At 38.0% G+C, this 116,233-nt stretch overlaps 12 protein-coding genes, 1 long non-coding RNA gene and 2 pseudogenes across 16 annotated transcripts; 10 read left to right on the top strand and 5 right to left on the bottom strand.

Annotated features, from left to right (window-relative positions):
• Window positions 1–14,827: 14,827 nt before the first annotated feature.
• On the top strand, window positions 14,828–15,341 carry LOC126800305 (protein GL2-INTERACTING REPRESSOR 1-like). Its single transcript, XM_050527651.1, has 2 exons — window positions 14,828–14,884; window positions 14,995–15,341. Exon 2 carries the CDS (start codon window positions 15,000–15,002, stop codon window positions 15,339–15,341), a length of 342 nt encoding a protein of 113 aa, XP_050383608.1. The 5' UTR covers window positions 14,828–14,884; window positions 14,995–14,999.
• A 6,050-nt stretch (window positions 15,342–21,391) lies between these two features.
• LOC126799243 (uncharacterized) lies at window positions 21,392–24,535 on the bottom strand. The gene is made up of 2 exons (XM_050526405.1): window positions 24,407–24,535; window positions 21,392–23,629 (listed from the first exon to the last, which is right to left on the bottom strand). Exon 2 carries the CDS (start codon window positions 23,605–23,607, stop codon window positions 21,769–21,771), a length of 1,839 nt encoding a protein of 612 aa, XP_050382362.1. The 5' UTR covers window positions 23,608–23,629; window positions 24,407–24,535; the 3' UTR covers window positions 21,392–21,768.
• Window positions 24,536–37,026: 12,491 nt separating this feature from the next.
• On the top strand, window positions 37,027–39,336 carry LOC126801162 (ubiquitin-conjugating enzyme E2 variant 1D). The gene is made up of 4 exons (XM_050528629.1): window positions 37,027–37,213; window positions 38,130–38,269; window positions 38,455–38,580; window positions 38,938–39,336. The coding sequence occupies exons 1-4, from the start codon at window positions 37,180–37,182 to the stop codon at window positions 39,076–39,078; spliced, it is 441 nt and encodes a 146-aa protein (XP_050384586.1). The 5' UTR covers window positions 37,027–37,179; the 3' UTR covers window positions 39,079–39,336.
• Window positions 39,337–41,395: 2,059 nt separating this feature from the next.
• LOC126801161 (probable CCR4-associated factor 1 homolog 11) lies at window positions 41,396–42,476 on the top strand. The gene has a single exon (XM_050528628.1). It carries the CDS (start codon window positions 41,543–41,545, stop codon window positions 42,386–42,388), a length of 846 nt encoding a protein of 281 aa, XP_050384585.1. The 5' UTR covers window positions 41,396–41,542; the 3' UTR covers window positions 42,389–42,476.
• Window positions 42,477–45,935: 3,459 nt separating this feature from the next.
• Window positions 45,936–50,666, top strand: LOC126801163 (uncharacterized). The gene is made up of 6 exons (XR_007672751.1): window positions 45,936–47,297; window positions 47,909–48,022; window positions 48,115–48,159; window positions 48,245–48,339; window positions 48,737–49,970; window positions 50,270–50,666. It is a non-coding gene; the product is annotated as an uncharacterized LOC126801163 (long non-coding RNA).
• Window positions 50,667–53,044: 2,378 nt separating this feature from the next.
• LOC126796893 (transcription repressor OFP13-like) lies at window positions 53,045–54,022 on the top strand (the record flags this gene model as incomplete). The annotated part of the gene is made up of 1 exon (XM_050523607.1): window positions 53,045–54,022. A coding segment is annotated over one exon (978 nt), but the record flags the coding sequence as incomplete, so codon positions are not given.
• Window positions 54,023–74,440: 20,418 nt separating this feature from the next.
• Window positions 74,441–75,045, bottom strand: LOC126799930 (transcription repressor OFP6-like). The gene has a single exon (XM_050527193.1). The coding sequence runs from the start codon at window positions 75,043–75,045 to the stop codon at window positions 74,482–74,484; it is 564 nt and encodes a 187-aa protein (XP_050383150.1). The 3' UTR covers window positions 74,441–74,481.
• A 1,552-nt stretch (window positions 75,046–76,597) lies between these two features.
• LOC126797927 (uncharacterized) lies at window positions 76,598–81,486 on the bottom strand. Of its 3 annotated transcripts, none has more exons than XM_050524694.1 (13): window positions 81,279–81,486; window positions 80,955–81,074; window positions 80,810–80,883; window positions 80,661–80,732; window positions 80,547–80,575; window positions 79,931–79,981; window positions 79,479–79,529; window positions 78,707–78,766; window positions 78,531–78,613; window positions 78,172–78,319; window positions 78,020–78,070; window positions 77,666–77,770; window positions 76,598–76,977 (listed from the first exon to the last, which is right to left on the bottom strand). In XM_050524694.1, exons 1-13 carry the CDS (start codon window positions 81,335–81,337, stop codon window positions 76,840–76,842), a joined length of 1,041 nt encoding a protein of 346 aa, XP_050380651.1. In that variant the 5' UTR covers window positions 81,338–81,486; the 3' UTR covers window positions 76,598–76,839. The 3 variants fall into 3 exon arrangements, with proteins under 3 accessions (XP_050380651.1, XP_050380650.1, XP_050380649.1); XM_050524693.1 differs by having other exon boundaries at window positions 80,955–81,195; window positions 81,279–81,441; XM_050524692.1 differs by having other exon boundaries at window positions 78,707–78,817; window positions 80,955–81,195; window positions 81,279–81,441.
• A 6,892-nt stretch (window positions 81,487–88,378) lies between these two features.
• Window positions 88,379–90,371, top strand: LOC126798892 (HVA22-like protein i). The gene is made up of 7 exons (XM_050525972.1): window positions 88,379–88,581; window positions 88,676–88,734; window positions 88,847–88,945; window positions 89,590–89,646; window positions 89,738–89,801; window positions 89,887–90,099; window positions 90,197–90,371. Exons 2-7 carry the CDS (start codon window positions 88,703–88,705, stop codon window positions 90,239–90,241), a joined length of 510 nt encoding a protein of 169 aa, XP_050381929.1. The 5' UTR covers window positions 88,379–88,581; window positions 88,676–88,702; the 3' UTR covers window positions 90,242–90,371.
• On the bottom strand, window positions 90,108–91,009 carry LOC126798891 (uncharacterized). Its single transcript, XM_050525971.1, has one exon. The coding sequence runs from the start codon at window positions 90,946–90,948 to the stop codon at window positions 90,427–90,429; it is 522 nt and encodes a 173-aa protein (XP_050381928.1). The 5' UTR covers window positions 90,949–91,009; the 3' UTR covers window positions 90,108–90,426.
• Window positions 91,010–91,710: 701 nt separating this feature from the next.
• On the top strand, window positions 91,711–93,303 carry LOC126796894 (non-functional NADPH-dependent codeinone reductase 2-like; annotated as a pseudogene).
• Window positions 93,304–97,427: 4,124 nt separating this feature from the next.
• Window positions 97,428–98,997, top strand: LOC126796895 (beta-glucosidase 24-like; annotated as a pseudogene).
• Window positions 98,998–99,682: 685 nt separating this feature from the next.
• Window positions 99,683–100,762, top strand: LOC126796896 (F-box protein CPR1-like). Its single transcript, XM_050523609.1, has one exon. It carries the CDS (start codon window positions 99,683–99,685, stop codon window positions 100,760–100,762), a length of 1,080 nt encoding a protein of 359 aa, XP_050379566.1.
• Window positions 100,763–101,516: 754 nt separating this feature from the next.
• Window positions 101,517–102,416, top strand: LOC126796897 (F-box protein CPR1-like). Its single transcript, XM_050523610.1, has one exon. It carries the CDS (start codon window positions 101,517–101,519, stop codon window positions 102,414–102,416), a length of 900 nt encoding a protein of 299 aa, XP_050379567.1.
• Window positions 102,417–104,340: 1,924 nt separating this feature from the next.
• On the bottom strand, window positions 104,341–109,424 carry LOC126797944 (transcription factor E2FA). Of its 2 annotated transcripts, none has more exons than XM_050524719.1 (14): window positions 108,932–109,424; window positions 107,844–108,036; window positions 107,289–107,342; window positions 107,118–107,203; window positions 106,903–106,991; window positions 106,737–106,791; window positions 106,448–106,500; window positions 106,315–106,365; window positions 106,150–106,198; window positions 106,000–106,065; window positions 105,829–105,905; window positions 105,449–105,686; window positions 105,118–105,184; window positions 104,341–105,009 (listed from the first exon to the last, which is right to left on the bottom strand). In XM_050524719.1, the coding sequence occupies exons 1-14, from the start codon at window positions 109,142–109,144 to the stop codon at window positions 104,876–104,878; spliced, it is 1,425 nt and encodes a 474-aa protein (XP_050380676.1). In that variant the 5' UTR covers window positions 109,145–109,424; the 3' UTR covers window positions 104,341–104,875. The 2 variants fall into 2 exon arrangements, with proteins under 2 accessions (XP_050380676.1, XP_050380675.1); XM_050524718.1 differs by having other exon boundaries at window positions 104,341–105,012; window positions 108,932–109,423.
• Window positions 109,425–116,233: the final 6,809 nt, after the last annotated feature.

The following is a 116,233-nucleotide window of genomic DNA, read 5'->3' on the forward strand; positions in this document are numbered from 1 at the left end:
ATATTGACAACGTTGTCTAGACCATGTTGTCAACACTTATGACAATATCACAGAATTATAATCTCAAATAGAGAATAAGCATGTCTGAATTGAAGTCGGTTAATGTTCGTAGTCCAGTGAGCGAACCTCCTCCCATTGGAGAGATTGTATGAACGTTACGATAACGCTCGCTCAATGCGTTCCATAATCTTGTAAGATCACCCTTTACTATGTATTGCCAACATAGAATCCTCTAGGATCAATCTATCTACATACTACCAATGTAGAATGGGAGCAATATGGCGTCTCAAAACTATGAGAGCTTATAACTTCAATTTTAATGCTAGATCTCTTAATTGTGAGAGTCTAATTTGTCAAACTTAGGACGGAATAGTTGATCACCCATAGTGGTAGAGGATGATGAAATTTCCTTTAGGTCAAAATCTTTGATGTACGGTTTTCATGCCGGTCTTGTGATTCCAAATCACTAACAGTTTGTCCTCTTATTTACGACTGTGCCGTGTAATGATACCAAGTTACATTATATGTGGACGATCGTACCACGTGATTTCAAACCACCCTAGATCGATTTTGCCTAAAATATCACGTTCTAAGAAAAGTGATATATAAAACTTTTACAAGGAACGGAGTCCCAAAAACCCCAACCCGAAAATAAACCCAAGTCTTCAATCGTCAATCATGGATCTTCAAGCTTTGAGTCTTCCAATCTTCGAGTCTTCTATATTAACCTATCAAAAGAAACCTAGATGACCTAAAGCAACTCAAGCTTTTAAGAGCTAAAGTGCATGATAACGTATTCAAGGAGAACATGTAATATAACAATATAGAGAATGAAGAGAGAAACTGAGATCATCTTATTCATTGATAGGAGTCTCTATATATATAAAAATTACATGGACATAACATAAGTAAAGTAGGAAACATATCATTAGTAGTAATAGTAAACCGATTACTACATGAAATGCTTATTCCTTATTCTATAAGAATAGACCAAGACACACATAGAGTGAGTTTCCTAAAACAAAAACACATTGTTTAGTTGTTCATTCTCCTGGTTCTTCTTCTCCAACCACTAAAGACCTGCAAGACTTTTGAAGTTTGTTCTAATTTATGAATGCCACTTTCTTCTCCTTTTATATCCTTCCAATTCGTAAAATTCCTCAAATCTTTTCCCTCCTCCCAATGATTCAATTCCAATTCAATTCCATCATCTTGGTGATATTTCTTTTCTCTCAATCCCAATTAGAGGTGGCAAACGGGCCGACTCGACTCATTTTAAGTGGGCCAAAATCATGTTCGGACGGGCCCATTTATTTTTTGTATCTGGCTCGAGCCGGCCCATTAACTTAAATATTAAGTCTGGCCCGGCCCACGGCCCAATGCCCAAGTTTATGTCGGGCCGGGTTCAAGCCTGTGCTTGGTCAAGAAGCGGGCCGGGTTCAGGCCCATGCTTGGCCAAGAAGCAGGCCGGTTCGACCCATTAGCATTATAAGACACAATTAACATAAAACAAATTGTGTAATTAAAATATTTGTTTTATATAACTATTTATAATAGTAAAACAAATAAAATACTACAACATATTTGATAATATTATTTTTAAAACGTTACATATGTCAAAATTATGACTTTCACTACTTTGATGATATTTGTGACATAATATAATTAAAATAATGAAATAATCAAGAGGTTTATATTCAAAAGGTCTAATATTCAATTATCATTATTATAATTTTTTTAATATTTATATAAATAATATAAAATTATGTATTTACGCCCGGTCCATAAATTTATCGTATCCGGGCCATCCCAGACTCAAAACGGAATCAGACCGGGTCAAGCCTAAGGACTAAAATATATAAACCCTACCTGGCCCATTACAATAACTGGCTCGCTCTTTTTCAGCACACTTACCTCCTCTAATCCCAATTCAATTTCCCTCCTATGGATGAAAAGCTACAATTTCCCAACAAGATTGAATTGCCTATACAGTGCCCAGAAAGACATCACTTGCCCAATTCAATTCAAAGAGCAATCCTGACGTTTTTCAGTTCAAAGAGCCAAATTTAAATTTGAGAGAGAGAGAGGATTAATGCTGGGAGAAGAATATGTGGGTTACCTTGAGTATGCAGGTTTAGATCTCTTCTGGATATCGATCAAAACAAACATGCACCATAAATTGAATTAAGAATTTATAGATTCTTCTCTTTATTTCCCAACTTAATAAGAAAAAGAATTACGAAAATTGTTCTCTCAGATGGGGTTGAAGGATGACAATTCTGGATTCAACCATGTGAATCACCTTCAAACATTCACTTTGTGGCACGGAGTTGTAGTTTTTCCAGGATTATTATGAGTTTATGACTAATATTTTTGATTTCTTTTGTTAAATGGAAAATATTATTTGAGTTAAGAGAGTTATGAGGGAGGATAGGTGTCCAATTAATAGTGGTGGCATATATTTGGCACAGGGAAAATGGGCACAAGTGATGTGCTCCCGGACAACATTTGCTGTCACATTTACTCATATGAGCTTTATTGATTCATCTTCCTAATCGTGGATATTTCATTTCCCAATTCATTAATAGATTTAACGAATTTGCAAAACTGTACACACAATATGATTGTACCTAGTTAATTCCATTATGGGCAGAGGACTACATACGTACCTAGCCTTCCAATAAGCCTTTAAATATTATGTAAATTCAGCCAAGCTGCCCAAGCACCACGTATATATAGTAAGCATATATGTATATATAGTTTCAGCACAAAACCGAACGCAACATATATAAAGCAAGCCTCCCAATTTCAAGCCCAGACTTGGCCATCATTGAGATATTAGGAAGGCAATGAGAATTTATCCGAAATTGAGCGTTTAGAGAACTGAGGAGATATTTCAGATATCGATCAGCATGGCGAGTCGGGCTCTAGTAGATCGGAGCTCCATAGGTTGAAGGAAGTACTAAAGTAGAACTGTTGTACGTGAACAAATTAGCTAGCCTAATGTACTAACAGAAAATCTAATATAAAAGTATGTATTAAGAAGATAGAAATGCTTAGATAGATCTCCCTTAAAATTTATCGACCAGTACGTTATTGACTTTACGTTATTTGAGAAAAGTAGACTTATATCACTCGATCACTATTTCAAATACTTGTGGTGGGCGCATTGAATAAAATATCCCGATACATTTTTGATATATTATCGATATGTCCTCGATATTAAGAAAACTATACGATATCCTATATATCCTTTCAAGTTATCGGTCAACAATGATTTCATGGTTAAAATCCGATATATCGGGTCAACTTGATTTTGACCCAATATATCGGATTTTTTTAAATTTTATTTCAAATAAAAATATCATCGTTTTATTTACAAGGAAAGAAAAATGACTAAATCTAAAATTAAGACACGATGCACCTTAAATCAGTGAAAATTTTTATCTTCTTCAAACGCAAAAACTTAATATATTCAAAGTGATTTTGAACGCCATATCTTAATTAGGGAAGCCGAAAACATTATCAAGAGAAACCTCAAACTTCATATGTGAAGCCAAACCACTGTCTATTTGCCTAAAATCCAACAAATCATTATTTAGACACTTCTTTTTTATTATTTGAAACCATTTGTGTATTTTTAGTTGTAGTAAAATTCTTAAATATAATAAATTTAATTAAAAATAACAATTCTGATAAACGATATTTAGAAGGGCGCACTTCTGTACAATTTTTTGTTAACCTGGGAAACACTTTTTAGTTGGTAAGCTTTGCATCCATTGATTTGTTCATTCACATGTACGTTTTGATTAATGGATATGGTCGTGATCGATACATATGGATTTCCATCCAGTGTTACTTTTAAACAAGCTTTGCTTTGGAAAGTGTTTAAACCATCAATTTCGGTTGATGAATGCATGCCTACATGCACTTCGAATTCGTGGTTTGATTGCTTCCAAGACTGAGAAACATATATATATATATATATATATATATATATATATATATATATATATATATATATATATATATCAACCCCTTCTAATGAGGGATCCTTTTTTTGGATATTTTAAAAGGATAACTCATTAATCAATTTTTCGATTACATTTTCATATCTTCACCGTTTAACTTTTAGGGTTTAATGTGTAGATCACTTATGTAAAATTTTAGCCAAAATGATAATCGTTAAGGTATCAAAGTTTGTGAAAGCAATGTATGTACCAAATATGTCAAACATGAACTGTTCATGCTTATTAGTTTAAATCATAGTTTTGAATGCCTTATACGCCTTCATTTTGGCTGAAATTGTACATATATGATCTACACATTAAACTCTAAATGTTGAATGGTAGAGATGTTGAAATGTGATTTAGAAATTGGTCAAATGACATATCCATTTAAAAGACCCAAAAAAGGAATTTCTTAAGGAAAGAAAAAGAAACGGTGTATACATTTTTTTTTGAGAAAGAAAACAAATGATGTCTTCAAATACAAACAAATAAAAAATATAGTGGGGTTTGAACTTTGAACCCCTTACCATAAGATAAGGAGAGTTAAAAGAGCCTAAGGGATTGTCAACTGATCTAAGGACTTATTTATGCATGTATTGCACTAAAATATATATACCAAAAAGGAAATATGTATTGGAGCCCCCGAAAATCGGAGGCCCTGTGTGGTCGCAATGTTGCCACACCCTCCAGGCCGCCCCTGCTAAGGAGTCTATGAATGGCTTTTTTCTTTTTCTTGTATAGTCATTTTGAATAACTAAGCATCAAGTTGTAATGTCAAAAATCGATCTCCTCATTAAACCTTGACCTAACTATAAAGGTCTTGTGATCCATTAATATTGTGAGTACATCTTCCTCTAATTCCCTCAAAGAACACAACATAACAAGACATTATGAACATTTAATTTGTAAAAAACTTTTGAGATAATTTGCATGGGTAGACTATTGCCTACATTTATAATTTTATAAGAGAAAAGAAAAAAGCAATTAAAAAGCCAAAAATTATGGTCCCTTCTCTCTCGTCTCTTAGAAAGAGTTAGGGTTTGACCGGCCGTCTATGTTTTGAATCTCTAGATCTTGTTAGATATTTGTATTGGTTTCCTTCTTGTCCTAGGTTTTCCTTTTACTTCTTGCTGGGTGGAGGTTTATCTGATCTTGTGTTTTTGCAATGGAAGAGATTATTGGTTGTTTTGCAAGGAAGTTGGCGTCAATGTCGTGGAGGTGGTTCCGCCGGATGAGGAACCTATAAGAAGAATAGACGGTTCTACATGGTGGGAGAGCTTCTCACTAACAAGCAATATAGTAAAGCGGCTCTCATAGGGATGATGAAGAGTCTTCGGATCCCTAAATCGGCGCTGGTGGATCGATCTCATATTTCCTTTCGAGATCTGGATGGTAGCAATCGGTTGCTGATTGTTTTCAAGCATGAGGGTGATCTGAAACGAGTGGTTAGGGTATGCCCTTGGTCATTTGAGAAGTCGGATCCCTAAATCGGCACTGGTGAATAGATTCAATTACTCGACATCAATATTAACCCTGTAAGCATCGTTAGTAGTATAAAACAAGAGGGTATCGTTCACAAACCGGGGATCCAGCAAGGGCAAAGAATCACAAACATTTAACAACGAATTCACAAAGAGATAAAAGGATTTGATAGGCACAGTTATAAGAACATAAAATAAATCCTAAATTAATATATACAAGTGATCCACCAACCAACACACAAATATAACCAAACAAAACGTCACACGTAGCTTTGAAATCATGTTCTCATCCTATGCAAACACCGAGCCTTAGCGGACAAGTATTGACTGAACAAACAACAACCTAATGTTGAACTAAGTAACTTAGCGCATCCTAGCTCGAAACATGGCCTAGCAATCCTATCTTAGCACTTAGAAATTACAAGGTCACATGTCATTCTCAATCCTACCACTTATCCATGTCACCTACTTAACAAATAAATTATGGTTGTTGTCTAATGATTATTAACAAGTTAAGCATGTCACTTACTTTAACAAGTTAACAATAACATTACAGAATCTTATATGCAAAACTAACTTAGCGCCTTGAATCACATATAGTTAACCCACAAGAAAGAGAATCATTAAATCATTGAATTATAAACTCACGGCATCTACATATAAATCATAGAAAACAAAATTAGAACTACTTTATAACATCTTGTAAAATCGTAAACTACATAAAAGTATTCCACAATTTCGGAACTAGCCAAAAACAGAAACACAACATCACACAAAGAATCCAAACCGAAAACATAATTGAAGAATGAACGAGTTACACTTTGTAAAAATCCTTAACGGTACTAAAACAAGGCAGCACGGCTTCAACTTGAATGGAAATCCTAAGCGTAGTGCTTTGGATCGAATGGAATAAAAGGAATATGGTATTTACAGCTTGAATGACTTTGAGGATTATGAGTAGTGTTTAGGGCAAAGCTTTAGCTTTTTTTGGTGCAAGGATTGATCATAATTCTGATGTAGATTTGTACCTCTATATATAGGAGAAACAAGACCCCAACTTTCCTTCACATCCCTTAGATAAAAAATAAATCAATGGCTGAGATAATTCTGCCGAGCCCACTGGACATCCGAGTAAAGATTCGGTCATATCTCCCTGTAGGAATAAGATATTGATGTGATTCCAAATACTATAGAAAATAGACTCATAGAGCTTTCCATCCATATAAGGCACGTCATCTAATTCGATTTGAGCTGTCTAGGAGAGCCCGTTGAAGTTGGACTACGAATCCTAACAGCTTTCTGATTCTTGCATGGATTAGGCTTTTAAGTGCATATCTTCTTCTCCTTGATAATTCTGATTTATATGCATGAAAATATCTTCATAACACCTTAGAAATCCATCTTCAACTTGGTTTTGAAATCCAACTCCGAATAGGAAACCAAATCCAAATGGGAGACAAACAAGGACTGCACGACAACTCTCCTTCTTGAATTAGGAAATGGCTAGGCCGCCCTCTCTTCAATCCTTATTCAACTCGGACATGATCTCATTGTCCAACTAGGAATGTGTCACGGCTCCTATACTCCTTGTCCATATATGATTTGTCTTTCCTGAAAAGAAATCGACAAATAAGGAATATAAAATAGGAAAGTAGAATTCTAGTCGAGTAAGGAATCATAGCTCAATAAGGATTTCTAACACTTAGCACGATTTCATAATCAAAACTCTCATATTTGATATTAGCTCTATCTAAACATACAAATGACAAATATGAACCTAAAACAACTAAATAAGAAGTAACAAATAATAAGAATATGCCATATATACATTAAGAATGTCACACTTTATGCTCCTATCACCCTTGCGATGCCAGATGGGTTGGAAGACCCAGTTTTGATGTCTCTTGCCACTCAATATTTTTGGGTTAGGGTGCGAGGTTTGCCGCCCAAGTTCATGAAAGAATTGACTGGAACATGGATGGGATTGGCGATGGGTCATTACCTCAGCACTAAAATGGATGCTGATTTTTTTTTGTGGGTAAGTTTTTCAACTTTTGGGTTAGGATGAACGTTGAGGCTCCTCTGATTAGTGATGTTGATTTTAAACCGCCAGAGTGGTTGATCGAAAAACGATTTTTTGTTGAGTACAAGAAGCTGCCACATTTTTATCTTTATTGTGGAGTTTTGTCTCATACAGGGGCTAAGCGCCCGGCGCGGGAGGATGGGAGGATTTTAGAACCTCTCTATAATGTTTTACTCAATGCTGAGAAGAAAGAACGCTGGTTGGATGAGCAACATTGAAGGTCGTTGCAGCAAAAGTGTCCGCCGTCCGATTGGAGTAAAGGTGCTAGTTTGGGCTGAAGTCTAAGAAGAAATTCGAATGGGGGCTCTGGATTTTCCAACGATGGGGATAGTGCGAAATCAAACTGAATAGGAAGAGGCAAAAACTAAGAGTTCTCAGGTCCAGGTTGATGTGAACGATATGGAGGTTGAGGGTGGTGAGGAGATGGGCTATGAACCTCTGTTAAAACGTCGGTGTGTGTCTTCAGTGGTCGCACCGGAATCTGGTGTGGGAGGTCTGTATAAGGGAAGTATTAATCAGCCTGTGATTTATGCGGGAGCAGTAATTGGGGAAACATAAGTGAATATTGTAGGAGGAAAGACTTCAGAGGCACAAATTGAGGAGGCGGGGATTATGGGGAAGAATATTATGTAGGATAAGTCACAGGGGGAGAGTTATGTTGGGATGAAACTTTTTGGGCGGAATTTATCTAATTTGAATGTGTTTCCCTTTTTTGGAGAGTTGAGTTATCCATCCAATTTAAAGCATCCAGTGGGACAATGTGCCTCTGACTTGTGTCGAGTTTCTTTGGGTATGAGTGAGTGTCCACGTGACCAAGCCTTTTGCATGAGCCATGAATATTTTGTGTTGGAACTGTCAAGGGCTCGGGAACCCTTGGACAGTGCATGGGCTAACAGGGTTGGTATCCTTCAATCATCCTAATGTTATTTATTTTCATGAGACTAGGCGTACTATTGCAGAGATGGGGAGAATTAAGGTAGGCTGGGATGGAGGAATGCTTTCTATGTTTCGTGTAAGTTTGTGAAGAAGAAAAGGGATAAAGGTTATATTAGAGCAGGAGATTTATCGCTCTTGTGGAAGGAAGATGTTCATGTCTCTCTTATTTCTTATTCTAACAATCATATTGATGTTAGAGTAACTGGAGGAGGGTTGACAATCTTTTGTTTTTACGGGGGTGTATGGCTTTCCGAAGGTTGAGGATAGGTACATGACGTGGGAGTTACTACGTAGTTTAGTAGGAAAGTGTGATTACCCTTGGGTTTTGGGTGATGATTTTAATGAAATTTTTTACAGTCATGAGAAGGAGGGTGGTCTTGCCCTTTGGAATCAACAAATAATAGGTTTTGGTGATATGATGGAGTTTTTTGGGGTTAAGGATATACATGCTACAAGCCCAAAATTAACTTGGGAAGACAATAGAGGTGGTGAGTTGGTGAAGGTCCTTCTAGATCGTTTTATGGCCTTTGATGAGTGGTTTCAATTGTATCCAGCCTCACGATCTCTTAATCTAGATATGTGTAAATATAATCACCTCCAATTATTTTGGAGGTATGGAGTTTCCGGCCAAGGAAGAAGAAGAAAAAGAAGCGGTTTCGCTTCGAGGATGTGTGGGTTCGCGAGGAAGACTATAAAGAAGTTGTCGAGAAAGGCAGAAGTGAGAGTAGAAGTGATGATCCATTTTTTAATGTGTTGTCAAAGATTAATAGCACAAGGGAGTTGGTAACAAGGTGGAGCAAGAAGAAGTTTGGTCATTTGCAAGATGAGATTGCTCGGGTACGGGCTCATTTGGGAAGTTTTTTTTATGAGCAGACTCGGTCAATCTTGCGGGTGAGAAGTTGAGGCTTAAGTTTAAGTTGACCGAGTTATTGAAGAAAGAGTAGTCTTTTTAGAAAAAAAGGGCTAAGGTTTTTTGGTTGTCAGATGGAGACTTGAATACAAAAATTTTCCATCAAAAAGCTTCAAACCGGAAGAGGAGAAATTTGATTAAGGGTCTTTACAATGAAGATAGAGCTTAGTGTACTGATGAGATGGAGGTGGAGGGAATTGTACTGAGGTACTTCAATAATCTTTTTTCTTCCTCTCAGCCACATAATATTGATGATATGGTGGATGTGCTCCCTTTTGTAATTACTGATGGGATGAATGTAGTTTTGACTTCGGAAATTACTAAGAAGGATGTGCTTTTGGCTTTGAAAGGTATGCCTCCCTCAAAAGCTCCTGGCCCTGGTGGTTTTTCTCATGGTTCTATCAACATTTTTGGGTGTGGTGGGTGATGATGTTACATGCAATAAGAGATTTTTTAGATTCAGACGCCAAAGTGAAGAGGATTAACGTCACCTACGTAACACTAATTCCGAAGGTTAAGACTTTGGAATCTACGAGTCAACTAAGGCCCATAAGTTTATGAAATGTGCTTTACAAATTGGGTTCAAAAGTTCTAGCCAATAGATTAAAACCCCTGCTTTCTCAATTCATCTCTCCGCTTCAGAGAGCCTATGTGCCAAGGCGGTTGATTTCAGACAACTCTTTGTTGTCTTTTGAGATAGCGCATTACTTGAAGAGGCGAACTAATGGAAATGTTGGTTTTTGTGTGTTGAAGGTGGATGTGAGTAAGGCCTATAATAGAGTGGAGTGGGTGTTTTTGGAGGCGGTGATGTTGAAATTAGGTTTTTGCTCGAAATGGGTGGAATGGATTATGAGATGTGTGAGGTTGGTGTTTTTTTCTTTCATGCTTAATGGAGAGCCTCGAGGAATGATTAATCCTCAACGTGGACTGAGACATGGTGATGCTATCTCAACTTATCTCTTTCTGCCGGTGACAGAGGTGTTTTCCCGTTTGATAACGAGGGTTGATGAAGATGGTTTCTTTCACTGTGTTAAGGTATGTCGTGTGGCCCTGAGTATAAATCATCTCTTTTTTTTGCCGACGACTCCTTTATCTTCTTCCAAGCATATGATGAGGAGTGTGAGGTTATTCGAAGTCTTCTGGAACGATATGTTGAGAATTTTGACAAGAGTGAGATTGCTTTCAGTCGTAATGTTCCGATGGATAAGCAGGAAGAGTTGGCGGGGGTTCTTCAAGTGGTTTGAGTACATAAGCATGAAATTTATTTGGGCCTCCCTATGGATACTAGTTAGTTAAAGATGGAACCGTTTGACTTTTTACGTGAAAAGGTGAAGAAGAAGTTACAAGGGTGGCATGAGAAAACCCTAAGTATCGCAGGGAAGGAAGTGTTGCTTAAGTCAGTTATTCAGTCAATCCCGACTTATATTATGGGTTGCCTTGATATTCCAAAACAGCTCTTTGATGAGATTCAACAACTAATTGCTAGATTTTAGTGGGGTGTTAAAGGGGAAGATAGGAAGATTCATTAGGTTAGTTGGGAAAAGATGTGTGTTCCTAAATCGGAGGGTGAAATGGGTTGTCGAGACCTCAAGTGTTTCAATCACGCTCTCATTTCCAAGCAAGGTTGGTGAATGGTTAGATCCAGGTTCCATGGTGTCTAAGGTTTTCAAGGCTAAGTACTTCCCATATTCGGACTTCTTGAGTGCGGAGCTAAAAGGTGATGTTTCGTTTACCTAGCACAGCATATTAATTGGTCGGGATGTTCTCCATTTAGGGTTGCGGTATCAAGTTGGCAATGGACAAAATGTATCGATTTGGGATGACCTTTGGATCCCCGTATTGGTAAGTTTCAAACCTTTCTTGATGGCAATGAGTGGTACGGAGAGGTGGAAGGTGAGTGAGTTAATTGACAATGAGGATAAGACATGGCTTGAACCGGTTGTTCGAGAGCTTTTTACGCCAACAAAGGCAGAGTCTATTCTAAAAATTCCTTTGAGTGCTAGAGGTGCGAGAGATCGGCTTGTGTGGCATTTTGAGAAGAATGGAGTTTTCAGTGTTCGTAATGGGTATCATGTGGCTTGATATGCAAAGCTGAGGGATCAAGTGTCACGCTCAAAAGGTGTTGGGGGTGGCAAGTGTTACTGGAACCCTATTTTGCAAGCTCATGTTCCTCCCAAAGTTCGTAACTTTGTTTGGAAGCTGGTCAAAGGGGTATGCCGACTAGAGGGACTTTATCTAAGAGAATAGAGGTGGCTGAGGTGGAGTGTGTGTTATGCAGTGGGTCGGTGGAGAATGATGTCCATCTTTTTACTCAGTGTAGGGTAACTAATCTGTTTTAGAGTATTCTGGAGCTTGATATTGATAAGAGTGGGAGTGATGGTTGTTTGGGTGACTAGGTGATTCATGAGATGCGTAGGTTGGGCTCTAGTTCTGATCTTTTTCTCGTGGGGTTGTGTGTTATGTGGAATGAAAGGAATGGTGTTCTTTGGAATGGAAGAGATGTGAACCCGGGTTTTATGGCTATTTGGACAGTACACTACTTGGAGGAGTATTTGAAGGTGCACCCTCGTGGTGTTAGACAGCGGTAGCGGCCCCCTAAACGGTGGATGTGCCCTCCAGCCAGTCGGCTGAAAATAAATTCGAGCTCTTAAGGTGGGGGAGGGTCATGGTGGTGTGGGTGTGATTTGTCGAGATGAGCTGGGAGCTTGTAGAGTGGCTATAACAAGATCAATTCCGTTGATTAACTTTGTATTACATATTGAGGCAGAGGCTTGTCACATTGGTCTTGTTCTTGCTACCCAGCAAGGGTGGAGAGATATTGAGCTAGAATCTGATAATAGTGTGTTGGTAATGTTGTGACTGACACCAAAGATGATTTGTCAAGTGTTGGCTGTGTTGTGGAAGATTGCCGCCAGTTCATAAAGGTGTTTCATTCCATCACAATACGACATGTTTGTAGAGAAGCAAATAGTGTAGCACATCATCTTGCTCACTTTGCTAGATGTTCTCATGTTGATAATCAGTGGATTCGAGAGACTCGTACAATTATTAAGAATGTTCTTTTTAAGGATCTTTGTAATAGTACCCGAGGTAATGGTTTATGTACCCCTCGGCGTACGAGTATTATCAATTAATAAAAGTTCTATACAGTTTTAAAAAAAATTCACGTACTCAAAACTTATTAATAAATTGTTTCGGGCTCATCTCTTTAACATTGAGACAAAAGCTCATCAAGAATCTGACGTTGAAGTTCAAGCCCACTATGATCCATTAAACCAATTCTTGCAACTTACGTCGGAATTGAATTAAATTGGAAGGTACGTACCATAATTGTTTTTTATAAATATTCAATATTCTTATATGTTTTCATTCTCTAAAAAAAGAAGAAGAAGAGAAATATGTTTATGTTCACTAGTTACAATTTCTTATACACATGTAATTACACTACGTAGTTTTTCTTCTACCTATTACACTACGTAGATCCATAGTTCATCCTTTTGGGGACTTGGCAACTCAAACTTGTAGTACTAGTTCTAAGGTATACCAGCAAAGTAATTAAGTAAATGTCTTACATCTTATCGAAAAAAAAAACAGTAAATGTCTTACACAGTTGCACAGTTAAGATTTTGTAGTTAAAAATAACTAGAACATTTGTAACAATTTGCAGATAAATTTATCTTGAAGTAATAAAAAAACACTGTATTTATGCTTGATTTAACTTTCTACTCCTACAACAAAATAAGAAAGGAGATTCAGCGTACTCCACTCTCTGTGTTTTGCTTCTAGATATACAGTATAATTTAGTAGAAGCAATTCAAATATTTGAAAACACCAATTGACTAATTTTTCTTCTGTTATCCTTCGGAAGCAACTTCCAGCATTTAAAAGATTTTTTTGTTGGCGTTGATAATAGTCGGATAGGACATCTCATTGCACCCCCACCTATTAATTTCATTCGAATTGAGTACTTGAACATGCTAAACCCTTTTCCATCGCGCAAGTAACACTTCCCATCTTCAGCCTAATCATTTATTAAATAACTGATGTATGGTTGCCATACATAAATCTTGAGTAATCTACACATTTTTCATTATCTTAGTTAGACTTGAAGAAAAGGGTTTTCGGTACCTTATCATTTGAAGGAGAAAGGTTTTCTTGAATCACGGATAATGATTTTGGATGCCCTATTTCAAAGGGAAAATTCTAAATTTGGAAGCTCTATTTTCAAGCTCCATCACCCTCTGGTTAAAAACTGGAAACAGAGAACACTGGCTATGATCGTTATCAGTTTCCCTTTCTTTTTCAATGAAGAAGGCCTAGATACACGAGAGAACTGTGTAAATTTATTAGTATTAGCAGATTTGATAACAACTTAATTTCTCTGATAGGTATTGTTGGCCAACCCAAGGACAGATGCACCTGACAAATACATGTATGATGTATCACTAGCTCAGCTAATTCTGCTCGAGCTTTCAATTTAGACTAGTAAGTAATTTTGTTGAAATAAAATAAAACTTGAAGATAATTAAGAACAAATTGTTCCATCGTTTAATTTGAAAGTTCTGCAAATTCAAAACAGGGTCAATGATATTTACTCAGCTACCAAATAGTAACGGATCGGATATGCATGCATGGCTTCTGTTTTAATTTTCTGGGTGTGAAGAATTAATTACCTTGTGTTCTTTAGTGTTTGATTAAATTGTTTCCAGAATACTGTTGAGATATACATGTTTTTTAATAGTGGGATTAGCTGTTACACTTCAATTTTCCAAGCCTTGCCATTTATGAAGTCTTTGATTTTCTGAGAAATAATTGAAAATTGTAGCTAGATAGAATAGATGGAGGTTTGAGAGTTGTTCTTGAATTTATATATATATATATATATATATATATATATATATATTAATTTTTGGTGTTGGGGAGGTTTTAGCTTTAAAGCCATTTGGGTTTTTCCTGTGCTGGATTGGCTTTGCCATTAAACACCGACTACCCTCTAATGCAATGAATGAAAGGAAGCCCTCCCTGCACTTTGTAATTGCAATATTTACTGCAAATTTCCATATCCTGCATTCTTATTGGGGTCTTTCCATATCATTAATACATTTCCTGGCCTCAATTTACACTCTTCTTCTCTACCCAATACTTCAATTCAATTCAGTTCTCATCTCTCTTTCTCTCTCTCTATACCCTCCTCCACCTCTCTCTCCCCTTATAATTAAATTATGCATTAAAGAAAATCCATCCTCCTCTCTTCACTTCCCTTGTACTCTATATAATGGTGTTCTGAGCTCCATACCCACTTCACCATGACCTTTTCCATGTATCCTCAGCTTGTCATGCTTCTTGCCTAACTTCCTTCTTCCTCACCAACCTCCCAATCAATCAGTTTTCAGCGCAGCCCTGCAGACTCTGTTTCGCCATCCCCTGTTTCACTAGCTAGAGTTCTCTGTATTAATTCCTCAAGGTATATCGATCATGTTATCACTGTTAAACCCGTTTCGTTATCAATATGTAACAATAATCACATGAAGTCCGATTCCCATGTCTAATTGTGTTGATCTTTGGTTTGTATAGGCCTCATGAGTCGCAGAAACGGAGGCGGTCCGAAGCTTGATCTGAAGCTCAACCTTTCCCCACCGAGGCAAAACCCTTTGGCCGAGTCTCCGAGACGATCATCCACCATGTCCCCCACGTCCCCGCCGAGCTCATGCGTATCGTCGGAGCTGACTCAGGACGACAACAACAGCATGAGGTACTCCAACAGCCCCGAGGCGACTTCTATGGTGCTGGTGGGCTGCCCCAGGTGCCTCATGTACGTCATGCTATCTGAAGACGACCCGAAATGCCCTAAATGCAAGAGCACAGTTCTGCTGGACTTCCTCCATGAGAACAACACCACCATGAAGACAAGGAAGAGCTGAAGAATATGAAGCTTGGGGCAGAGCTAGAGTAGCGGTTGTGATGATGGGAAACCCGTTTTTGCTATTTCTGCAAGTTTTAGTAGGGACTTAATATTTAGGAGGTTCTTTTGTTCTTGGTTTCTATTTTCCCAACCCCTTTTTCCCTTTCGGGGGTTTTGCTATTTCCGCTCCATTTTTAGCTGCATCAATAGATTTGATTAGTGTCAGTCAGCAAAGGAAACAGAAGAGAATGGAGCATGAATAGCACTACCTGTTTGGATTTATCTTTTGCTAATCATAGGCATTAGGTTACGGAATGATGGGCAAAATTTGGGGGTTTCTGCAGCTTTTTCCTAGCACTTTAGCAGAAGACTATGTAAACCGGTGATTAACTGTAACTGCCCAAATTTTCATGGTATCTAAAATGTTAGGTAATTTTGCCATTTTCTACTTCTATCTCTATTTCCATTTAGGTCTCGATCGATCAGAAACCAAAAATGGCCACATAACGGTAAGCTCAGTCATGTGGAGGAGAACTGTTCTGCAATTTTTATCTGCGCTTGTGCACTTGAAACTTGAACACAAATTATATGCCCAGGAGCTTCATCAAACCTGGTTTGCAGGTGAAACTGGTACCTGTCTGGACCCACTCAGGCCGATGAACATTTGCTCGACTTTTCTGTAATTTTATAGGGCAATTGCAACATGGGACCGTACCCAAACATAGGACGTAACACGTTTATGATTAGAGTTCGAATCCTATTTTATCTTCGGTTTTTGTAAATTTTTCGTTAGTTTGACTCTCATAATTTTCTTTTTTAGAGACCTAACTTTAAACTCAGAAAATATTTTCACGGCAATAGAGAGAGAGAGAAAATAGTAAGCATTACCAACTACAATTTATTTCGGAGAAAAACCTAATTAGCGGCTTATTTGGACAAGATTGTCAACAACAAAATTTCATTACACAACACACATGCGAGTGAACACTCGCACAGATATCTATATCAGTGCGAGTCATTCATGCAATGATCGATAAATAGAAGCACATACAGAGATATGTATCATTGCGAGTCAGTCATGTAACGTAATAGATAGATAGAAGTTTGACAATCAATGAACTGAGCCATAAATACTTTCATCGCATACAATGTGTTTTGACACCCTAAAAATAGGCGCAACTCATTGCATTGAACTGCCCTCTAACATCAGGTTGCTGGCGAAGAACATTATGAACATAGGTGCAAGGAGAGTTATACAACCTTTACAATGATACAAACCGCCATTATATCCTAAGAACCATGACTCGGGCATCTGTCCATATTAGGTGTTTAGGGCCATATCTAACACAACCAACAATGTCGCCAAATAACTCATATCTGTTTGCAACTAAATGTTACAGATATGTGATGTGAATTTATTTGGAAGAGCATAAAGGGATAATTTGGGTAAATTAAAAATGTGGGGTGGTTTGGGTAGTTCGAGCATTGAAATATAAAGAAGGGAGGACTATATATTATTAGATTGACAGGCCATTAAAATCACATAAATGCAAGAGTAATTGAGACAGTTGAGCATAAAGAGGGGTATTACGTCAGATAATAAATACAAATTTAATTCCACCTTCACTCCTTTCTATTTTCTTTGTTTTCTTTTTCCTATTTTTCTCAAATACCAAATTTGTTTATGTGTCTTCGTTTTCACTCTTTTTAAAATCCCATAAATGCCATTTTATGTTTGACATTTTCTATAGGATGAATAAGTCGTGCTTAATTTAGAATGTAGCATATGTCTACATGCTTTAAATGTAGACATATGTTTCGTTTTCTAAATTAAGCACGACTTATTCATTTTACAACTACGAGTAAAGCATAATTACATAACACTATTCAAACTAATAAAAAAAATAGCGGTGTGCTTGAGGTGACCCTCAAGTACCCAATAGTAGTGGACTAGAGATAGCCTCTAGTACACAATATCAATTCTAACAAAAGGGGTCTCGGGACCAAAGCCCAGACCCAATTACCAAAGCCACTAAATAATAAAATTTAAGCATAACTAAATTAAAATAAAAAATACTTATAACCATAGCTCAAACCCAGGTACAAGTCCAGGCCTAACTCTACCCAGAAAGTTGCACAGGTGTCGACGCACCTCTCTCGTCAATGCCTCTGATGTTGTTCCAAGACCAAACAATAACGTCTCCACCACCTACCCATCCTACTACCTCTCTCTCCCTCAGGCCGGAACTAAGCCGCCCAAACCCAGTCGGGTAAATCCGACTAGATCTAAATTATGAGGCTCCCGGCGATATAGATGCACCGTCGTCACCCTCCGGCGATCTCTGATACCCCGCCATTGCCTCAAACCTCCCCCCAAGACATCCTCGTTCCTTTTTAAGTAGATTGACTATGAAGATGCAACATCGCCACCATTTCTCCAGCCTCTCGAGTTGACCCGCCATCACCACACTCAAGGCCCCTTTTAGCCCATCCGACAACGACGCCGCAAGGGCGTGCTGTCGGACAGAGCTCGTTCAAGGAAGTCAAGTGGCGCCTATTCTCTGTTTAGTTGCTTTTCAACCACATTAGTTTACTATATAAAAATTGATTGTATTAATGATATAGGGAACATAAATAACCGATAAAAGTTACTCGCGTTTCCTAACGTTCATACACTGTTGACAAATTATTCGGCATTTTATGTTGTCAGACTACGTTTGAATCACTCCGTAAGTCATTCAGTAAATGAACATTTCATCCAAGGTCATTGAGTAAAAAAGAAAGAAAGAAAAAAGGCCGCTACTTTATCTATGTAGCAGAACCACAACCATCTATTTCTTGATGCAGACCAGTAGTGGCTTCTGGTCTTTAGCAGAGAAAAATGACACCATAACCTAAATAGAAAAAGGTCCTCAAGCAACAAGACATGTGGTAGAGCTTAATTAGATTAAATGTGCCTTATTTATGATATAAATCGATTAAAGGCAACTGTAGCCAAGGCTAACAATTTAAACCTTCCAAGCCTAACATGGTCAAAGACTTAGCAATGATGTGTTTATACACACATACTTGCTAGAATGTTACAACTAGGGCTGGACTTTCTGACACCGAAAAAACCGAAACCAGCCATAACCGAACCGCACTAAAGTCGAAAAACCGAAATCTGACGGAATCGTCGTATCAGTGTCGGGAAGTGGAGATGCTATGAAGGATAGATACTTTGCCGATGAAGATGAGAGCAAAAAGGTTAACATTGAATTTGTCAATTTTTCTATGTGTATGCAAGAGTTTGGAAGTGGAGATGCTATGAAGAATAGATACTTATTAGAGCCAATTACGTGGTGGGTAATCGATGGAGCTTCGGCACCTACTGTTCAAGGTATAGCCTTCAAGCTTTTATGTCAACCTAGTTCTTCATCTTGTTGTGAAAAAAATTGGAGTAAATACAATTTCATTCATTCTTTAAAGAGGAACAACCTACTCCCATAAAGAGCGAAAGATTTGGTATTTGTACATACCAATCTTCGCCTCTTATCCAGGAAAAGCTCAATTTACAATAATAGTGCAACTCTTATGTGTGATGTAGAAGGTGATCAATTTGAATCCTTGGAAGACATTAATGTTGGAAGACTTGAGATGACCAACCTTAGACTTGATGAACCACAATTGGAGGGATACTTATTTGATGATGTTGATGATGATGATGATGATGTTATTGAAATGGAGAACATAGTGGAGGATGATATTGGAGTTTGAATGAAGTTATTAACTATCGCCAAATGAATTTTATTATGTATTTTGTTTAAAGTTTGAAACTTTGTTGGGCTTGTATTTGTATTTGATATTTGAGATGATCTTGTTCTGATTTAATAAACTATGCTACTTATTTTTTTAAAGTAGGTATATATATTTAAAATAATATTTAATTAACGTGTCTGTATCTAATAAAAATTTCATTTGGCGTGTCCGCGTATCGAATTGTGTCCAATACGGACACTTGTGTCTGTATCCGTGCTTCTTAGGTTATAACTTGTATTTGATAAACATATATAATTGGGTACGTATGCAAAGAATAGATTTGGTAATAAATATATACATGCAAATATATGTGATTTTGTACAAGGTAATATGTGATTTTGATTTTTGTATGTGTACAATCATGCATGCAGAGATCTAATGTAATGTCTGAGGGTTTTGTCAACTAGTCCTCATGTTAAGACAAGTCTCTAATAATAAAGCTCATGAGGTGTAATGTTTATTTTAGTTAACTTGTTGTGTTTCAACAAAGGACAATACATTTATTTAGTTAATATTTGAGTTCTTAATTATTTATTTGGTGAATGTAACTTAATTAAAATATTGAACTTATAGTTTACTCCTTCACTTTTAATCTTTTTATTTTCATTAGTAAAGTACGAAAAGTCAATAAATATATTAGGTTTTGTAACCGAAACCGAACTATAAGTTAGCCGAAACTGCGGTTTCTATATATATTTTTCTGTTTCGGTTTTAGAAAACATGAAATCAAAGGTTCGGTGTCGATTTTCAATTAATGCTCATAGACCGAACCGTTGGCACCGAGTCCAACCCTAGTTACAACAAACAAGGAGTAAAATATTAAAGTCAAATCAAGAAAAGAATATATGTCTCCTTTTTTCTTTTCTGCAATTTCATGGTCAAGTATCTTAACCTAGTTTCATATATATACTTTCAAAAATACTTTCCAAAACTTCATCGAAATAAAGAAGAAAAAACAGATACAATTTTAGAATATTTCTTTTTTCATAAACGGTACAACAGATATAGGTGCAGTAATCCATTTAAATAAGACTGTAAATTTAAAATTTTTCGTTTCATCAAGACAATGTAAACCTTTTGAGAAAAAAGGTTTGGAGAAAAATTCACCACGAAAAGAAATAGGAAGTGATCTCTGTAGGCCATTCCATGAGTTGGCATTACTATGTAGAGTCTGTTGAAAGGTACCAGAAGTATAAGTGTGGATGGTAAGCATCAATGCAATTTAAGTTTTAGGCCAAGTGAAGCACAAGGCCGCATTTGATGCAAACCAATAAAATTACTGACTGAAGTTGGAAAGAGTAATGTTAAACTAACACAGATCAGAGGAAATGATATACAAAGGAAGAGGGACAAATCAATTTTTATGACTGCAACACAAGCGAAAGAAAAATGCATATAGTGCAAAAGAAAGATTCACCAACACCCTTCCAATTTTCAATCAACCGACTTTTACAGAGAAGGTCAAATATCATTATATGTACCTAGAAATGTGGATAGGCCTTCAGTAGGGGTTTAGAATGATCTCACCTCTCCTCAAAGCCTATTCAGAAAGTACACTTTATTTCTCACCAAACAATTCATTACTAATCAATTATTATTAGATTTTGAGGTATATCCCTCGTTCCAAAATAACACAATTATTTTAGTTCCCTCTTCATTCCAAAATAACAATTATTATTATTATTAGTTTCTCTGTTTAACACATACTACATTAACACATACAAAACAGGCTTGGCTGTAGACTAAAATAATGGGCTTTTTAATGTAATCTATCTAGGGGGCATAAAACATTTTGTAACATTTAATACGACAGGCCAAAGGCATACTAATATCCCCCCAAATGACATGTCAAAAGTTCTAAACTTAGGATAACAAGGACTTTTTGGTTTTTTGATCAAATCATACCTTTTTTTTTAATTCACGGTAAGGACTTGTCCCTTTTGGAGGCCCCAATGCTCATGGGCACTCACGTGCGCGAGCGGAGGGCAGTCCACAACCGGCGCTGCAGGGTATCCCCACAGCCCGGCATGAGATTAATCCTTGCAGGGGCCCATGTGAAATGGTTCCAACCCGGTATTGCACCCGGGCGCCCTAGCCACAGTAATGTCCTCAGCGACCCAACGAAAACCAAGCTCTTCGCTTTCAAGGCTCATCAGAAACACTGAGGTGTGTAATGTCATCGCCAACGATCGAACCCGTGACCAATGCCACGTGTAAGCTCTGGTCAAAAGTGTTGCCGCGGTTAACAACCACTACACCACACCCCGTGGTTAATCATACCTTTTTTGTTGTTGTAGAGAATGTGAAAAATGTCACAAGCACTGCACATGACAAACAATCTAAGTAATAGAGAAAGCCACACTAGATCAGGAAGATTGCATCCCTTTCCAAAATCTATACTAGATAATGTTTGGTATCCACCAGCATCATTCAAATGACTGGGGAAGATAGCTATGAAGTTGTAAAGTCGATACAATTCACTGTAGGGGACTAAGTAATTATAATAGAGAATATATTCATAAATATCACCTGTTCAAAACATCATGAGAAATCCACTCCAGTTGCAGCTTGTGGAAGTTCAAGATAGAGAGCTGTCAAGTACTACCTACATAAGCAAAAATAACTCCGGCACGTCAATTGTGAACCTTTCAAGGGTTTTCCCGATCTATTTCTCCCCATCCACTACTGCTTCGGACATACTTATCAACAATGTCAAACTCTTCATTCTGAGAAACTCGCCTGGCATAGTTCTCAACTGAAACTAGGCCTTTTTTCAACCTCCTGTAATAGACAATCTCCCATGGCCATAAGCGAGCAGAACCAAAATACTCCTCTATCCGTAAGTGTCTTTCACTTGCTTCTGGAAGTTCCATGCCATAGTGCTTTAAAACCATGCACATTTCCTCTGATGATATGCATGTTGAACACCCATTGCAGTGATTGATGTGTATTTCTGAAGCTGGCCCCTTAAGTTGAGTTTGCCCCATTACCAGTCCACCAAAGTTTACAGGCCCAATCATCCCCTTTGAACCATCTGGAGATGAGCACCCAGCAACATTAGACTCTGGATTTTGAACCCTCTGGGCATCACTTCCTATTGGCTGTCTCTTTTCAAGCAGATTCTCCTTCGATTTGGGAGGTGTAGTGTTATACACAGGGCATTTAAGATCTACATGTTCCTTGTATGATGACCGGCTTAGTGATTCAGAGGACGAAGTAAAGGAGCTTGACCTTGACCTAGACTTGGAACTTATTGATTTTGAGCTGGATCTTGAGTCAGATGACAAGGACTGTCTCCTCATAGATACTGAATTTGACCTAGTTCTGGATCTACTGCACCTTGTCACAGACTTTGATGATTGAGAAGCTGCACGAGACTTTAATGCAGGGTAATCAGAATAAGGCAGTGGTGAAACAGACCTTGCTTCCTTAGCACTACTTCTTATTGGAGATGTGCCTTCCCATCTACTTCTCTTCTTTCCTCCATGATCCTTCATATATGTCTCGTCGGTTTCCTTACTAACAGCTACAGGTGATCTTCCACTGTTAATCAACCTTCGACTCTTTCCTGAATCACTTGTCCTTTTACTCTTCCTGTGCCCTGAAGCATTATCCTTATTTAAGCACTGAGTCTCTGATGACCTGGATCGAAATCTTTCCTGTTCAGGTTGAAATCTACTTCTTTTACCAATAGCATCACCCTGCCTGTGTTCAAACCCTGTAGGTTTTCTTCCAGATGAGAAGTTTCTGGGACAGACGCGGATTTTGTGTCCCAAATCCCCACAGCTAAAGCAACCATTCCGTGATTTCAAATCATTAAAACGGTTCAACGTAGTGTCACTGGCTTTTGCTGTCCTTGCATTTTCTTGAGGTATTTGTGGAATGAAATCACTACCAGAATATCCCATCTGATGGTTTCCATGTTGATCTTCCCCTTCATGACTTTGGCAAGGTTCATATCGGTCAAATTCCACTTCATTGTCAATCTGATTGCCAGTGTCCACCAGCTTGGCAACATGAGTAACACCATCAACCAACAGACCGTCCCTCAAATCATGATCTTCGTTGGTGGAATTTTTATGGTCACCTTTGCCTCTATTGAGCACAGGATTCAGCTTTTCACCATCAGTATCAGGTTGCTTAATAACCGGCCTGTAATCTCCAAAGTCATTTGAACTCATTCTTCTACCAGCAAAGTTTCTTCCCCTGGCAGAATGCCTCCCATGTAACTTGTACGATCTAACAACTCTTTGACGTCCCTGTAATGGAATAGGCTGCTTATTTGACCATGTGAGTGCCAAAGACTCCCCACAGATATATCTACCCTGTAGCGCTCTTAAAGCTTTCTCAGCATCCTGGGGGAAACGATACACTACAAACCCAAAGCGATCTTTCAAATTCAATGTACATTGTCCAAATTTCCTAAACACACGCTGAAGGTCATCTCCGCGTGAGCGAGCTGAGAGATTGCCAATAAACAAAGACATCTGGACTCCCCTCCCCTCTTCCCTAACAAAAGCAAAAAAGTATAGACAAGAGAGAAAAGGTCACTTCTTTATGAGACCGCACATCCATACAACTAATGTAAGTGTATGCACGAGTAGCATTGCTATTAAAGAAAGTGGTCCATTCAGAGAATATCAAAGAAACCATATTAGTCACACTCAAATAAACCACAACATTCCTTATACGCCACACAGCGCATATATCAAATGTTACATCCCATCACTCACTTAGAACTTGTATCGTAAACTACAGTAAAATGACATCGTTTCCTGCTAATCTGAAGGTTTTTGTTATGATCACCGGGTCAATATCAAACTAGCAACTCCCTAAACAAACAAGTCATATTGTCTCAAGAGCATAAAGACAAAACCTTTATAAAAAAGACAGACAGACCCATCACAGAGAACTAGCAATTACCAACAAGAGAGACATTATAAGAATTCTCAAGAGCATAAAGACTCGACCTTTGTCTTAAAATAAAAAATAAATAAAAAAAGACCCATTTCAAAGAACTCTAATATCTCAGAAGCTAATAGACAAACCAACAAACTAAACCACCATAATTTCCAGCTCTCAAAGCCCCACAAAACAGAAACACTCTGAGCTTTTAAGTAACCAAGTTCGCCCCAAACTAAAATCAACACAGGCATTTCATCGAACAGGTCGTACGCATAAACAGTGCAAATTATGAAACGACCAATACGAGTGCGTTTTGAATGGGAAACCAGTTTTACACGAATCGTTAGCAGAAACCCTAATAAGAGAGAGAAAGGAGATTACCGGGTTTAGGGTTAGAGTGACGGCGGTGGAATGGAGAGGCTTTGGGGTTCCGGTGGTTCAGTAGCTCATTCTCTCAGTAAGAGAGAGAGAGAGAGAGAGAGAGAGGGGGGGGGCAGGGGAAGACTGAAAGGCCAACGTATTGGTTGTTGACACGAGTCGATTCTGGTTATATAATTGGAGTGTCTTGCCCCACAAGTTCCTTTGCCAAATGATGAGTCAAAAGTCTCATGCGACGTTCCATTGTTCATACTCCAATCAGACACTAATATTTTCATCATATTTATGTTACCCAATATCATCTGGTCTATAAACAAGAGCAAGATTTACATTAACATATAAGGTGGGATACGTAGTATGTTTGAATGAAATATGGTATAGTTTCACATCCTTACAATTGTAAATACGCACCATGCATCATTTTTTTATATACTTGGGAAAAAACATCACCACACCCATAGAGTTAAGTCTTTACCCATTTGCATGCACCAGTGTTAACACGTTCTAGACAAGCATCAATGCAACGAATGTGTTGACAATCAATCGGAGGGCACTTGGCCAACATTGAAATTTAGTGATTTAGTCAAAGCAAAACCTTGAGCTTGAAATTCCAACTCTGCAGAGTGCACATGTGAATGGTTAACCTGTCTTGATTCACTCATAACATCATATAAACTAATTGATATATAATATATAATGCTAATTATATATGTATAATAATAAAAGACAATTTCCATTCAGAAAAAAATAAAAGACAATTTAAAAATTGTGAAAACAAACTCACTCTAAGGTGGGTTTAGATAATTACTCGCTTTATGGGTTTTCTATGGTTTAATTTGGGGCAACACAAAGGCGCTACTTTTTTCTTCATAATGACAATAAACTTGTTATTTAATTCTAATTGGATGGTGTTATTGACACACCATTTTATGTTATTCACACACCCCATTGATGATATGAGCCAATGAGAATTAAGTAAAAGTGATGGGTTGCATTAAAAAGGTAATAAGAATTTGTCAAGATGTGTAACGAAAATGGGGTGTGTTAATAAAAATTAGGAGATTTAACTTGAAATATTAATTTCCATATGTTTCTTGTTTAGTTTACTAATTTTATGGTCTTGTAATAGGGTCCAGTTCAAGAACCACACAATTTTACACAGTTTTTTAGTCATTAGAACTAATTAGGTTTAATGGTCTTGATTAGTTTCCAACATAATGTGGCAAATGACATGAATTTATTTGTATTTCTCAGCCAAGAAATAATTTTAATTTTAAGCATAAATAAACAAAAATAAATAATAATGTGAAAAACATAGATGTATTGTTCTTCAGAAACGAGAAGAACCAGGTGCGTCCTGCTCTAGCAAAGATGGCAAGCTAGCAGCGTGGGTTCAAAAATTAAGGGTTTTCAAGTGAAATTGATAAAGTGGTCAAGTGGTTGGTAAATAAAGAACTATGGCTTCAATAGAGAACTACTCACGGTTCATTCCGGGATGGTGATTCTAAACCAACTGTATGCAGATCGTGGTGCAAAGTTGCAGGGTGATTATGATATCTATAATAGTGGTTCTTAATCAAAACCATAGTTTTGAATGAGGTGAATCATAATAGTAAATACTACCAATTAGAGAAAAACAATTAGTTAACATGAAAGTCAATTCCTAAATGCATATCGTTATTTTGAGAATCTGGTTCTTGCCTCATTTTATCTTCATGAGGTTTCATATTTTTATGCAATAACAATTTGAGGGCAAAGATCTGCAAAAAGAGATAAAAGAAGAGGAACGTATACACAAGCTTTAATTAATTAACCATATTGATCCTATGAAAGTGGTGTGATTTTATCTGAAGATCTTATTAGTTTTTTTTTTTTTGAAGAAATGACGAATTATCATATAAAGAAAAAAAAGATGTACGAAGCAACATAAACAAACTCTTACTCCTTTTTTAGAAACAACAATAATTAAGAGTTTGCGAAATGATTAACTTCTAGCAAACTAGCAAAACTAGAACTATAAACTAAAATCTCAATGCTGAGTCTCTGTAGTCAGCTTATAAAGGAACTAGTAACAATGTCATGTTAGCACAACTAACTTATTTGAAGTAACCAGAGCTCTAGATTCGGACTTCCAAACTTTGAAGCCCAAATCCACCAAGATCCCATATTTGAGGCCACGAGTGCGTGAGCCTAAAAATAGCAACATCATGCCTAATCAGAAACTAGGCCCAAGCCCACACAAAAGTGAGATGGGCACTGGTCTCTGTGCATGAACCAGATCCTGCCAACATCTCCATCGTATTAGGAGACCAAGTGTTGGCGACTAACGCCGACATCTCCACCCATTAAGCTAGTTGCAACACATACCTTCACCATCGGAATAAACCTTATCCTCAAACCATGATGGAAGGATGAGATGTCGCCAACACAGAAAAGCCAAGGCTGAGCACTGCTCCCACCGAAATATCATCCAAGACCACATCAGAATCAAACCATTCGAATTTGAACACAGCCGACCTGGATTCCAAGGCCTTATCGGACTCCTCAAAGCCGGTAACATGAGATCTAACCCAGAGTCCCAACGAACAAGGTGCGCCACCCACCATTGCAGTTGTAGTGATGTGCCTTGAAACTTATACATGGGATTCACCAGAGTAGATCGCTAACCCTCAAGGCTAACAAAAACCCGACGCCAGGAACGACCAAATCCGATAGAGGAGGGAGAAGACGATCAAGGAAAGAGAAACTAAGTGATCTTACAATCAGAATAAGATATTTGGTGACACAATCGGTCTCCTAGGTATAAACCTAGGGTTGGCCGCCGCCTGAGAAATGAGAGAAGGCTGCGCATTTTTTACTTTTTCAAAAATATATAAGATCTTTTTAGTTAATTTGTTTCTTTCATTTCATTTTACCTGGTAGAAGATGATCGATGCTCCTTTTTTATTTTTTATTTTTATTTTTAAGAACTTTGAATTATGTTTAGGGAGTTTCTATTCATACCTCTTAAAATGGCACTTGGACCTCTCTCTTTTTCCAAGATAGTTTTGACTTAGTCAATCAATATAAAATTACCAAAAACATGTAAGAATAAAAATACAAAAAGGAAAATAATTGTTAACTTATCGATTCTAAAATACAAACGTAGATTAATATCCTATATATTTATTTCTAGAAAAATCCCAAAATGGGATATCGAATTGCATAGAATGATTTAATTGATTACTTTCTTCTTTAATAAACATCATTAGTCAAAATTTAATGTAGATGATTAACATCAATGTGAATGTAAACGATCTAATGTATCAAATATCTAGAATTTCTCACAAATTTCAATTTGAGCCAAAAAATAAAAATCGTTCATTAGAGATTGAAATATTTTATTTACGTTAATACTATTTCTTGGTGAGTTGCATATATATCAATAAATAAAAAAATAGTTTACCAATTTTACTATGAATTTAGAATACGAGTAGAAGAGTGAATTCATTTGAGAAGATAATTTTTGTGATTATTATGCATTTTTCAAGTTGTCTGATTTGATATATCAAATTAGATTATGAGCATTTTAGGAAAACTATGAATGTCTAAATAATATTTTAGTTATTTATAAAAGTAAAATGGAGATTTACTCCATAAGGAGGTCTATATACCGTTTTTTGAGGTATGAATAGAAGCTCCCATATGTTTATTTATTTTTTGGTTGTCCATATCATTTGCCACATCATGCTGGAAACTAATCAAGATCATTAAACCTAATTACATACAAATAAATATAATTATTAATTTTATCTAGTACCAGAAAGAGCTCTAGGTGCTTGAAAAGATGCACGTTGGTCAACAAAACTACAATACTTTGCTCAAGACATACGAGCCATATAATACGAATTGTAATGGTTAACATGATAGTCATATATCACTTTTGAGCTACTAATAGTTTATCCGAGAAAGGGATAGTAAGGATGAACTCAACTCGATAATTGATTATAAACGTCTCCAAATTGACCATAATTCTAAATATGATGACCAGATTAATAGTTGACTTCATGTGATTCGTTTAACATTCCATTGTACTATGTGCCTAAACTGATAGAATCAAAACTTAAGGCAACTGAACTAACATCAGATAAAATATTTTGATCATCAATGGTTCCTCTTGTCCTCCTCTTGTACCTATTTTGCTATTGCGCACCATGGCCGCCTGCTCTAGATCCATGATTCTCATCTTGGGTAGCATGATCAAAATTACTTTCACAAGTAAACGGCTCAAATTCTCCACTACATAAAATTGTCCATATTCAAACCTTATATCTCCACCACCACCTTGTCGACTTCCACCACTACCATCACCATTACCACCACCACCACCACCACCACCATCATCATCACTATCTGAACTATCTAGAGTTGCTACACTGCCCCACATACTAGCATTATCAGAATCATCTCCCGGGTCTTCAACTTCATCAGATAATACTTTGTTTACATCAATTCTAAAATCAGTTGCCTTTTCTACGATATGTGGAGGAGGGTTGTCATTTTCATCATCGAGATGTGCATGCATAATCCAATCTTGAAGAGGATCAATGTCATTCTGAAGACGGTTCCTTTGCTTTGTATGAATAAGAGCAAAAGTACTCCACTTTCTTTCACAAGCAGAAGAGGAAGTCGTTTGTGCTAAAATATGCATGTCAAATTTCAGTAGTATCATCATTCCATGATAGGTTCACAGGTTGCTAGCAATCTATGAAGGTATGAGAGAACTTCTAGGAGACAAAGACTATAATGTGACTCATGTTTTCTTACTTTCTCCAATAGTGCTCAAGGAGAACACTCCTTATCTAGATATTCTTTGAGATGACGTCAAGGAGATAAAGATTACTACTCTTTCTATATTCCTCGAGGAGAACACTTGTTACTAAAATTCTGGATATTCTCTTATGATCGTCATGAGAATGTGAGACTACGTTATGACCCTTTATTTTGGATTATCTCAAGGACAAGGAGAGCACTGGTCACTGATATGGCTTGACTTTTAAGAGTTAAGACTTGAACTTTCACTACTCATCTCGATATCTTTTACAAAAAATTAAAAATTAGCCGATTGAATGACTACTCTTCTAGTCTTATTTTTTATATCCCTCGAGGCTCGAGGTGATTAATTAATCAAAAAATCCAGTCAAGGATAGTCTGAGACATCCTCAAATTGAGTTAAATTTTTTGAAGTGAAAATTTTCAAATATTTCTCTAAAATATCGAAGATATATCGGATATATCGTAAATATCGGAGATATTTTATGTTATCAGAGAAATATCGCATATACGGGAAAAAATAAGATATTTACCCCTAAGATATATCGTTTTTTTAAGAGAGATATCAGAGGATATATCGGAAATATCGGGGAGATTTTGTTCCTTGACCGCGAACCAACTCAACATTCCGCACATTAATATTAAAAAAAGGACTGGGCAAGCCAATCTGGTCTGACTTTACTTTTTGTTTTCCGGTCTTGGTTTCACCTACGTGAGGCCTAGGGGTCATCATTGGTCCGGGTCGGGCTTGACTTTGGTCAACATATTTTAGGGCCGGTAGGGTAGTGCCGAGACTTCAATATGCAAACCCTAGCCCGCCCTAAAAGCCCATTCCGTTAGGGCTAAAAAGGTGGGTCGGGCTGGCTCTCTAAATAGGGCTAAATAGGGTCGAGAATGGCCAAACATGGTCTTTTTTATTTAACAAAAATAATATATTTATTGAATTTATTTCATCAAAATTGTGTTAGTTCGTACGTGTTACACAAGAATCTTTTTTAATCATACAAATATATGTTACATATACATGTAGATTAATTTCAATTTTGTACATTTATAAATATAAGTTTAAGTAGTTTGTTCCGGGACAATTACTATTCTACCATTGTGTGTGTCTTAGCCTAATAGGTTTCATGTTAAGAGATAGATTAGCATCTCCATAATAGATTATGACTCCGAATCCTACGGGATTGTGGTTTTGTAATGCCTATATATAGACCCTCATATCATTCAATAATACACAATTTTTTCATCCTCAAACACGTTATCACGCACTTTTCCCTAAAACCCTGAATTTTTAGAGCCCTAGATTTTTTTTCTTTTCCACTGCTATGCGGTCTTCGTCTCCGGCCTCCGGCATCTTCCCGTCGGCCGCCGCTCATGCTCGCCGCCGCTTTAGACCCCCTGCACTGCAACCTCCTGCCCTACTGCCCCTGCGACCCCCCATGCTGCCCCTGCACGCATCCCAGCAAGGACTTTTCTGAAAAAAAAACATCTTTTTTCCCCGCAAGACCCCGCATCAAAGGATTCAAAATTGCTCCTCCTGTATATCTACGCAAGAAACGCAAACTTCACAAGCAAACTCTTCGCTCAAGATAAGCTACTCCCGTCTTCTCTACCTTTTTGGGCCTATGACCTGTCGAGCACAATAGCCCTTTGGGCTTCATACTATATTTTCTTTTCCTTTTTCTTTTTCCTATTTAATTATTTAAATGTTCATTGGCATGTTTTTATTTCTAACGATATTTCACGTGCTCGTATAGGTAAAATCATTGCTCGTCGTACTATGGTGATGACATTCATGTCGAGATGGACGATACTTTTGTCATCTACATACGATTTCGATCGTATCCTCCCAAGATTTTTATGTCATCGGACGAAGATCGAAAATGAATTCATCAAGTAACTTCATGCATGACGATCGATTTGCAGAGCAATTTAATTATATGCGGTCTATTTGGTATACCAATAAGTATGTTTTTCTTAAAATTGCTGCTTTTAAACATATATATATATATATATATATAAATTCTCGGGTGCTATTAGCCTTTTTCATGTCTTATTTCTGACATTTCTTATAACGCCGATGAGACCAAAGAGGGATATGATTCCCCTCTTGGTCAACGTTTTTCGTGTGACGGTCCTGGGGGAGTCACGTTATTATTTAAAGGGAAGAAATCGATTTCGTGTGGTTGTCTGAGTACACCGCTGTTTTGGGTGCGATCATGAGAATCGCCGATATGCATCGATTATTTCCGGTTACATACTTGAATAGTTTTGATTATTCGAAACCTATACAACCCTCGTTTCTTATGGATGCGTCGTCATCGCGACTGTTATTTGAATGTTTGAGTTTTCTTAAACTCTTGTCTATAAACGATAATCCCGAGGTCTACGTACTCATTTATTTGAGTTGATTAATTATTCTGATGCAGCACTATTTGCTAACAAAAGATCCCAAAAATAACACATTCTATGGGACACACTTAAAGTGATTCAATAAACGTCTATGGCGTTGTATTACCATAGTTGACATTGAACCATGCTCCACATCCACGAAACGCATGCCATTTTTGGCACCTGTATCTATGTCTTAAGGGAATTTTGGAGATGGAAACGTAACATTCTTCCATTCTCAAGTAAGCAAACATTTTTTAGCCTCAGGTTAAGGCTCCGCCCGATCCGATATGCAAGATTTTGTTGCTACAGACTTTTGATTAGTCAATCTATTTTGACTATGTTTTCTGCTTACTATTTTTCAAGTATGACGTTGGCATTGCCATGATTCTTGCTCGACTTTATCTTAAGTCGTCTATTGGAATTAGAAGCTTGTTTGTGTCGTATTAAATATTGGCATATTCAATAAAATTTCTCGTATTTCTTAGATGAACTCGTGAGAATTTTATTTGTCTTAAACCTAGCATGAATGGTCAACGTTTGCAACTCACGTGGTTTTTAAATTGGCCGCTTTTGAGTTACATGGGACCCCAATAGTACTACATTGTGAATTTGGACATTAAAATTTTGGAAAATGGACCTCGAAACGTCAAAATTGACGTCGTTTTCCCCGGTTACTGTTCCGGCATTTCCGGCGCCACCATCCGGTTGTTGCCGGCATCCCTTGTCGGACAGCAGCCCCGGCCAGCTCTGACTACCGTCGGCCGGTTTTCTGGAAATCGGCGCCGCCGGTTCCAGCGAGTTTTCGACTATTTTTTCATCGTTTCTCGTCATTTTCCGGTATATTTCCCGCAGTTTTTACTGCCACGTTTTCCCAGTCCAAATTTCATCAGGTTTTGAGTTCTTTTGACATGGTTTTCCGGTTAATTTTCCGGTTTTCTCCATGTCATTTCATAGCTCAAATGATTTTACCAATTGGATGGTTTTTACCACCTAAATTGTTTGGTATTCAGCTGCTCCAATACCATATTTTTCCAACTCTTAAGTTGAAGAATGTAGTTATATTGCCATGTGATACATTCGATGAGATTGCCATTTGTTTCAATCCCCCCTCTTACAATATCCTACGGCGTATTGTCTAGAGGAGTTCACCGCGTTGCTGACTCTCTTAATTTTATTTTGAGCATGTCCCACCATGAAATAGAGTGTCTTGCTAATTGCGTAACCACCCACACTGTCCTACGGCGCATGTAGTTGTTTTACGGATCTCATGCGGAGATTGTGTTCTATATCTTCGTGCCTTACTAAGTTTTAAAGGCCATACATGCCAATGATGGATTTTCATCTTGATATTTGTGTTAAGAATGGAGAGGAATAAATATGTCAGATTTGATTGACAGTAGCTTTTTCAAGCTTAGATAGTACCTTTGTTAGCCTGTAGACATAGCTTTGCTTCCCTGCAGCAGTAGCTTTATATAACTCAAGATTCTTTGAATCATGGGTTCGGTTTTGCTGTCTCCTCGGTTTTGACATGATCATTTTTTGGTCATTTTGAATGAAATATGATGATTCGAGTTCTTTGAAATTCACATGATCATCTATTTTTCATGTTCATGAAGCGATTGGAGGGCCACCTCACCCGTGCTCCACATGGTGAGGCCGTGCCTATCCGTGCCATGCACGGTGAGGCCGAGCCAGCCCCTCCCGGCGGCTCCATGGCATTAAGGTCGTCGGTGGCGGCATCCCCTCTTTCACAGGAGCTTGTGATGCCTCCCGCGTTTTCTAATGCTTGCATAAGAATCTCTGATGCCCATCGCTCATTTTGCAAAAGTTGTTAGCTTGCTAGATTTCAAGGAAATCCTTATTTGCTAAGGCTCTAACCGAGAACATTCTATTCTTACAAAGTATTTAAGGTGACATTAGTGGACCATATCCAACCGAATGCAGACGTTTTTTTTGGTATTTTTATGGTATAGGTCAAGAGCATTGACGCGTTGGTCACACGTCGCTTTGCTTTCCACAAGGAACGCTGCATTTGCTAAAGTTTTTAGCCATGATCATCATCCTAAGGGCTCACCACTCTTCATATCCTCTCAAATCTATTCGATTGGATACCGTTGGAGAGTTCACCTCCACGACTTTGATGATTTCATTTTGCATGTTCATTCACTGCACGATCTAGCAGAGCTCGGACTTGGTTATGGGTACTAACCTACCGATTTTTGCATGGAGATATGTAATGATGTTGCATGCAGCGACACTTATTCGTTTTAGACCCACAACTTGCCAAGTGTTTAGTGCGTATCAGATGGTTACTGGATACGATCCCAATGTTCTTTTCACTGAACGCATATTTGGTTAAACTTGTTTATGTGCCTCTAATGTAGTTATCTCAATGGGTCTACAACTATGAATCACCAACACTTGTCCGCTATTTCCAATCTACAACTATGAATCTTATCTTGCGATATTAGCAAACGGTCACTTTGATGATACATACTTCCCGTCGTTAGGGGGAGATATGAAATGCTCCCATTCTGGTTTTAACACAATAATTGACGTGGTGTGACACTATGTCTCATTAAGATCCCGCACTATTCAAAGTAAGCAAATGTGCAATGCATTATCTACCTCCAGAAAGTCAAAGATTCGATGCTCAATGACTTTACCGATATTGCGAAAGTGACGAGATCGCACATATATTCTGTGATGTGCCGGTAAGGTTGGAACTCTCAGAATATGAGAGAAATTCGTATGACCTGATCCTAGCACCGTTGGCACCATCCCTGACAGTGGGAAGGAAGCCGGCGATGGCACCATCGTATGCTGTGGTGTTGTCGGCGCCCGTGGTATTGCACCACAAAACAAGGGCGGCAAACGCAAAGATGGACTAGTAAGGGTCATAGCTTTGGTGTTGGCTTCTACCTAGATGAGGGGGAGACCATTATTCTCTGGAATCAAAACCAGAAAGAAGCGAAGTGCGTAGGCACAAGTATTTCGCCCATCATTAAGAGATATTCTCTAAACATGTGTATCAACTAAATTTCTGTGGGACGCTACAGACTCCTTTTGTTGATGTTAGAGAAGAATAGAAATCTCACGAATTGATCATATACAACGCGCGCGTGTGTTTAATGGATTGATCTCCCATGATTGATGATGTATTCGCTTATGCTCTTATTCCGTTGTAAAACATCAATGATGAGCAACTTGACCGAAGTGGAAAGAATCAATACAGGCTGAACTAGACTTGTTATGTTGGTCGTTGTTCGTAAGTGTAATGAGAAAGATGAAGTCATGCGATATATGCAGGACTTATGGCGCAAAGATTGTCCCATTATCCTAGAATTGGTTACGATGAGTTATATTATCTCGTTATGGACATAATTGCTTTCCGCTACTTGATCAGTAGTAGTGTCCATGAAAACTGATTTGCAGCATATGATAGTGGTTCTAGAATATCTGTAAAGGGATCTTGACGCAGATATGAGAGTGCCCGAGGGACTTTAAATGCCTCCAGACCACGGAGAGCTTATGTAATTAGATTGCGACGTTCGAGAGAACGTAGTACAATCGGTTGCAAGAACTCATACCCATATGTGTTCATATGAAAGCTAATTCTTGATTTTCTATTCCGTCTAAGTATAGATGATGAAGAGATTTAATGAGCTATACATTCATATATGTAAGTGTTGTTGGGAAACTATTACTTTTATTATGATGTGATTAAATATGCGCCTATGCATCGTCATTGGACTTGCATTGCTCCTTTGACATGGGTTTAGTTCTACACTTAGTGAACCAACACAAATCATATTCACACCAATGCCGCCAGCAGCTCTAGCAACATCAACATACGCCTTAGTGTAGCAGTCGACACTGGTAGCGTAAAGGATACCTACGGTTCTGCTTCGGACCAAAATCAATCTTTCATTGGTTCATTCCCCCATTTATTTGTGAAAGACACATTGAATGTGACAAATCAGAATTTGTCCAGTTTCGTAGGTCAACTTCAACGAGACCTACAAGACAGCTTGCTCGATGAAATATGGTAAAATTAGTACCGTTGGAAAGACCTATGTGTCTACTTTCCAGGGACACCAACCATTTGTTCATAGCTATCATATTGAGTGAGTTATGACCGTTTTAGCAAAATAGGACAGTCATGTCCGGAAATTTGCAAGTCAGTCAACTTCGACAGAGCACTGTGAACTTTATGTCATTGGAAAGCCACGGGTGTCTACTTTCCAGAACATTTTAAGGTTCGCTAATACCTATTTTGACGAAGAAGTTATGGCCGTTAAGTGAGTGAATGTCATTCTACCCGAAAATTTGATTTTCATTGCAAATTCTTGTTTTGAGTTGTTATGCAATCTTGTTTCCTAAGATCTAAGTTTGGCTAAGTATAACATGTATGATCTAAGGATGTGTGGCTAGATTAATGATTAATCATTAGCCCTAGACTACGTTTGAGAAGCATGTAATGAACGTTGTATACGTTGTTCTTTGTACTCCATGATTATGGCACTAATCAGGGGGTTGTTTCGTAGACTTCAGGGGGAGTCTACCTCATATGATGCTATCAAATGTAAACGGTGCGTTGTGCTCTTTTTCCCTTCGATCAAGCTTTTATTTTTACCCAAGAGGTTTTTATTTTGCTTGACAAGGTTTTTACCGAGGCAACGATGTGTGCACAATGCAATCTAGGCATGCGACACAAGGGAGAGTGTTCCGGGAGAATTACTATTCTACCCTTGTGTGTGTCTTAGCCTAATAGGTTTCCTGTTGGGAAATAGATTAACATCTCCGTAATAGATTATGACTTCGAGTCCTACGAGATTGTGGTTTTGTAATGCCTATATATAGGCCCCCATATCATTCAATAATACACAATTTTTTCATCCTCAAACATAGTTATATTTATATGTCATCTATCTAAATCACTCAAAATTAATTATTATTACTCACAACAAAGAGAAATTATAGAAATAAACCTTATATAATCTATTACAAAATATGGTAAGTTATATTATATATAAGATATGAAAAAGTATTTTAAAAATTCAATTATTAAAAAAGACCTAAACGGGCCGCATATGACGGGTTTTTAAGGCTGAGCCGGGTCAGAGAGTAAGACCGGGTTTCATTTTCTAAACCCTAACCCTACTCTATTTGAGAAAAAGAACCGGGGCGGGCTTTGGCTCAATTGGGTAGGAAGGGCTTTAGGGCGGGCTCGGTCCGAAGGGCCCAATGATGACCCCATTATGTGTGAAAATGGGAGCACTCTCCAAATGGCAATTGGTCTCTGAACACTGTTTTTCGACTAGTCTATGAAAAAGGTTAAAATTGCAAACAGCACCCCAATTTTTATATTGCATAAATAATCCGGAACCTATCAAAATCTCCTTTTAGTTTCGGGTTTTTATTCTTCTCACTTGGCCCTCGTCGCCTTTACTTCACCCAGATTCTCAATATCATCACTTTCAGACGGTTTCACCTGCCCTAGAATTCCTTCCCCCCACTTCTATTAGATCTCGCCGGAGAATCAATCCTCCCCAACTACTCAACCCATGACGCTAGGCTCAGGTGGATCCAGTGTTGTGGGTGAGTCGGTCCATTCTTGATCAAAGTTCGAGACTTTGGGTTTGATCTTGTTCGCTTTGTCCGTTCTGTATTTGGGTTTTGATTAGTTTTTATTTTACATGCGGTTTTGATCAAATTGAGTTTTGTTTTTGTTTTTTATGGCATGAGTGAGTTTGTTGTTGGTGTTTAGGGTATGGTTAAAATTCTCGGTGTGATAAATTATAGCTTTATTTGATGAGGGTTTTCTTTTGCAACTTTGATTGTTTATCTCTGTGGAAATTTGTGTACTGATTTTCAATTTGTTGACATGAAGCAATGGAGAGACTAGTTTTAGGCTGCCTATCAATGGTTCTTAAGGCAAAGGCATGCACTGTTTTGTACTGCTACATGCAAGTCTGGTTCTTGCTTGTGGGCGTTGCTCAGGGATTGTGAATGCAAGGGTTTTATATGTTGGAAATATTGGGGTTGAGCGGCTTAACTTAATGACAGTGTGAATAGATTTTTTATATGAATGGTTTATCTGAAAACTTAATGTTTTTCGTGGCAACTTTGTCAAGTACTTAATTTTAGTGTCTATGCAGTCCTCATGTCCGGGCTTTACGTGTGTGTCAACTTTTTATTTGTGAATATCCGGTGACATCTGTCTTTGTTACAGAAGTTTAAAGAGAAGATTGATAATTCAATTTACTGTAGTGATTATCTCTTATTTTGTTTTTTGTATGAAAAAACTGATGTTTATTGGACAGTAGAGTAGGGCGATCATGGTTGGACCTTGTTAGGGGGTGATTTGCTTAGTATATTGGTAAAAACTAATGAAAGAATAATTTTTATTGATTTTCTGGCTGATTTTGTGAGACAGTTATTAAGCAGAGTAATTGAATCTTAGTTTTTTGCTTATGAGTCAAATGTGGCTTAAGTTGGTCGAGTCTTCATGCAGTCCCAAGAAACTTCAGATTGCTGGAGGAACTTGAACGCGGAGAGAAAGGTATTGGAGATGGCACTGTGAGCTATGGGATGGATGACGGCGATGATATCTATATGCGTTCTTGGACTGGTACCATCATTGGTCCCCATAACGTAAATCTTCTTTTATATATCTTGTTCTTGTTCAAAATTGTTTTTTTTTTCTCAGACTATGTGTTGCATATGGGATTATCGGAGTTGCCGAAACTCATCAAATTATTACGTTTTCAATATTTATTAGAATGCCTAATGTTTCATATATATATATATATATTTATGTGATGAACCCTTTTCTGTAGACCGTACATGAAGGTCGGATCTATCAGTTGAAGCTGTTCTGTGATAAAGATTACCCTGAGAAGCCACCAACTGTTCGATTTCATTCACGGGTTAACATGACTTGTGTCAACCATGAAACTGGAGTGGTAAGATTCCAACTTACGTTCTTCATTTTGTGGTTCAGTTGCTGTGGTTTGCAGTGTTCTTCTCTCGCTGCAGCTTGTGATTTGCTTTTGAAATTCTTTATTCCCATCTCTTTTGTTACCTTTTCATATGAGTAGAGAAGAGAGTTAAGTCCATACTGTGTAAATTCTATTTGTCTTCTTTCTGTGGTAAAGAAATGAAAGTGCCGTTTATTCGCTTCTTAATGCTTTCATGAAGAATTGAAGAAATTGTGTGAAAGTTCAAAGATTAAACATGAAAAAAGCCAAGGTGTATGACTATATTGGTTCTGTTTAAAGATTTTCACTTTGAAATTATCTGAGGACCGTTCAATTTAATAGGTGGATCCAAAGAAATTTGGGCTTCTTGCAAACTGGCAGAGGGAGTACACTATGGAGGATATCCTTACGCAGCTGAAAAAGGAGATGTCAGCTGCACATAACCGGAAGTTGGTCCAGCCTCCAGAAGGTACCTACTTCTAGCTTTCAGGACCAATTAGAAATCATGGATCCAATTGCATAGGCAATATGCAATATATAGTTTGTAATGCCCTTGTTTATCCCAAGCCAAGAACACCTTGGAGAGTGCCTTCAACAGCTTCTCCTATTAGCTCTCCATGGCTTCATCTTTGTTTCTGAATTTTTATTATGTTGAAGGGATGCTGTTTGATTGATGGAATTTTTATGTGTGAAATATTAAAGACCCCCTAGATATCTATGTGGCATGTGTCTCTCCTCTCTTTTCTTGTTTGCAATTTGGAAAGTCGGCTGAATTTCTCATTATATGATTGAAAGTGCACTCATGTTTTACCTCTAAGGTCATCTTCTGTGTGAATTATGAAGAATGATCAATGGGGAACGTACAAACCGAAGAACTTATGTTTGTTTTAGTTTAGTGAAATAATGGTGAAAATGTGTCTTGTGATGGAACCTACTCCGATACTGGTGCATTCTTCTTGCATATCTAACACCAAATGAAAGTTACTCCCGACTCCAGAGTCAGTGTAACACTCCATTCTTTCTGTGTTTTTTTTTAATAAGAAAACTGTTTATTCATTTTGCGAAGATGTATGAGATGAACAGGGATACACAACCAATAGATGTGTAATCTGATTGTTTCATGGACTTTAAATGTTTGATATTTTTTCCTTTTTATCATGCAAATTATTTCACGTTGCCTTAAAGTCCATTGGAGTCGAGACTGTTATGGACAATGTTGGTATTACTTTGAACCGACTGCTACTTCTTGTAAACCTAACAAGTCCAGTAGGTTTGCCTTTGGTAATTTAAACTCAAAACTGGATGGTGAAGTAACACAGCTTTAAACCCCTGGCATTGATCCTTTTACCAAGTCAAGTTGGAACCTTTACAAATAGCAACTTATTGTGGAACGTGAAGTCCTATATATCAAATATAGATTGGACAATATTTTCTTGAAACGTTATGATAGATCACCGACGAGACGATGTATTGGATTCAGAATTTCAGATACAGGTTTGCACTTTGGATACAGATACGTCATCGTTGTTAAAACTTGTGGTTGGGTTCATATAAGAAAAAGGGGTATGAATGCAAGGGTAGGTACCCAACTCGCCAACTTGGGTTCCTTGATTCTTCCCGTTGTATTTTTATATTTTAGTTGTTGCTTGGACCTATTCTCTCCCTCTGTTTCGTGCTCATGATCTAGACTAGTCTCATTCATACTCTCATTATTTAGACTAGTATAGAAGGGTGACTGGGTCACAGCTCGGAAGCCTAAACAAGAAGCAAACTACAACTAGTCTACTAGTAGTAATCACCAAATGAGATAAACATGTCAATGTCCCTTTACCAATTTGGTCAATTACGCCACGCCTTTCACGCTCTTTGCTCTCTCCTGCCGGCTTCCCATTCTTCTTTGGCTTCATTTGCTGACGTCGTTATCTTCCGAGTTGGCAAAGTCTTCGTAGCAATGTCATATTCATGAAAGTTTCAAATTCATCTTATTGTTAAAGTAACTAATCATAGTGATGAGTGGTGACGGCATAAATGAGATCAGGTGGTGCACTACTAAAATGTGGTTCGTGTGTCATTATTTTTGAAACTAATATTTGGTTTTTGAACTCAAGCAGTTGATGATTTCTTTTCAATGGAAAATATTGTAGTTCATTAGATTTGTTTTTATGGATCCTGATTTTTTATGTACTTTATAATGTTTGTAATCTGAATTTTTTAATTTCACTCAATAATTTTTTATCGGTTTAAGTTGTAATCCTCATCAAAATGCATAAATAATTTTAAAATCTGCCATTTCATTCGGATCCTGGCCTCAATTTCGCTCAGCTAAAATTTAGATCAAAGAACAAAACATTTGAAAGTCCTATAAATACTCACACATATCATTTTCCTCTTCTTTTCAGACAAGAAAAGGAATATCATCCTAAATATTCCACGTCAATCCATCTCCAGGTGATCCGCATCGAGACGACCCACGTCACGAGTCACGACAAACCCAAAACCATTCCGGCCCACAGAACCCTCTCTTTTCACGGGTCCCACCACTCCCCCATTTTCCGCCTTTAAAATTTAAAACAAATCTTCCCCCACAACAACCGTTTTTCCTCTCCTTATTTAATCCCTCACACAATCATCTCCGCCCTCCAAAATGATTCCACCCCCTCATCCAACGGCCCACTCGCCTCCGTTTTCAATTAGTACTCCGCTAACAAAAAAAAGAACCGAGGGCCCCACGTCTTCTCCCACCGTCACATTCTCTCTCCTCTTTCTTCTATCTCGAGCTTGTATAAAGCCGTCTTCTATTTTCTTCAGTCTTCTTCCAGAAACCGAAAATCAAACCCTAAAGAACAAAAACAAAAGAGAAACCAGAAAATCCTCCTTTTATTTATTTTAAATTTCCGATCGGAAACCTTGATCCAGATCCCGGTCCAGACCTGGAAGACCTCAAGCCATGTCATCGTTGTCAGACCCGCCGCCGAAGATCCGAATCCGATCGGTATGGGCCGATAACCTCGAGGACGAATTCCATAAGATCCGATCCGTCATCGACGATTTCCCGATGATCTCCATGGACACGGAGTTTCCCGGCGTCGTCGACCTCCCCGACGCCGTGTTCCGTGACCGGGAGGTGCCGAAAGACCACGCCGACGCGAACTATCTCGTTCTCAAGGCCAACGTCGACCAGCTCAACCTGATCCAGGTCGGCCTGACTCTCTCAGACCGCGCCGGCAACTTGCCGGATTTAGGATCGGAGGTGAAGTATATTTGGGAGTTCAATTTCAAAGACTTCGACGTGGCGCGTGATAAGTACGCGAACGACTCCATCGAGTTGCTGCAGCGCCAGGGCATCGATTTCGAGCGCAACAGGGACCAGGGGATCGACTCGTACAAATTCGCCGAGCTGATGATGTCATCCGGCCTCGTCTGCAACGAGGACGTGACGTGGATCACGTTCCATAGCGCCTACGATTTCGGATACCTGGTCAAGCTACTGACGTGGCTGCCGTTGCCGGAGGACCGGGCCGGGTTCTTGGACCGGGTGAAGGTGTTCTTCGGCTCCGGAGGCTACGACGTGAAGCATCTGGCGAGGTGTTCGTCGCATCTATGGGGTGGATTGGACCGGGTTTGCCAGGCCTTGAATGTGGGCCGGGTCGTTGGAAAGAAGCACTTGGCCGGGTCGGATAGCCTCCTCACATTGCACGCCTACCAGAGGATCAAAGAGCTGTACTTTAGCAAAGGTGGATTAGAGAACTACGCCGGCGTTTTGTATGGTCTAGATTCTCGAAACCATCGCTGAAATCTACTCCCTTATGGATTTCTTTCGCTGTTTAGTAAATTTTGTATACAGTTTGCTTGCTCAATATTATTAGGCCTTATTAATCCTTTCTAATTCTCGCCCCGTGCATTTCGCTTTCTTGTTGCTTAGTTTTGATTCCTTATGATGCATACTTGCTGGTTTGGAAGCATGTAGAGTTAAGATAGCGGAGATGTTTGGATTGGCGGTGGGGAGAGATTGTGGAAAGGGAATTTCGTTGGGTGAGGGGGTTGTTCAGGTGTTATTATTATGCAAATGGATGATTTGAAGGGATATATTGGTGGGTTGGAACCGGTTGGATTCTCTTGGTATATTAGAACGAAGGACTAAGTTGTTCTGTTTGGTGAGGTTCTTCAGGTTTGCACTTTACGTTGTTCTACAGGTTATGGTCATGGGAACTAGTGTAGATTCTTTGTCACAAATAGTGGATGATTAGAGGAATATATCGAGGATTGAGGGGTTGTTCAAGTTGGATTCTCTCGTTATCTGAAAACATAAATACCCGGTACTTGTTAGAATTCTTCTCGAGGTCATTATCATAGGACTGAGTCTAGACACCAGTTGCTTTCGATCTGTGAGACAATTGAACTATTGATGAAGGTTGGAGTGTTGGACTAGTGCCAAGTATGTTGAGTTGAATGTGGTGATGGTGGACAAATTCATATGATGTGACTGACAGTCGTAGGCTTTATAAGGGTTTCTGAATTGTATGAAGATTAAACCAAGAAACCACCAAACATCGTGTCCTCTATCCTTTTTTTTTTGACAATTTATGATTGTCAATTGTCATAAAATGCTTGTTTGCTTTTCATCGACCACAGTCGCACACTGTTGATTCATTATTGATGTCGTTATCATGACCTGTTCTTTCCTTCTGGTTGCATATTGACTTCCAGACCTTCTGGAAGTTGACTAGAGCATTAGACTACATTAGTGCATACCTTACCTGCTGAGGTATCTTGATGGCTGTTCATCTTATCAGCAGGGATGCAGTGTTTATTCAACGCTACTCGCTAGCTGTTTTCCTGGTACTTATCTAGACTATAATCTGAGATGCTGTTTTCCTAGTACCTACTCTATACTATAATCTGAGAATTATTACATTGTTTTTTATGTCGAATACCTTTTAAATTTGGCCATCACATTATTTGATAATGAGAAAATAGTAGTGCAAACCAGTTTATATTGGAAGTGTTTCATCAGCTGATCATCTTACCAGAATGGAGGCAGTTGTCATACACCGATAAATTCTGGAATACTAACAGTCACGGCCATCTCACTAGGAGATTTCTTTCACAACACCAACACTAGTCAAATTCACTGTAGTTAAAATCAACATCGTTCTGCTGTTTGCTCTATTTTTTTCAACCAATTGTTCATCATTATCTGCTGTGCTTTTCCTTTTTCTTTATGAAAGGTTATATGCTGTTATCCATCTACTAAACTTGGTGCTTAGTTTATGATAGACTGTTATATAGGTTGCGGTACTCTTCTTCATTGCGTCTTTTCTTTTTTCTTGACAATAACAATGGATATGCCTTTGACTGTCCTTGAATGGCATATGTAATTGTACATTATGAATTCATTATATTATCTAGTATTTGTTGGTTCATGCTTCTAAAAAAATTTCAGAGAATTATTTTAGCACGATTCTTGTGCAACTATTTTTATAACTTGTTCCTGATTTTTTTTTTGAAGTTTTATTTGGTTTATAAGCTTAAAACTATCATCCATCTGTAGTCTGCATGCTTTCTAGTCTTTGCAGAATTTTGGATCCCAGGGCTACTTGACTGTCTTTTATGGATGTCTTGAAGTCTGATGGCCATTACCAATGCTGAACAGCCAGGTTCAATCTGTGACTTGCTATTTTTTGTAAATCTGCATTACTCAATCAAACTTTGATGCTATGGTTTACACTTTTGGCCCCTCTAGCAACTGAATTATATAAACAACTGAAAGGTTTGTGCTAGGAAAAAAAATTAGCATGATTATTTCCCTTTCATATTTGTTAGTCCTATACAAAGCACGTGACTGGACAGGAAAAAAGTAAAAATAGAATAAGAATCAATTTAATCACAATTGTGGTGATTTAGACGTAGTTGGGTTCTCCATTTGATTTTAAATGTTTTTCTTCAAATTGTAGTGGTTCAAATTATTCATAAATAATTTCAATTCCTAGACCAGATAAGCAATGTATTTCTTGTGGAAGTGTACATGAGGTAAGGATAAAATGTGAATTATGACATGGTAGTCATAGCATGTAACATGACTGTAGTTGTGCTGTTGAGAGTTGAGACCAGGAACAGGAAAGATATACAGCATCAATTTTATTTTCTCAGAAGCAGAAACATTCTGCTTAGATAATTAAGATATACTTCCCTGCCAAGATATATTTCTCTAACATTATTTAGGATTTAGGCATGTTGGTATAATAAGCCATATGGTGATGGAGCCTGATTATAGCATGGTTATTGGCCATATAAAGTATCTTGCTTCTACACTGATTATAAGGTAAGGTCCATTTTTTTGTTCGGGCCTTTTTTAGACGAGAAGGGAAAGCACACTGCACACGTGGTCCGGTTTCATATTGCCTTTTCATAGGGATTTTTACTTGTCTTATGAATAAGATTGAGGGCAATTTCACTGCCTAGAGGGTTCAAAAGAAGTGAGTGGGTGTTGGTCTCTTTCATTGTGGGACAGTGTCGAATGCCAATGGCAATATCATTTTGACTAGCTTGAGTTCGGGTAGGGGTGTATTTTTTGAAAAGTTTTGGCCCATTGGGCATCCTATGTGACACGAGTGCAATGGACGTAATTTGTTGCGGAGAAGTATAGATATGGCACCCATACAGAATTTTCTAATAACAATGTATGAACATGACCAAATAGGGAGTATCAATCTTCATGACTAATAAAATAGAATGATCAGATTATTCCATAAGCAGGCTGCATTGAAAAGGTAAGAAATGACTGGTTTCTAAGCAGTGTGGCAATCAAAAGCATGCAACAGTGACACTTTTTTACCAAGTTTGAGAATGATATCTGAAGAGTATTGTTCCTTTTCCAAATAAGTGTGATTCAGCATTTTGAAAAAAAAAAACAGAGTGTATATTTTGATCCCGATCAAGTCCTCAAGAAATCGTGTCAAGCTTACCTTAGGAAGTAAAGTTAAGTAGTCTCTATGGATCAGTCCCTATCCAGAGTGGAATTTCAGAGTGAAGTTCAAATTTTAACACACTTTTCGGTCAAATTTTTTCACCATAAGCGATTCAATATTTAGGTATGTTATTCAAGATCATCTCTATAAAATTTCATCTAATTCGGACATCGTTAAGTTATTGAAATTAGATTAAATCAATGAATGAATTAAAACTGTTCAACATGAACCGTTCGTGTAAATATCAATTTTAAAAGCTCAAACCATTGTCAAATTGGATGAAACTTTGTAGAGATGATCTTGAATAGCATACCTAAATATTAAATCGCTTATGGTGAAAAAAATTTGACCGAAAAGTGTCAAAATTGGAACTTCACTCTGAAATTTCAGAGTGAAGCTTCACTCTGGATAGAGACTGCTCTATGGATTAGGGAATCAGATGTAGTGTTTTATATCAAGAGCTAATATTTGTATTTTATATGAAAAGTAGAATGTTATGACTTATTATTGATGCCCTGTTAGTAATGTTATAACTTTCTATAAAGGGTCCATTTTCTTTGATAATGTTATGTCTCCACCATTACTTAGAGTGTGCATTCTGTAGTATTTTTTATACCAGGCGAACTTATTGTAATCCTCCTATTTTACCGAAGCAAGAATATATTGTTGTTCAAGACAAACAAGTTGTGGCATGATGCCTCATGAATTGATCTTAAACTTTCTAGTTATATAGAAAAATACTCTGTTCACAATTTAGTAGTCTAATAAATACACTATAGGCCTGAGAATAAAAGAGTATGGCCAGTGAGGCAGTGACAGATTATTTGTACATTGCCAAATATCTCAGCTTTATTCCCATTCGTCAATGGTCATGAGTGTGAATCATGTTTTTCTTTGTTGGATAATTGCTCTTATTTAAATACAGTAATGTAATTTATATTCTATTAATAAATTACATCGTATTGTAGTACCCAACTTTTGCTCTTAAAGCTTCTGGGAATGTTAGTTTTTGATCCTGTCAACACTCTTTGAATACCTGGTGGCTGTTGATATTGATTTAAGAATATAATTTATTCTTCAGTTCTAATATTTCCTCCCATCTCTCCAGTCCTCTTTAAATAGCTATATGTATGACACCAATTATTTATAACACAGTCCTGAACTGTTGTGAATGTATTAGTTGAATTCGGAGTCGATAACTATGTATGGTTTATACAGACTAAATTCACCGTAATAGTATTTCGCATTGCATCATGGCTCTAGTTGTTGGACGAACAGGATCACTGTTCTTTGTCAGTGTGATATCGGCTTGGTAGTGAATTCAATTTAGTTAGATTACTGTCCATCTTGATTGTCGTGTACTTTTTCTTCTAGTTCTTGCACTCTTTGATCAGGTCCTGTAATACTGTAAATTTTGCTGTGAACATGTTATAAGTTTAATGGAAATTTGAGAAACTCTGGAAGGACTTTCAACAGCATTGTGAAGTCTGTCTCCCAGCTCCAATTTTTGCCCATCACTTCTCATCATATTTAGATTCATAGTCAAGGTTTAATTTGGAGCAATTGTAAATGCACTGTTTAATGCATCCTTGATTATTTTTGTAATATGTAAGATTGAGGTTGTGAAACATGAAACTGAATCTACATTTTGTTGTTGTCTCACTTACAGATTGAGGCAGCCTTGTGTGGATTATCTTGAAATTTGGTGGCCGGGGTGACATTGTTGCACAGCAGGTTCATGGCTCTGACCTGTAACTATTATTATTATCATATTTTTTGGGTTGATACTTGGTTTGCAACCTGTGTTGAATCTGGGTACCGCTGTGAAATCCTATGTCCTTGGGATGCAGAAAAACACTGGTACCTTGAGGATTTTAAACAGCAGAAAATCTTATGCCTGAACTGCTAGCCAGTGGCACACTAGTTCTTCTTGTGCCCTTTAAGACATTATCCGACTTATCAACTACTAACCGACACCATCTATCAGTAAGTTTTGAGTTGTTCAAAACGTATAAACAGCTGAAGGCTATAGAACCCCAGCCACATTTTAACATAATTGTGCTTGTCACAAATTTGGTTTGAGTACGAGTCCAAATTAAAATCAGACTCCATTGTGTAGAAGTATTCACTTTCAGTATCCACTTAGTTTTATCAGTTTATACTATTTGGCAGAGGGAATAAAGATGGAATGAGAATCATCTCCACCTCTGCAGAAAATAGAGAGAGAGAGTCAAATTCCCTATCCGGATGATCACATGTTGCAGGCCCCAATATATTTAGCAGCATGTCATTATCACCAGCAGGATTCTCTATTAAATTATAACCTGCTTTGTCCATTTATGTAGGAAATGGAAAGGAGTCGTTCTCCACCAATAATAGTTCACAAATCACAATTTAACACATGGAGGGGGCCATTTTCCAATTTGGATTGTTAAGGTGCTGACTCAGAGTCAATTCAGGTTGCGTCTCATACATTTAACATTTTACGATGCACTTCCATTACCATTTTGTGTGTATCTTCTTCTAACTGTTTTTTAAGTACATTTTGCAGGTGTACAGTGTCTCTGTGCTGCCTGCTAGCAGTTGCTGATGGCTGGTAATCCACTCTTGTTGCCAACTAATCTGACCTGAACACTGCATTTTATGTGCATTGTGTATAATATCTGTGCCTTGTTTAATAGGTGAAGAGGCTCGTGGCTGTTGTTCATTGAAGACAACACTTGCCATCTCATGTTGAAGTGCAATTGAGCAAACAGTGAACAAACATTATGACACGGTAGTTACTCAGTGCTCCAAAATCCAAATCAGTTGCTGCCTAAATTGTCGACTTCTTGCTGACTATTTTTTTTGGGGGTTAAAAATTGGAACAAAAGGGTTTACTACTTGATTCTTTTTAATCCTATGAATAAGTTGGAGCCATAAGTGACTGGCTAGGTGGGGATAATATAATTAGTGGGGGTTAGTCTCTTTCAATGTGGGACAACTATTTGGCAATCTAGTAGAGGATTTTGGGACAGTCCCCATTGTTGATGTGAATGTTGTCTCAACTAAATTGAAGGTGGGGTTGTAATTGATATTATTGAACTACGTTTGGGCTACTTATGAGGGATGATGTGGTATCTGTTGTTTGTCTTTGATCTTTGATTACTGATCTTTTTTTCTCCACTTGCCAGATTAGACAAGAGTTGGAATGGAGTGGATATGATTTCTTGTGAAGCAAGATGTTCCATTGCGGCATATGGATCCTACTTTTACCAGAGATTCATGAGCAAGCAAGGTGCTGGGGTAACAATATAACCGGAACCAGGTTTGACCCCAAGAATGAAATATGTATAGTTCTCTGTTTAGAAAAGTCAATCTTACGGTGGTCTCTCTCTCTCCTCTTTTCTTTTGATAAGAGTCTCCTAATCAAATGGAAAACATTGACTTGATATAAATCTCTTGTCATGGGTCAAGCACAGCTGGTTGAGTTGAAATTTTGTGGGGCACTGAAGCGCTGCCCCTGTAACCAACAATCTCCACCTTCCAAGTGAATTATGCAGCAGACGAAAGACAACAACTGCTAGAAAAAAGTTACCTCCAACAGCTTTCATATAATTTGCTCTATTTATTTGTGTTGAATAACATAATGATATTGATGTAGTTCATCCTGTTGTCAACCTAATGATTGATGCCTCCTTAATCTTCAGAATTAGGGTTAAAGCTAGCATGGACAATGTGTATTCTTGTTTTATGTACAGTAATACATTCAACAAGGCAACTCCATGTTAGCAATTGGCAAAACTAAGAGATTAGTAGAAGACATGTAAATTTTTGGTCCCCATCAGATAAGGAATGAGAGATAAGGTGGTCCACCTTTCAACCCTACCTTCACATAAAATTTCTGAAGCTAACCCTACCTTCGCATAAAACTTTCTAAAGCAATAATCCTAAAACACCCCACAACTGAAATTTATGCAAAACTTTTTGTTCTTATGTTAGGGGAAATTTGTAGAGGAATGGTCCTTTTTTGTGTCTGTTAAGGACATTAAGGCTAATGTTTAGTGCATCGAACAGTTTTGAGTCTCTTTAGTCCTTTTAGCAGTTTGAGTATGTCAATGGCACTCCTCGACTCGATGGGAATCAAATAGAAAGGCATGACCCATGAAGGTGAGTGATGGGATAGTGCAGAATGAAGATGTGAGTGAATGCGCTGGAGATTATTGTTTGTTGCTCTGGTTTTGGTAGATGATACTAAATCTTATTCCTAATATTCAAGAGCTGAGCAGATTGTGAGGTTAACTTTTTTTTGTGGTAGATGCAGTTAAAGGACCACCTGGCAACCACAGGCGATGCAATGGTCATTATGTGGTCTGATAATGGAAGTGGCTTCAGCAAGTATGTTTATAAGTCATCCAAAGTTAATCGGTCAGTTTCAAACTCTCTTTCTTACCCCGGAACTAGTCATTTTTGGAGTATTTACCACACAATGTAGTGTTATTTTTGAATTGTTTCAAAATGTTTAGTCTTATGGGTGCTCTTCATAGATAGTTCATGATAACAAACATGATTCCAGTTGAATCTTTGAGTTTTTATATTACTGTCATTACAGCGGTAACGTGTGATTGGATTATTTGGATAGCTATGTAAACTACATAGATTTTATTTTTATCCAATGAATTCCATTAAAGATCTATATTTCATAAATTCATGTTTTGTTGATATAGGTAAAGGACCACCCTATACAACCAAGATCAATGCCATGGACTATAAACAGCTATCTTTCTTGTTGTGATGCTGGAAATTGAATTTCTTCTATTTATTTTGAAGTATCTTGATTTATCCTTCTGTACATGATAATAAAATACCAGAGAATCTCTGGAATTTTGTGTTGGGGCCCTATTATGTAGTTAGATAATCAACCAAAATCAGGATTCACGATTTACTTATTTCTTTTTTACTCTAGGATCTTTTGACGACCATTTTGCGTGCGATCCACTCTGAAGTTGAACAATCTGAAATCAGTGAAATGTGAATAAGATGAATTCCTGAACTGAACAATATATTGATATGAATTCCTGGCAATTTTCACCAAGTCCAGTTCATAATAAGAACTTGGCCTCTCGAAGGAAGAGATCGGTTGAGCGAGTCAACAAGATTAATGACTAATATATATTTTTTCTAGGCAGTACTAACATAAATCTAGATGGAGATGATCATAATTTAGTCAACAAATTTTAGAGTAGAGACACCAATCCTAGAGCTACTTTAATTTGGTTTAATTACTTCTTTCTGAAACGTTCTTCTATTTTTGAGTAGCCTAGTAGTTTCTTGTTCGTTGTTGCATGTTCTTTTTGAGTTTGTACTCTCTGTTTATGTACTTTAATTTTCAGTAACGAGTTTTGCAATGTTCTGCCAAATTCGATTTGTCAATTCAACATCTCTTAAATAAATCCGGTACTTGCTCTTATTGTATACTGATATTGAGTATTTAATGAAAATGCTGATAAGTATGATCACTATGATGGGTCTAGTGAGTGAACAAGATCTAGAGGGTGTTAACCGTAGGAGTCACTAATAGTTAAATTTGTGATATATAAACAGCTACTATGGAAAGAACCGTTTGAAACTGATGGATGTGACCTACTTTCGGAGGCTCAGACACTGGATTCAATACTTGGTTCTGGTTTTACAGAAACTCTTGTTATGGCAAATGGCGAATCTTCCTCTCCCCCAAGATTGATCTCAGTTTTCGATCATTTACCCTCATAACCTCAGAGAAGATCAGAAACCAAACCAATGCACCAAACAGAGAGGAAGTAATAAATGAGTCTCTCTCAGGGGTCTCAATCTTGCTCTTCTGTAATGTTATATAGCTGAGGGGGGAAATGCACGTGATTTAGAGTTTACTACATGAGTGCTTCCACATGACATTCATCCCCACAGGTCCCCCATCGATCACCACCTCCAAAATTTCCCACCATTTTTGAAATCTCATGTCTTTCCCTCCAGCTAGCTCTTTAATCAGTTAAGCCTCTAAGCAATTATTGGCATCATCGAGCTTTGGGTGAAGTACTGCATTGTGTCTCGAAGATTATGAGGGTTTTTATGGTGGACTGAAACATGTTAAGAGTATTTCAGCGGGCATGAGTAGCTCCAGGGCCACGCTAATGTGACCAGTAAGTCGGGGCAATAAATATGATTGCAATCACTTACGCAAAGAAGTATGTATATCCGTATTTGATTTATAGATTGATAGAAAAAGTGTATAGAATTTGTAGGACTCGGGATCTGAATTATAATGGGATATAGACCAAATCTTTGACCTATCTCTACGTTACAATGTTTTCTTACGAGTGTAATTGCCTTCAATGGTTCTTTTAATCGGGTTTGACCCCAAGATCGAAGTAATACCTAAATGCATAATTTGTGTGCGTCTGTAACTTTTCTCATTTCTATATTTTTGGCAATATAAATATAAAATTTTAACCGTTCAAAAGTTTAATAGATTAATAAAGATTAAATCAAACAGATGAATATTTATAGTAAAAGTTAGTAGTCTCATGATCAACTGTTCTCTTTGTTTGATTATCTATTAAATAATTTTTGTTTCAATTCATATTTTACAGAAATAATATATATTGATTAACAAAACTTTTGAACGGTCTACTAAAAGTATGAAAATAAAAAAAGGTATGGACGCGACACTAAGTATTTTCCTCAACCAAAAGCAACAAACTAGTGTATAAATCCACAAGTAACCAAACAACAAGGGCATTCCAACAACAAGATCGCTATGAATCAAAATCTACGGACCGTACTATCAAGATCTCTTGTTATTATGAAGAAGCTATGAAGTACACACCTGTTATACTCATATTCATCTCTTGTAACAAAACCAGCCAAAATTTTCTTTGACAATTTCACGTTACCATCGAAGTTTAATTTTACCATTGGAGTTCAAATTTGAAGTTTAATTTTATCATTGGAGTTCAAATTTGAAGTTTAATTTTTTTCAAGAGTCGAGGACGTTGTAATATATGTTTGTTGATTTCTTGGCTGAGTGCTTTCAAATTTGAATCAAGTGGCATCTCATGAACTGCTTGCAAATATGGACAAAGACCAATCGGATGAAATTGTTAAACCTCTAAACATCAAAAAACAACATTCAAATTATGTGAGCTTACTTGTTTTTCTAGCTACACAAACGTACCATCAGTATTAAAGACTCTTAGATATATTCAAAGCTCTGGTACCAGAAGCCTCAGCTGATCCATGAATACCATTTAAGAAACACCAAAACTATGAAGTTAACATTAAATTAAAGTTGGTGTTTTTTTTTTACATACCACAACATATGTATAAAGACCCCACTAGCTATTATCTATTTCCCTCCATTCCCCCCAACCTCCATTCTATTTTTAATCTTCAGATTTTTTTTTCTTGTCATATGCTTTAAATAATCTCCCCTCTACTCCTGACTAAACCATTAATGCCACATTTCACCACCTCCAAAAATTCATTTCAAAGTTTTGAAAAACTACTCCACATTTCTCTCTTCTCGATCAGTTCTCACCCAAGAAGAAAAAGAAATGAAGCTTCTCCCTTCTCTATTCAAAAACATAGCACCAGAGCCAAAGTCTTCTTCTTCCTCTTGGCCCTGGCCTTCTTGTACCCAAACCAGAACCATTTCCTTCAGAATTCCCGGGAACGATATGTTCAAGACCATAAACTCGGCCTACTTCGACACCAACACAACGCCCGAGTCGTTCTTCACCAACTCCGCGGGGTGTGCGAGTTTCTCGACGGAAGTGTCTGAAGAAGACTCCTCAGGCGGAGGAGGGGGAGATCCGATAGAGACTGTGATCAACAAAGGGTTGAGATCAGAGCGGCTCTTCTTCGAGCCCGGTGAGACCAGCTCTATTTTAGACAAGGACTCTATCAAGGCTCATGAAGAAGAAGACGAAGACGAAGACGATGATGGGGTTGATGATGAGGATGAACCTGCTGCTGGTGAAAGTAACATTCCGTTCAAGGAGAGTGTGGCTCTGTCAATGGACTCGCCGGACCCTTATGTGGATTTCAGAAAATCCATGGAGGAAATGGTGGAAGCTCATGGTTTGAAGGACTGGGAACATCTTGAAGAGCTTCTGGGTTGGTACCTGAGGGTCAATGGGAAATCAAATCATGGATACATCGTTGGAGCTTTTGTTGATCTTTTGATAGGTCTCGCATTTAGTACTACTATTTCTCCTCATCCTTCTAGTTCATGTAGTCATGAGTACTCTCCTTCTACTCCTTTGTCTTTTTACAACAGCACTACTTCCTGTTCATCTTCTTCTACCTCCACTCCCTATGTGTCCTCTATTGAACCCGAGGAAGGATCGGAAATGAGTACCAGCACCATTCCTAATTTGTCTTGCCTGTTAGAAGCAGAGGAAGAGATTAACGAAGATGATGACGATGGTGCTTCATCTTAGCTTATTAACCATTTAATTAGGTGTCTTTGATTAATGATGAAAATATATGTATACCAAGTAGGGATAGTGAAATTTAACTTTCTCTTGATGACATGATACTGTGTTTTCACAAAAGCTAAAATATCCGTGTGGTGAATGGTAGGTTGCAGTTGCATGCCCTTTTTTGAATGCATTATATTTATTAGAGTAAGATATAATTGATCCATCTTACTGTATATTATTTCTTAGACGTTTGAGAAGCATCTGCATTGATTACATTTTTCACTGATTTGGACTCTTATTTCTCTAAATGAGAAGTCTTTATATATACACAATCCATTTTTTAACATTAACTGATGAAATAGAACACAAGTAAGCGACAGAGAGATAGTTTCACCGACTAGCTTTTTTAAGTCACGAGTCAATACAAAGTAACGAAAACATCTCATTAACGTACAACGATAAGATATGAATAAATTTGGATAAATTAGTAGCATAATTAAAGAGGGATTAGGTCAGTAAGTAAAATAAAGAGAATGCCAGATGCAGTTAAACCAACTCAGTTTAGGGTTTGCGAGTATTTCTTCTCAACTTTATGATGTGTTTTTGTCACGAGTAAATGCCAATTGAAGGTATAATTGAATAATTAAATTGGTCGCATGAAGAGGAGATTAGGTCAAAAAGGTGAAGAAGATGGCAACTTTCAGTTGCTCAGCTTATGTATGGTTGCTATTTTAGGAAACCCGTCACACACTTGAAGGTAAAACTAAATCTTTGAATGTGTTTGTACAAGATAAATTAAAAGTACATCTCTTAGATTGTGGGAGACAACATCAAAATCCAGTTGCGGTTAAAATATTTACTATGAATTTAGGACCATGTAAAGGAGCTTGCTTCAACGGCATTCTGGTATTTGCGTGATGCAATACAATTATCTGCATAAATTAGTCTATAATCTTCTGCAACTCATCTTAGTATTGTACATTTGTACATCACTGCCATTATTTGATATCCACATGGGAATCGATCGAGTACTAAATTTTAGCAAAGTCTAAGAAATCAGAGCCTTCGATTTTGAAATGGAGTCATTATCGATGATAGGAACAATACAAAGGGCTATAGTTTGGTGTGGTCCTTACACTCATTTCGTTGCACCTGCAGAATTATGCTCAATTTGTTTCGAGAAATATTGTCTTCCGGTGAAGACGAACATGGTGTATCTATTCATCCATGGCTTCCAGAGTCAAGTAGCTACGATTTTAGGAAAGAAAACCAGCTTTTCAGTGGCCAAAATGATTTCAGATAGAGATTGTGCATATGTCTTTCGTTCTCTTCACAAAAATGAAAATAATAAGAAGAGAGAAAAGATAACAATTAAAATGTTGATGAAATCCTGGCTAGCTCCTTTTGGGTACCTTACTATAGCTAGCTACCTTATCATTATCTCCAAATCTCCCATGCCCTAAATAATTTGAATTTCTCCTTGTGGAGGCTCTTGCAAATACTTAAGGTTGTAGGAAAAAACAAGAGATGACATATATTCTTCGGAGGGGGATAGGCGAATGTCAGGATATGGGTGGTGCATATATAGGAACAGCTCGAGTTAAACCAATATGGTCGATGGGAACATCTCAATGTGAGAATCGGAAACCACAGAATGGTTTTGAGCTTACTAGTATTGGTAATTGGAAGGCAATGATTGGATGCCTTGTTTCAGCAATTTCGATCTTGTAGAACTTTTTTTTGGCGAGAAAAAGTTTTTCCGGTAGCAAGATTTTGATCTTCAATAAGGAAATTTGATACATGACGGTATTTTATAATAAAGAGCATTTCAACTTCCAATCTAACTTATCAAAGTATACTTTGACAACATCGGTTGTTTATAATGCCAAACACAGTTTGAAGCTTCAATTACAAATAGTCTTCAAGGAAAATCTTATTTTGTGGGTTTTCTGGCAAAACCAAATCCACCTATCCACATGTAATTACATATTCAACATTTCAATGTGTACAACTGTTCGAACTAATTTTCAAACTTTTTCTCTTACACCACATATATGATTATATGAAAGATTATACAATAAGCTAGAAAAACTGTCCAACTATTTTACTGTTGTACAATATATTTTCACAATATTAGTATATATAGTTTAGTACTATGATTCTTCTCTTCTGGCATATCTAATTAAACAAATGTGTGCTGGTAGATTACCGATATATGAATAGAATTTGAGTTCAGAATCTCGATCCCACTTGACAAAGACCCATCGATTAACTAGAAGACAGATTATGACACTACTAATGAGTAATGACTACCAGTTTTTTGATTAAATGTTGATTAGTGTATAACCTAGAGGCTAGAATAAGACATAACAAACACATGCCTGTTAATTAGTATCTATTATCTACCTTACATGCACTCACTGATCAGTGATCATTATCTGAATACAAATGAACAAAAGATAGAAACCCCTGGCCAGATTATAGGGTCTAGCTTGAACTTTCTCACTCAAAATGTTGCTATGGTTTCCTTAATAATATTCAAAAACACTGATAATTAGGCAGAATCTCTATTCTGTGGACTGTAGTGGTAGTTATATGTACAAATAAGGGTGTCAACGCTCCATGCTTCGATGTCTTCTGGCTCGATCAGCAAGCATAGCACAGATGCATGCCTCTTCAATCTCTGAGGCAAACTCTTGTCAAGTTTTGCGGCGAAGCTTCTAAACCTTGTGCCACTTAATTTCTTATTACCTCAATCTCGATGAGCAATGGAGGATTTTAATTAATGTTTTATGTTTGGTTTATAATTTTATTATTTTTTTGTTTTGAAGAAGGTTCAAAAGCATGTGACTATTGTTTGATCTTAAGTCAGTAACGATCTTTTGGAGGTGTTTGATCAAACAAGGTAAAATTCTTTCATCAGTTCCCAGAGTGTATTCCACACACCGTTGGAGGATGCACACCATCAGGAACTAACAGCATGTGGAAGCCACCCGCCGTTTGCTTCACTCTAACCAAAGCATATCACGAGCTATATCTTCATGAAGACCTATCGTCCCCTCCTTTGTGTTCTTCCCTCAGTTCCTCACTCATCTGTTATTTTATTATCCCAGAAATTAGTCATGTATTAATTATATGGAGACCAAAGAACAAAGTTAATTTGGGGTTTTATGGAATCAAACATGGAGAAACCCAATTTAAAATTCAAATATGATGATGAAATTAATCAATCAAATTTCGATTCAGATATTGCTGGATTAGCATCAATTAATTCTATAGAATCCCAACAGATCATCATCAATAGTAGAGTCAGACCTCCTTCTTCCGGAATCAAAACGCGAGGCACCAATAAACACAACGAGACGATGGCTAACAATGTTCCACTCATCCATGAGAAGATTGCCCGCTATAGCGGAAGTCGTCGACAAAGGTGCTGGGCAAACATAAATGAGTTTGAATGATCGGATTCTCCCATGGCAGCAAACCACCATTCTCTTAATTCTCTGTTTTGCTTTTTTTCTTCACTCACCTCTAACAGACCCTTAACGTACCCAATTTAACAATTATATCCACGTGTTAAAATTTACAGTCAAGATTTGCCGCTATTGGTACTCAGCGGTGTATTGAATCCATTTCCCAGTTCCCCATTTAAAAGTTGAATGCAGTAAGCAACTCAACAGGGATGAAGCTGATCATAAGAAATCAAGGGTACCTAAAATTGTAAGCTCATATCATCGATTCGTGTCATTGGCTACAATATAATCCCAGTTGCACTCGATCACATTCCTCAGTTCCAGACAAAGAAACAAAAACACTGCAGGTTGTTACTTGTCACATTGGAGAAAACCAATAAGCAAACACATGTTTTCCCAGAAAACTAATTGAATGCTTAGTTTGGTAATTAGTGAGATAATGACCCAACAGTAATGAGACCCTCATTTTGAGAAAATATATAATTTTACACGAAAATTATGACAGGAAAAGAGTATAGAAGTTGGTGTTTGTCTGTCCTATTTCAACCGGGGAGAGTTGAGTTGAGTTAAGTGAGCTCGATGATCGATCTTTGTGTTTCTGTTTTTTTGCATTAATTGGGTTTGATGGGTGTTGGATTGGACCCATATTTTCCTCATCGATTCGGTTTTCAATTCATTGCCTGACGGCTTTGGATTGGACCTCGGTAATGTATAATACTTTAGACCATTCGTATTAAACAAAAACATACTAGGGTTTCCAGGTTTTTCCATGCAAGCGTTTTCGTTTTTCCTTCTTTAAAACCTACAAGCTTACTTAGTATTGGTAAACTTGAATAACTTTGTGCCATACAAACTAGCGTACGTATTTTCCTATGTACTCGGTCATTGGTTTGTATTTCTTGGTTTGGTCTACTGTATGAGCATTAAAGTCATTCATACATACATATCACTTCGAGAAATAGACTAGTTGAATGAAAGCCCGTACGTCAATATACTGTTATATGAAAGTTAGCTAAGAAAGTAAGAAGATATCTCTCTTAGATAGTATAGTAATTTAAACACAAAGATAACAGTAGTTCAAATGATAACTTATGCTACATTAAACACACGCATACGGAAAAGCTCAAAAGATACATTCATACAAAGTAACCAAACTTACCATAGATAGGTCTAGTTCTCTAAATATGTTTTCCAAAGTTACAGAAAACTATTTGCTACAGCTCCTGTATCTAAAGTCTAAACAACATTGTCACTCAAGCTTTTGTTCTTTTGATTTCAAACTCGAGCTTTTGTTCTTTACTTGTCAACAATCTGCGAAACGCAGGGACTAGTCTATTCCATTTCATTTTCTTTAACCTGATAAATGACTATTCACTCATCAAGTCTAATTAATGGGGCACGAGATTGAGGAACAGTGGTGTTATAGTTATACCAACAACCAACTCCAGCCCATATCAATCACATTTCAATCAGATCATGACTTCGACCGCCGTTTGCATTTATTTGGGCTCTGTCTTTGAATCTTTGATGTCGAACTTGTCAAGCCATGTGAATCGCAATCTATACCATGCCTTTGTTGTGAACCATTACTCCTTGCGTCATGACTTTTCTATAAGATCATGCCATCATGAAGAAGGTTGTGATGGCATAATTGACCTGAAAATTATATTGGCAATGTATCTGAAGCCTGTGTTTTGTTTCTCTGTTGATGCATGTTGCATGCGATATCTCACATTTTGGAACACGAAAATTTAAGAGAAGCTCTTGAATTTGTTGTCAAAATGTTCATGATACATAATTACATATCCAAATGCAAGTCATCAGAAAACGGATATGATGGTTCCGATCAGGTTTCCTGATTCAAAGTTACACCATTTGGTAGTTCCACCTTGCATGCATGCACGCTTGGTAGCCCGTACTGCAGGGCCGACCATGGGGAGTGTTGCTGGTGAGGTCGCACAATGTCCCTTCATCCGGTAAAGGCACCGAGGCTTTACCAAAAATTAAAATTCTAATAAATACTGATTAAAACCACTTTAAATATATTATGCATGTTTGCCCATTAGTAAGAGAGCTTATTTTTTCTTAGTTAAGTTTGCAAACGTCTTGAGTTCAAGACTCAACACACACTTTAAAAAAAAATCTAAATCAATATATATTATAATTTTCAATTGATAATTTGATTTCATAAGTTAACATTTAAGTAGAAACATCAGAACCTTCCACAATTATATTCTTGTTAATTACTTATAGAATTCTCAATGCCTCTCTTACATTAGAAAATATCAACTAAACTCATAAAAAAATGAATCAATTCATATCTAAAAAAAAGACTCTTGATAATTTCTTATTAAAAAACCACAAAATTTAACCAATAAAACCACCGCTAATGTAAAGTAAAATTCCAATAAAAAATCAATACCAACTTTTTAAAGTAATTATTTTATGTAAGTCTCATCTCAAATTTCGCACTACAGCCTCGAATACATAGAACCGGCCCTGCCGTACTGTGCAGTCTTTAATGATCGATATGCAATCAATATATGGAAAAAGGCGATGAGTTAATCGATGATCGATGACGTCCATACCGGAGATTGATTAAAGAGTACGTTAGATGGTGTAATTAGATGGACTGATGTAACATGTACGTAACCATCAGTTCCTGAAGCAAAAAGAAGATATCAGTTCTGCAGTTCTAATAAATAACAGTGATCTTGGTTATGAAGCTGGTAACCAAGAAAGGACAGATGCACCAGACTCGATCAGTCTCTCATTGCACATTTGCATTACAATCTGATCGACTTTCCGTGCTGAACAAATTAAGCTGTATCGGTCATTATTGATCACTAGCTTTAGTTCGTGTATTATGTACTTGAAGGAGATATTGGCGTGAATCACGGCCCGTGAATCACGGACTAAATCACGGATAGATTGATTGGTAGATTAGTATATATATAGGTTGATACGTGTATGAATAATCATCAAGTAATATAACCAAGTTATTCCAGTTGGTATCAGAATCATGCTCTGTTTTTATCTGGGTTTGTTGTTTACAGTTTTTGGTGCTAAGCCGCCGAGCTTGCTGTCTTGGAGCACACATCGTGGTATCGTCGACAACGTCAGCAACCTTGCGACTCGGCGACGTCACCTCCTTTACTCGGAGCACACACCACTGCAACGTAATAAGTCGGAATACCCGACTGTTCCCCGGCGACGTGCAGCTCACCCAAGCTCCAGAGTCAACACCGACGAGCGCCGATCTCCTCGTCGTTCCCGCTGCTGCGACCTTTCCACCGGAGGCACCTCCTCGACAGTGCCTCGACACCGACGAGCCTCCTCGACGAGCGCTGTTCTCTACGACACCGACAAGCCCCTCGACACTGGCGAGCCCCTCGACGCCTCGACAAAGCTCTGATCTCCTCGTCGTTCCCGCTGCTGCAACCCTTCCACTGGCGGCATCTCTTTCCGTCATCATCGCCGCATCACGCTGTCAAAATCACAGCTACCGCGTCCAAAACCAACCCGCCCAGATCCGGCCCATATCCGAGAAGCCTGGCCCAGATCCGAGAAGCTCGGCCCAGCAAGCTTCGACGCGGCCCGCACCGACCCGGTCAACTCAACCCGACCCGGTCCGGTTAGCTTCAGTCAGTGCATACTCACCGACAGTGCAAGTGCACCGGCGACAGATTGTTCTCCATTTCTCGCGTTTTTTGCTGTCTAATCCCTGATTTTTTACATTGTTTCCTTTTTCAATGGGTTCTGGACATGAAGCGGAGGGTTCTCAGCTCCTTGATGTTCCGACCTTTGAAGTATCTGTCAAAGGTTCTGACAGCGGTTCATTTGGGGGCGCCAAACTCAACGGAACCAATTTCCGTAAATGGAAACGACTTATGGCTGCTCATCTTCGAGGCATGCACAAGATGGGCCATGTCACCGGCGTCACTAAGGCTCCTAGTCCTGAGGATATTGTTGCCTACAATAAATGGGACGACGATGATGGTCTTGTCATGTTCGTCTTGTGGAAAGCTATAAATGATGAGATAGTTGATCTGGTGGAAGCATGTGCCACTGCACAGGCAATATGGGAGACACTAGCCGACTTATTTACTAATGACTCTGATTTCATACAGGTTCATGAATTAATGTGCACAGCCTTGGCAATACACCAGGATGGGCAACCGGTGACGCACTATTTCACCAAACTAAAGAATATTTGGGCTGAGATTGATATGAAACATCCTTGCATGATCAAAAATTAAGAGGATATTGTTTGGTACCACAAAGAGAATGAGCTTGAACGAGTTCACCATTTCCTAAAAGGCTTGATGCAAAGCATACCAGTGCAAAAGGCGAATTGCTCCGAATGACCGAACCACCTAGCCTTCTCACCGCTTTCACCTATATCCGAAAGGATGAGTCTCAGCAGGAGAGTATTCTTCAAGCACCAGCTGTCATTTCCAGTCTCACTATTCATGCTCGTTCTCCGGCACCACCCCTTCCACCAGCAACTTCTGCTCCCCTTCACCGACAAGGACCACCACCAGGCTTCGGAAATCAGCCTCGACCTCCTTGCTCTTATTGCCATGATTCTAACCATGCTCGTGCGACCTTTTGGAAATTATATCCACACCTTAGGCCTAAGAGGCCTCATTATCGTCCCCAGGCGAAAGCAACTCTTCAATTAGTTCTGGAACTCGATATCTATGGTGTGGTTGGGCATGAACATCATACTGCTGGAGAAGCACCTACAGTCTCCATCGTTGGCCGCGGTCAAATTGGTATGGCTTTTAATATTTCTCACTCTGTTAGTTTTGATACATGGATTATTGATTCTGGTGCATCTGATCATATGACTTATGACAAATCTTATTTCACCGTATTGTCCCATCCACCCGTACCCTATGTTACTAATGCTAATGGTGAGGCATTTCTCGTGTTAGGGACAGGGTCCGTTCGTATTACTCCCACCATAGAGCTTCACAATGTCCTCTATGTACCTGCTTTATCTCGTCATTTGATATCTGTTCCCTAATTGAACGCTTATGCTCAGTGCTCTGTGACCTTTTTTCCTATGTATGTGATATTTCAGGATCTTCTCATCGGACGGGCAATTGGTCGGGGGTATCTGAGGGGCCGGTTGTTTCATCTGGATCTGACATACGCAAGGGAAAAACCAGGGGGACAGTCTCGGACCGCTTTACTCTCCACTTCTGACAAGCTAAGTGAAGTTTGGTTATGGCATCGTCGCTTAGGGCATTCATCTTTTAGTGTTATGAAAAAATCCATGCCTACTTTATTTATTAGTGTGGACGAGTCTTGTTTATGTTATGAGACATGTGTTTTGGGCAAGAGTCATCGATCTACCTATTCTCCTAGTACTTCTACTAAAAGTTTTCTTCCTTTTGAATTAATTCATTTTGATGTTTGGGGACCCTCTAAAGAGTCTACTATTCAGGAATGCGATATTTTGTGTCATTTATTGATGATTGCACACGTCTTTCATGGATTGTTCTTCTTAAAAATAAAGATGAGATTTTTCCAGTCTTTCGTACCTTCCATACCTCTGTCCAAACACAATATAATGCTACCATTCCAGTTCTTCGTTCTGATAATGGGGGGGGGGGGAATATGTGAATCATGTCTTTCAGGAGTTCTTTAACGCACACGGGATTGTTCATCAAACAACGTGTCCTTACACACCTGAGCAAAATGGGGTTTCTGAAAGGAAAAATCGTCATTTACTTGATATGGCTCGGTGTATTCTTTTTAGTGCCCACATGCCTAAATATCTTTGGGATGATGTTGTCATTACTTCCGCCCACCTTATTAATCGTCTTCCATCTCGTGTTCTTCAAGGGAAAGTTCCCTATGAGGTGTTTGCATCTCATGTCAAATTATCCTCTTTTCATAATCTTCCTGCCCATGTTTTCAGTTGTGTTGCTTTTGTTCATCTTCCGCAACATCAGCGTTCTAAGTTAGATGCCCGGGCAGTTAAATGTGTGTTTGTTGGGTACGGAGGCCATCAAAAAGGGTACCGGTACTACCATCCCCCTACTCGGAAGTACTATGTCACTATGGATGTTACCTTTTTTAGGACATGAGTTATTTTTCCTCTTCTGATACTGCTCTTCAGGGGGAGAATTCTTATTTTGAAGAGCTGTATCATGGAGAGGGGTAGACAAGTGAGCCAGTCGATTTGGTAACAAGTTCTGTTGAGATTACCAAGGTGTCAGCCACACAGGCACCACCGGAGGTCGTCACTCAAGAGATTCAGGCACCAGAAGCTGACAACACAACTGCCCCTCATGTCTCCCGTACTACTATTTATACCCCTGACCAATGCTCTCCTGGTACAGAAGATCACTCATATGAGGTTAGTCATTCTATTCGGGCTAATAGTAGACAATATGTTTTGCCAAATAGGTCTACTCGAGGTCAACCAACAAAAAATACGAACCTACCCTTCAGACTAAAGCCAAGTATCCGGTGGCCAATTTTATATCTACCAAAAGATTATCTAAGTCATATGAGTCATTTGTGAATCAAATATCTACTGTATCAGTACCTAACAAAGTGCAGGATGCATTGGCAGATCCAAAATGGAGGAAAGCAATGGAGGAAGAGATTGAAGCATTACAAAAGAACAATACTTGGGAACTTGTACCTCCACCATATGGCAAGAAGATTGTAGGATGTCGATGGGTGTTTACAGTGAAGCATAATCCAGATGGGTCAGTAAGCCGGTATAAAGCACGCCTAGTAGCAAAAGGGTTCACCCAGACATATGGCATAGACTATGATGAGACATTTGCACCTGTTGCAAAGATAAACACTATCCGGGTATTGCTCTCTATCGTTGCTAACTTGAACTGGCCACTTAGGCAGTTTGATGTTAAGAATGCATTCCTTCATGGAGAACTAACAGAGGAAGTATACATGGATCTTCCACTTGGATATGTGGCAACTTCTCCAAGTAACTCCGTATGCAGATTGAGAAAGTCTTGATAGAGCGTTCGTTTAAAACGTCTATAAAATACCCTGAAAAACATCATCGTTAGTATAGAATAAGCAGGGATCGTTCAGTCCGGGGAATCAAAAGGGCCTCAACACCTATCATGTTAGTGGGGGATTTGATTTGGATTCTAAAACTACAACTTAAAATAAATCCTAAATTACTTATATACAATTGATCAACCATTCATCACATAACCAAAACACGAATTCTACTCAAGAAACATGTATGACACGCATAGAACAACATATAGGCAGCAAATTATTTCGATTATATCTAAGTCCATTTCAATTCCAATTCTAATTAGAGTCCGAAGCGGTTCATCTAATCGTTAAGACTTCTTAGTTATTTAGAATCAACAAAGCGTTCAATCCTAAACATATGCTAAAGAGAGTTCAACACAACGAAGCGTACTAGTTAAACACAAAGTAGCATATAAGCACATTAAGTCGAATTGGAGACATGTAAGCAAGCATGGCGTCACTCATCTTGATTAAGCATGCAAATTCCTAAAACTATCACAAACCTAAACAAGTATCAATAATTGAAACACGAAGCGCATATTCAATCAAAGAACACTTTGGTGAATTAAATCGCAACCCTAGGAGAACCATGACCTTGGCTTCCTCAAGCATTGATTTAGATGTACAAGTTCAAGAAACAAATCGAAATAAAACCTAAATACAATTCGGAAACCTACTGCCCATAATCATCTAGCACGTCAAACATACATATTTCAATGAATTCATACAATCAAAACATAAAACCAAAGAAGTCTGAATTTATGTTCTTCATATATAAAACCGAAAATCACATCCAAGAATTCATACAATGAAATCGAAAATTGCAGAAAACCAAAAGAAAAATTACAAGACATGGATGAATCACACTTTAGAAACCTTCTAGGATTCGGCAAGAATGGATTCGATTTGGGAGAGGAGGAAGATGAGCACGGCTTGGTGGTGATGGATGAAGGTTTTTGGCTTGAATTTTCTGGATGAATTTTGGCAGAATTTCGGCTGTGTTTATGAGAGAATGGAGATGGATTTTCTGAAGGGAGGCCGAGCTATATATAGAGGAAGGAGGAGAGGAGGGGCTGCTAAGGTTTAGGATGGGCTGATCCATGTATGCACGGTTGGGATTCTTCTTTTTAATGAGATCGAATGGCTGCCCTTGCATCTTGGATTAATTCAGCTCTTATCCCCTTGTTTATCTCATGTATAGCACGGCCCAAACTCCTTGTATTTTGTTGAATGATAGGCACGGCTGAACTCCTCTTCCTCTTGTGTAACTCGGATTTGAACTCCTTCTTTATCTCTTCGAATTATCTCTTTGAATTCTGAAATTAACCTCCTTGAATTTTGAATGAATGGCTCGGCATAGGACTCCTATCTTGCACGGCTGAACTCATATTTAATTTCCTTGAATTATCTCTTCAATCTGAAAATAAGAAAAGAAAATCAATAGTAAGAGATAATGTATTTCGAAAATCATGTCCTAATCTAGACATTAGTTGTCTTAAAAAGACATATGTAATAGATGAGCTCAACTAGATTAGGAAAGTTTCTAATTTGCAAAAGGGAAACTTACTAGAGTAAGTAAGTTACTAGAACAGGAAAGTTCATTTAGGAAAGTTTCGTAATAAGAGTTTGAGTTCAAGTAGGACTTTCCAAAATGGTACGTTTCCTAGTCTAACAAGGATTCCTAATGCAAACATGACTCTCAAGATATCGCCAATGCGACCAAAACGTAGAAAGATGAAGACTCCTAATTCAACTAGGTTTCCTAGTCCTATAAGGATTCCTACTCAAACTAGGACTCTAGACCAATTCTTCGTTTTTAACTCGTTTAAGCACAAAAACACACCCATAACCATCCAAGACTCCTATTGTGACTCAATGACTCGATATTGCAACAATAATGGTTAAGCAAAGTACAAATGGAGGTAAAAACATATTAAGAATGTAGCACAAAGTGCTCCTATCAAGTCTTTGTATGGTCTTAAACAGTCACCTCGTGCTTGGTTTGGAAGATTCTCACAATTCATGAGGAAAATTGGCTACATGCAGAGTAATTCAGACCACATATTATTTCTCAAACACCAACAAGGGAAGGTAACAACCCTAATCATATATGTTGATGATATGGTAGTTACTGGTAATGATACTATTGAGGTGGACAGATTACAAAAGCAGCTAGCCACAGAGTTTGAGATGAAGGACCTAGGTACACTCAAGTACTTCTTGGGCATTGAGGTAGCCCGGGGAAGTGATGGTATCTATCTGTGTCAGAGGAAGTACATCATTGATCTACTAACGGAGACAGGTATGTTAGATTGCACTCCAATTGATACTCCTATTGACAGAACCATCGGTTAGCAGAGTACCCAGATCAAGTGCCCACTGACAAAACTCGTTATCAGAGGCTAGTTGGACGCCTGATTTATTTGTCACATACCAGGCCAGATGTTGCGTATGCAGTAAGTGTAGTGAGTCAGTTCATGCATAATCCGAGTGTGGATCATATGGATGTTGTTGTGAGGATTTTGAGATACTTGAAGTTAGCTCCAGGGAGAGGAGTAATGTTTTCTAATCACAACAATATCCTTGAGATTTGTGGCTTCACAGATGCAGACTGAGCTGGAAATATTACTGATCGAAGGTCCACATCAGGGTATTTTACCTTTGTTGGAGGCAATCTTGTTATGTGGAGGAGTAAGAAACAAAATGTGGTAGCTCGATCTAGTGCTGAAGCAGAATACAGAGGTATGGGTCAAGGAGTGTGCGAATTATTATGGCTTAGAAATTTGCTACAAGACTTGGGTATTAAGCCCAAATGTGCTATGCAACTGTACTATGACAACAAGACAGCTATTGATATTTCACATAATCATGTGCAACATGATCGTACAAAACATGTGGAGGTTGATCGTCATTTTATAAAAGAGAAGCTAGACGCAAAGATCATTAGTTTTCATTTTGTTTTCACAGAAGAGTAACTTGCCGATATGCTCACAAAATGAGTGTCAAAAGGTCTTTTATGATTCACGTAGCAAGTTGGGCATGATTAATATGTATGCACCAGCTTGAGGGGGAATGTTGGCGGAGTGAATCACGGATAGATTAATTGGTAGATTAGTATATATATAGGTTGATACGTGTATGAATAATCATCAAGTAATATAACTAAGTTATTCCAGTGGAGAGAGAGAGAGAGAGAGAGAGAGAGAGAGAGAGAGAGAGAGAGAGAGAGAGAGAGAGAGAGAGTGTGTGTGTGTGGTGACCGGATCAAAATCATACAGACTTGTAGTACGTGATTATTTCTGTGTTGTTATGATGATATTTACTTGCTTTTATCTCGAAATGTTTGATCTTAATTGGATTCACAAATTAACAACATCATCTTGGCTACAAGCACCGTACGGAGCAGTTGCACTTCAGCAGAAATATATAAATTGACATCATGGCTAGAGGAAATTGCAGATTTTGTTTACACTTGGATGGATTTTAAAAACTATATACTGTATGATTAGAATAAAAGAAGAATGACACAACTGATATTCAGGGTATGAACTTGAAACTACATGAAGCATATAGACCGAGAACAACATCTGGCTGGAACTGAAAGGTGTAAGCAACATTCATTTAATTAATTGGTGTAATCTATATGCATGAGAATAAATAAGTCACGCTGTAAGATTAAATAACTAGCGTGAATCAGAAGATAATAAATAAGTCTCTGTAATTTTGTAGTATTTATTGACGGTCTAACGTATACATGATTGAAAAGAGTCCAAATTTTCGAAGCAAAAATAATTAGTGTCTTATAGTTGTTTACTAATGTTGAAGCAGAGTACAGAGAAATGACTCTCAAAAGCACACATTGTAGATTAACCGTTGATAATGTTCCAACTTGCGTCTCAGATATTGTACCAAATTAAAAGGGCGGCCATAAACTTTGTTGACAGCCTTGTTGGGTTCTTGGGTTACAAAAGGACCAATTATTAGAACTCACAATTCCTAAAGTTACTTAAACACCTAAATGTCTCTACAAAGCAAATATTATAGCTTAGGGGCATCTATGTCTTGAACTAGGGCCAATGGGGACTAAATATACATTCATCTGATCATGTCATTACCACTTTTTCGCATCCTCATGGTTGGCCACTAATCCCCACTATGGCTGTGAGTCTCACATTTGATTCTCCAAATCAAAAGTTTGCATTTTATTGGTCTGGAAAGAACCTGAGGCAATCTCCAAATCATATATATTTGTAAATGTCATCTCCAGTTACAAGCGGTTTAATTTTTTGTTTAACGAAAGTCAATGAATGTACATATATATGATCTCTTTTATATACCCTAAACCTAAAATGAAGAGTTAGCTAGATAAATTTTGTCATGCCTTCTTCCTTTGTATAGTTGGTTCATGTATTTTGAACAGATTGATTTTAACTTATTTCTAAACTCTAAATCCAAATCCTAAACCATAAACACAAAGTATGCCCCAAATGAGCTAAGCCGTTTCAGATATATTACATTCCCGGTAATTCATGTTCCTCCTCTAAACAGCATTGAAATCTGTAATTAAAGGAGCATGGAAAGGGGTGGTTTTCATCCCACTCCCTTTTAATTATATTTTGATCAGACTCGAGCAAAATATAGGTAACATTCCCGTATTATCACCATGTATATATATGAAATTAAATCGAAACTTACTTTATTTTAAGTATTTTAATACCACTGATAAATTAGTCCTTCCTTCATACTTTGCAGACTCATGCAACTCCATCAACGGCACCGCGCATATTCAGGCAACTCCAAAGATGGTGTATTACACCAACACGCAAATTTTTGAGTTCATTCGTCAATTGTAATTGAATGCCATACTCCCACACACAGTCGCACTCCAACAAGTTCATAATGCAATTCATAAATGTAGCTGACAATGGCAAATATGGAAGCTTGTCGAGTTTGAAGGGCTAGTCAATTATATGAAGGAATCTTGTCATTTAAGTGCTACAAAAAAAAATGATGGGCCTCCATTAAAGACCCAAGCAGCAGACTATGAATGCATCCAACTTGGCTTCTTTAAATCCTTGCAATTAAATTTCCTTGTTTCCTGCGATTTACATCCTAAGGAAAATGCCAAGTAAAATCGTAATAAGATCAAACTTCATCTTCATCCCCATCTCTCGTTTGCTTCTTTATCTGATAGTGGGGAACATTTTTCTCGGTTTCTCCTTTCTGTGGACCAAACAAAGAGCAAAGGAAAGAAGGATATTTCTGCCTTTTAACTAAAGATTAAAATATCTATAATTTATTTGATATTTTTGTGAAAATTTTCATTTTTCAGTATATGGATATATATGTTACATTTTTCAATATATTCGGAAATTTTCGAAATTTTCTGATATTTTCATAATATCGACACGTGTCAAACCAACTTTAAAAAAAATAAAAAAATTATTGGTTAGGAGAATTGAAACTTTGATCTATCATTTTGTAAACACAAATTATAGTCAACTCTAATATACAAACTTATTATTATATATGACTCTTTTTATTATATATTGCATTTCATGTCTCAACATTCACCTAAAATTGAAATAAAACCGAACTAGTTATTGAGGGAAATCGAACCCTTTTGGTCTAGGAGGAAGCAATGATAGACCTTACTCTTATGAGGAAAATTCAACATATCTTATTCACCATATTTATTCTCTAATGAGATGTAATCAAGTGAAACATATTGACACAATCTGAAGCACAATCTTCACAAAGCTATGGTTATGGTCAAAGTCGAGAAATGTTTGATCCGAACGTGAACTACTAGTATCACAACCCACAATCAATCATCCACAACCCATATGGTTGGCATATAAGTTAGTATATGCAAAATTGTAAAGGGACAATATCATTTAATGACTATTATTCACAATATACTCAAGGACATGATGAAGATAGTGAAAATTGTGTATCTCATAGATCTTGTATGTGGTTCTAAACCACTCATGTAATTTCATGTTTAATGTATCATATGTAAATAAGGCGTGATGACCTAACATCCATTTAAGTAATAATGCTCGACGATTATTTCACCTCATATTACTATAACTCACTATAAACTAATAGTTATATAATAATTTCTTATGACATATTCTAGATAATTGATCAAATAAATATTTCTCAAAGTTTTATTTAAAAATTTCATGTTTTTATATAAATTTCCATCAATTTACTTAATTATTTTTTTAAATCGAATTTATCCGAAATTTCCAATTTTCAGATCCTCGATATTTTCGTTCTCGCCGAAATTTTAGTCCTTACTTTTAACACATAAAATCTAAGTTGGGTTTGCTCAGAAATTCAGAGGCATGAACTCTAATTGTCACTGCAAAGTGTAAAGGCATGAACAAGTAGGATCCTTGTGACTTTTGGTGAGTTGTGCGTGTTTCATTGTTGATTCAAATGTAGAGTGATCGTGGATTTTTATCATATTGGCTTATCTTTTATCAAAAGATGATTTTGATCTTGATGAATTGATTGTTTTTTTAGCACATCTAATCTCTGTCAAAACTGTGTAGATATATGGTTTTGGCATGTATTCCAAAAAATAATTCTTTTTTTTTATGTAATCAATGTCGGTATTCTCAAATGTTTCTTAGGACCAAATACTAATCCGCGTTAAAATAAGTCATGTTAAATTTCTCCATAGCCACTAAGAATAAATTAAAATTTAAACTCCAGTTAGCGCCAGTGAACTTGGGTATGAATCTGTAACGTGTGGTAATGGTTGTAGTTAGTGTTAAATAATTGAAGCAAGAGAGATATATAGAAACGGTTATGAGTAACCAAATTTGATTTTGTTGGGTTTTTCTACCACTAAATACAAGCGGTAGAGATCGAGACTTTAGCTCCTAAGAAGACTAACAACTAAGAAAATCATGTGGACTAATGTTTATTATGTGTGCATTCCTGGAGTGGATACATTAAATATTGGTTACGGGCAATGGTCTAAATATCGTTTTCAGTATTGTATCGGTCGAGAGGTAAAACGATATATCGGAGATATATTAGGGATATATCAATTTTATTGGGGATATATCGGTTTTATCGGATTTGCTTATTTTTAATAAAATTATACTTCAATATGTACTAAATAAACTAAAAAAACGGTACTGAGTAAACTAAAGAAAATAAATATTTGATTTTGTGACAATTAAAATACACGAACGACATCTAATAATAAAAATAGGTATTTAAGAATGATTATTTAGACTTGAAATTCATCATATATATTTAAAATATATATAAATTAAAAATATATATGAAAAAATAAAAAAAATAAAGTTTTTCAAAAAAAAGAAGAGGAAATAAATATTAAAAATTTAAAAAAATAATTAAAAAAATCAAAGTTTGACCGATATTTGACCGTTGACCATCATTTCTGCGTTGACCAATAAATTTTGACCGATATGCTCTTATCGTATCGGATTCGAAATATCGGCAATATATCGGCCGATATATCAGATATTTCGAACACTGGTTACGGGACATTAAGGCTCTTGAAACCTACACAACGTTTAGCATGGCCTCAAGAGGAGACCGAGGTTATCGACCTATAACTCTTTAATTCTTAAGTTTGTGCTCGATTAATAAGTGGGATGGTTATAGATTAGAAGTGGATACCCTTCGACGGAATGTAGCTCCTCCCTATTAGTAGGTTGACACTTCAGATCCTTTTTCGTCCCTTTTGATGTGGGAGATAGGAGTGGGCATAAAAGCTGAAATCTCAATCCTGTCCCGAAATTCATAGGGATGACTGGATGAGATAAGAGGGATATCTAAAAACGTATGTCCAGTCTCATTTCATTATAATGGAATGGGATGTGAGACGAATAATTTATATCCCGCTTCGTCCCGTCTCGTCCTGTCCCGCAATTAAATAACTTCTAATCTTAACAGTTGAATATCTCATTATCATCGTTGATTCACAATTCTTAAATTTGTGATAGTACAAGATGAAGAATTCAGAGATTATAGCCTCGGCATGTGTATGCCTCCATATACATGTACTACATTATCATATATGCATCAATGCTACTCACAAAAGCTCAAAAGTCAAAACAATTAAGGTAGTAGATACAAATGTCAAAACTCGCACGTACAACACGTCATTTTAAGGAAATATATAATATATCAAAACTTTGTATAAAGTTGAAGGGAAGTGGAGTGAATCAATTGATACATCGATCCTCAGTGTCACAGATTATCCTACTTGCTAGCTTGATATTTTAAAATTAAGGATACCTTATGGAATTTCTGGGTACGTACAGTAGTACTAGCTTGATATTTTGGAAATGCATGGCACATTATGATTATGCTGAGACTCAATTTGATCAATACACAGTGTTCACAAGTTGTTGCAACTAATCAAACCAACAGCCACCGAAACAAATCAAACCAACAACATATATGCATCAGTAGCACTGAAACAAATCAACAGCATATATGCATCAGTAGCCACTGAAACAGATCAAACCAACAAACAGTAGCATCTATGCATAAGAACTTAGGTATTCTAAAATTATGGGACAGTGGGATTAGACCCATCATGTCCCGATCCCGAGTGAGATATATTCTCAAAATTCTACTGTCCCATCCCAATCATGTCTCGTGCCCAGTCCTAGTGAGAGATGAATCCCCTTCTATATATGGCAGGGATAGGTGACACTCGATCAGGTGTTTTATATTGGACCCGCAGCAAAACCATGTCTCCAACATCCAGTGGTGCCCTAGTAGAAGCCGGCCTCAACCGTGTGGTGCTAGCAGTGCTACTGTCGGACGGGTCTCTTACGCACGCTATGTCTTTGGCTTTGTCGATGTTGTTTGGCTTGGAGTCTGAGAACGTTGGGAGAGGCCGGAAACTAGTCGAAAAAGGTCTTTTTAGCTACACAGCGTACAAAGAATACTTCAAAACCAAGTGTCTAAAATAGTTTATATGATTTTTGGGTTAAATGATAGTTTATATGATACTATCATAACATACTTGATATTGTCGATCATAAAACATTAAAAAGGTAACCGTTGGAAATTTGGATATGAAACTTAATATATTATCACAAAAAATACTGATTACCACAAGGAGGAGGTTATATTTTACTTGTTAAATAAGGCAACTACAGCATCATATCATCAATTAATGTAATAGTAAATATTATTCATCATGAGGGAACGAGTGACTCAGTGACTATGACAATCCAGATTGAAGTCCCAAAACGTGACAAACCAAACCCTTTGAGATTTGCAAATTGAAGACATTAGGGAATCAAAGCTTGTGCAAGTCTCTTGGAAAATGTAAGATGTCAGTCATAGACATTTCTATTCTCATTGAAAATCAACAGTCCTCCCCCACTTCACCTCTTCCAAGCCTCTCATATAATTGCAAGCCAAATCCCAATGCCTATCCACCCCCCCCCCCCCCCCCCAAAGCTTATTTCTTGTAACTTAGCTTCAATCTGACCAAACTCCACTTGCACTACACTCCCGAGTCCCAAGTTTAAGACCATAGACCTTGTCATTGGGTTTGGCTCTCCTTAACTCCAAACAACAGCCAAATGTAATATTGTCTCATACATGATCTGTACCACCACTAGACACTCCAAAAGAATTTAGCGCAACAATGAACTTACAATATTTGGTTAGGCTGTTAGAGATTAAGGATTTGCAAACTAAAATGCGCAAAAGATTCATTCATGGAAATCTTGATTTACATACACCAAAACCTTACTAGAATTACGGCTTCAATGACGATACCCTAGCCTATAGAGACAGCACTAATCGCAAACTCTAAACAACTAATGATTGTAGAGAAGTGCAAATGACAACGACATTATAAATGACATTTGCATTCCTCTACAAGACTTTGCACCAAGCGAAAAAGAGAAATTCTACATGAGACGGTACGATTGCGGCCGACACGTGCTGAAGCTAGTAGTCACGTGACTTGCGAGCAAGACGAAGCTGCATTGTGGCAGCGCTAGACCTAACGGAGAAGACTCCATTCCAGATGTCAGTGAAAGCCCTGATGATGATGCCATGGTTGCAAGGCGCGTTGAGCTGCAAGAAACAGTTGAGAAGCTCCCGGAGATCATCTTTCGAGTATATCTCGTTCTCCAGAATCATCTGAAGCATGGAATGCCTGAAGTCCAAGTAAGGGTCGCCGGAGTCCTTCTCCACGGCCACGCTCTCCCCGCCAACTCTCCCGAACCCCTTGACTGGCGTGGCGGTCTTCGCGATGGTCTCGTGGTCAGAAAATGAAGCGTAGTCGTCGGTGTTGGGGGAGAATGTGGTGGTGGTGGAGGAGTCTTTGTTGTAGGAGCTCGAAGAAGAGTAGTACTGGTGGTGGCTCTGTTTGCGACCGCCGAACTTGGTGGAGATGGGCTTGGCTTTATTACGGAACATGTGGAAGAGCCTTGGTCTTCTGCAGCTGCTGCAGCCTATGTCGACGGCGGCGACAGTGTTGAGGAGCTTCTTTCTGGTCATGGTAGGCATTGTTGGTGAAGGAGTGAAGCAGAAGAAGAAGAAAGAAGCAAGAAGAGGAGTGAGTTGAGATGATGAGGAGGATGAAGAAGGGTAAGAAGTAATGGGAGGGTGTATATAAAAGCGTGCATGTGAGCTCCTGAGGGGTCCCTGTGGTTGCTATGATTACAGCTCTGTTTTGCTCTTTAATGACAAACTGATCTGAACTGCAAAGATAAGATTTGATATCATGGTAGTAATCATGATCGCTCTTTCTGGATACTAATTTTGACTAAGATGCATGCCTCTGGGTCTCTCAGTCTCTCATAGTCTCACACTCTCACGTGAAGGAAGGCTCATAATTAGTTTGTTTTAATGGGTTAACTATATAATATCTATGACCAAGTATGGGAAATGTTCGATGAAGAGGGTGATGGCTATGGCAAACCAAACTGAAAATCAAATAAAAATATAAAATCGATCAAGAGACCAAAAGGAAAATGAAGATAAGGGTTCGACTCATTATGAGAGTTATTGTATTGATATGAAGGTGATGATGCCCTTTCAACCAGTAGCACCTTGTACGATAGTTGAAAGGATCTTAATTTAGAATGCATGCGTACTATTGACAAAGTAGCTATTGATGAAATGTGATGGCAAGGTTGATCACCGGCCGTTTAGCAAAAGAGGCTGTAAACCTGGTGTATTTCACTTTGTTAGTTTGTTTGGAGTCGGGGTCTCTACACTTTATAAGTTGGTCAGTATAGACTTCGAGTGTGACTGTGTGAGAGACTTCCCAATCTCATTTAATGCTTCCAATGTGGTTTCTGTTAAAGATTATTCACCCGAAACTTTGTTGCAAAAATAATTATCATGAATGAAATTCTTAATGATAAAAAGAGAGTTGTATATGAGTTGTTTATTTAATAAGATTAATGAATCCAACTTAGTTTCACAGTTTAGAGCGTACCAAATATGTCGAGATTTTAAAATTTAGTCTCGCAATTTGATTTTGATTTCGGTCGAAGACTGAACGTACATGGCCAAAATCATAGGATATGTTAATAAATCAACATGTTAAATCAATTCCAACTAATAAAAGAAACTAATATAAAAGAAATCAATCCCAAGGCTCGGGGAGGAACTGCTCCGATAAGATTCCCGGCGCGGATTAATTCATAGGCTTTTTTTATAGAAGAAATAGTTTCATTAATAAGTTAAAAGGCACTTACATAATAAGTTATCTCTAGGTGTAAAAAAAGTGATAACACAGCCGTCCAAAAAAATAATAACACAGCCGTCCTAAACCCTAAATTCATTGATTCTATATAAAAATAAGTATATACAGTAGAAAGAAATTAGAGTTAAGATTGCTTGCACTCATTTCTCTATAATTTGTTTATGAACTCCATCTTTACGCGTTAAATGACTTGAGAGCAGTTCAAATTGTGAAATGGGGGTTATAATCTGCTGATTGACAACGTGATGTCCCTAAAGCTCATTGACAACTTCACAAATATAAGAGGTGGTCAGGTGGTGTCGTGGTGACTGGTGACTACAATTCTACAAATTTGTGATCGCTTAATGACCGTGCAATTATCATTTGCATCATTCATTAGAAAAAATTGTGAAAAAATGTATATGAAAAGCTTTAAAACAAGAACCACTACAGATGTGCTAATGTCCATAATAGTAGCTAGTTTGTTGCTTAAAGATTTCTAGTATAGTCTAATCAATCAAGCAACAATCACAATTCATTGACTTATCCATCCAACTGTAGGCCTGATCTTTTGCATGCTAAAGAAGAACATGGTGGGATAGGGCAGATCACAGTGAAACTTTATTCTTGATTAAGCTTGCTACATGCTCAGCAACCCACAATGATCCAGCTTCGGTGCAACAGAAAGCATGAGTATGACCCTCTTTTTCAATTGATAGAGCAGCATCAGGGACCTGCTTGCCAATCTGGGACCACGTGCATACAAAATAAGCCCAGATGTTGAAAGCCAAAAGCAAAACGATGAAGAACAGCTTATCATCATAAGTCTCATCAGTAGCATTATTATTTCAAGATTAGCAGCATTTATCTGATATGTAGTTTGTTAAGCATTCTTATTATACTGTTAATCTGATTGAGAAGAAAGTTTCCACTGTTGATAGTTATAAAAGTCATTATATTGACATCCATACAAGTTTATCAGAATATGGTAGTTTGTCACCCGTTCACAACTTCATTAACATCTACAGAAAAAAAACAAAAGTTGGTTCAAGCATGCTCCTTCAAAATTGAATGTGATAAACAATGCTAAACCTTTAAGGTTTCATGAAAGAATTAATTAGCTATCTAAAATGTCCGATCTTGTTATAATTATAAACAGAACTAGAGAAAAAAAGAGAAGTTAAAGGAAAAAAAACCCTCTTTATAACAAGTACTAAGCTATAGGCCCCTGTTCCAAACAATGGAGTTATTGCAAAGATGCAACCAGAATCGAATCTGGGAAGAGCAGGGGTTGGGAAGGTCATGAAATTAGGAGCTTATTTCTGAAGTGGCTAGAGTGAAGATGCATGCACAACTTCAACATGCACTTAGCACAAACAGGCAGAGAGACAAATTCCACTCAAACTCTTAATTTATAATAACTTTTCAAATTACCTCTTCAAACATTTGCATTGGACCCCAGTGATCATCAATGCCGAACAAAAACGCTATCTTCTGCTGATTTTCCCTCATGAATGCCCAATCTGGTGTTTCTGAAAGCTAAGACACGAGCCCTTATGGTCAGCATAATATGCTCGAAGATTAACTTTCCTACAGACTATAGGTGCATCAAATTTGGACTTTGTTGAAACGAAAGAAGGTGGCAGAAAGATAACCATTTATAACAACATGATGGCATCCGAATGTTTTTATTACAAGTCATTTCCTAAAGTTATTTGTAGAACATATGGGTAAAACTCATTATAAACAAATGTTTTCCTAAATTCTAAAACAAAGGCAGAACTTTACCTTTTGGAATTCAGTCTTTGCCAAATATAGAATATTCCTCATGGTGTGGTACTGCAAATATACAGACCAAAGACAAAGACTGATAAAAATGTAGAAAAAAAAAACACACTGAGAGGAACAAACTATTAGAAGTTTAGGACACATTCCTTTACCTTTACCAAGTGAGAGCAAGCAGCCTCAACTGCAGCAGCTGACCATGACTTCCCAAGGAATGTCCGCACAACAAACCTCAAAAGTGATCTAGGCAACAATCCCAAGAGCGCAACAATAAAGCTCAAGGCAACACAGACAAAGCGAGACCTGAAACACACTGTTTTGTCTTAATCTCTATGATGACTTATGAAGATTGTCCGAGCTCATATTGTCATATTTGAACCAAGTGCGAAGCCAAAATAAAAGGTTGAATATTAACTGACTCAGTCGTTTCTCATTAGGCATTAGTAGAGAGATGCCACTACATGTAAACTACAAAGTAAAAAGCATTGCCACTCACGACAAGAATGAACTTTACTCTGCAGTTTTCGCAATAGAAGTCTGCTTCGTGGATAGTGGATTTACAGTCAAAAACGGATATAATCCGACACAATAAGTCACCTACGATTCCCGTATACATTGTCAGGGAACAAGTTCTCCGAAGCGAGAAACCTATATGAGAAGTATGACTGATGAGTAATAAAAAGTAAATACCTTCTCTGGAGACATTTTAAACATTTCCATAGATATATATGAACCAATAGAGTGTCCTACCTGCAGCAAATCATGTATAAGTTCACAAAGAACACAGCAACAACTCAGAGCCTGAGATCATGTGAAAACAACTTAAGAACATAATTCTAGTTCAGAACCAAGAAATGCCGAGAAATTTCCATCATCAATTATTCGGCAAAGATGAGCAGCACTACTGACATTGATTTTTACTAAACCCGATACTTGTTTTCTAAATAAACCACAAATGATCATTATCTATTATTGATACTGAAATTTCAGAAATGTAGTTTATATTCATGAAAAAAGCCTATGTAAATAATAAGAGAAAAAGTGAACAAGAGAAAAGTTTGTATACCAACTTACCAAGTTACTAACACAAAATACCGTGTATACTTTGTGCACTAACTCTTTTTTAAAAAGAAGACACATGGATTAACTAGTGTGTGGGACTGATTGTTTCTTGCAATGTGATTGTGAGCAACAAAGGTGGTGGATTAACAAGTTGTTGGTGGGACTATGATTGTTTCTTGCAGTGTGATTATGAGCAGCAAAGGTGATCTGACACTGCATTGCTGATAAGCAATTGATAATGGAAATCAAAGCTAAAAGCAATTTAACCAGAAAATATGTGATTTAATATAGCTAATTAGATTTTGTACTACTTCAACACTCTTCACCGAACAACACAGCCCTTTATAAAGCCAACATCACATTGAAAAAAAAAAAGATTGAAGATGGAAAATGACCCCACCAGTAACAAAGGGACTGCAATATTTTGCAATTCCTGTTTGATGAAGTCCGTCTGCAAAAGCACAATTGAATTCAGAATTATATGTGACAAATATATACATTTCGAATGAGAAAATTGGTGTAACAGTGTCCCTGGGAAAGAACTGGAGATGAGGGAAACAAAATACAAAGGATCTGAGAACACAAAGTCACATCTGGAATTCGACATTTGGGAAGAAAATTATTCCAAGTACACATGAATTAAAAAGCTTATACTCCCAGAAGCAAAGCTCAATAGTTTTTTGGTATTGGTTCCCAACTCTGGCATAATCGAGCACATTGTATAACAACAGGCAGAACAATTAAAGAATATTTTGATTTCGTAGGTGTAACATTCAATTTGCTTTTGTACGTCGTTATATAGAGGGCACTATTAAGTGGCCGCTAAATGTACCAATAATGCAATCAGTTTACCTTGTGATCGATCTGGTCTTGTAATGAGAACAACTTTCCATGCTCCCAGTTCTATACAAGAAGAGAATAACATAACGATCATACCCGTGGGAAATCAATGAAGCATGTATAATCAACTGGATGCTTCTTATAAATCTTATAAATACTACTAAGCTCTAAAACGTTATGATAAAACTTCAAGAATAAACTTGCATGCATAATTGGTTCACAAAAAGGCCAATCATCTTTGAAAAAAATATGAACAGCATTCTTCCCTTCCGAATTTCAGTTTTTCATAGAATAATAGTTCTCAAAGGGATATAAATACTCCTACTTAATTCATCTTTAGCTTTTCTCTTCAAGAAAAAAGGCAAGAAGACTGGTAGTGGCTTTCAGTTCATCAACTCTATGGTCTGTACAGACTAATTACAATTAACAGTAAAAAATCAGAAGAAACCAAAGAAACATAAACTATCAGTGGTACATTCATTTAGTTTCCTTTCTGCTATTAAAAACTTAGCATTGGTAGTCCATTGCTTACTTCCATTCTGGGTTCATGGTAGCAAGAAAAAAGGGGCAGAAGTGAAAGTTATGGAAAGACAAGACTAGCTTTTACATAAGAAGAAAGCTGCAATACCTTTTGGGTTTGTGATATATGCCCAATAGCTGAAACAATGAAAGCAAACTAGAATAGTCATGACAATTTCAAAAGATCAATCAAATTAACATAGTACAAAAACCCAAGTCTTGCCTGTCACAGACGCTTTTTCACCCAGAAACTCATATAGAGCCTCCACAAAATCTTTATAAAATGGAACAACACCTGCAACACCCAATCGAATGACTCACATATTCCTACACAATTATATAGACAAAAAAGAAAAAGAAAAAAAAACCCACCAGGATTTCCAGGGATGAATAGAACATGTAATGTTGGATTGTCAGCTTGAATCTCCATTACTTCAGCAGTATAACTGAGCAAGAAAATTGCCCAATGAAGCAAAAGCAGAATGCTTGATATTAATTTGGAGGCAAAAGTAGGTACCTTGACACATTGCATACACGAAATGCGACACGCTTCTTCACTCGAAGCACTTCGAGTTCCGGATGTAAAATGTCGTGATCCATTTCTCTGCTCCCGCAATATAATCTAGAGAGCCTTGGCCTTATTTATGAGGATCAAGAACTGGGTTTTACTTCGAAGATATCGTATTGATTGGCAGCTAAGCAGCCTAATATAACTGCCTAATTGACAGCGAATGATGAAAGCTCTTACCAACTACCACCTAAACAAGGAAGATGATACGCAGATGACAGCAGTGGCGCTGTTAAACTAGAGCAGAGCAGTGGAGAGGTGAGAGAAGAGTACCTGAAACGTAAGAGAGTGAGAGGGGATCGTGTAACAGGAGACACGAACCCACGAAGCATGTGTGTTTTTGGGACTTTTAGAAGTTTGAAAGTTTTCGAGGACCAAACCAAATAATTCAATAAATAAAATAACTGAAAATGTCGGTGAGCTGAGGTATAATTAGTTAGTTAGTTAGTTTAACAATTAACAGGCACAACTGAGCCCCTGGCTCATGAGTTCAATCCTCACTAGAGCCGTAGAAAGGTTGAGAAATGGGTAGAGTAGTTAGAAAAATGTTCTGACTGAACAAACAGACTTGACATGTTCACCAAAGTTTTGAGAATCATAAGAAATTATAGGAAATTTCCACAAATCATCCAGGACGGATATAAATATGCTGTTTGTAACCAAGAAAACACAAAATTCTATCGGCAATTCGGAGAAGTTTTTGTGCTCGCATGCTTCTCCTCTTATATAGTCCTTTGTAACCAAGAAAACCCAAAATTCTAGTACAGAATTCCACTATGCACTAGTTAATTGATGCTTCTTCTCTTATCTAGTCCTTTGTATGTGCACGCAGCATATGTATTAAGGGGGAAGTGGGGCGGCATGATAATCTCTTTTCTTTTGGTAAATAAGAAAAAGATAGAAAGATGAGAAGCTGGATGGAATATTTTCTGTATCAACATTTCTCTTTGCATATGATTTACCCGAACCAAACCCAGTAGGAACTGACTAATTCTCATAATGCTAATTACCTTTTGCTCGAATGTTGTATTCTATACTTAATCCAGGACTTTTAAAAGATGGTATTACGTATTTGAATATATGTTTAATGTCCGATAAACCCCTTAATCTATCCGAACATTTTGGTCACTACCTAAAGAGAGAAAGTCTTCTGCTCTAGTGTTCTGAGCAAAAACTCCAAATAACTTCAGGGAATATGTCATGGTAAAACCTTTTTTTTTTAAGAATCGATGGAAGATCTTATATTAATAATTAAAAAATATATGAAACAATATGAACACATGTTGTCCTTGCGGACTATAATAGAATTTGACATGTGTGAAATAACTAGGACTAGACAAACTAGAACCTAATTAAATCTATGTTGAATCTATGAGGAAATGCTCATAAATCGACACCAAGAAACCGAAGGAGCCGGTCACTTTGGAGTGTGCAAAATGTAGGACTGTACCATGAACACAGAACACCCTTATGGGCCACAGATGAACCATGCGAAAGTACCGAGGAGAACTATTAATGCTGCAAACCCTGGATTGTAGCATCGCATGTAACTGAGAAACCATAGGAGAACATCAAGTGATACCAAGGACTAAAATATCCACGATCGTGGAAATATCGACGGTCCAAAAAATGGAAATTTCGGGAAATATCGATAGTAATAAAAAAATCGACAGAAATTACGAAGCTTGTGGAATGCTTAAACATTAAATGTCATATATATTAATTTCATTAGATAAACTTCTTATCTTGTACATATGATATAAATATATATTAATTAATTTGAAAGTGACTTAGTAAATTAGGTCAACGCACCTTTAAAATCTTGATGATTCACTAATATCCCAATTAAATTGAGTATAAGACTATAAGGTCTTTAATAACATTTAATTACATATAATAAAAGTATAACTAATAAAATTATGTTTTGAGAATATATAGATTAAAAGTTGGTATGTGTTAATAAACGATGTTGTTGCACCAGAGGTTTGGTTGTTTGGTTGATACCATGACAACCATGGTTCGAGTCTCAATGAAGTTGGGTTTTTCCAAATTTAATTGAGTTTTGTTGAATTTGGCCGAATTCAAGGTGTTGGGCCGCGAGAATAGTGCGATATATTGTATGTTTCGGCGAAATATCCGTATATATCGCACGAAATGAATTTGGTATGTGTAGATAATTTCGCAATCCGAGAAAAATAAAATTTTCGGCGATATTTCGGCGAAAATATCAATTTTTCAGACCATGAGTGATACAACCTCCAGGATCCCAAATCCAAGTCAAGTAGTGAGTAGGCCTCAAAGCCAAGCCCCAAAGCCCACTTTCCAGACCTGTCAAGGCCTACACCACTCAAGGCCCACAACAAAGGAACTAAAAATGCTCTCTGCACCCAATAGAGACTGACCTTTGACCGCCACCATGATTCTAGCACCGCCAACTGCCCTTGTAGTTGAGCCCACTGACGGAGATAACCATGACCACCGAGAACATGTAGTCTTCACTGACAAGATCCACCCATTTGGTCTTTGATTGGAGTTCAAAGCATTCTAACCCCCACATGAAGCCATGACGCCCACTAACCCCGATCTAGCAACACCGAGAATAGGTCTAGACACCACATGGCTTCTAGCTGTGTCGCCGGGTAAACCACCATCAACCCGATTTGACAAAGCTATACTGATTCAAATTGAGATCTAAACAAACATCTCTGACAACCAACAACATCGTTGACGAAGCAAGATTGAAACCCAATCATCCCAATATCGCCGAATCTCTTTCCACTTTAGCCGTGCTTGCATGGGACTAAGACGGTCAACCTTTGGCAATGTCTTAATCCATGAGGATCTCATTGTTTCACCTCCCCAAAACCCATGAAGGATTTGATGGTAGGAGGTTATCACAAACCATGGTGAAAATCGAACTCTGGCATGGGGCATGAGGTGAGACGTGCGTGACAAATTCAACACCAAGGATGGTGCCAGATTAGCACTTTGTCGACAGCAGAGAGGTGTGCCGAGAGGCCAACGACGGCTCAGTCCTAACCCTAGCAGAGCAAGTCTGCTAGGTTTCATCTTGTAAATAGGTACAATACGTCAAGGTACAACATTGGTTATGTGATTCTATTTATTTTATTATTTTGTTTTTTAAACGACGATATCGTCAATATAATGATAAGTAGGAAAGTCTACATAAACATGGAATTGGCTCCATAAGACTTCGAGACATTAGAACCATGTAAAATAAATTAAAGTTTAGCTAACCAAACCCTAATAGTCTCAATACTGAAAAACCATGGCATGAATTCAGAAAAGAACTAGTAACCAAAGTGCCCTTAAATGCAAGACAACGCTCACTTATTGAAAAAAAAAAACAGAACCCCCCTACGCATAGGGGGTATCTTCGGGATCAATACTAACTAAATCCTTCGATAGACACCTAAAGACTAAAGCACCAAACAAGACTCATAGGAACGTCAAGGCCCAGTTGATTTGGGCACGCAACTCCGACACCCAGCCATCAAGTTTGCTGGCCAAAAGCATGTCGTCTTCAACCGCATGCCTCCCATCAAAGAGGATTAACCTAAAGACATCAGTTGTCTTCCTGGCGTGAAAGGACACCAAACTCCCACAAGGATGCCAAATCCCGACAATTAGATCTCCAATTGCAGTCACACTACCGTCAACTGTTACGACCCGAATCTTTTTGTCTTCTTCTCATATTGAGAGTCGTACTAAGTATAACAACTCTAAAAAATTGACTTTTCGATGCATAAGTTGTTCGGGAAAACTTACTTCACGAAAGTTGTAGGGCTCGTCGATACGAAATTCGTGGACACTCGCCACGCCTAAATCGGAGTTCGTATGAAGAAGTTACGATTCAAAAAAGGTTTTTTAGGTATTTTTAGAAAATAGTATAAATATGAAAATTAAAGAGAAAAATTGGGAGAATTCGGGTCTAGTACTTTTCACGCGAAGAAGAAAAACCCAAATTTTTCCTCCAGAGCTGCCAAATTTGGGCCATCGGATCTCCGTCGTCCGGCCACTCCAGACCAGCGCACCGGTCCCGTTTGAAATGTTGATGCGTCTCCTGTCGATTGGTGGCAGCGCCACCCGCTATCTCACCGCCGTTTGGGAGTGGTGAAGCCCAGAAGGTCCCCCAAAAGTGTAAAATTTCGCCGATCTTCTCCTCGTCGGAATTCCCTCCTCCAGCCACCAATCGTTGAGATTCTTGTCTCATTTTGAAGGTCTCATTCCATACTACAAACCCTCCAAAGGATTTAACCCAAATCGTTTTGTGCTAGGAGAATCGAAGAAAACAAATTCTAGGGTTTGGAATTGGGGCTTCCGGATTTGATGCAATTGGACGATTTAGGCTCAAAATTGGTTGTTATTGTGAACTGAAAAGTTGTTAGAAATAATCATTTAGATTGTGGTGGTAAAATTTGGTTGTCATTGGTGGTTGTCGGAATACAAGCGGCTGGCCGCCACTTCCAACTGTGCTAGGGGTGGTTGCCGCCGTGTCGGAGAAGTTTTTGATGGATTTTTGAGTTGTTTAATGATAGAGGGGTGTAAGAATTTCCGTAGAATTTTTGGAGGAGTTTTGAGGTTGTTTGGGCAATTATTTTTCCGTATTTATCCGTAAAAATGTGTGGTAGCGATTCATAAATTGGAGAACCTTCGATGTTAGGACTCGTTAATATTTTGATGAGTGTATGGAGGTTGTTAGTGAAGTTGAGGAATTTTTGGTTGAGGTTGTATTGATTTGGGTGAGTGGAAGCGGTTAGATTCTTTTTATTAATTATATCGAGCTGTGGTAATTAATTTTAATGTCTATTAACAGAATGTGAGGAGACTCGAGTCGAGGAGGTTTGAAACCGACCCTCGGTGTAGCTCGGTTACGTGGACATTTATTTTTAAATATATTCATGCATCATTTTTTAGTATTTATTATCTTAGAATTATATTTTGTTATACGAATATTTATTTGGAAATGAGATTTTTGAGAATTTACGATTTATTGAGAAATTACCGAAGATGAGATTTCGGAAATATATATATATTCTATTTTGATATAGACGGTTGGAGATCGTATGTGGTATTATTTTTGGTCATTTAAATGAATTGAACTATGAGTGGCTTGATCCCTTTTCAAAAGAGTACGTAGGCAACCTGACCAAGGTTTGGGTGCGGGTGCAACTGCCATTATTTAGATTAAATATAGGTTGTATTACTGGTGTGGATGATGATTGATACGTTGTGAGTTCAGTTAATTTTGGTTGCTTTGTGTTTTCATCGATTGATGGTGGATATGATTTTGAATACTTGTATCGGTTTTGGGGTTATAGTTGCAGTAAAGTTCTCTTTGATTAATGTTAAATAGTAATTGTTATTGCTCTTTTCTCATGAACGCCCTATCAACTCGGCTATTCAATTGGAATCAACGAGGTATAGGCAAGCCCTATCAACTTGGTTATTCGATTAGAATCAACAAGGTATAAGCAAGCCTTATCAACTCGGTTGTTCCATTAGAATCAACGAGGTATAGACAACATATATTTACTGTTGAATATGGGGCTTTCAGATGATGATGATGATTCTAGCACCGTATATATATATATATATATATATATATATATATATATATATATATATATATATATATATTCCACCTTATGGTGTCGGTGGCTACCCCGAGTAGTTCACCCAAGCATTTTCTGCCTTGGAGGCGATGTGGTATGTCAACAATGCCACGAAAGCTCGTTACCCTATCCGTTAGCGCGACGTGACGGTTTCGGGAGTATGAGAGTACACATTTATTTTGCCAGGGAGGGGCACGTTGGTGAGAGCTAGTAGATTGTTTTGATATCATTTTCCACCTGGGAGGCGATGTGATATCTAGAAATATCACGAAATCCCAGTAATGGGAGTATGGGAACTGGCAGAGTGTTATGATATCACTTTCTGTCTTGGAGGCGATGTGATGTTTAAGCATATCACAAAAGCCCAGTAATGGGAGTATGAGAACAATTCTGAGTTGCACAGGAGGGGACATAGTGTATGGCATAGTGTATATCATATTTCATGGCTTGATTACTTTACTGAGGCTAGCGTGGCTAGTCCACATTGTATGGCCAGATAATATTATTTTGACTAGTGGGGCTAGTCTATTTTTATAATAATTATTATTACTTTATAGAGACTAGCGGGACTGGTTCATTTTCTATTATGTGTTGAATAATTATCTGAGATTGAGATTCTCAAAAAGTGTTAAGATAGTTCCGTTATTTGGGTAACTTCGGGTATGAGATTTTCGGGGATTATGTTTATGTTGATCAGTGACCCTTGTTGTTTTAAAGTGGTTTGGGCGGTTGTGGTTTAAGACGAGCTACGAGCTCCAGGGGTCTGATGATATTGAATAATTATTACTGCGTACTCTGTAAGGTACCTTGTGTTGTGTTTTTGAATTGTATTTATGAGATGTGATTGTGGAGTTTAGAAATTTTGGTAGCATGGTGGCTCCATGTGTTGAGATTGGATTTGAGATATTAGGAGTGTCGTTTTGTGCAGGTATGGTTGGTTACTTTCAAGGGAGACTATGCCGAAATTTTTGGTATATCTCATTTGATAGTGGTCCCCGCAAGATCTGTCTCGATATTAAGATAATTTTGTGGCGGGCCGTCTACCACCCAATACCTTTTCAATCCAAATTAAAAATATTCAATCTCTGCCTCAACAACCGTATGGGGGGAAGAGAGAAAAGAAAGACATGGAGTCAATGAATGTTGTCTTCACAAGATCTAACACCATCACCAATGCAATTCGAATAGCCGCTTAGCGAAAGAAGAACTGGAGCAAGGGGCCTTATATGCCTTATATAGATTTTTTTTATCTCTATTGATCATTTTTAGTGAGTCAAATTTTCTGATTGTTCAAAAGATTTATATATTTTATTATTTTATTGATGAAGATATTTTATAGAAAAAAAATTTAAATTTTTTTTCTTCCACACACCAAGTTTGAAACCATATCCATAGTCTCATTTTTCTAAAAACAAAAATATCCATAGCCCCCATACCTTTTGGTCGTGACTCCTGGTGGGTAGACGTAATGACCAGCTTACCCTCGAGAAACCATAACCGCCAACGGTGAATCGGTCAGTGAGGCATCCCGAGAAATTCATATGAGAACGAGGAAGCGTCTATTGCAAGAAATCCTCTTTTCTTTATTATCCAATCCTTGTTCATCTCTCTTCAAATGTATAAATATAGAAGAAATCACATATAACAAACCCAATTCCTACATGTACATATTATAAATAGAATCCTAGTTAAAGAAAATTAGGGAGAACAGATTTGCCAATTTCTTCTTATCTCAAACTCCTCTCCCCAGCGAATTTGTCTCATTATTCTTGCTTCCCTCTCTCCCTTATAGCACTGTTCCCTCCATCAGAGAATCGGAGATCAAAACCCATTGCCCCATTCTTCTCTGGAATCGCTTTTCTTGTTAGTAATTGCATTCCATTAAGTGGGGCATTCTGAGTTCTTGGTTTGATTCCGATTCTTTCTTCTCAAGAGCAGAGGTACGTAAAAATCTGTCTGCTTCTTTTGTTTCTGCTTTCTTTCTGGGTTTCCCAAATGAGATTAGAGCATTAATGTCGTTGTTTCGTTTTGCAGGGTACGTATTTGAAGACTTGATCGAAGATGTTGGGGAGCTTGCTTACCAGGGTTCTCATGTGAGTTTTGTTCTTACACGAATCAAAATTTGGTTGTTTTTGGTCTTCAGCTTTAACCCTTAATGATTTTCTCCTTGGTGTTATTGATTTTGTTGAAAATTTGTCCCCGCAGTATGTCTTTTGGGTATGCATACCCTGCATTTGAGTGCTACAAAATCGTGGAGAAGAACAGAGTTGAGATTGAAGAACTCCGGTTTTGGTGTCAATACTGGTACGTTAAACCACGTCGTTCTCATTCATTATATTAGGCATAAAATGGAGACATTGAACAGGTCTTGTAAATTCTTTGTTGCAACATTAGAGAAGAAAGAGCACAGAATCGTTGAAATTTCATGATTCTTTAACGATTTTTCGTTTCAACATGTCATACCATGCCAATTCACACTTTCTATCAAGTAATTTGCGGAAACATTGACATAACACATGGTAACTTTTGGTATTTGACTGTTATCGTATGGTTTGTACCGATAAAGAGACAAGAGTAGGGTGTATGAGATTTTATCTCCAATCCAGAATGAGTTGTTACGCTGACAAATATATGATGGAAATGAATGGAATTTATGCTTTTATGATTGGTCCATTGCCTCACTATGCGTATGATGTATAAGTGATGTTGATGGTTTTTTGTTTTAATATTTGAATCCCCTTATATAATTTATGTCACAATCGATGTGAACGTTGCACCCATTCAAAACACATTTTTTCAAGTTTAACAGAAGATGGAGGCATCATATTTCTGCAAGAGTTTTACATACAGTAACGAGTAAAGAACGATAGTTTAGACTTGAGATCATTGTAATGCTTTCCTTGACATCCAAACAATGTAATAAAACAACCTACATGTTACTTCTGCAGGATTATTGTGGCAATGCTCACAGTTCTTGAAAGGCTAGGAGATGTATTCGTTTCATGGTAAAACCCCCCTCCTTAATTTTCTCATCACATACTTCATTATGATATATTGATCTGTATGCTCATGTAAACCTCTCATTGATTTTTGAAGGCTGCCCATGTATGGTGAGGCGAAGGTCGCCCTATTCATCTATCTTTGGTATCCAAAAACCAGGGTACGAAACAAGAATCGGCATGATCAACATTCCAGATTTTGCTATATTAAGATAAAATTCTGAATAGTACTATCTGATTATGCAGGGAACTGGGTACATATACAGGACCCTATTGAGGCCTTATGTATCAAAGCACGAAACAGACATTGACAGGAAAATAGCAGAGATGAGAGCAAGGGTGTGGGATCTCACCGTTTTCTACTGGCAGAACTTCGCCCATTACGGGCAGACAGCTTTCTTCCAATTCCTTGGCTACATGGCTGCTCAATCCTCCAAAATGACCAAAACCGCGGCCGAGGTATAACATTAAAACTCTCATTCTATCACAATCCTCAGTTTTTGGGTATCGAAATTCCTGTCTTGTGTGTTGAACTGATTGAACTCCAACCTTGCAGCCGGTAAATGAGCAGTCGAATGGCGCCGCTGGGAAAGATGAGTGATTAATATAGACAGGAATTGTTAGCACAAAAACTGTACAGATCCCTCAAAGTGGGTCAAGAACTGTGTCTATGGAAAACTCAAATACATATTCAATTCAAATTCATTCATTCTCCACTAAATGTTGGCAAACCAATCCTATGCTCGAATTTATACACACAAGGGTAAAAAGGGAAAATGAGAAATGTTAGGAGAGGTGGAAGCAGGGGAGTAAGCGGGAGAGGAAGGAGAGGCAGTTGAGCCAGAGGCGGTGGAGCAAGTGTGGGCCGGATGGGCCGGAGGTGGAGGACATGGGCTGGAGGTAGGCCCAGGCGGCCTGCTGGACGAGGCGGTTGCGGATGGAGATCTCGTAGCCGGAGGAGGTGGCGGCGGTGGAGTTGGGCGTCGGGGACTGGACGGCGGTGAGGGAGGAGGAGGGGAGGAGGTCCTTGAGGGAGGTGTAGGAATCGGAGCTTTTGGGGGAGAGCAGCTCCAGGTCGAGCTGCGGCGGGCGGTGGCGCGGCGTTGCGGCGGCGGTGGCGTTTTGGGTTGGGAAGCTGCAGCTGTGGCGCGGCTTGATGGGTGAGTTGGGAGCGGTGGAGGTTGAGGAAGAGGAGGCAGAGGAGGAGGAGGAGAGGTGGCTGAGCTTGGAGGTGGAGATGGAGTTGCGGCGGCGGAGCTTCCCGAGTGGGCCCAGGAGGCGCGGCGGGGTGGAGTCGTGGTCGTCCATAGTGAAGAGAAGAGAGAAGCGGAAAACGCGTGAGAGAGAAAAATAAGGGGGCCTTGGGTTATGTCTCTCTCCCTCTCTATGGGATCTAAAATAATTAAATATTAATTTGAAAAAGGAGGAGGGTAAACAAGGGTGTGCTGGGTGGGAATAGAAAGCAAGGGTTGCGGTCCACGTGGACAACAGTTGCATTTTGGGGCTGAATGATGAGTTCGTTATCGTATGGATTTGTGGCTATGAGGTTTAGAATCTCCCGTGCCGATGACATTGACGTAGTTGAAGGGGAATAGTCTAGCTTTTTGTGACTAAAATCAACAGCTATGAGGTGGTTTGGTTGAGATAGCCTCATAACAATGCAACCCAAACAGAGCGTAAAATACATGTTATGTTCAAATCGTACTAGTTATGTTATTATGTCGTTGTTTCACAGAAGTATTGAGTCAACTAAGGTTTTATCTTAAATTTAACACAAAGGTCGAATAAATATCTCTAAATTGTAGTTGTATAGTCAATCTAAAGCTTAAGGTTTAGTGCATGCAGGTTTGAGGTTGCAGGTTCGCGATAAACTCCGATTATCAGAATGACATATTATATTTTCAAATTGTTCCGAGGGTATCAATTAATAGTTGATGTTCCATTCAAAAAAATATTGGAGTATTATACGTTGAAGTCCTCGCATAGTCGCATCCATCACTTGCAATAGTCTAATTTGAAGCTAAGAGAGTAGAATTGTAGAGAAAATGGGAAGCCTGCCACAAGTCGAAAATGCCTCATCAGGTACCATCAACATTCCGATGTTGCCTCTGAAATCATCATCAACTCGCAAAACAAGTAACATTCCTGTTCTAGAATTCGGAACAACTTCAATTCACACCCTTTAACTTGCTGGCTCAAAGAGCGCAAAAGAAGCCATTCTCGAAGCAATCCAAGTTGGCTATAGACATTTTGACACAGGCGGCTCTTTACATGACGGCGCAGAGTCTCGGGGAAGCCATCTCGGAAGCTCTTTCACTTGGTCTAATTGGATCCTGGCAAGATCTCTTCATCACTTCCAAGCTGTGCATGGTGTGGCGATGCTCACTCCCAGCGCGCATGTCCTACGTACCTAGCTGCCATTCGCACTACGCTCAAGTAACTAGTACGACAGTTGTGTTAAATCAGCTTTAATTGATTAATTAACATGTTCATATTCTTATACGCGCGCACACACACATATATATGTTCATACAGGAACCTAGGACTGGAGTACCTTGATCTATATCTCATTCACTGGCCCATTAGTGTACGTGGAGCCTGGAAACTATGACTTTTTCCAATTGACAAAGAGTACCTTCTTCAGTTATTCCTATATATATCGACTTGAAGGGTGTGTGGGAAGCCATGGAGGAATGCCAGACGCTAGGCCTCACTAAATCTATTGGAGCTAGCAACTCAATTCTCATGCAAATAGATCAAAAACCTGCTAGCTACCGCTAAATTCCCACCTGCGGTCAACTAAGTAACTTACGATCCATTAAATCTCAACATAATATTGTAAAAATAGTTTAGATTCATATTACAATAACAATTATTTTTACACACATACTCATAAACATTCATATTTATGTGCTAGATCTATTGGGAGGACTGGAGGTATATATAATTCTTGGCTACACTTCACATATATAATTCTTGTGTAGAGTGTCTTAGTTGGAATTATTTTCATTTCACTTCCTCTGGTCCGAAAAGAAAGAGATCGAGGGAATGATAAAATGATCCTTTTTGTTTCGTATGTACGTGTGCGCGCTCTTATTGTTAATAAATTTTTTACAACTTTAGGTGGAGATGAACCCACTTTGGCAGCAGAGAAAGCTAAGAGAGTTTTGCCAGAAAAATGGCATACTAATCACAGCTTACTCTCCTTTGGGAGCAAAGGGAACACCTTGGGGGCACAAATGGATCATGATGCACAAAAATGGTATACTCCGGAGTCATGGAATGTGACACACTGAAGCAGGTTGCAGATGCAAGAAGCAAAACCCATGCCCAGGTGGGTTAGCTAGCTAATATGAACTTTGATCGCATATATTTTTTTGTGATATGGAAGTAATTTGATGACTATACTTGATTTAGATGCATGTAGGTTTATCTGAGGTGGGCATATGAGCAAGGAGTGAGCTTCTTAGTGAAAAGCTTTAGTAAGGAGAGGATGTGTGAAAATGTTGACATATTTGAGTGGGAGCTTTCTCCAGAGGAGGTGGAGCGGATCAATCAGATTCCACACAGAGAAGGATGCATGTCCTGCATGCTTCTTCGTTGTGGATGATGACCCTTACAAGTTACAAGACTATTGTGGAGTTGTGGGATGGAGAGATTTGATCATGCATGAGAATAAATATAAATGATACGGCACTTAATGCACTTTTATCAGTTTTATGTGCAGCAATAATCTCTTATGGCTAAGCTAGCGGGGAGTTCAGAATCTGCATGCTTGAGATTTCTTTCGATAAAGAATTCTCATGTATATAGAATCCAAGATCATTTGGCAATAGACGAATATATATATGCCCGATTAAGGACGGACGTCCGCAACTCTCCAAAAATGCGGACGTCTACGATGCACAGAAACTTCACCAGAGGTCTGATTCCTGCTTCAGAATCAGAAGTGGTAGCGCGCTTCGCTTTCGAAAAAGAAGGTTTGGAAGCGTCGCGAAAGCGCAAGCTTCTAGATTTGAAGCACCATGGAAGCGCGAGGGTTGTTGGGTTTTTATAGTTTTATTTTCTCTTTTCCGGCTCTAATATAAATCTCTCGTAAAATCTCCATATTCTAAGGACTCGATAATTCATGAAGATAAATCAAAATTTAGAAGTGAATGAAACCCTGAAAACATACAGTTGAAGCCTCGTTCAAGCAAATTGAATGAGATTTGAGGATTTGTTTGAGCTTTTAGTTTTGTGTGAGACAACAAGGGTATATAAAATTATAGATGAGTTTGATTTGGAGCAAGATATTGATTGAAACTAGATGAATGAAAAATTAGTATTGTGAAATTTGGGGCTAGACTAGAATGAAGCCCAAAGAGAGAGAGAGCAAAGTCATTCAACTTTGGGGTGCACCGCTCATTGCAAAATGTATATACATATGTTTTTGATTCCACATACTTGGTCAGTGTGATTGAAGATATCGTTAGGTGTATGATGGATTGACTGAGAGGTGATGCGTATCATTTGTGGTTAGCTACACTACTAGTATCATGTTAGTTATTGAAGTGTTGTATTATTTATTCTAGGCCATAACAAAATATTTATTGAGCTCATTTTCTATCATATTTATTAACGCAGCTTCAATTGGAAGCATCCACCATGTCAATCTGGTCAAGTTAAGAGGTTTCTGCATACATGGGAAGCAAAGTTTTCTAGTTTCTGAATATATGAACAGAGATTCTCTGGAGAATATTCTTTTTGGGAATGGTTCTAATGAACCTATCTTGATTCAAGGAATCAAGGGAGAGCCTCCATCTATAGTTTTAACTCTCTCTCTCTCTCTCTCTCTCTCTCTTATGGTATATGAGATGGTGCTTTATCCTTTATAGGATGAAAAGATGGAGTTTGGGACAGACTGTCTAGAGGTGGTGTGGAATAGAAACTTTAGTCTTTTGGTTATGGTGGCCGACAATGGCATGGTACTTTTAGGAGAACATGGTGTCTGAGATATGTGTTTGGTTGTGGTGACGGGTGAGTGAATTAGTGCTTTGGAAAGGAACACCAAAAGCATCTTTTATATTGGAAACAACATCTTTTCAATTAGTGCTCTGAGAATGATGTAGTTCCATTTTCAGTGCTTTTACATGTTGTTCTTCAAGACTCCAGATACGGTTGAGTACTTTAAGTAATTATGTGGATGTTTTAAGACCACAACTTGACTCACCCTTCCTTCCCTTATATGGTGCGACCTCACCGGCGTATTCTTGATGTGTTCAAAAATATCCTTGACAATATTTTCAGTGATTCCTCTCATGGTAAATGTCTTTCCACTGCTTGTCTGCCCATATGCAAAAATTGTTGCATTCATTCATGTAAGTGCAGATAAAGCAACATCATTGGATCCTTCCATCATGTGCTTGATTTTCTGATACTTAACTTCTCATGTCTTAAGCTTTCTTCTGCATTTGACGCCTTTTTATCCTCTGCCTTGGGAAGCTTTTCCCCTCCAAAAATCTTCTTCAAGTCATCATATGTAGTAGAATCAAATATATTCTTCACGTACATATTGCTAAATTTAGTCTTCTCCAAAGCACCATCCATATCCTGTTTACAGAGAAAGGGGCCAACAAATACTTGCTTGTCATTCAAAAGCATGCCATTTAACTTCTCTATAGCACTCTCAGCAGGTTCTTCTTTGTCAAAAGCAAAGACTTGGTCCCAATCCCTGTCGATTTGGCTCTTTGTTTTGATGTTGTGTGTTCCAATCACAAGCTTGGCGTAAACGGCGGCTGATGAACTAACACCATATGCTCTCTTGGCTTTGACAACTTTCACGTAGAGAAACGATATCCGATCAACGAGATCTTATGCGCTCCGATTTCGATCCCGGGCCAAAGGTTGGAGCTCCATCTCGTTAATGCCCATATCACTCCTCTCTACATGCTTGCAACTGCTTTTCCAGGTTAACCTCCAAAGAAGCCGTTCTAGGGACCGAGCTCACTGTTTTAACTCCATCAGCTTTTGGTAGTCTTCTAAGCTGTGACTTAAAAAATATTTGTAGCTTGTGAGGAACCTGTACAAAAGCTTTAGAAAGCACTACATCCAATCCCTTGAGGCGCCCACTTTTCTCGTTCTTACTTATGTCTATGCAGGGATCGAGCAGAGGCCGAGGACGAGGTCCGGCGTCGAGGTTGGGCTGAGATAAGGGGAGAAGGGCGTCGGCGACCATGAGGTGGTTGGGGTAGTCGTCGGAGGTGTGGGTCTCGAGGATGAGCTTGTGGACAGCGAGAGATGGGTCGGAATATGGCTGAGTGGCGGAGGGGAGGAGGGCGTCGGCGACCATGGATGTAGAAATCACATAGTGAGACAGAGAGAGCTGGAGAGGTTGAGAATGATTGAATGATTGAGTTTTTTGTTTTTGCGAGTGTGCGGTCGTACTTTAAGGGTCATGGTCTGATTTTGACTTTTTTTGTAGGATTTTGACAACAATTTGAGAGTCGCGGTCGATCTAGCCATTTGACTGCTATCGAAACGCGTTGATTTCTGGCGGATTTGAATAATGTAAATGACCTAATCGCTTGAATGCTCTCATTTTATAGACTTGACAACACTCAATAAAAGCGTTATAGGCTTTACGCATCGTATTGCTCCCAAGCTCTCTAATGTGATGACTGGTTAACGAGGCTTACTAGCAAGTGCCATAAATATCGTGGGTTGAGCTCTAGCCACGCTTCGGGTGACAAACGAGGCAATCGGTTCACTCTTTGATTTGGAGAATGTTTGTTTGGATTTCTTGACTGGCTGTGCCTCTCCGCTTAACCTCGCGGTTGTGGACTTGGATTTCGTCGATGGAACGGCTTGGTTGTTCTTGGAAGCCATCGCACAAACGAATTTGAAGATTTCTTCGGAGAAGGAAATGAGAGGCCAAAAATGTCCCACTGGGCGTGTCAATTTGTAGAACGAGAATCTGAAAACAAATGAGAATGCTGACACGTGTATAAATAAAATGTAATTTATTGATAATCAAGCGCGAAGTTACAATTTTTGTGAACTTCTCTGATTCTATCTTCGTATGTAACTTGGCTCAAGGGTGACATGTATTTGATCTTGAGAATTTGAGTTTGGATTTGGATTTGGATTTGATGAAGAATGAGCGATTTGGTAGCTTGATGATTCTCCGTGGACTTGAGTTTGGATTTGGATTTGATGAAGAACGAGCGATTTGGTAACTTGATGATTCTTCGTGTACTTGAGTTTGGATTTGGATTTGATGAAGACTAGAGATTTGGTGGCTTGATGATTCTTTGTGGACTTGAGAGACTTCGGGATTTCTCAAGAGTGATCTTACTCAAGTGATTTTCTCCCTTCTGCTCAAGTCCCCTTCTCTTCATGTTAGAATTGGTATTTATAGTGTCAATGTTTCTATTTTATAGAATATTTTAATGACATTAAAATAACAATATTTCTTTAATTGTATAATTAAATCAATATGTATTTTCTGATTAATTTAAAATTAGTTATTCTCATAAATAAATTAAACAGAAAATAATTGATTTAATTATAACCGTTAAAAAAATTATTAATTTAATCAAATGTCCGATTACCATTTCGAATCGTCAATAATATTCAATTTCCGATTTAAGTCGGAATCACGTAGCTTCGATTACGATCATCTATTTATGTGCTGACACGAGTTTTATTCAGATCCACACTAACTTTGTTGACTTTTGGGCCACGTGTGTAATTTTATCAGGTTCTTAGTCGATTTAATCATTTAATAAAAATGATTTATTTCATTAAATTTCATGTGTCATGATTTTAAGGATTACAGCGAACTTTGCTTTAAGATATATGGAGATAGAGTCAAAAACTGGATTACAATCAACGAGCCTTTTATTATAGCCAAAATGGGTTATGATCTTGGGGTTTCTCCACCAGGCAGGTGTTCTAAACCAGGTGGCCCTTTTGATTATTGCACAGCTGGAAATTCGCCTACTGAACCTTACATTGTGGCTCATAACCTTCTCCTTGCCCATGCCACTGTTGTTAAGCTCTATAGAGAGAAGTTTCAAGTGAGTTAAGTTCTGGTTCCTTGGTAACATTAATTTCATAATTAAGATTTAGGATCACATATATAATTATGAGACTTCATATGCAGCGCTGAAATGTTTCTCATTATTTTGTATATTATAGAAAATACAAGGTGGACAAATTGGATGGAGCCTTGTAGGTTCGTATGTTGAGCCTTATTCAAATTCAGCAAAGGACAAAGCTGCAGCTAAAAGAATATTGGACTTGAAATTGGATGGTTAGTCACATATTCCATATGATCGTGAGTTCACCTGCTTATTGATTTAGCAGAAAGTCTCCTTAACTACGATAAATCTTCCTCCCTACTAATATATTTATGGTGTTTTTTTTTTACTAGGTTCATGGAACCAATAGTATATGGACATTATCCAAAGAGTATGAGGCGCTTGGTCAAGAAAAGGCTCCCCTGTTTTACCAAAGAAGAGAAGAAACTGATTAAGGGATCCTTCGACTTCATCGGCATCAACTATTATACCTCCAGAATTGGTAGAAACATTCGAGCACATTCACATATGCCACGCCTCGCCCGCAATGATTCATTAGCGTCATCAGAGCTTAATAGTGGGCTCCATACTACCTTTTTCTTCTTCTTTTTTCTGTGTTGTTTGTGCATTTTTTTCTGAACTTCTTCCATCGTATGCATTGCAGATGACAAAGGACTCCAAATTGGTCCGAAGGTGAGAAAAATATTAGGTCAAAAAATTGACACCTTCTTCAGATGACTATAGCATTACTTATACATGCTAATTACCTTGCAGGCTGATGCCAGAATATACATTTATTCTTATCCACAAGGTCTCAAAAGACTTTTGAAGTTCATGAAGCGAAAATACAAGAGTCCGAAGATCTACATTTCCGAAAATGGAATAACAGAAGCAAAGAACAATAAGCATGGCCTCGATGCAGCACTGAAGGATCAACATAGAATTGAATGCATTCTTCGGCATCTGTACATGATCAAGCAGGCTAGAAAGTAACATTAATCCATCTACCTTATGCATTGGCAATCCAGATAAATTTATAAAACTAAATTAATTTTGAATCAACCATGTTCATGTACCTTTGTCATTCTTGTTTTGCAGGAAGGGTGTGAATGTCAAAGGATATTTCCACTGGGCTCTATTCGATGACTTCGAGTGGGGAGAAGGCTATAATGTAAGGTTCGGGCTTTATTATATCGACTATAAAAACAATCTCAAGCGCATTCCGAAAGAATCTGCAAAGTGGCTCCCTAAATTCCTTAAGGGCGAGGATGCATTATATGACAAGATATACTAGATACAGGCTCTACACACTCGAGCATAAGTTCCAAACTATGCAGGGGGAATTGTACGTACGGTTAAAGAAGGAAATTGCTAGGGAACCAATTCTTTACAAGAAAAGTTTTTTTTTTCCGCTCTCGAGAAATATCAATATATACAGTGTGATGCCTATTAGCTTATCACATTGGCATATCGTGATACTCCTAAAAGAACCCAAGTGGATTGACAACCATGAACTCATGATACGACCTATTCTTTGATGAGATGGGTTCAAACTTTTGGAGAGTTTGGCCCTTATTTTACTTTCCAGATACTTATAGAAGAAACATTTGGAGGTAGTAATCAATACACGTGTAATAATCTATACTATAATGAAGGCTTGCTCACCATTGTAATATATTTATAATTGAATAATTTCAGACGGATATAAATGTCAATAATAAAAGATAGAAAAAAAAAAGTAAAACAGTTTTCTTCATATTTCTCACTGAAAACGGTTTTCTGACTTTTCTTCATGTTTTAACTACCCACTTTTGTTATTTGCACCCGTACGGTGTGTTAACTGCTAGTTGTAATAAAGTTCAGGCCCAAAAGAATTTCTCTTAGGTGTAAAAAAAAAAAAACAGTATTCTGAAACTTGTTGTCCAAGTGTTATTATATAAGCCTACCTTCGAGCCAATCTGCTAGGGTTACAACTGCAGATGGCGGAGCACATACCCGAGGAAGTTGTGATCAAAGTTCTGGAACGGTTACCGGTCAAACCCTTAATCCGGTTCACCTGTGTTTCAAAGCGCTGGCGTTTCATCATATTGTCCGACCCACAGTTTGCCAAATCCCAGTACAAATTATCCAAGGGATACCAACCCGGCCGCAGACTTTTGCTCACCTCCCCTGACCATCGTCAATTTTATTCCCTAGATTTCGAGTCGTCGTTAGGAGACAATGTCGTTAAAAGAAAGGTTAGAATCCCATTTAAGTCCTTGGAGGTCCAGTGCTCCTGCAATGGTTTGGTATGTGCGACTGTGAAGGTTGATGTCTCCAAAGCAGCAAAACCTGCGTTTCATGTGTATATATGGAACCCATCAACAGGATTCTATAAAAAGTTACCTGATCCTTCCTTGAAACGAGTTCATGGTATTGGCTATTTGTCAGCCACCGACGATTACAAAATTCTGATGAGCGGTCAACAGATGAACTGTCAGATTACTCAGATACTCTCACTGAGAGCTAACGTTTGGAAAACGATCCAATGCCCTTTCGATGATCTGGACAGGTGTAGCAAGTGGATTCGTGTAAATGAGGCACTCCATTGGTTACGTAATGCGGTTATTGTTGCTTTTAATTTGGCAATTGAGGACTTCCGAACAATGCCGCTACCTGCTGCTCTAGAATTCAAGTATCTTGATAATGAGGGGTCAATCAATCTGGCAGCTTCTGTTGGAGGATGCCTCTGTGCATTTCATTGTCCTAGTTTTTTCAGAGGCTCTATCGATATGTGGGTAATGAAAGAATATGGGGTAGCTGACTCCTGGACTAAGCTTTTCAACTTTCAGGTCCCCAATCGGCCTGAGAAAATATATAGATTTGGATGGCTAGAAGTTTGGGACAGTAGAATAATTTTTGCGAGAACAGAAAGGCGGGATGACGGCATAATGAGAGAGTACCAGGTAATGAGTGTTCATCATCAGGAAGATAAGCAAGAAACTCATCATACCATTTGTGAAGTGATGAGATTTATCCATATAGCATATGACGAGAGTCTATTTTGGCTACCTAGCTAAATGTCTGATAACAGATTTGATTGATCTTCCTTCATTTTCTTGCTTTTGATTCCACGCATGCAGTGGTTTATTTTGTTCTTCTAGATCTGCCTTGGTTGTTACCCTAGCCTTTTAATTTTCTGTCTTTTATTGGTTTGGCTTCATTTGTTGCATCTGGTAATGCATTGGCTCTAAGAAAAAAATATATGCATGTACGTCTGCTTCCAGAAAGAAAATTGATTTCAAATTATTTGATTAAGTTTTTATTTGAATGCGTGTTACACATGCCTATTTCACTTCTGGTGAAACATGCTAGTTCTCAACTGAGTTGGACAAATTGGCATCTGCAAGCAACAGATTGCAAAAGCATCTAATTTCAAAAAGATGTGGAATACAGAGGGTTATAATGATATCTTGGCCCAAACTATATGCATCACCCTCTAAACTTCTCATTAGCCAGGAAAACATAGCATCATCATGCTAAACTATTGAGAACTAAATAAGTATTCTGAAACAGCCTTCAACAGTACTTGTAAGTTGTAACGTTGTCGCTCGTAATAGAGAATCGAAGATAGGTTGGGGCCTTGGGGGAGTCCGTATCCGAAGTGAGTTTTGGTGATCGAGTCGTCCAAAACGTGACCCAATCGATCGAATTATTTTCTTGACGTCGAAGTTGTATTCTTTATTTCTTATCCTTGTTCTCCAAGTTAACTCCTACGTACCGCTTCATATAATTAAGTTGGCCCTCGTACCAACTGCTAGGATTACAACTGCAATGGCGGAGCAGATCCCCAAAGATGTAATGATCAAAGTTCTGGAAAGATTACCAGTTAAATCCTTGATCCGGTTCGCCTGCGTTTCAAAGCGCTGGCGTTTCATCATATTGTTCGACCCGCAATCCGCCAAAGCCCATTACGAAGTATCTCGCGAGCGCCAAACCATCCGCCGCAGATTTTTGATCACCACCTCCGTCCGGTTTGAACTCAATTCCATAGATTTCGATACGTCGTCGTTCGATGGAATGGGTAGAATCCCATTCGAGCAACCAGGCATCAAGTCCTGGTCGTTCTTATGCTCCTGCAATGGTTTGGTATGTGCTACAGTTTCTATCTCCACCGCAGCGAAACTTGTGAATCACATGTATATTTGGAACCCATCAACTGGATTCCTTAAAAAATTACCTGATCCTTCCATGAATGTGTATCCAGTATTCTACGGTATGGGCTACTTGTCAGCCACCGGCGACTACAAAATTATAAAACCCGGCCAGATACTCTCACTGAGAACTAACGTTTGGAAACCGATCCATATCCCTTTCAATTATCTATACGCATACGAGGGGATTCGTGTAAATGAGGCACTCCATTGGTTCGACGAACATAATCCGGGGGTTGTTGCATTTGATCTGGCGACCGAGGGGTTCCGAACAATGCCCCTTCCTCATGCCTTTAAAGTCAAGAATCGTATACGTCTGGCAGCTTCTGTTGGAAGATGCCTGTGTGCACTTGATTATGTACGTGTTAAGTTTCATGAATATGGCTCTATCGATTTGTGGGTAATGAGAGATTATGGGGTGGCTGACTCCTGGACTAAGCTCTTCAACTGTGAGTTCAACGATTGGTGTATTATCGAGTCCGGACATATATCTGTTTGGGACACTAGTATAATTTTTTAGAGATCTTTAGGTATGTGGAATGGCAAGCTATCAATGAAACATTTGGAGTTGATGGGTGGTCATGAATCTCATGATCATGAAGAGAAGCTTGAAAATCCTGCTATTTGTGGAGTGCTGGGAGATATCAAGATTGCATACGATGAAACTCTACTTTGGCTAAAGAGTTTTTTTCACCAACAGTCCCTCAATTCTGGTGTACCTACCAATGTGATACCTCAACTCTTAATCGTACCAATGTGATACCCAGACTCTAGTATTGCTATCATTGAAGTACTTCCGTCAGTTTTTTTCAACTTCTCCGTCATCTTGGTGACGTGACAAGTACGTGAGGTCCACAAAGAGGGTTAAAAGACAAAATTAACCCCATCTGAGAGGAGCAATGTTTTTCCCGCCCTTTACCTTGAGAAAGACACCAAACAATTCCAATTTTGGCGCCAATTTTCCCTCTCTACTCCTTAATTTGTGTCTCTTATCTAAACTAAAGAACTACCGCCAACCAGTCGACCACAATCTAATAAAACCTAGATCAATCTCATTTTCTATTTTTACCCTAGCACTTGTTAAACTAACAGAATAAATATAGAAATTTATATGGAACATCTCATTTCCACAATCTCATAAGAATATAGAAACGCATAACTTAACGAAATTCAAATTCATGTTTAAGTACCATTAGTTGTCACCTTTTATGTTGATCTGCCATGATTTTTGCTTGTAAGAACAAATGGTACTTAAACATGTATTTGAATTTCGTTAAGTTATGCGTTTCTATATTCTTATGAGATTGTGGAAATGAGATGTTCCATATAAATTTCTATATTTATTCTGTTAGTTTAACAAGTGCTAGGATAAAAATAGAAAATGAGATTGATCTAGGTTTTATCAGATTGTGGTCGACTGGTTGGCGGTAGTTCTTTAGTTTAGATAAGAGACACAAATTAAGGAGTAGGGAGAGAAAATTGGCGCCAAAATTGAAATTGTTGGGTGTCTTTCTCAAGGTAAAGGGCGGGAAAAATATTGCTCATCTCAGATGGGGTTAATTTTGTCTTTTAACCCTCTTTGTGGGCCTCACGTACTTGCCACGTCACCAAGATGACGGAGAAGTTGAAAAAAACTGACGGAAGTATTTCAATGATAGCAATACTAGAGTCTGGGTATCACATTGGTACGATTAAGAGTTGAGGTATCACATTGGTAGGTACACCAGAATTGAAGGACTGTTGGTGAAAAAAACTCTTAGCTAAATGATTAATCTGGTCATATTGTTTTTGCTTTGGAAGCAATGCAAGCAGCGGTTTCTTGTTGTTCTTCTGGATCTGCTAGCTTGTATCACTTTGATCGGCTCTCTTGTTTCATTGGTTTGGCTTCACTTTTTCATTACAGATGCATTAGCTCTTGTGAATGTGTAGGTCCTCTCTGCTGTTTCAATTGAATATTCAATCATCTACTTTTGAGTTCAACTATTACGCTTCTGGTTTCCAGTATAGAACATTAGCCATGCGGCTATTGTTGATCAGTCTTATACTTGGTCCTTGACCGTGGCACGGCCTGTAACTAAGTAACTAACGGGGATGGTGGATACCAGAGACGCCGATCCCAGAGCCGGGTCGGCGTTGGGAATAGGGTCGATTCAAGCAAATTTCAGTCCTTGTTATGACGTATGTAATCCAGGCTTTATATTCTTGTTCAGATCTGGCAAGTTCATGCGGCCAAGTTGGACATCATGTTTCGACGAACATCTAAATCTAGATGACAGTCCAAATAGTCAATGCCATCACAAACTGAAACAAACCAAACAAACGATTACCAGAAGCACAATGACATCTTTTTTCAGGCGAACTTTGCTTACCTACAATGGTAGACAACCCAGCGTGAAAATGTCTTCTCGCTACATCAATGTCATAGCTTTGAAGAAAATGCAGTATTACATGGCTCAACCGGGAAAAATGACATTGCATTGAGACAAAACTGGTATGGCAACAATGATACATCAAGCATTTCAAAAATGTGTCAAAATGCTAAACATGATCAGATTACGCCTAGAAATTAAGCCTGTCCAGCGTGAAATTCACACATTGACGAGGCTTTTCCAAACTAAACTCAATACATTAAATAATGAACATGAATCATACAACTAAATTATGCAATATGTCATCACCGATGTAGCCTAAGATTATTAAGTGCACCATAACTCATCTCTCGCTAGATATCCTCCGCTCTTAAAGTATCATAAAATTAAGTCTTTATTCCTACAACAGGGGGTCAAATGCATTACTGACTGTACAGTATAACAATACTCCCCAGCTTGCCATCCGCTTCTTCCACAATCTTTTGCCCATGTTCATTGTCAGGAAATCACTTTGCATCTGCATGCAATACTTTGCAGCAATGGAAGACCACGGATGGGGTAGTAGATACATGAAATATCTACAAATTTAGCTGGTTACACGAACCCAAACTCACCTTTGGGAATAATTAACAGCATGAGATGGCACTTCAACTATTCCAGATGGCGGTGTTTGTGGCCTTGGGGTAGTGACATCCGACAGTCCAAAATCAGCATTAAGCATGTCTTCCCCATTCCATTCAATAGCTGCTATAATTGTCATAGTGAAGGAATACACTTGGCTGCAATCAAAAAACAAAAATAAATGCAAACAATGGGACACCAAGGGAAGGAACGTCTTTTTGAAAAGGATACAGTCTGTTCTCCACATATCCGTAATACTAACGTCAACACCAGACAAAAGCCAATAATCTGCATCATTCTGCAACAATAAAAAAACGCAGTCAGCCACAAAAAAGGAATCACATTCCTCAAATACTTGATTTACCACGTACATGCATCACTGAGTATAAATAAATTTGAATAACTATCTACACAAGTATATGAAATTCTGTACATAATATTAGATTGATGTTTTCTTAAATTCCTATCTACATGGTTGACTCTGAATTAGTATGAAAACTACTATTATTTTCCTTTCACAACCACATAAAGACAATAACTTTATCAGCATTATAGTACTTACATCAACATCAGAAGGAACAATCTTCATCATTCCCCCACCAAACTCCTGAGAAGCATTTACATCAGAGCACGTCTGATCAACTTGAGCTTGTTGCGCCCTAGGTTCAATTAACTTTCCTCTGTCGTGTCCAGCGGCCATTTCTGCTGTTGATTGCTCATTAGAGCAAGAACCAGAAGCAATTGGGAGGCTAACAGGTGGCTCAACTCCATTGACATCATCAAACTTCTCCTCAAATTGACTAATATCAATCAATAAGGAAAAATATTATAAACCAGAAAGAATCAATCTATTTCAGCACGCAAACAAGCATACACCATTCATAAAGAAAACCACTACAGTATATGGCTAGATGCAGTTACATCAGCCACAGAAAAAAGTACCTGACAAGGTACACGTCAATCGGTCCCATTGTGCTTCGAAGTATTATCCTGTATCTCCGTTGTGGATAGTCAACAGCCTGATGTGTATTGGACAGTTTAGCAACTTATTAAAGAGAATACTAGGAATATATAACATGTTCCTTCTGAGAAAAAAATATAAGTTTGACTGACTTCATCGGGATCTGGGACCTCCAAGGTGGTTCCATGTGGAGCTTTAATCGCTATTAGAGTTTCATTCTGGCCAGAAAAGGGGTCGATCAGTTAAATGCAAAACACTAAACGATCACTGAAAATAGGTGTTATAACTTAGAGACGACTGACCTGGAAACAAGGTAGGCCCTTAATGTCTTCTTCAGTTACAAAAAGCCACCTAGAGTAGGAGGTAATATCATAACAACGTTTGATTACACATTGAAGCAGATGAAAAATAATGTGAAAGAGAAAAACAATGATCTTCTACAAAAGTGATGGAGAGGAAGAGTTTACTTTTGGTTGTTTTCATCTCCACTCAAATCCCTCAACTTTTCTTCCATCTCTCTGCACCAATATAAAAGCATCATCATCTACAATAGATCCAAGATAGTGAAATTTAAGTTTACAGAATATTAACCACATAAACCTTATTCGGTCATCTAAGTTGCGCTCTTTTAAAGTTAGGTTTTCCACTTCTCCCTGCAGAACAAAACCACAATGTCAAACTTCGCGCTGTAAAACGATACTAAATTGCTCAACTTTACTTTTACCACCACAATTTTTTTTTAGCATTGCAAAGAGCTGGAATTGTGGGTCTATGGATTAACAAACAGTTTGTGGTAATCGATTCGAGAACTTTACTTGTAATATCTTTAAACAGAGAAAAATAGCTAGCCTTCACAGGACAACATTATATTCAATCGACATTCAAATACCTGTAATATAGAGAGATTAGCATCGAGATCTCCTGGCCTTGAAGAATCAAATCCCCTAATCAATCATTTAACCCATCCTTGCATAAGTTTCAACGTGTTCCAGATACTATAAACTAGAACTGAATTCAGAGAGAGAGAAATTGATAATAAACTTAATAATTTATACTTCCAACGTATTCTGTTCTTGAGTTTCTTTTCTATGAGACCTATGCCTTCCAAGACATTTGTTATGTCATATATACGCCTCTTCTGGACCTGTTTCATTGGACACCCTTCAATCAGTAAACAACAATATATGTGCTTATGTGTACGAATATAAATATTTGGGTGGGGGTGGGCTATGTATATACATACTAATACATTCAGACTGAAAATGAATACCTCTAGAGTTTCTGCTGCTTTATTTAGATCAAGAATTCCATCTTCTGCTTGCTTAATCAAAGTGATGAACTTTTTTGTCAAAAGACCTGGACAATTCAAGTACAGTTACCTCACAGTGAGAAAAGCTGACATCCTCCCTATATAAACAACGCATATCAACTACACACAAACCTAGTGAACTGTCAAAACGACAGCTGCCAGCTGGAGTAAGAGGACAAGGGGAACCTGCATGTTGAAAGATGCAACATAATTAGATCTCGTGATCTGTTATAAGATATGTCAAGAGAATGTAACATATTGATGCCAAGGTAAATACAAATCTGGTCCTACAATCCAAACTACTGTGCATTATCTTTTACTCTTTAACAAAGACACAAATTCAACTGGATAGCTAGAGCATCAAACTCATCAACCACAACCATAAAAGTGCAAGTACACCAAAACTAATTGCTGCGGTCAATTGAAGATAATTAACAAAAAGAGAGCTGTTCCTAAGTAGATGAAATTGAAGACCCTAATAATGGCTATTATTTGAAATCTCTCTCACTCCCAAATGATTACGAATAGCCATTGTCACACATCACAGAAAAATTTATTTTTCCTCTCCCTTTAAAAGATCATAAACATAATTGGCTGGGGTGTCCCAGCTCATTCTTTTACGTGGACTAGCTTTTCCTTGAATGATAAAAGTTCCCAGAAAACTAAATGAATGAAAACATTTCTCACCAGCATTTGACGCAGGTGTCTGAGACCCAGATTTTCCCTTTGAAGCCTTTGTTCTATTGTTTGTCTTTCCTGTTTTTGTAGTAGATACAGGAGTTTGAAAGGGACTTTGAATAGTGGTATTATATCCTGGACTGCTAGTCCAATCGTTGTTCTCAGCTTCATTGTTGTCCGCTGGACCCTTCCTTTTAAATTGCTGATAATACAGGCAAAGTTGAAGAATTTAATGAACCTTCTTTGCAAGGTAAACATACAAGTTAAAATGCACTACAAATACTTTGATGATTCTACTATACAAAATCAATTTATACATATTTGAGTATAGAGAATGCAGCCACTAATGGAACTGGAAGATTCTCTCACTACTCATACACAAAATATCAATATCAAGGATAATTGGCAAAGCATAAAAGACTACAAATTTAAGAAAATTTCGTAATAAAGATGAACACATTCAGAAATATGTAACAACATGTATGCTTTCTCAGCCACTGGAACAGACTCGGTCCAAAAACATAGAGTTAAACGCTCCTTTATTCAAATGCTAAAAGCATATCATCCGATAGCCTAAACTTGTGTCAGTCATTACACCTGATCTCATTTCTATAACATAAATCTATACACCTAGTGAACAGATAGGGGACTAATACAAGGTAGATAACTCTCTACCTCCACGTAACTCAGCGCCTTCTGTCCAGACTACGCAACATTCGACTAAGAGTATACCTACAGCATATCGAAGTCCCTATCTTACTCTTCAACTTCACAAATGGAGACCCAAACTAAACTTACAGATTACACCAAACTCTTAAACATACAATCTTAACAAGCACTGGCTTAGCAAAAAGTCAACTCATGAGTAAATTCCTCATAATATCAGCAGCGCATACAATGCGAAACACAACCAATCAACTAACTCTAATTCTCAATTGACCTCATCTCGGAGAAATCCTAACTCACCAACAACCACTTAATCAAAACCCCCAAAATCCAAGCATCCAAAATTCACCACCAAATTCCACTCACCCCTAAACTCAAATACCACACCCAATTCCACTAAACCAAGCTAAACACAGATAGGCAACACTCACCGGAGATCGAACCACAATAGCCTCCGGCTCCTGGTCCGCCGGCCGCTGACCACCACCGGAAAATTGATGATAATCCGCCGGAGGAAAGAACGGCGGCTTAGACTCAAACACTAGGTGCCGCCTCATCGGCGGCACGATCTGGCTGCTGCCGCCACCTGCGGACGGCGGAGGCGGCGCAGGCTGCCGGTTGGGAGCTCGAGCCAAGCCGGACATCGAACCACGATCGACCGGCCCGAACCGTCACTGGACGTCTCCGATTTGAAGACGCCGAGGAGTGGCGAAGAGAGGCGTTAGATCTTTAGGGTTTGGCGAATCGGAGAGAGGGAAAAGGGAATCGGAGGGAGGTGGGGAGGGAGGGGGTTTAGGGTTTAGAAGGGAGGCGAAATGGGATCTCCGAGAGGAGGGTAGAGAGAGGAAGTGGAGGGTTAGAGAGAGAAAGAGAGAGATGGAGAGAGAGAGAAGGGTAAGAGGAAAGTGGGGGTTAGGGGAAGAGAGCTAGCAGAAAACGAGGGAAGCGAGGGAATTTTTAGTTTCGGATAGATGTGGAGGGAACACGGGGGGAAAAATATTAATTCGTTCCTTTGTTTTTCGATTTGTTACCCCGGAATTTTTATTATTTGCGTTTTGGCCCATGGGTTTGCTTCATTGTACCAACTATTATTCCAATTAGGCAATAATATTCTGAGGGGCTTGGGTTGTATAATTACATATTGACCAGTGGAGGAATTGATGGAGAACAAATATTTATTCTCATGTAGAATAATTATTGAGTCAACAGGGCGAGAAATAGAATATGATATGTGTCGCGGTGGCAAATATTAAGTAGAAAATTTTGTGTTACGACACGAATATTTCATGTTTGAGTTTTGAAAAAAAATGGAAATGGGTATAATTGTGGTGTGATGGTAGAAATGCAGTTTCATTACAACGGATCTATACATACACATTATCTCTTGAGAGGGTAAATCCTAATGTCATTATTCGCATTTACCATTGGTTGCACCTATCTTACAAAGTGAAAACATTGCTTTGTATGTCAGATTCAGTTACAAGGTATACTGACTATTATCAAAGATTTGAGACAATCAAATTTTATACTAGACTACATAGTAACAATGTAAGTAACTTCTTCTCCTAAAAAAATGTAAGTAACTTCTAATTTTTCTAGAATAATATGACTTACTTCACTATGTATCAATGACGAAACAACCTTCATTCTATTTTTCAGTAGTGATAAGTAAGAGGACCATACATTTTATAAACAGTATAAGTGAATCGTATGCTTCATTATAGTGTTACATTAGTGTACCATAAGCAAATTTTCATATATTAAAAAAAAGTTTGTGCATATCAATAAAGTTAGAAATTTGAGAAATTTGTATCATTATAAGAGCAAAACCAACATACATGAATACAAATATTATATTACAATGTAAATCATATCCTGAGATTACATCATTAGAAGATTAGGGGGGAATAACATTTACAACGTACAATGTTTGGAATCTTATCAAACCATATTTGACAATTTACAGTATTGATGTGCTCATGGGCAATAGCATCACCATGAAAGTTTAGTTCATAGTAGTAAATCAATGCAAGATATATAAAAAAAAAAACTTTAAGGTGTCTTCGCAATGTACTAACGCGGAGAATTTTATGAACTTTTAGCCTCCGCAACTGAATTTGGTAATTGTTTTCGCTAATGTTTTGTGTTGTATGTATTTGTGTGCAGTGGCGGACCGAGATATGGGCAAGTGAGGGCATATGCGTCAGTAACTTTATGCTACAGTGTACTACCTAAGCTGCATGGAATCGAGTGCGGGTACGTGGAAGCGCGGAAGTGATTTTTTTGAATTTTTTTAGAAGCGGGTACATTTTGAAAGCGTCCTAATAAAATAATATATATTTATATCTAAAAATATATTATATAAAACAATAAATTAATTACTAAAACATTATAGAAGAACAATATGATAGAAAATTATCCCAATAAACATTTTGTAATTGTCTAGAATAAACAACACAAACACTTGAATAATTAACATGATAACCAAAAATGATGCGCATCACCTTTCAGTTAATCCATCATCCACCTGACGAGCTCTCTAATCACACTGACCAAGTGTGTGAAATCAAAAATGTATGTATTTACATTTTGCAATAAGCGGCGCACCCTGAAGCTGAATGACTTTGTGCTCTCTCTCTGAGCTTCATCTTAGTCTAGCCCAAAAATCCACAACATTGATTTTTTACTTATCTAGTTTTCAATTAGTATCTTGCTCCAAATCAAACTCATGTATAATCTTATATACCCTTGTTGTCTTACACAAAATTAAAAGCTCAAACAAATCATCAAATCTCATTCAACTTGCTTGAACGACTCTTCAACTATATATTTTATGGGGTTTTATTCAATTCTAGATTTTGATTTATCTTCATGAATTATCGAGTCCTTAGAATATGTAGATTTTAAGAGGAATTTATATTAGAGCCGGAAAATAGAGAAGAAAACTATAAAAACTCAACAATTCTCGCGCTTCGACGGCGTTTCCAACCCTGAAGCTTGCGCTTCGACGACGCTTCCAAAATCTTCTTTTTCGGAACCGCGCTTCCGCTTTCGATTCCGATTCCAAAGCTGGAATCAGACCTCCAGTGAATCTTCCGTGCATCGTAGATTGCTACCATTATATGGACTTACCATAACATTCATGCCCCCAATAGCCCTATATTGTATTAGCCCAAAGAGACCAAGACGTGTAAGTCTTTAAGACTAACCAACATCTTTTTTTGGACTATGTGCTATTTCTTTTGGCATATGTGCTATAAAATACAAATGAATAAAAAACTTTAATAAAATAATAAAGTGTAAGAGGTTTAATTGTTTGATCCTTTTCTTTTTTTGCTAAGTTTTTTTTATATAAAATATATTATAATTTATTTTTGAAATATTATTCGAACTATATTGAATAGTTTAAAGAAACAACAATTGTCTCTAATGTTAATTTTTTATTTTTTTTATTACGTCCCCAATAAATGAAGTATTGAGTCCGCCACTGTTTGTGTGGGGCTGGATTATTGATTGTTTTAGTCACTAGTTGAGCTAAAACGTGAAGGGTAACATATGAAGTAGGAGAGTAGCTCTTGCCAGTGCGCATTAGGGCATGGATGAAAGAAAAGACCAAAATGGGTGGGGAGATTGGAAAAAGACAGAAACTGCATGCCCATATCCGAAATAGTTGAAAAGTTAGGGGCAGAATTCCAGAGCCGCTGATAGAAAAAACAAGAGACGAAAAATACAAGAGGAATCGCCAATCCGCGCCTTTATTTGTCTTTAAACAAAAATTTCATTTTATATATTAATAGCATTTTCCTGATAACACTAACGATTTGTTGATTATTGACGTTGAATAATTACGTCTCATCCGACCCTAACTACCACGTACCCAAAACTTGGTGATGCTGAATTCATGACATCTGGCCACCTCCTCCTTATTCGCTTCTTTTTAACCCGCCGTCTAGGGGAGAGTGAGTCACTTCCATTTTGCCCAAATTTTCTGGTGGTTCATGTTTGGCTTAGATCGAACACTTTTTGGTAATTTTCCCTTTTCTTCTTTTTTCTTCTTAATTTAATTAAACTCATCAGGAATTGAATTAATTATGAATGAGAGACAAAATGTATTTAGATGTGGATTTTTCTATTTTCATTGAACTATTTACTTAAAATATTGAATTATAACAGCTCCGTTCAAGTCTTCTTGTGAGTCTTATTTTAATATGAATTTACTTCGTGTTAGGAAATGCTTATAGTCTTTTTGTCCTAAAATAATACTAATTACGATTGATTTTGTTATTTACCATCGGATTCAGAATAAAATTCATTTAATTACTAAAAGACCCCTATATATATCAAGTCACTTGTATCGTGTTTGGATAGAGAAAAATAATGAGGAATTTAATTAAATTCCAGAAATTTGAAATTCCTCATTCTATTTGGGTTGAAATTCTAAGGAAACTATTTATTGGAAAATATAAGAATTTAAAGCATGTTTTCCCTGTTTATTTTCCATGAAAAAGAGGTGTCATTCTCCAATTCCTAATATTTTCTATGCAATTCTAACCTTTTTTTAAATCTAGTGAATACTATCCAAATAAAAGAATTCTTAATTCTTAGAATTTTATATTCTTGAAAATAAAATTTCCATGAAAATAAGATTTATATCAAAATAAGATTATTTTATCCAAACACAGCATTATTTCTTCAACTTACCAATAATGTTATTATGCTACACCAATTTTTAACAGCATAATGACAACAAAGATCACTACACCAATTTTTTTCCTTTACAATATATAAATAAAAAAATAGAGAATATTAAAAGGGAAATAGAAGAACTCTTGTAAAATATATGTGATTGTTTTATTTTTGGGTTTTAACAATAATATATATATTCTCAATTTGGGTTAGATAATTTGTAAATATTCTAGTCCTACAACATAGGAACAAAATAGATAAGGAAGAGTTGTTACACAATTGGGGATAATATATACATAAGAACGATTAAAGCAGACAACAACCAAAAGAAGTGTTGCCCTATCTTTCTCTAGGGTTTGAGGCTGCGAGTAGAAGATTACGACATAGGCTTTGGCTTTCGTCGGATATGTTACAGTACCTAAATCGTCTTCCAACGGTGGCAGGGGTGGTAGTCAGTGTCGGCGAGGTTTTGGGAGAGAAGGCGAAGACAACAATAGGCAGTGTTGGTGTCTTCAGCTTCAAGGCGAGGTTCTGATCTACTCTTCAAGGGGGATGATTGTTTTTAGGTGTGTGGTTTGGAATTTCATTGAAGTTTGGACCAGAGGGCCGCGAGGTCTCAATTGGTCATTGGATAATTGGGTTTGTCAAAACCCAACCAAGGGTTGCAACGGCAAGAATCTAGTTCTGTTTGGTGAGTAGCAGCGGCGCGCCTCTTTGGATTTCCACAACCTAGGGAGGAGCGGCGGATCGGCAGTGCAAAAGGTGGTTGCGACAAGTCGGCAAGGAAGTTTCTTTTAGTAGTGCCACCTCTTTGGTATTGATGGAAGGAAAGAGGCAGACTAGGGCTTGGATAGCGGCGGCGATGGAAGGGAAGAGGAAAACTAGGGCTTGGATATGGGTCTTTGGGCCTGGGTCAAAGTTTGGGGTGTTTGGCCCAATGCCTTGGTTTTCCAACCCAACAGGGAATGAGTTAGCTTTAAATTGGGTTATGTTTTTTAACTCACGTCTGATAAATGCTTGTCATGTTTCTTAGTTGTGTTTGTATTGTTGCTTGTGCAACAATTGCGTGTTTTTGACATGTGATGGTACATGCAATATTTGGCATTTTAGAGATGAGAACCAATGTTTGTATTAGACTTGCTTAAATGCGAGCGGAAGTATCTTGTAATGAGTTATGAATGCCTACATATGAATTGGTTATTTTCCCTGCCAACTTCATGTGCATTGGTGCTGCGTAGTTCTTGCCTAAATTTCAGCAAGTTCTATTAATGAATGAACTTCTACCTTAAAAAATGGAAATATTCTTAATTGCATTAGGGTAGTTTTGGTAACAAAAAATAATACTCACCTCCCCCGGCCTCTTTGTATCAAGTTAGGGTGTTTGTCAGGAATCGATTCCTAATGAAGAGGTGAGACCCACATTAAATCAATTTCGTTAATATGTTAGTAAACAATGAAATTCTCTCAATCCAGAATCAATCCATCAATTCTCAATTCAATTCCAAGTTAGTAAACATGTCCTATATTTTTCTAAAGTAAGATTCATTCACTACATGTCGTCATTCATAACACCGTTGAGTAAAGAATTGGTGGGTGAACAAAAAGATTTACATAGGGATGCATAACTTATTACAATTAATCAGCTCGCATATAACAAATATAAATTTTATATCTCAGACGCTCTAAACGCCTATAACATGTTGAAAACACTCAATTATAACGCACACAATAACATAGTCACACAAGTTAAACATGAAATAGGCACCGCGTTTTTTTATTTGGTGGGGGAAATTAAACATTGTATGCGTCGTCGCATTCGACTCTTTCATAGGAGAGTGCGCTCTATATGGTGTCATGAGCACGCTGGTGGAGGTGCAAGATAGAGGATATAGGCATCTCTTTACTTTCTCAAATGAATGTAATCTTAACGGGGTAAAGAAGAAGGGGACCATGGAGCTTCAGACGCACCATGATTTTGCTCAACGACTACAACGCTTTTTCTAAAATCATTGTCATCCTCCTTGATTTTGTTTGGATTTGAATAGAGATCAGGCAAGTTCCGATGGCTTACGACATATGCTAGGACAAGATTGGTTAGGGAAACCATTGGACCGATGTTGCAGGTTGATCAGGGAAGTTTGAACCGCAATACGGTTAGGGCTAGGGTCTCATTGCCTCTCTACGACCTTCTACGCTTTAATTGGCGTTTGCGTGTATCTCCTGAGGATGTTATCGTCGTGGAATACAAGTATTAGTGCCTGCTTGGTCGTTGTAGAACCTGTCCAACAATCAATCACATATGCAAACCATGTCAGGCTGAACAAGAAGAAAAGCAGCAACCTACTCTGGCCAACGCTACTTTTATCTGAACAATTCCGGCAATATTTTTTCGTGCTAATGGCCAAGCTATCCTGAAAACTCCTATCTTGCCGGCTCCTCTTCCCCAAGAGAAACATCAAGTTACTATTATGGAGATTCCTGAATTCCCATTGCTATCAAGTGACCTAAATTTGTTGTGCGCATGAGGAGGCAGTGGAGTCGCCGAGTATATCGCTCAGCAAGCGAGCTAGGCATTGTCTGGAGATAATGGTTCCTTTCAAGCCGAGTCCAAGGAAGCTGGACGTCAAAATATCGGCATAAGCAACTTGAAGATTATAAAATCCGGCAATCCAAAGAAGAGGGGTCAACCCCGTGGCAGCCGCAACGAACCAAAGGAACAGAAGGGGGAGGTGACTGAAGAGTTTCAAGGATGATGGTGGTGGAATTGGTCTTATGGTTGACCAGTGGAGGAGTAGCCTCCTAATGCTCCTAGGAAAAGATCTCGAACTCTCCTATTCGTTTTTTGTTGCTCAAATAAAGATACACCACAAGGTCTGAGGCCTGACAACAATGGGATCGAGGCAATCACAGCACACAAGTTCTGCAATCATAGTATCTAAGCAAGAAGTGAAAGTGGTTGGGGATAACGTAGAGCTTTAGATTTCAATCGTGGTCAAGTAAATTTTGTTGACAGTTGACACTGTTTAAAAAAATATCCAAAAACCTAG

The sequence above is a fragment of the Argentina anserina genome, chromosome 6, assembly GCF_933775445.1.
Source record: "Argentina anserina chromosome 6, drPotAnse1.1, whole genome shotgun sequence".
Classification (NCBI taxonomy): Eukaryota; Viridiplantae; Streptophyta; class Magnoliopsida; order Rosales; family Rosaceae; genus Argentina; species Argentina anserina.

Excerpts from the sequence above, each read along its gene's own strand:
- LOC126796896 (XM_050523609.1), top strand. The coding sequence starts at position 99,683 with ATGGCGGAGCACATACCCGAGGAAGTTGTGATCAAAGTTCTGGAACGG.
- LOC126798892 (XM_050525972.1), top strand. The coding sequence starts at position 88,703 with ATGTTGGGGAGCTTGCTTACCAGGGTTCTCAT. Across the intron at positions 89,802-89,886 it reads TTTGGTATCCAAAAACCAGG|GGAACTGGGTACATATACAG; the intron begins GTACGAAACAAG and ends CTGATTATGCAG. Across the intron at positions 90,100-90,196 it reads TGACCAAAACCGCGGCCGAG|CCGGTAAATGAGCAGTCGAA; the intron begins GTATAACATTAA and ends CCAACCTTGCAG.
- LOC126799243 (XM_050526405.1), bottom strand. The coding sequence starts at position 23,607 with ATGTCTTTGTTTATTGGCAATCTCTCAGCTCGCTCACGCGGAGATGAC.
- LOC126797927 (XM_050524694.1), bottom strand. The coding sequence starts at position 81,337 with ATGCTTCGTGGGTTCGTGTCTCCTGTTACACGATCCCCTCTCACTCTC. Across the intron at positions 79,982-80,546 it reads ATATATCACAAACCCAAAAG|AACTGGGAGCATGGAAAGTT; the intron begins GTATTGCAGCTT and ends CTTCTTGTATAG. Across the intron at positions 78,071-78,171 it reads CTTGCTCTCACTTGGTAAAG|TACCACACCATGAGGAATAT; the intron begins GTAAAGGAATGT and ends GTATATTTGCAG.
- LOC126801162 (XM_050528629.1), top strand. The coding sequence starts at position 37,180 with ATGACGCTAGGCTCAGGTGGATCCAGTGTTGTGG. Across the intron at positions 38,270-38,454 it reads CCATCATTGGTCCCCATAAC|ACCGTACATGAAGGTCGGAT; the intron begins GTAAATCTTCTT and ends CCTTTTCTGTAG. Across the intron at positions 38,581-38,937 it reads TCAACCATGAAACTGGAGTG|GTGGATCCAAAGAAATTTGG; the intron begins GTAAGATTCCAA and ends TCAATTTAATAG.
- LOC126799930 (XM_050527193.1), bottom strand. The coding sequence starts at position 75,045 with ATGCCTACCATGACCAGAAAGAAGCTCCTCAACACTGTCGCCGCCGTC.
- LOC126798891 (XM_050525971.1), bottom strand. The coding sequence starts at position 90,948 with ATGGACGACCACGACTCCACCCCGCCGCGCCTCCTGGGCCCACTCGGG.
- LOC126796897 (XM_050523610.1), top strand. The coding sequence starts at position 101,517 with ATGGCGGAGCAGATCCCCAAAGATGTAATGATCAAAGTTCTGGAAAGA.
- LOC126797944 (XM_050524718.1), bottom strand. The coding sequence starts at position 109,144 with ATGTCCGGCTTGGCTCGAGCTCCCAACCGGCAGCCTGCGCCGCCTCCG. Across the intron at positions 106,992-107,117 it reads AAGCAGCAGAAACTCTAGAG|GTCCAGAAGAGGCGTATATA; the intron begins GTATTCATTTTC and ends CCAATGAAACAG. Across the intron at positions 106,366-106,447 it reads AACTTAGATGACCGAATAAG|AGAGATGGAAGAAAAGTTGA; the intron begins GTTTATGTGGTT and ends ATATTGGTGCAG.
- LOC126801161 (XM_050528628.1), top strand. The coding sequence starts at position 41,543 with ATGTCATCGTTGTCAGACCCGCCGCCGAAGATCCGAATCCGATCGGTA.
- LOC126800305 (XM_050527651.1), top strand. The coding sequence starts at position 15,000 with ATGAGTCGCAGAAACGGAGGCGGTCCGAAGCTTGATCTGAAGCTCAAC.